General features: G+C 41.6%; 3 protein-coding genes across 4 annotated transcripts; all 3 read right to left on the bottom strand.

Annotated features, from left to right (window-relative positions):
- Positions 1-26,733: 26,733 nt before the first annotated feature.
- On the bottom strand, positions 26,734-28,990 carry LOC144706289 (uncharacterized). Of its 2 annotated transcripts, none has more exons than XM_078579168.1 (3): positions 28,727-28,990; positions 28,558-28,634; positions 26,734-27,736 (listed from the first exon to the last, which is right to left on the bottom strand). In XM_078579168.1, exons 1-3 carry the CDS (start codon positions 28,779-28,781, stop codon positions 26,927-26,929), a joined length of 942 nt encoding a protein of 313 aa, XP_078435294.1. In that variant the 5' UTR covers positions 28,782-28,990; the 3' UTR covers positions 26,734-26,926. The 2 variants fall into 2 exon arrangements, with proteins under 2 accessions (XP_078435294.1, XP_078435302.1); XM_078579176.1 differs by having other exon boundaries at positions 26,734-27,995; positions 28,727-28,762.
- A 5,421-nt stretch (positions 28,991-34,411) lies between these two features.
- EMB2771 (E3 ubiquitin ligase) lies at positions 34,412-108,134 on the bottom strand. Its single transcript, XM_078579160.1, has 36 exons — positions 107,850-108,134; positions 107,717-107,780; positions 106,409-106,493; positions 105,762-106,003; positions 104,924-105,029; positions 104,667-104,830; positions 103,921-104,108; positions 103,775-103,844; positions 103,492-103,650; positions 98,227-98,687; positions 91,390-91,852; positions 88,909-89,247; positions 87,846-87,929; positions 86,501-86,593; positions 86,354-86,413; positions 86,164-86,262; positions 85,896-86,036; positions 75,962-76,042; positions 57,006-57,077; positions 47,268-47,339; positions 40,828-40,921; positions 40,669-40,751; positions 40,354-40,431; positions 40,132-40,253; positions 39,863-40,020; positions 39,692-39,768; positions 39,493-39,606; positions 39,230-39,331; positions 36,510-36,650; positions 36,263-36,436; positions 35,913-35,976; positions 35,692-35,831; positions 35,476-35,603; positions 35,314-35,392; positions 35,124-35,222; positions 34,412-34,980 (listed from the first exon to the last, which is right to left on the bottom strand). Exons 1-36 carry the CDS (start codon positions 108,095-108,097, stop codon positions 34,573-34,575), a joined length of 5,352 nt encoding a protein of 1,783 aa, XP_078435286.1. The 5' UTR covers positions 108,098-108,134; the 3' UTR covers positions 34,412-34,572.
- On the bottom strand, positions 52,995-55,418 carry LOC144706242 (uncharacterized). Its single transcript, XM_078579159.1, has 2 exons — positions 53,498-55,418; positions 52,995-53,168 (listed from the first exon to the last, which is right to left on the bottom strand). Exons 1-2 carry the CDS (start codon positions 54,624-54,626, stop codon positions 53,140-53,142), a joined length of 1,158 nt encoding a protein of 385 aa, XP_078435285.1. The 5' UTR covers positions 54,627-55,418; the 3' UTR covers positions 52,995-53,139.
- Positions 108,135-122,465: the final 14,331 nt, after the last annotated feature.

The raw sequence follows: 122,465 nt of genomic DNA, 5'->3' as shown, positions 1-122,465 counted from the left end.
GCATACTCAGGAGTTGAGTTTCTCATTAAATTTTCATCTGAATTTTAAAATGGTTTTGATATTTTCTGATTTAGTTGGATTAGAATGGTTCTTAATTTACTTATATAAATACTATTTTTATTCTTACCTATTTATTCTTCCATTTTGCCCTAGTTTGATTGAGTCAACAGTTATAAAATCAAGTCCAGTTCTTTGTACATTTGACCATTACTCATCATTTTTCTCGAGTTAATACATCTGAGTGAGTTCAAAATTTTACTTTTGATTTAAAAAAATGCGTGTTAAAACGGTTGCATGATTTAATCCCATCACAAAGTTAAAACTTCCCCCAGACAAGACTGCATGCCAAATACATGGCTAGGCTGAGGGCGTCATTGGTTACACTTCAGGCCAAATATATTAATAGGAGAGGAAGGGTTTATTGGAATGTTTTGATATAGCCAAGATTAAGTTTCTGAGTTTTTTCTAAGCCATTGCCAGAGAGGAAAGGGAAAGCTTCTATCAGGGAATTAGATAGCAGTGGAAGCCAATAGTAGAGCTAAAAGAAAATAACTATCAAAACCACATTAAAAGTTAGGGTAAACATACTGTTGGGTTCGGTCCCTTGGTTCGACAACGGAAAACACGTTTCCATGGATGCAGAAGCGTGTCGATCGATTCACAATCGATCTTTAAAATCAACATTGAATGTACCTTTTTGGGGAACTTATTCCACCCGTGGCATATTCACTTTGAGATCGTTTCGAAGCCGTTCACGTGTCCGACCTCTAGAAGTATCCACGCGATCACTCGGTGCTTGGATCTCCACATCTTCCTCTTCAACTCTTCTTGGAGACTCTCTCTTTGGTTAATGTAGAGTATGAAGAAAGGAAGGGCTCTCAAATCAGGCTTGCATGGGTGCTTAAAATGAGATCCCTTTCCCTCTTTATATTTCACTTAATATTTTTCTCGAAAACCCTACAAAGTAAAATATATCCAACAGTGCCCCTATGACCTTGTGCGTGTGATCCTCTAGTCCCATGTATCATCCTAGTTAATAAATTTAGTGGCCCAATAATATTCATTGACTAACCTTATTAATTAAATATATCAGCATATAGATTAATTAAATAAAGATCGATTTAATCCAATTGATAGGTTATGTTTCAAGCCCGTGGGGTACCAAGCTACACCTCGTGCTCTAGAAGATACCGAGTAGTCTCGAACTTTCTCATGGAACCTTTACCATCATCGGTTACCGTCTATGTATAATCCATCATCCACGCGAGACTCTCGAACGACTTAGGGTATGGTTTATCGTCAAACCCTAATCCGGCATTCGATTAGTACTGATGCGTAAAGGGGATCATTGGAGAATGCCTTCTCCAATATCCTCACTAGACTGGCCAGGGATTTTTCTGCATCATCTTCCTTGAGTCAATCTCCTCTTATATCGAGGGCAGATGATCCTGTCTAGACCACTCAATCATCTCCGTAAGCTTCTTACTACGTCCGATCTATAACTTATTTGAATCCCATGATTAGAGGCTCGTAAGTCATAGTCAAAACGTAGTCGTCCACTCACGAGATGTCCTTGGTGTCTCAGGTCTGTGGATCACTTATACAACCTTGACTTGAATCAACCTGATTGATGTTTAGGTATAATACCATTCAGGGAATTGTACAGATCAATCCAGTGAACTCTTTCTCTAAAGAGTACCCACTATCTGTCCTTAGTGTTGCCACACTAATAGCCACAAGATCAGCTATACTTATCGTATAAGTATGATCCGCTAGTGCTATTCTATCCGGAAAATTCGATGTCTGTCTAGACTATTCGTCGAATATGAATATTTAGGATACATGTTTAATGACTAGTGATCACTGTATTATGATCTCATCATAATTCACGAAGTCATTGCACCTATTCATGAACTTCATTATAAACATCACACTGAATAATAATGAACACAAATATTTTATTCAGTAAACTTAAATAAACATGGTAGTGTGATTGGCTTGACGACCACATAATATCCATCACATAGGTACATATGATACATGTATGATATAAAATATGTCCAGTTAACAAATATTTTGTGACTGCAAGAACATAAACATGAATTAAATGAGCTGAATCATAACATCTTAAATGTATATATGAAAGTAAGCTGTATTCTTTGTGGGAAAATTCAGAATGGGTATGGTGTAAATGATATCATTGTCCAGTTATATAAGTGGATAAAAATGAAAATTATGATTATTGTCAAAACATGTATGATGATGATTAATTATCCAATTTATGTTCAACCAATGTCCATTGTAATTATCAAGTGATTGTTTCTGCTCACATTTATGCATCCTATGATCATAATAATAATTCTTATACTCACTTATTAATCATGATAGATATTTGTATGTAAACATTATTCTAGACCATCTAGATAATATGCTATCTTAAAGCATAAACATGATAATCCTTCCATCTCACTATTTTAGATAATTCAAATCATGAATGAGAAGTCATATTATTTTTATCATCTTGATAGATCTTTCTATGAATAATATGATGAATATTCATATGAATGGTTTGATTTTGATATACTAAATGCTGATGGATAAGATAATTACTGATTTTTCCTGTAAGAAAAAGTAAAAATACATTATTGATAATCTAAAATAATTGATTCTCAATAGTGCGTTGGGGCATATATGAGGAATATAATGATAGAGATGATGAAATTACCAATGGATATAGTTAGTAAATTGCATCAAAGATTCAGGATTTGTGATGACTCTCAGCGGATATATGTTTGAAGGGAAAACCATAGTTCAGAAAAATATCCCATAGCGGAGTATCAGAATTTAGTCAAGAGATCCAAGGAGGAGGATATTTTTTTTACAAAGAGTGGAATCAATAGTTTTATTTAAGAAAATAATCATTGACCAAATTTTAGGGAAAGGTAAATACATAATTACTGATTATTTCAAAAAACATTTGACAAATTCAATCACGGAGACAGTGATCATTAACTCGATTCTGGGTCTCATCATCTACCTTTTTGTGATTAAATTGATGCTTATTTAGATGTGAAATCTAATCGGTACCCAAATTATGTACACATTTAAAATTTAATTTTAATTTTTTTTAAGATCAAGATGTATACTCTACGCATTATTTCTTGAGAAATCACAAGAAGACGACGTGTATTACAATTAGGGATCACCCGTCCCGATATTGGTATTGGATTACGGTATCGGGACGGATGTTGTACTGGATACCGTAAATCAAATTTCCGGTATCCAATTTTTCTGATATCCTGATATCAGATGACGATATCAGATATTGGTTGCTATAGTTCTGATATCTGATATTTTGATCCGTCTCAATGTTGTCATATGTCTTTGTCTCTGGGGAAGGATGATAATATCGGATATCGATGTTGGATATCAAAGTTCGATATCCAACATAGTATGGTTGTTAGAAATAATTTTTTTACATCATAGCTGTCACCATGCAATGGTATGAAGCAAAAATCCGTGGGCCAACAGGTAAGCAGAGGGCTCTTCAAATGTTTTAGAAGCTCATTTAATATATGATTATCCCATATGGAAGAAAACAAGAATTCTGAGCTGTATGTATTATACAAGGGAATAATATATTAAATATAGATTTATTATATACATTAAATATATTATTAATTTATTTAGAATATATTAATACCTCGTTAAATATAACAACGCCAAATATTTTTGCTATATTAATACGGCGTTAAAAATATACACCCTATTGTCCCATATGGAAGAAATAAAAAAATTTATGGTGTATATATTGAACGAGGTATTAATATAGTAAAAATATTTGGCGTTGTTAACATAAATCATCTGAAGTTATGATCATTAATGACCTGATACTGGATATCAATATCCAGATACCGGTTCTGATATCCAGATATCAAAATCCGATATCCGGTATCCGATATCTCTCTCGTCCTTGCCCATTCAATATCCGTTTTCGCCTATTGGACGGATATCTGATATCAGACACCATCCCATTTTTTTCGGATATCGGATATCGAATGTCTGATACTGGATATCAGATGACCAATCCCTAATTACAACAAAAATTTAAATTTTAGTATCATTAATTTAGTAATGTCAAATTTGAGATTTAAAAGATTACTCTTGTAGTCATTAGACTTCAATAAAATGCCTGACTTGATAGAAAGATTAAAGGGTATATGGGATAATGCTAAACTATTTAGTTTGAAATGAAACAAATAGACTTTGATTTGAGTTCCAAGAGTTATTTCAGATTCACGATAAGGATAGACAATTTTCAGAAATTTAAAAATAGTGGTATTTTATTTTAATATTGAGAGGATAAATTATGAAATGATATACCTTTTAATAGAAAGAGGAAGATGGATATGGGAATAAAAAAGTGAGGGATGAAGTGAGTAGAGAAGATGACATTTGGATGTTATGTTGGGCTGTACGTGTTGTAATTGGTATGAAACTAAAATTATTCTCAAATGAAAGACTAATAGCTGAATTGTAATGGAACTTTACTTCCGGGTGATGTTCTAATCACCTTTGCACATATATGATCCACACTTTATTAGTTCTTCATGCAAGACGTTTAAAAAATTGATTCCCAAAACATCAAATTTCCTCCATATCAATGATCCCCATTGTCTATCTACCATCATCATTTTGACGTTCTAATCACATTGAGATGGAAAGGGAGCCAATGAGGGAAGGGAGAAAAAGGACGAAAACATGAAAAATATGTCCTAGGGGATTTAATTGACGACCTTCGCCTATTTATACCCAAGCGGAATTATTCATAAACCCCTAGTTTTAATTAAATCTTCTGATGTCTAAAATATCATTTGTGTCTTATAGTGCCACATATCAGTAGTTAACGACTATAGTGCCCCTATAATTGTTATTGGCTGACCTAATTAATTATACATATGAACATATAGAATAATGAATAAAATATCAGTTTCACCCAATTGATAGTTTCCATGCTATATGAAGCAACTTTAGTACAGGAAAAATATTGGAACAGGACTTGAATCTAAAAGCCTTTCTCTACTTGAAGAAGCCAAGTCCTGAATCCACATAACTAGCTTCTCCAACCTTTGAGTCCACAAGGGGTTGTGCTTGAATCCACAAGCACTGTAGTACTCTCTAGCAAAGAGAACACTCAGAGGGGAGAAAAAAGAGTTTCAACGAAACAATAGACCTCAATAATGATCCTTTAAGGGTACATGGGGGCCTTATATAGGCCACAACAAGTGCAAGGTCATCCATAGTGACTGTACCCATGAAAGGATAACTCAAAACATTGAGGAAAATAACTTTGACAAGCTAAAATAGAGGATAAGCAGGTAGACATGCATGAGCAGAGATATCCTACAGATTCTGGGGCCTGTAGAAGCTGTTAGGAGATATTTGTGTGGCTCAAGAAGATTATGATGGGAAAAAAACAGAAGATATGGAGCTCTCACAAGTTAGAGCAGAGATCTTGGCAGAAGAAGAATTTGTCAGAGGATTCTGTCATATATGAATCTGTCAGAAGATCCTGTCAGAGAAAATCTTGTTAGTGAAAATCTAGTCAGAGAAAATAATGTCAAAGGGTTCTCTTAGGGAAAATCCTATCAGAGGATTTTGAGTGGCTCTAAGTACTTTTTTCTAGATCCTGTTAGTTCTAGAATAATCTTCTTCTTGGGCCACAAATTTCTAATGGGCCTAATAAAATGGTCTTCTGGGCTACATCACTATACATTGTGCTCTAAACAGATACAAAGGAGTATAATGACTCTCTCATAGAACCCAACTATCATTAGTTGTCATGTACATATTATTTAATATCGCTTGACACACGTATGATGACCTAGATTATAGTCAACTATTAACCTTAATTGATGCATTGAGAAATAATTGAATAAATATGATACAATACTACAATGCATAGTACAAAGACTTTAATGCATTATCTTCCTTGAGCTGTCTCCTCTTATACTAAGGGTGGACGATCCCATCTCAAACACTATATCACATTATATAACTTCTTGAAAAGAATGGTTAGAATTACATGAATAGGAATTCATAGTTCATAGTTAAAGCATAACTATTCATCCACAAGACATCTTTGGTGTCTCAAGTCTAAGGACCACTTACACAACCATAATATGAATCAACCTGATTGATATTTTGGTATAATGTTGTCAAGGGATTCATATGGATCATTATAGTGAACTCTTTTTCCTAGAGAGCATATGCTGTTAGTCCTTTGTGTCTCCATACTAATGCTTAGAAGATGAATGAATCTAGTTAACGTTATTCTATCAAGATATTTCCAAGTCTGTCTTGAGTCTCATTCAATAAAAATATTCAAAAAGTTTATTAAAAACTAGTGATCTCGATATTATGATCTCATCATAATTCAATCGGTCATTGCATGTACTAATGGGGTCATGACAAGCATCATACGTGCATTATAACAAATAAGTTGAATTAATGAACATTGACTGAGGTATGGAATGTGTGATTGGCTTACTGGATACATTTTTTCTGTCATATTAAACCTCATGAAATTATATCCATCATTCAAGCATCTTATCATTTTTATAAAATTGAATACCATTTATGGAAACATAATGGTATAACTCATAGGAAAGATCATATGCATTTATTGAAGAAGATTATTGCGTAACTCATAGGAAAGAAGGATGTATCACATATACTAGGATATTATGAAGAAGAAAGTCAAATATAATATCTAAGCAGTTAACATTTAGATTTTCTAAGATATTTTATCCTTAAGATTTCATAACTATTTTTTGAAGATTTCTTATCGCCAAAGAGTGTTGGATTTTAATATCAATAGATTTTTTTTGGTTACATGCCGTATTTTTTAATCATCAAGTTCCATAAAACATAATGAGAATATGAATTTAAGACTTTAGACTTGGATTTTGGGAAGAAGTTAGGAAATAAAATTTTTGGTTTATTCATTCTGGTTCATACAGATTTATTGAATCCTGATTTCCTGTTACTTAATTTTTTATTTATATCCATGTGGACATTTGATAATCTCAATTTTAGGGGTTTAATTCGTTGTTGGTAATTCAGATTATTCAATAAAAATATATTTAACCCTACTTAAGAATACTTAGTTAGTGATGAGTACGGGTCATCTCCACGGGGAATTAATTTCTTCTGATAGTGATGATCAATGAGAGAATAGATGAAGACGATAGTAGAGGGTATGAGCTAGTGATATCAAGTAATAGGTTGTAAGTTATATGTTAATTTAACAACAAATAAGTGAACATGAAGAGTACGATGATGGTTGAGTGTGTGAACGATGGTAGTGGCTGAATGTAGAACAGTGTGATGGAGAGGATAGCGAGACAAGATTAGAGAATATGAATGAGTAAAGATATGATGAAAAAACACTAATTCATATTCTCTAATCTTGTCTCGCTATCCTCTCCATCACACTATTCTACATTCAGCCACTACTATCGTTCACACACTCAACCACTAATGTGAGTAAAGATATGATGAAAAAACACTAATTAAGCGAATGATGTTGTCGGAAAAGGAGCAAGATAAGGCAAAGACACTTACCTTAGATCTTTACGTTCCACCAGGATCACAATGAAAACGAGTGCCAGTAAGTTCCCCCTCTTCTCCAATGCTTCTCCCCACACACCCAGGACACCAAGAACACACTTGATGGATCTCAAAACTCACTATCTTTCAATCTGACCACACAAGTAGGAAGCAAGTTCAAGATGAATTTCACTATGATCTTGGACTCTATTTATAGATCGGAGCGTATGGAAGGAAAGAGGAGGGGAAGATGCAGCAATGCTGAAAATTTCAGCTCAATCGAGTTGTAGATCAAAAGTTATGGCTGTTTGAAGTTGAGCCAATCCGAGCCCTTGATTTTTTCTCTCTCCTCATCATTCGCTTCCTCGTTTACCATTTTCGGTTCAACTGTTGTGTCGCTTCAAGTTTTCCACATTTCCTCGCCTTCCGTGCTTGACTTCTCATCTTTCGCGCCACGTGTACCTAAAAAAAGTACAAAAAACAAAGAACGGGGCGCAGTAATTAAAATGAGAAAGAACCTTCTTTCTCGAGGCTGACATGGCGGTGCGTCAGCATTCCATGTCGCCTTTCTTCTTCTTCTTTTCTTTTTTTTAAATGGGTGGCCACGAGTGTGCCACGTCACCCTATGCTAAAAACAACAAAAATGTGTTAGTCATTGTGAAATCATCATCAGGCGCTATGCTTTGTCGCCGTTCGATTCGACACGTGACGACGCAAATAAAAAGGCTAAAAAATACTTTAAAAATTCATTTTAAATAAAATAAAATCCCAAAAAATATGTATGAATATATTTTTTGACTTATAAAAATCATATCTTTCCAAATTTAATGTCAAAAAATTCCAAAAAATCATATTCTGTCTCAAAAAGTATATTCTTTTAAAATCTATTGTCAGTAAATTCTCCAAAAAATCATAAAAATAGAGAAGATTCAGAACATTGTTCTAAAAATAGATTTAATCATTTTAAGCTTGATAACATGCATATATACATGTAAATATGATCATATAAGGTACTAAAAATACACGTTATCAACATTAATACAAACATTTAACCTTGGCATATGAAAAAGGGAATCATTCCAGGTATAACAGAAAAATATGTAAACTTGTTTGATTTGTGGATACATAAATTTTTTTTAATAACTTCTTAATTTATAATTGTAATTCAAACATGATTGCCCTAGAATTTATAATCCAATATAATATTCTCCTTTGATCTTGAGGATATCACAATTAGTTGAGATTTGTAAAATGATTTGATAGAAGCAATCTATTTGAACCAATCAATTGTATGCAATTTCTCACCTTTCTCACAAAATAGTCATCTGATGTATTAGCCTCTAACTCCTTGATATCTAGTTCATGAGGAGATCATAGGAAGGAGATTTTATGAAAAAACCTCACAAATATTCTTATAAATAACCAATGAGGAAAGGGATATAACATTGGGCAGTAAATTAAAAGACAATTATATAAGTATGATGAAAAAATGCCACAAAACAAAATTTTAAGACACCTAAAATATTTTCTCTCTTAAAATGCATACATGCCATCTGGTGGAAATATGGGGCCACAATTCAGTATTTTTATCGTCTTATCCTATCCTTACTGATGATCAAGGAGTGTGTATCAGGTGGAAGGAAGAGAGTGTTAAGATGCTATATTTTGTTTATGGTGAGAGTGGGGTGATCTGATATTCCACCAAGATTTTTATATTATAAATAAAAAACATTACATCCCTATTTATATCAGGCAGTTACATTATAAAATCAGTATGTATTCAATAAATTTTTTATTTAATTTTTTTAAAGAAATTTATTGCTTAAATATCATACATCGTGCATTATGACCATATTAATCTAATTATTATGATTTTATTTAAATATAAATTCATTTTATCGTAACCAACTTTACTTGATAGAATTTTAGTAGTTATTATATAATGATACCTTAAGTTTTAATTGTTTTTCAGGAGCAAGATATTCATTTAAATATAGAAACTAAGATAGAAAAAATAGATAAGGAGCTTAAAGTATGAAAAATGTATCTCAATTGCTAAGGAAGGTGGGCTGCTTAAAGTTCATAGATCTACAGATTCATACACACTTGGGCTGCACATGAGTAAGAAATTGGGCTTTCAAAGAGTGAGCTAAAGAGATATTTATTGTCCATTAATCTACGCGTGATTCATTCCAATAATAAGTTTTATTTCTATGTCATAAATTAAATTCATTTTATACACATATACTTCATATCACACTTTTTGGTATATGACTAAACATTTTTTAAATTGAGAGATTAAAATTAGGAAGAGCTGAGCCAAGTATCCTGGTGGCCCATTAAGTCAAACCATTAATAACGAGTTTCAAAGTATTCTAATATAAGTGGAACAAGTAAATCAAATAATCACTTGAGTTATATGGATGACACATTAAAACATATTTCAATCAAACATTTTTTGATGACATGTACCCTCCACATAGCGTATACATTAATAAATTATTAATAGCTGAATTATTGTTGATTATTATAATTTATTTATTTTTAATTTCATTTTCTGTCCCAAAATATGAATTTTATTTTCGTTAAACAATAACTGGTAATTTGTATCACAGTGTGGCGTAGTTTTTATGAGTGAAACATGCTTAGAGTTTAGATTAATTTGAGTTATTTAATTTATATTTAATCTAAACTTATATAATCTGCACTATTTTTCATTTTATAAATAAAATTATTTTGTATAATATATTTTAGTTTTCTATAACTTAATCATATTCATAATAATTTTTAATATACCTAATAAATCATCATACTGTATTACATTTGTTAACGATTCATCACTAAGTATCTTATAAATTTAGCTGACCATTATTTATCTAATTTGATCAACATATGCATGCATCTCTATCTCTCTCATTTTTTTCAAATTATATTATAATATGTAATCTTCAAGAGCATCATATTAATTATAATATATGTATACCATAAATATATTTGGTACAACACGTATTCTTATTAGTATCTTATTATAAGTTACCAATTTATTTCATTGCCACTATCCTTTTATTTTTTTTCCATTTTTTAGATTATCTGACTCTGTATCTGATAAAGTTCCTAGATATTTAGAACCAAATTTGAAGTCAAATATAATTATTTATTATATAATTGAAGTTTCATCCATAGTTAAAATTCAAGTTTTGTGATAGAAATTTCTAAGGTTATAATCCACTTCAAAAATATATAATCATTTAAATCATCTGTCTTTCTAACTATTACATTTTAGATACTAATAGACCCCAGCATTGATGAAGTTGGTACATTGATAAACTCAAACACATTATACTGGATTAGGGACCAGACACAAGGGATCAATCATGTCCATCAGGCCCAAATGGTCAATTGAAATGATCAAAACGACCCCAATGATGTATCAATCAAAATGAATTTATAGAGCCAACCAATGTTATGTGAAATATATATGTATGAAAAAAATGGATTTTTATCATGCTCTGTCTCTCTTTGATATTATCATGATGAATGACTAAATGGGTTGGTTGTGATTTACCCTTTCAGATTATCAGAATCAAGCCATTCGTTTCAAGAAACTCTTTTTGTATTATTATCGTCAAGGCATCGTATTGATCAAATCCTTTAATCATATTTAATTTTATCTGATATGAGCTTATGTCAATAACAACTGAACTAGAAAATCCCAAATTTCACCCTTTTAGATGGTTTTTATGGATTACTCATGATCAAAGTAGTGGTCAAAACTTCGTATCCATTTTATGATATTTTAAAATATTAAATATTAAACACCATTTTACTGAAATACATTTAACAAGTATCATATAAATAGGTGTGTTTGATAGTGAAATCTATGAAAAATCATTTATCCCACAAGCTTGATGAAATTTACATGGGTGTAAAAGTATAAAGGTCCAATGAAAAAATCTCAATCTACATCTTGCTTGTTATTTCACATTTGTCCCAGAGCCAACGTTATCAGCAGAGAAATGGTTGGGTTTTACTTTGAGAACTATGGAGTATCTACTACTTATAAGAGTGAATTGACCTTTAGATTTGAGTGTAAACTTCCAACTTTAGTCTCATTCAATTTCTCTTGTTAAAAGTATTTCATGTTTCTTCATTTATAGGTTTCACACACACACATATATATATGTATATTTATGGATTTATCCTAAATGTGTAACATAATAAGTATCATAACATTACCTAATTTACCTTGAAGATGATGATATTCCCATTCAGCCTTATGAATGGAACCAAGGAATGGTCTATGTACTTCGCCCAGGATTTCAATGCATGGGATTAGGTTATAATTTTAAAATTTTAATTTAATTTATTTGTGAAATAAAAATTCTTCAAGTAAATTATAAAATTCAAATAGATGTAAAATTAAATATTATTTAAATAATTTGGAGATGTGAACTACCTACATTAGGCACTGTCTACGCCTCACAGTACTAAATGGTAAGGGGTATTTTTTATGAGTTAGTGAATTCTTGTATATATTTTATTGATTTGGAGCTGGAGGAAATTCGATGAGTATGTATGTCAACGAAGCATTAGAAGGACTAAAACAGTAGGAAGTAATATTAATTATCATATGGCCTTGTGAACCGATAGGAAAATAGGACATCCTTGGAGAAGAGGATAAATGACAAGGATGGAGAGTCAATGATGATATAAAATAGAATGAAGAAACTTTTACAAACATAAACTCTACTGATTTATGTGTTAAATATTATCCGAAATTTCTTTGTATATCAAGAAACTATAATTATGCATAACGGAACCCAATACACAATTATGATTGTTTATAACCATATTGAGACGATTCACCATATTATAGTATGTCATGGTCCTTGTTGGAAGAACTAAGACTATGCATTAATAATGTATACGACCAGAAAGGGATATCAACTGTAGTTTTTCTTCAAAATGCTAACACAATTAAAGTGCTTATTTTTCTTTTTATGATGTCGAAAATGTTTATTGATTAATTTTTTATGATATTATTTGGTCAATTATTTGAATTATTTTGAGTGTTTAAAAACATTTATTATATTATTTTCAAAATTTAGAAAGGTATCTAATATGATTTTTAATATGATTACATTTATAATAGGATTTTTCAGGAATTTTAGAAGACAGCAGGAAGAAACTGATACATTTTAAGAATGTAATAACAAGTTTTTTCGGGTTGTTAAACCATTTGAATTATAAATTCAAATTGATATGTACTAAGTAAATAATCCATTTTAAAAAAATGTGTATTCTTTTGGACTCTCTATCTTTCTCTTTCTAACAACTTGGCAGTCTTTGGATTTTGGGACTCGTGACAGTTTTTTTACACTCTCCCTCTATGGCATGTTTCTCTCTGAGGCATTTTTCTCAATGATGTTGATTATTCTTTGGGTGTGTTGACGATAAGCTGGGTTTACGATTCATTCTTTCTAGCTCAGGATCGTCAAGAATCATCTTTGTTCAAGTATTCACTTTCTGGCCTTCACACTCAAGCATTCATATTCATTTGTTCTCATTCTGGTCGTGATTCTCTCACAGTCTCAATCTTCTTGTTTACAACCTACTGGAAGGCATTTTATTCTCTTGATATTTCTCCAACTGTTTTTATTTCTCTATGATCTAATTTTTTTTTTATCACAAACTATCCTCACTCTCTCATGATCTGTACTTGTTATTTCTTTAACTTTATTGTTTATCTCACAATATTTTCTTGATATCTTCTAAATTTTTCTTTCTTCTCTGGGATATATTTTCATTCTCTCAAAAAATTTTCTTGTTCCTTCTGAAACTGTTCTTCTTCCCTCATGATCTAGAGGGGATTTGTGAAAAAATTTGCATTATTAAGTATGTGCTTGATCTCTAGCTTCTATTACCTTTGAAGAACTTAAGGATAAGTGTTCAAGTGGTGATTTTCATTTTATATTCTACATATCAATCTCATGATCTCTGTAAAGACTCCATTCATTCATGATTTCTATTCTAATTATTCATACATTTTGAGAAATTTCAAATCAGAAAAATTTGTTAGAAAATTTTATACATCATCAAAGTTTGTGTTTTTGTTTGAAGAAATACTAGGAAGGTCAACTGAAGTCGGTGATCAATCGAAACTTAATAAAAAATATATAACATGACTAGCCAGCCTTCCAGCATGATCCTTCACTTCCCACTAAACCAGTAGGATATAGAGCTCCCCACATCATGTAGTACCAAATCCAGTGACACAGACCTTCCCTGAAACACTACCTCATTGTGCTGCAGTCATAATGCCCAAAGCACCATGGGGAGTGCTCTCCACCTGACGTGTCCTCTGACCACAATCCCTCGAAGCAAGCTCCAGCGTGCCTCATTGGATGTCACATCCATCTTGATGAGAAGTTGCAATATCCAAACTGCATGCACAAATAAAAATAAGAAAACAGATGAGAGCAGTCTTCCTCACCTTGAGCAAACATGTGGCACAATGCTGATGTGTTTCGGATCATGTGCTTTCAGAAGACGCATGTCATAATTGGTCTCCTTAGAAGTAGCCATCCAAACATCTACACTTTTATGTGACCTTCTGCTTCTATAAATGTCAACATATATGAATCATGAACTCATCCCGTATTGTACCACCTCTAATACTCTTGTGCACCTCCCAAACTTACATGGATGAGCCCCGCCACACCTACTCATTCTGTGTTGCAAGAAAATGGATGCCCCACTGATTGGGGTTGACCAGTGTTCCCAATTAACTTTGTACCATAGTTGTCTGTCAAGACCTTCATGGTGATGTCTTCCTGAGGATAAATAAACTTGCCCACCCATTTTGTCAATAATGACAAGTTCATGTCTTGTAGGCGTATAACCCCCAACCCGCCTTGCTCCATAATTCGACAAACCGCCTCCCATGATATCATTGTAAATCTACTACCGTTATCTATTCTGGGCCCTTTCCAAAAAAACTGTATCATCAAAGATTCCAAGAGGCATCCTACCCCCTTATGCAGCTTGAAAAACAGAAAGAACCGGTTTCAGCAATAATACCCAATTAGCTCATGGCAACACACGACTCTACTGGCCCTTCAATCTCCTCTCCACCTTCTTAATTACCACTGCCCAATCTGTGCTTGACATCCACCCCCCTATTAATGGAAATCCCAAGTAATGCATGGGTAACGTCCCAATGGATACCCCCAAAAGCCTTAGAGCATTAAGCTTTTTCCACTTATGAAAGGCCTAATGCCAAAATTTTGAATTTGGTTTGATTAATCTACAATCATGAGAAGTTTGCAAATAAGTCTAAGATTGTTGAAAGGTTTTGAACTTCATTTGCTGAGCCTTCCATGAAGAAGGTGGTATCATCTGCATACTAAAGCTGCGGAATTCCGCTAGAAAACTCTCCAACTGAAAACCCTTCAACATGCATTGAGAGCATACTTTGATAGTACATATGATAGGATGTCCATTTCAGGGGAAAATAATAATGGTGCCAAGAGAAGTAATGTGCAGACCCGTGAATTCTCAATATGTGATAGAAAAGGTGGGAAGACTAGAGGGATGTCAGGACATAGTACTATCAAAGGGGGTCTGCTTGGTGCTTCTGCATTTGGTTCTTTCAGCACCAAATTCTCTACCTCTTGGTCTTTGAGATGCCAATCAGGGTATGAAAGTGTTTTGAAGGCTTAATGAGGTCTTTTTTAGGAGAGATCCAGAGCCATGGAAAACTAGGGGATGTCCTTTGTCTCTTGGGATGTAATTTTCAGACCCGTGAATCAGGGGGTTGGGCGTTCTCCTTCTTCAATTCATGAGTTTGGCACGATAAACAAAATGGGTGGATAGAATTATGTAGTCATAGGAGGATCTTGTTCAAAACATCCTCAAGGACAATTATGGCTCGGAGCTGGATTGAGAGGTATGTGGTTGAGTTAGGGAAGCCTTCATTCTGGCATGGCATGAGAAAAATCTTTTTTGATGTTTAACTAGGAGATATCTCTGTTTCTAGGTACTACTTTGATGATTGGTTGGCTACACCCTACAGGTAGAGTTTTCAAAACTTTTTTTTCCTTTCGCGGAATCATCATGCTACAGTTAGAGAATTCTGGGGTGGTTCATGGAACCTAGTCTTGGGAGGGCTCTATCATATCAAAGAGTATAAGAATCGATGGGCATGCAATAAGCACTCGTACATATTCGATCTTTCAACAAAACACAAGATAGCTGGAAGTGGTGTGGAAACTCCTCTGTCAAGTATGACTACTGTTAGCTGCATATAATTATTTTATATTTTTGATCTTTGTTATTTGACTCATCTTGTATTTTCCAAGGGCCCATCATAACATGCCCATATGTGTATCACCCATATTAGTATCCCCATACATACAGAAGTACATGGGTGACTATTTGCTTATTGAGATTGCACAACATTTTGTTCCATCTGTCGTCTAGGGTTTCATTGACCTAAGTTGAAAACCTACATCAATATCAAAGAGAGAGTATCAGATGACCCTGAAAATCATTACCCCATGCAGCATGGAGTAGAAACAGAAAGTTCCCATTAAGGTGAGGATTTTTGGTTGGCTATTGATGAAACCGTGACTTGTGTGTGCCCTCCAAAAAAGATTGTTCCCACATACCTTAGCATAATATGTATGTGCAGGAGGGTCAAGGAAGACAGTTCTCATCTCCTCTTTGCATGTCAGCTTGCCGGGGTGATTTGGGTATTGTAGAAAAACCCAGGGTGGATGTCTCTTGTTATGAGGCCTTGCGTACTGTCAGGGAAGGTAGATCTAGAAGAAAGATGAAACAAGGAATTGGGATGCACCCATGATGAGATGGCGTTGGAGGGGAGTACGGCCTCAACAGATAATGTTCTTCATGACGTGGCGTCTCTTGTGGCATACTGGTTAAGAATGCGATGAAAAAGGGACATTTTGGTCATCGTGCATATTGAACATTCATTTACTTTAATTGCATCATGTTGATAACAACTTGTAGGAGATCTTCCTTATTTTTTCAAACAAAATATGTGTATAAATACTTCTCAAGTGTATAATACTGAGGAAGTATGTATGAAGAAAACTATGAATGATAATAATCCATAAACATATGTCAGATATGCTTTAAATTAATCACCCACTTGGTTACATCCCTTATACAAAACCCATAATTACTGTAATGGAGAACAATAAGAGAGTAAGATAAGTAAAACACTAAGTGTTGCATTGACATACATCTTCCATCCTCACGCAGAAATCCGTATAAAGTAAACATTATAACTCATCAACTAAATTTACGGCCACAACAAGAATGGATTAAATACCATAAAAACATTGTATCTCACAGGAACTAAATGAATGCTTCACAAGGAAGTGATCATGGTTCATAGCTGACTATCTCTAGTTTAATTTTTTTTTTCTTCAAGGAAAAAAATTATGGTGAACCAATGGCAAGCATGTTATAACAAAAAAAGAGCTATTATACACTTTTTGGGGAACAAATGTATCACGCGATTGTACCATAATTATTATCCAAAGATTGAAAAGATCACCAAATAATTAGAACTGACTGCATTCAAAAAGAAAAGTATAAGCTTACATGTCTCAGTTGATTTTACCACAACTATTAAAAAAAGAAATCAAACCATAGGAGCCCAAAGGATTCAAAAGAAAGTTAACGCTTACATGTCTCAGAGGAAGAGAAACAACGCTAGAAGCAAATCCATGTTCATAAGACCAAAACACTCACCCAACATTGCCAAAACAGTGAGCTCCTCTGGTGTGCTGGCTGTTACAGGGGCAATGTCACAATAAACTCCTGATGGAAGCTTCTTTTCATTGCACTTTGCACCTACTAATATGCTATAGAACGCCACAATATTTCGACCCAGAGAAATTACATATCTTTTGTCCTTACAAAACATTAGAGTAAGGTCACTTCTTTTTTCAAAACATGTGTATCCATAGAGAAGACACTTTTCTAGCCACATGAAAAGGCTAGGAGGGCTTCTAGGAGAAAAAAGAAAAAGTGAATTTCTGGTGTGGTAAATGGGAAATCTCAAACATAGTAGTCCACATAACTTGTCTCGCACAACGATCCGGCAATTTACATAAAATTTTGACAAGGACGACCAGGTCCCTATAAGAAACGAAATGTTCTCAATGCTCTGTGGATAGAATGAAGGACAGTCTAACATTCAATAATAGAAGAATGCTAAATAAATTAAATGGAAAATAATGAGCACATAGATACGTCTACGCACTTACAACAAAAAATAAAGGGAAAGTAGTATTTCTCCTTAATATAAAGATTTTGGAAGACATCTCAATTCACCTAGAAAAATTATGGTCTGAAGTTGTGTATTTTAATGAGAAGTACCAACAAAGATTCTACTAGATAAGTTGATCATTTGTAGGACCCATGCTATATGTCCTATTAATAGATAAATTCTTAGAGACATTTTCTTCAACGATGAATTATTGAGTAGGAAGGCTCACAATAAGGGCACATCAGAATAACTGAAAAGATGATTAAATCTGAGATATAACATTCGTCATCAGCCTATTAGTGATAAGATTTTATGCTCTAGGACCTGACATTTTTTTGAAGAAATATTTGAGAAATCACACAAACTCAGTGACCCACCCGCTCTTGGACTTGGTAATGGTGGGCTAGAGTGGGAAGATTTGCTTGTGATGCTTGAAACATAGTCACTGGATGAAGGAATATCGAGGCTTGCTGGTATGCCACACGTGCAGGGGAATGGTCCATTGTCATTGCAACTATCCCAGAGGAGAACCAAGGAAGGACTGCTGGTTCCCAAGCCTGTGACAACCTTGAGGTATACCAGACAAACGGGGACATCCAAGTGGAGAGGGGAGAGACAAAGAGATACCACGGGCTCTCATGGGTGTCTAATTGGAGACTTTATGAGAGGAGCCCCGAGGATGGAAGAAGTGCGATAAGGTTTGAGGAAGAAATTTCCAATCCTCAAAAAAATATAATCACAACCTCTAGAGAATGTGGATTTCTTCGTTCATAAAGCCTCTATGGCAGCATTTACTACAGTCATTGGTTTTTAATAGGTAAGGTTCACCATTTTTTTACAGACTTTCAGTAAAATCAGATAAAACCGATACTGTTGGTCTGGGTTTCACGGTTTTACCAAATGTTTGGTACAGGTTTTGGTTCAGACCCCAAACCGGATTGAAAACTGAACCAAAAAAATAAGCAAAATGTTACTTTCTTTTTGGAACCAGGATTTAAACCGTGGTCTCCTCTACCTCAGTGCCCATACCCTTCTACCAACTCCGCTGGAGCAATTTTATGAAGAAGGTAAATAAGTAATATATATAATCATATAAATATAAATTTATTAAAATTGCATATACAAGAGGAAACAATTTCCCCACCATTCTGGCTTCTAAGTGAGGATCTTGCACGGGTCATTTCTCACCGTCACCGCCTGCATTTTGTGTTGCCACCACCAGTTACCGTCGCTCGCAATAGTGCCGCCATCAACACCGTTATCGTTAAATCTCTTGTCACAACCTCTTGTTGCCCATCCTTCAAATTATCACCAACTTTTGTCCATGGATTTAAGTGGTGACAAGGTATAACCAATATTTTTTATTTATTTAATTTTATTGATATTGAATGCTGGTAGCATTTTTCGTTGTATATGTCCCATGAAATCATGCACGAATTGAAACTAATTTGTCAATGACTGAAGATGAGAATTCTCACCGTAAAAGAGTTTCACATGTATTGAAATACTACATAAAAAAGAATGATGGATATTATTGATGAAAGCTTTACAAGGTGAAGGAGTTTATTGTGAAAAAGATAAGACATGCAACACAATGAGGTTATGGACACACTTGTAAAATTTTCATGACGTAGTTCATAGGCAACTTAAGCCTTCATCTAGTTTGAAACCTGTATCAGAATATTTTCACAGGACAGCAGAATTTACAGGTAGAACACTGGAGCAAACAAAATCAGAGCTATTAGATCTCATCACCAGTACTGATATGCCATTCTCGATAATTGAACATCCAAAATTCAAAAAAAAAAGTGCGAGAAATTTGCACAATGTAATGTGAAGCTACCAAGAGCCAAGACAATACGACGTGCAGCGGATGAAAGATTTGAATAAGAGAAATCACAGTATAAAGAGGAGCTTAGCCGGGTTGAAAAAGTCTCAACCGTGTGGCTATTTTTAAGATGACAGTTCATTGGATCGATGCGGAATGGAAGCTCCGTGAATGAGTTCTCAGTGTAAACAAACTATTTAAATCACATGAGGGTTCATACCTAGCAGAGATATTGTACTTCATTTTGAAAGATTACAATTTGACTCACAAGGTAATTGATTTTTTTTAGTTTTTTCCTCTTAATAACTAAATAATTAAAAATATTTTCCTCCTTTTATAGGTATTTGCCATCACAACTGATAACACTAGTAATAATACTACAATAGTCGCAACCTTAGAAAGGCTGTTGAAGGATATTATCTCCAAGTTCAACAAGCAACACCGTGCTGATAACTTACAATTTATTATATAAAATTGATGAATATCACATACATATATGTGTTCTATTAGCCATATTTTAATGTTATCATAATTAAATGGACATAAATAGCTTGCACTATAGTTTCATGATTGTTTTTTAATTTTTAGTATTTTTTACATGACATTTTGACCTTCGTGCACTAAAGATTTATTTTTTTCAGGGCATAAAATACTTGGCTAGAGGTTGTTGAGGCCTTTACTAATTTTTCTGGAATTTTTACATATTTTTTTTATAATTGTTTGATTAGTATTGAGCCAAGAAATGATAAGAAATAACTTTTCGAGTTAAAAAATGTATTTTATGATTTATTTTGCATTTAAAATTTATTTTATGGAATTTTAGTGGATTCCACCTCATCCCACCAGAAAAAATCAGGCAAATGATTGGCTGCACCAATCATTCACCATGACATAAACATGGCATCGCAATTCGCGATGTCATGTTTATCCAATCATCCCATTCATTTCTCATCTGGCGTGGGTGGCTCGAAGAGAAAGATACCTCTTTCTCTTTCTCTCTGTCTGTTTTTTTTCATGCATTAAATGCTCACGTGAATCAGAAATCACATGCATTTTTTTAAATCACAGTCACCCTCTTTTTTTATTTTTAAAAAACCAAGGGAGCTGACGCGGGGTGATGTGGCGCGATCCCAACCATGCAAAAGGTTCTTTTTCGCTCTCTCTTAATGGCAGTGATCGAGTAATTTTTGTAGCACGCAAAGATGTGGCAGGGGGTGATCCAAAGCCAGAGAAAACAAGGGAACAATGTCTACAAATCCGGAAGCGCCATTTTTACCTGGTAGGCGCATGCGTAGAGGAGAGATAAATGATCCAAGGGTTGAGATGAATTGCCAGTAAAATGGCAATATCTTGAGATCTAGCCATCCGATTATGCCCAAGCTTTGAGGGCAGGTTTGTCTTTTCACCCTCTACAATGCATACTGTTGGATTATAAAATAGAGGACAGGAAGTTGGGGAAAACTACCGAGGAAGCTCTACCCAACTAGTTTGGCCAGGAAGGACACAGGATTGACTTCTGAAGTCCACAGATCTTGCTCCAAGAATCAAAGTTGTAAGTTTCTTCTTCACTATTTGAACATCTTCTTGAATGTTTTCAAAATGCCAAGTCATGGGGGAAATCTACATGCCCTTGGAGGTGAATTGAATGGTGTTTAACATTGCATTTTGGTTTAGATTCAAGATATGACTTTAAATTCCTAGTTCTACATTGTTTCTCATCTAGCCTAGCATCTTAGATCAATAGATAAGAGTCGAATTTCACCTATAACTGGTTTTCTCCAAATTTTTCCTGCTTTCCCTCTCTATGTTAGCTCGTCTACTTTCTCTCTATAGATCTTGAAATTTATTGTTGGAAAATTTAATTCCACATCTACCATACCTAAATCCAAAATTTCACTCAAAAGTTCTTTCATTAATTCAAAATTTAAACACATAAAAATCGTCTTGATAAATCACCTTTCCTTGCATCTTAGTAATTCGAATTACTTTGACATAGGAATTAAAATCACCATCTCTAAAGTGTTCAAGACGAAAAAATAAACATCAATATAAATATTTTAAGTAATTTTTTAGTAATTACAAACAAAATTAAACATAATAGTGCTCATTAATTAAAAAATCAATTCTTTCTTGAATGAATTCATAAAAAAAGAGGATAAAAATTCTTGATAAGGGCCTCCTTTTGGTTCGACCTCTTTCTCATCCTATATTTCATTAGTTTGATTCTAAACAACATTGTAACTGAATTTTCATACCCAAATTTAGGCTTGTCACATGCACCGTATGGCCCATGTTTTAAACTCATCTGTACAGCGAGGCTTGAAGGAACTAGGTATTTAATTATACTCAAACTTTTATTTCATTAATTTTTGCAAGTTATTCTTTTAAAATGTATAATAGTAATTTTTTAATTGATTTGTAGGGGCCAAAAATCTCATTAAAAAGGGTACTGAGCAACATGAAAGTACAATTGAAGAAAATATTCCAAGATCATTCAAATATATATTCTCTATAAACTTTGAAAACTAATCATTGCAGTTGGAACTTCACCACAACGAACTCACCACTATCAAAATATATGTTAGAAATTGGGCATGGAAAACTGTAATTTACTCTTGAAGATGTCCCTACAAGGTGGAACTTAACATATGATATGATTGAAGCAGCTTGGGAGAAAAGAAGAGTATTAGAGAAGATGGCGAGTGACTAACTCAATACTAAGAAAGTGAACTTTTCCATCATTGATGAAGAGTGGGATCTCCTAAAGCTTTTTTCAAGTGAATTTAAAGCTTTTCATGACATAAATGAGGTAATTTTGAAGTCCAAGTCTGTTACAACATCAACAGTTTTGAGAGCTTATGAATTTCTATCAGGAAAATTGCAAGCATCAATTGAGAGTGTAGACAACCCTCTTCAAAGTGAAGTAAGGGTACCCCTAAGCTTTGAACAATCAAGGTCACTTAAAAGTGCATATGTTGCCATGAAGGATAAATTATTAGGTTCTCTCAAAGACTAAGCCTATGATGTATATTGCTACAATGCTCGACCCAAAAATAAAGTTTGCGTTTATTCCAATAAGTGAGCTGAATTCTATCATTCAGTCTGTACTTAGGTAGCTGGAAAGTACTTTGTTGACTTCAAATCCACATTCAGTTATTTAAGATAGACCTGTTACAAGGGCCAAATGATCAAAGGTAATTATTTCATTGATGGAGCCAGAGCAAACACACACTACAATGGTACCAATATCTACTAGAGATGAAGTGGATGGTTATCTAAGTGAACCTCCCATTGGTGTTGAGGATGATTCACTAGAATGGTGGCATCATATTGGGTATAAAAAATACCCACATCTTGTTATCCTTGCAAAAAAATTCTTATCAATATGTGCATCAAGTGCTCCATCGGAGCGTCTTTTTTCTACAGGGCGAAGAATTATGACATTTAAAAGAGGAAGGTTATCAGTAGAAATAATATCAATTCTGAGGACTTTGAAATGTTGGGCTCTTGATGACCGTGTGGATGACGAGGTAATAGAATCTGAAGCAGATGATGATGTAGAGGAACCCAAATGAGTCCTATTTTTATTTGTTTCAGGTGGCATTCTCATCCTTTAAAAAAATATTATTTTGCTTTGTGTCCTCTTGCTCATATATTATGACGCTTTTGTAGGATTTTTGAAGGTTGAAAAGATAGATCATGATGCATGGTTTGAAGCGATGTAATATCACATTGGAGTCCAAGTAAGAAAGGTAGGAACAAGCAAAGAGAAGGAGCCATGTGTTGTGGGATATCTTAGAACAAAAACTTAACATATTTAACAACTCAATAACTTATCTTTCTTTAGTACTTTTTTCCTCGTGAAGTTTTGAAATAGAAAACTCTTACATGAATTTTATTTGATTGTGTTGAATCAATAGTGAAAATGTTTTAATTTCAATTTTTAAATTAATCATTTTACCTAAATTTTGATTTTAATTTTCTAACTTTGATCTTGCTTTTTAATTGGTATTCATGACCGAACTATAGGTTTTACCAAAATGAACCCGGTATTTGACCAAACTGAGATTGTAACGAACTTTAGTTATAGGTTTAGGTTTTTGCAAAAAAACCGAGACCGAAACCATCAATCCCTAGTCGTAGGAGGTTAGCAAGAGAGCAAAGCTAAAACGCCACTGAAACTCAGATTGATGTAGCCTCAGTGGGGGCAAGAAAAAGGTCATCCTACAGGCATAATGTGTTCCAATGGGGACCAGACCAGCCCTGATTGGAGCCATTGGCCAGGCCATTTGGAAAGTTCTTGCAAGTCCTTTCAGTGGGGAACTCAAAGCGGTGTTAGTGGAAATAGAGGGGCTTTGGGAAGACACACCACCATCTTTGATCTGATTTTGGGGCCTATAAGGAACTTTCGGGGTTCAGCTCTCCGCATGGTGGTGCGACCACCAGCTTTGTTGAAAACGGGAGTGGTAAAATAAGATCATGAGAACGGAACAATAGTAAGGACTCATGATCAGCAGTGGAGGAGGCAATCCAACCAACTGACCGGTAACACAGACTGACCATACCCCAACCCGACCCAACTACAAAGGGGGTGGAAAGCATGGCGAGCAGACATGCAGCGGGATCTGGAGGGAGACATTAGAGATTCAAATGCAGTGAGGAGGACATGATCCAAAGGCATCAATAGAGTTGTAGATCGTCGTCTGCAACAAATCACAAAGGGGGCCACTCGAGGGGAAGGGCTTGTAAACAAAATAAAGAAATTGGGAATGAAACATTAGGTAGTCAAAGCGTGGTGAAGGTAGGGAAAAGTGGACAGGTACCGTTAGCAGCCGAGAGCTGGATAAAAGCACTAAGATAGACCATGGACAAAGGGCGGAAACTGGTCTTCATGAAGCGAGCACATAGATCATCAACATGGAGGGCTCAGAGCAGGTTGGAGGATTGAATGAGAGGGAGGAGGACAGCTTTTGAATGGTCGAACAAAGGAGACTGCTACCAGTGGGACTGAAGTTGGTTCATTGCAGGGAGGGGAAAAATTGGTTCAGCCATGAAATGTGTCGCATGGATCATTCACAGCCTTTGGATGAGTGCAGGCACACAATAGTGGGAAGCCACAATGGCATGTTTATATGAAATTATGTGGGAAAGGTGCGAGACACAAGAATAGAACATGGTCAAAAGTAGTTTTCTCGACTGATTTCCTGTGGTTAACGCGATCAAATGTTTTAGGGAAGTGGAGAGAGCTTGGATAAGGCAGTGTTCTAAAAAGTGGATACTTAAAGTGTATTTGCTGTATAGGCCAAATTGAAAAACAAGAGTGACGAGCTTAAAATGGTCCTTCTCTTAGTCTATGGTCATAATGTCACATGGAGGATTGACCCATGGAGGGAGTTGGCTGACATGGTATCCATGTTCCAAGGGTGTCTGGCGCTGCTAGGGGAGATTTCAACTTGACTTTAGAGGTGAGGACCGATCCAACGACATGGGGGGGGGGCAGGATCCAGATTTGAAGGACTTTTGGTCGTTCAGATCAGATGCAACCCTACCACAAATGGGCCGTGATCTAGACTGGACAGGTTTCTATGTTCAGTAGAGTTGGCCGAGCGGTTCCCACTGGCAAATGTGTGATCAGCTTCCCAGCCACTATCAGATCACACCCCGATTCTGTAGTGCCTCATGTTTCTCACTTTATTTGTTTACCAGTGACTGTCTTGGCATGTACCTTGGTCGATGAGTCATCAATTGTTCGTACATGTGATGACTTGCCCTCTTCTTGATTCCTCTTTGCCTAAACATACTCAGGATTTCCCTTGTTGCTATCATGGGCCTGCCTATTGTCACTTCTTCGTCTTCATCTCCAGCACATAAGTACTCACCAACTAGTCCTAAGCCAATTCCCTAAAATGTCATAAGAGGACCATATATGTGAGTGGTATTTGTACCAGACTCACTTGTTAATGCGTGATTTTCCTTTCTCTCAACCCTAACCTTCACAACCGTCATCCTGGGAGGACTGCCTTTCAGAGTTAAACATAATATTAAAGCTACTATAGGAGAGATTAAGGTGAAGGATCTCTGCCATTTTGTAGCTGTGCGGCGTGCCTGTCTGCTGGTGCAGCACATGTTTCCACATGATACATATATGCTTCTACGTCAACTTACCAATGCACAGCTTCTGCACCGTTATTACCCGCATACAATGTACACTTGCCAGCATAAACAACCCATTTACACATGCTAAGTTCTACACGTCTGCACCCTGTCCCTGCCGCAAGTCTGATCAAGGCCCAGCTTAAAAGGGGCGTGCCTGCCAATCACATGTTTGATGAAAGGCTGTCGTAATCTTGTGCCAACTGTTGCACAATCCATGAGCCCATGGTCCCATGTGCCTGCCACCGCACATCCACACACTAAACCATGCGGCCACACTTGCAGGCGTTGCCATGCCCATCATGCCTGCTGCACTCACTGCTCCCACATACCTGTGTTCCTACCCTAACACCTGTGTCCACAAGCTTGATGTCGAGAGCCAGCACAGTGCCTGCAGTTCTCATGCCCCTCCCAAGAACCCATTGAGCACCTGGGCCCGAGGGATGATCCTTGAGATTGATTTGTCCTCAGGTGATAATATTGTGGAGTAGGCGGTCTCCGAGAAGATACTTTGCCACTTCTACCTTCACTTGAGACAAACAAATTCAATGGTACCAACCTCTATCAATGGTACCCTCAAAGCTAATCATCTCCTGAGCAGGCATCAGGTTGACGATCCTATGGATGAGAAGGATCCATGTTTTGAGGCATGGAACACTCAGGAAGCCATTGTCCATGAATGGCTCTTCGGCACCTGACGTGATTCCCTCTCGCATCTTTCAAGGATACCATCTTCTAAGAAGCTACAACTTTATGTGATTACTGATCGATTTTTCCCATCAATGATAAGATACATCTCATGGTGTTCACGTCTGAATGGACCAAACTACCCCTGATAAAATATCTAAATAAAATCAGACTAATGTGATTTTTCCCCAGGATAGTTTCAACATTACAAAACGTTGTACGTCGACGAAATGACCAAAATACCCTTCATAGTCGTTCGAATTAAACCCGAGCTTACAAGAGATTTCGTGGAGCTTCGTACCAGACCTCCCATGGCGGAAAAGATCAAGAGATTCAATCTTCTGCCTTCAATCGTGATCATCTCCGGGGCGGAACGTCCACTCGAGCGTGCTGATGAGATCTCGATCGTTCAAACGCCCCATCACCGTGACCGCCTCCTTGGCAGCCTTCCCAGACGCGATCTCCCTCCACGAAAACCCCACATCAGCGATCCTCTTCAGCGATTCATCCCCTCCCACAACAACAGTCCTCAACCCTCCCTCCCTCGCCTCCCTCACCACCCCGGCGAGATCTCCATCGTCCGATGCCACCAGCAAGCATCCAACGGCCCTCCGCCGCACCGCCGCCGCCACGTCATCCCCGATCGCCCCCCCGATCGAGAACCCCGCCCGTCGGATCTCCTCCGCGACGACTCCGCGGGCCTCGGCGGCGCGGCGGAACTTCTCCATCTTGGCCGTCAGTTCCCCGGCGAGCCTGATCCGACGGCGGCCGGTGGCGGAGTCGAGCTTGGCGATGCGCTTGGCCTGCTCCCGCTCGTGGACCTGCTTGAAGTGGTTCAGAAGCTTGGCTCGGTGGAAGAATCGACGGCCGCAGACGTTGCAGACTTGATCGAGAAGGGGATCGGACGGCTGGCGGGAGAGGGAGAGGTGGTCGCCGTAGGCGGCGGCGGATCGGACGGGGCCGAACTTGGAGGCGGCGAGTTTGAGGCGGGCGGCGGCGTCGTAGGGCTTCATCTGCCATGGCGGATTGGTCTTGAGATCCCAGAACACGGCCACCGAGGGAAGAATCGTCTTCTTCCTCGCCGCGGCCATTTGAACGCTTGGGTCTTCGGCTTTTGAAGTACTACTTGTTGGTAGATATGGGTGTTCTGTTCTGTTCTGTTCGTTTAAAACTCAATAACAAAATTCTCACAAAAGAACCACACAGGGCCCTGTTCGTTGTTCTGTTCTTTTTTTGTGTGAAAAAAAACAATCCGAACAAGTAGTAAAATTCGCACAAATTTGCACAATTATTAAGATATGTACAAACTGCTACAAAATTGCACTGAATTTGTACAAACAACAAAGAAAACGAGAAGAATTCTTCAACGGATCACAAAAACAAGCCAGATCGATGATCAAACCATCACCAACTCACCTACAAGCTCAAAAATATGCAAGAAAAGAGTAAATTATCACCGAAACGAGCGGAAAAAGGAAAGAACATAGTTGATTCAAACAACCATCGCTGATAGACAGTGACAACAAAGAAAACGAGAAGAATTTCTCGACGGTTCGCAAAAACAAGCCAAATCGATGATCAAACCATCACCAATTCACAAACAAGTTCAAGAACACGCAATAAAAGTGTAAAGAACCACAGAAACGCGCAGAAAAAAGAAAGAGCAACGTACATACAATCAACGCAGAAAAAAGAAAGACAATCAACTGCGATGGACAGTGACGACAAGGAAAATGAGAAAATTCCTCAACGGATGACAAAAAGGAGCCAAATCGATGATCAAACCATCCCCAATTCACATACAAGCTCAAGAACACGCAATAAAAGAGCAAAGAATCACTGAAACCTGCGGAAAAAGAAAAGATCATATGGGATTCAAACAAAAACAAGCCAAATCGATGATCGAACCATCGCCAATTCACAAACAAGCTCAATAACACGAAAGAAAATAATAAACAATCACAGAAAAGGCGCGTACCACGCAGAAGATCTGCAGAAGACTGCAATTAAACAACCAACCACGAGCAGATAAATAGTCCGATGTCCACCGCCAACCTGCTCAATTCGCTTCGCGTATGGTATGAATCGCGTATGGTATGAATCTGTGTATGGTATGAACACGAACTGAAAAAAAAAGTAACAAAAACCTAAGAAATCCGATAAACTTCCGCTTCCTATTTCTGTCTCTACTATGCTCCTCATCCGATCTGATGGCCGGAGCAGTGAGACTGACTGTCGGACACAGTAGAGACAAGAGAGATGAGACTGGGAGAGCAACAAGGGAGAGGAAAAAAATCGACTGGTTTTTTAAAAAGGTATTAAAAATTCGCACAATTCAAACCGCACACAGGTCTGTGCGATGTTCTGTGCAAATTCATTTTTGTTCTGTTCGGATAACCGAACAGAACTCACAATCTGCACAAAACCGCACAAAGAGAACCGAACACACGTCTACTTGTAGGGATATCTGGATATCGGATAATGATAACGGATATCAGTTGCTACAGTATCGATATCTGATCTCGGTATCTGTCTCGATGTCGTCATCCGCCTCCGTCCGGGGAGGATGATATCAGATTTCGATATCCAACATAGAACGGTTGTAAAAATATAATCTAATCATCATAGTCTTCATCGTGCATATATTAAATGATATCAGATATCGGATACCGGAGGCCCCCCCACCCCCCCAATCACCCCGCCTGCACCACCCCTCTCTCCTGGTTCGCACTGGCCGCACACCCCCCACTCTCTCGGTTCGCACCACCTGCACCCCTCTTCCCGTTCTCACAGACGCCCCCCTCCTCTTCTTCTTCTTTTTCTTTTTCTTATTCTCCTTCTATTTTATTCGCTTTTTTTCTTCTTTCACTTTGACTCTTCCTTTCTTCTTCTATTCTTATTCGTTTGTTGATCTTTTTATCTTCTACTCTTTTTATTTTCTTCCTCTTCCTTTTTTCTTCTTCCTTGTTATTAATATTTTCATCTTCCTATTTTTGTATTTTTCATATTCGTCTCTTCTTGTTTTGTTTTCCTTTTTCTTGTCTTTTTATTATTTGCTTATTTTTCCATATTTTCTTCTTCTGGTATTCTTCCTCTCTTACTCTACTATTATTTTTATCCTTCTTTTACTCATCCTTTCTTCTTATTTCCTTCTTTTTTCATTTTCTTTTACTCTTATTTTCTCTTCCTTTTCCAAGCCATTTTTTACTTTTATTCTTTGACGTTGATATTGAGTAGTCAACATGACTGGACTGGGACCGGATCAGACTGGACCAGGATTGGACCAAAGTTTAGATAAGGTTCAGATCGTTGCTAGAAACCCGGACCGAACCAGGACCGTCAAACCCTACATATAGTGCATGGACGCAGACGGCACGGTTATTTCGTCTGTGGATGGACAATCGTCCTGTCTAGGAGTTTGTACAAATAACATGATGTAGAATCGTCTGCCGGGTCCCTAGACAGGATATTTTTTCGTCCATGGATGAAATAACCGTCCCTTCTGTGGCCTTGGACGGTGGACGAGATGGCTTCTGCGCATGAGTCAAGTAGGAGCCTGAGAGTTCCAGCTGGTTGATGCACGTGCAGTGGTACATGTCGAATTCTGAGTGGCCTAATGCTAACGCAAGGTCAGCAGGCACACTATTTCGTCCCAGACATAAGACATGACAAGAATGGCTTGGACAGGACTATTTTCGGACAGGAAGGGACAATTTGGACGAACCTCTAAAAATGGGATGATTTGTCCAGTCCCATCCTTCATCCCATCCTGAACGATGGGGCACTGTAGTACTAGAAGCTTAGGCTTGTTCTACTGGGCTTGTTAAACTAGGCGGAACTTCTGAGTCTGTGGTACAGATTTTAAAGTCTTGTAAACCTATGTAGATGGAGAGAGGGAGAACCATCAAGGGCACTGATGGGGTTCTTGTTCACCTTCCTTGGCATCCTAGAACCTCTGATTGTTGATTCACAGCTGTTGACATGAATTTTTAAAAATATGTGCACCATCTCTATGTATCTCTCTCTCATTATCTTTATCTCTCTCTATACCTATCTTAGCTATCTCTCTCATTATCTTCATCTTATCCCTCCACATCTCATTATACCTATCTAGCTGTCTCTCTCACCTTATCTTTATCTTATCCCTCTCTACCTCATTATACTTATCTAGATATCTCTCTCACCTTATCTTTATCTTATCCCTCTCCACCTCATTATGCTTATCTAGATATCTCTCTCACATATCTTTATCTTATCCCTCTACATCTCATTATATCTATCTAGCTGTCTTTCTCACCTTATCTTTATCTTATCCCTCTACACCTCATTATACTTATCTACATATCTTTCTCACATTATCTTTATCTTATCCCTCTGCATCTCATTATACTTATCTACATATCTCTCTCACATTATCTTTATCTTATCCCTCTACATCTACCCATTTATCAAGCTATCTCTATTTCAATGTCGTTACTCTCTAATTACTTTTATCACATCCAACTCTATCTATCTAGTTTTCTCTTTCTCATTATCGTTATCTCTCTATCTATTTATCTATCTCATAATCTTGATCACTCTTATATGTCCTTCTATATCTGTATACTATCTTGTACATCTAACCTATCAATCTAATCTTATTTAATCTAGCTATCTCTATCTCTTGCTGATTATCTTAATCAATCTCTTTCACTACTCTCTCATTTATCTAACCTATCAATCTAATCTTATTTAATCTAGCTATTTCTATCTCATTACTCTTATTATCTCTACCTATCTCTTACTCTACTCTCTCTATCATCCAACTTATCTCTCTATAAAATCTAATCTTATCTAATCAATATCTAATATATCTCTAGTTATCTCTCTGATGGGTCAATCTATGGCTCAATTGATCCATCTATCTATTTGTCTATCTATCTATCTATCTATATATATATACAATCTTATCCATCTAACTTAGCTATCTCCATCTCCCTCTCTCTGACTACACTATCTCTCTTATCCATCTTATCCCTCTATTAATCTATTTTAATCTTAATTTATCTCTCTAATAGATGTATCTATCTCAAAATTCATGTATTACTCTCCATCTCTCGGTTTAGAGTTTCAAGAAACATGTGGCAGATTTGACCTCAAGAATGGAGCAAGGTCGCCATGCCCATTTGCGTGGCCGAGAGGGTTGACAAGTTCTTCATAACCATCCCCTGATAGAAATGAAGAGGCCAAGATTAACGGATACAAACATTGAAAAACCAAAATGAATCAACCATTTGTGCTCATATCAGCCTTCCCATGTCAGTGTCATTAATCTCCATTTGTTCATCTCCAAAATCAATTCATTATCATCTTCCTCTGTAAAACAAGAAAAAGGTGAAAATAGAGATTAAGAGAAATTTCTTGATGGTCTAGCATTAATTAATTTGGAACTAATAACAAAAGAATATAGGTAGAGCATCACCAAGCTTGATTTGGATCAGGGTTTAGCTCAGCGCCCTCACAGAACATGTCAACAAGAGCATTGACTGTCGTGAGAAATGTTAAGGATTCAATCTAAAAATAGCAGTCGGTATTATATATTCTAAATTTTTTCGTTATCCAGATGAAAGCCTCCACATTTTAGGATGATCATTTTCTTAAGAAACTTCATCTGAATCATTATCAGGCAAAAAACCATTATCTTGATTATTAAAGGAATAACTATTTCCTCTAATTTCATTTCTTCTTGCAAATTAATACATATATTTGTGTGTGCGGGCTTCTAAATTCAAATAAAATTTATCTCGATTAAGTTAACAAGGCCATTTTTGTCAATAACTTATGTTATTTTATTAAAAATTGTATAAGCTCTTGATGTTTCTGAATATCCTATGTAGGCCCCTTCGTTATGTAGAATAGTAATTTTCTAATTATTTTCTCATTGATCAAAATAATGAATGACGTCCAAAGGTTCAAAAATAACTTACATGAGATTTTCTGCCTTTAAGTATCTCATATGGTGTTTTATTCAATGAAGATCTAACTAAATTGATATTGGATACATGAAAAGAAGTATTAACTGGGCCTAAAAAAAACTACTCAGGAAGATAATTTTTGTCCAGCAAAATTCGTGAGATTTCAATTAATTACTGATCACCTCTTTCAGTGACTTCATTTCACTGAGGATTAATAGGTACTTAAAACCGATAACTAATAAAATATTTATCAAAAAAAATATTAAAGGTATATGGTAAAAATCTTTACGATGATGACTTTGTGCATTTTTAACTATATTGTCTGGATTATTATGTACTTTCTTAGATTTTTTTCATAAAAGGCAATCAAGGTGACATTTTCTTAAGCAAGAAAATGCACCCAACTAAATATTGAAAAATCATCAACAATTATTAAACATAACTTTCGACATATGCTACTTATTAGGTTTGGAAAATATAAGTCCATATGCAATAATTCTAATGGACAGGATGCAGAATTTTCTGTATTATTTTTTGAGCTAGTTCAACTTGTTTTAATCTATTTTTGTGAATTAAATTTGAAGGTAGAAATTTTACAGGGCTATGCCCCAGCAAAGTCCACAAAAATTTTAAGCTCAAATGACCTAGTTTGTGCCACAATTCACTATCGTTATTAATGAAATTACACATTAAATACTCAAATGTCTGCAAGATCAATTACAGATATGTTCTTATCTCTCCTCCCCATAACATTCAATGATTGTAACACTAGATTATTATCTACTTTCTTATCTTATCATATGTCTTGCATCATGTGCAGTTGGATTCAGAAACCAACTGATTATCACACAGTTCACTGATACTAGTCTCATTTTACAAGTGCTTTGACCATCCACTACCAAGGTGCCATATTTTATTGCCTTTTTTTTTCCTGCTGTAGTTAATATATATTTATAGGATCCCATTTATGAAAATCATATTCATTGGTACATTCGTGATTCAATTCCTTATTTCAAGATTGATAGTTCATGTTTTGGAGATAAACATTTCCAAAAGTATTCTGAAATCATAGATATGATATTATGATCTGAAATTATTCTATGAATATCATCTTAAATGATGATGATCCTTGCAATCTTTTTTGGCAAAAGGAGGATTCGCCATCACAGTCTTATTAATGAAAGTGAAATATTCAACAGGTTTATAAATGTGTGACTATCTAAACCAGTTTATCATTGATGATTTTCTCAATAAACTCATTTATCGGATTTGGTTTATTAACTTTTTTCTATTTCAGGTATACCACCTAGTTATTTTTTCTCCGTTGATGATCCCTGAGCGTTGATCAACATATTACAAGTCTCTTTACTACATAGAAATTTCTCATAATTTTTATTCAGGAAGCTATTATCTTTAATAAAATCTATTTTGTATTTTTTAAAAATATTTCCATTTTCATAATTTAGAATTGTCTCCTAAGATGCATTTGCTAGTAATTTATTTTTACAATTATGACATGGAGTACAGTCATCTGAAGGTCTCACGGGGATCTACTTTTTTTAGGCATTATTGCATTTTTATCGTGCTGAACAATCCGGTGTGATCCAATATTATAGACAATTAATATTATCTCTGGTCATCGGTGTGGGATTTACTTCAGACATATTGCATTGTTTCTTTCCATCGCGAGATTTTCTCTTGATTGATTGACACCATTTACTTTTCCACTCTCGTTCTACCTTTTCCTCTTTATCAGCAACACTTTCCCCAGTCTATCTTGATCACTAACTGATTATATACCTCAATAATCTACGTGTGCAACTCCAGAATCTCTCTTAATTTACATCACACTGTTAATCTTTCCTACACATGGACAACTTTTTCCAGCTGGTCAGCCCCAAAAAGCTTCAAGCACATTCTCTCAAAAATAAGCCAAGTTAACTTACATGCCTCTGCTGAGATTTCAGTTCTTTCTACCAAATCATCAAGCCCAAGATAAACATGATAGAGAAAATGAGAACTTTGACTTTGCCTGTTGACTACACTAAACCAGCCATTTTCTCCCCATCTGATGTAGCCGCCGCGTCCACGATACGATAGAGAGCACCAACATGGGTTCCCAGTGAGATCATGGAGAGGAGAGGGACCGCAGATGACGTGTTGACCTTGGGGTTGACTTTGACCAGAGCTGACTTCACTTCATGCAGAGAAGGTACTCCAAACCACTTAAGGTACCAAGCAAGAAGAATGGCACTGCTTTTGTCTCCTCGCTTATGCCGCCATCCACTTTGAAGATAAGCACCAAGATCGACTCTGATCTCGTCCGAAGAGTTCAGCATTTCCTCAACTCGCCATCGGAGAGAGTCAATGAAAGTTGGCTGCATGATTGGGGCCAATGGGCTGGTCAACCTGCCTTGAATGATTGCCTCGTTATATGCAATTGCTATCTGCAAGCAAAAGAGAGATATTGATTTTTAGAAAATATTGATTTTTAGGGGGGCCTGAATTTAAAAAAAGAAAGAAACAATGAATTTTATTGAAATATCGACTCTTAGATATCTCTAAAAAGACACTTAAAGTCATCACATACTTTGAGGCTAGACAGAAATATTGAATCTTGGAAGTGGAGGTGGCCACTCTTCGCTTGCTCCCACATTGACCCAATGTTGATGTAGAATGACAAGTAAACCTACAAATTAAATATTCGGGATTGAAGTTTAGGGTGAAGTAAAGCAAAGTACTGTCGTGAATATAGGGAGAATGGAAAAATTTTAACTGACTTGTAATAAAGCTGCTCTGTCCTTGCTCACACATTCCAACAGAACTTGAGAGCAAAATTCAGCAAAATCGGCATTAGATCTGGAACGTGAATCTTATATTTATCAGTTTATAAAAATTGAGCGCAAGCATTAAATATATACACACTGAAAAAAAATTCTTGCCTTGCATTCCAGGAAGAGTTGCAGCAGAGTTGCGCAAACGCAATCAGGCTTGGATCAGCAGAAAATGTACTGACCAACTGATCAACCTTAACTTCTGAAGATTTATCCCCATCCCGCACAGCCAAGCCCTGGGCGAAATATTATACTCAAGTTTTTGGTGGTCGAACGAAAGTTTAAAGAAGATAATATATCAAAAAAATTCAAGAAAAAAAAAACCTTGTGTACCGCCCGAGATAACAAAGACTGACAGCCAGAGGGATCGTCCACGTATGAGCAGACTCCAACCTTACGTTTTATGTAGAGGACCCCACCATTGAAAGGGTTGTTGCCCTCACCCGGTCTCCACCATGGCTTGTCTATTTAAAAGAAAATGTGACCAAATTTTTAAGTAATTTGATAGAAAAATGATACATACAAGTGACAGACATAATGAGAACCTTCAGGATGCAGATGTATCACTTGAGGCCAATACCTAGGGCCACAGACCCGCACTCTTTTCAGCTACAAAAATAAAGACAGTTTAAGTGTTAGAAAAAGTCTTTTTATTACTCTTTCCTATTTTTGGTTCATTTTTGCGTTTATGTCCTCCTTTCCTGATGTAGCATTTCATTAAGCGTCTCTGCTATCAAATTTGTTACAACACCCTCAAGAAGATCCGATCGATTAATCGCTCATCTTAAGTATTGGAAAGGCAAGCCTACTTCCCTGTAACCTCATTTATACAGGTCTATCAAGGACTAATGAGACAGATTGATTTTCAGAGAAAACCATCATCAAGAGAACTTACAAGAGAACGTTCAGGAAGGAGGCAAGGTGTCACTTCATATAAGCAAGTCTCTGCAAAATTCTGGGTCTCGACCACGGTCATTTCAAGAGGAGCATAAACGGGGAGACCAGTGTCGACATCGACAGTTTGGACCCAGCGAGATTCTGCAGCTATGGCGTATAAATGTCGGAATGCCTGCAATGCAATTAAAGAATAATAAAAGATAAATAAATAATGTTGGGTTGAAATGGATGACACAGCAACAGACCTGGAGATGGCAACGGTTGTCATTTGGACCCGAGGGGAGTCGAGGATACATAGAGATCAGCAGAGCCGCAATTGCACTGTTTGAAGTGCAAAATGTTTGCATGCCTCCTCCGAGAAACAGAAATCCAATGGATAAACTTACCTGTAAAGAAAACTTCGATTATGAGCCTCACAAGTAAAAAAGAACATTCTAAACCACATGGAAGCCAATAAAATAACAAAAAAAGAGATGTTTCTTAAAATTTGTGAAAGTGCACAAAATAGTTTAAAATATCGCTGTAGAGTTCAACATCGCCGCTATTTATCCATCCTACTAGACCTTCTCGCGAACTGTTTGGGACTACATATTAATCACGCCAAATCAGCCTTCGTTGGTTTTGGATTATCGCAAGAGGAGGAAGCCCTATGTTTCAGAGCCTTGGGGACACCTAGTGGTATGCTTTCCATAAAATATTTGGGTGTGCCATTGACAAGATGTCGCATCAAATCCTAAAATTGGCACCCAGTAGTGGAGAAGGTAGAGCGGAAGTTGGAGGGACGGCAAATCAGATTGCGGTCGAGGGGAGGACGATTGGTGCTGCTGCGACATGTGTTATCAGCGATACCCATTTTCTACTTCTCGGTGTTGAAACTACCTGTGGAGGTCAAGAAACGTTTTGAAGGTATGATGAGAAGATTTTTATGGGAAAGTTCATGATTGGAGGAAGGGAGAGGTAAGGCTCTCGTTTTGTGGGATATAGTGTGCAGACCAGTTCGCTTGGGAGGCTAAGAAAATTACAAGATCTCAACCTAGCATTACTGGCCAAGCGAGTGTGCACACTTATGGGACAGGATACAGCTATGGCTATACGGGTTTTGAAAGACATTACGGGTTTTGAAAGACATTGATGGCTTGAACTAAGACTAGGAGGTTAATGGAAATCCAGTCCAAGCAGCTTCCGCATTCTGGCAAGGGCTGAGGCATGTATTTCCTCAAGTGCAAGATTTCTTTGAAGCCAAGCCAGGGGATGGCACATCACTCCGGTTTTGGCTAGACCCATGGCCCCCCAAGGCACATTCAAGACTGAATTCCGTGCCTGATTGCCCTTGCACGAAACCCCCCCATGCCACTGTTAGAGAGTGCTGGGATGGCACATGGACTCCATGCCTTGGAGACACCCTATTAGACCAAAGAGTGGAAGAGTATATGAGGATGCGACAAACCCTAATACACCAACACCCGCTAGGAGGGACACATTACGAGTGGGACTAGATAGGCGCATCCTTCTCTGTTTGGGATGCTTATGTGAAGCTCAGCCACATATATATAGAAGAGGAACCAAGGTTCCCCCATGCGTGTCACATCATATGGTGACAAAAACTCACCCTTACGGTGAGATGTTTCTGTTGGCTGCTCCTCTGACGAAGACTAGAGACGAAGGTTGTACAGAGAGATGACTCTTAGAAGCTTTGACGAGACTATGTTTTGTGCGCAAATGGTGATGAGGATTGTGCTCACCTCTTCTTTGACTGCTCCTTTGTCCAAGTGGTGTGGACCTGTCAACCAATCATGGGGGTGGATGTCTACTTAGAGGAGACCTTTTGGGACTTTATACAGAGTGGAGCACTCAGGGGACGAGAGGGGCAGGTTCGTCCCTTCGCAATGCTATGGGTGCTATGGCTGGGCTATAATGAAATCATCTTCAACAATCGGGAAGCATCAACAGATGCTGTGGTACTAACAGCTGCGGGTTTTACCGCTGCATGGTGTTAAAACCAGGGGCCAAGGCCCTGGCCAGCCTTTTAGGCCCTACATGTAATTAACGATAATATATTTTTATCTAATCGGGAGGGTCACTGACTTTGTGTGATCCCCCTTATCTTTCTTTCGAAAAAGACCAACATTGCAGTGACTGCAGTGACCATAAAGATTGCAGTGGTTGCCAGCTAGCAGTTTCCTGCTAGTGGTCCACATGAACATACATGCCCCTCTTGCCACAGACATGGCACCAAATCAGTACGAGACCACTGATGTTTCAAAAATGCAAGTACATCTCTGTAAGGTTCCTTATCCCTGTCAGTGTTTCATGCTCAGTCAGGCGCCGTCATCTGGACCAATATTTTACAGCCTGAGGCATGCATATAACTGTCATATGAAGTATCTTAATTTGATAAGAACCTGGGAGTTCTTCTCAAGGAGAGGATGGGGAGGGAGGAGAAGACATAGGAATGATCATCGGTGGAGGGAGGGAATGCTGCGATGGATGATGGGGAGAAGAGAGGAGAGGGATTGCCAGTTATGTACGTCACTCAGAAAAGGAATACCGGCAAAACAGACGTTGCACCAAAAGAGAGAGAGAGGAAACAACTTGAGATTACTTCGTGGCTACCTTCCTAAAGGGAGAGCTGCCCTATTTAAAGGGAATTATACAAGGAAAATGACCAAATTCACCTGGTTGGCCACATGGCTAAAGTGCCACTAGATAATATCAGGGATCATATTAAAAGCCTACAAAGATCATTTGGTAAAGAAGATTGGGGGTGGGCCCTGGAGATTATGAAGTGATATCCTTAATTTGTTCTATCTTTCTGTCTTGCTAGAGTTCTTTCTTTTCTTATTGTCTTTTTCTGACTCTCACCATGGTCACCCCTTCTGAAATCTAGGATAGTAACACGATCTCAAGGAAATAGATCATTTGGCAAACGCAATCAAGCTCCAATTAAATAGGTATAGAAACTTACTGCCATCTGGAATCCATAGTTAATGTGATTGTCTGCAGATCCTCTGCTACGAAGAAACCGCAATAGCTTAAGTGTTTGAAGATGACCTGAACCAGCCATGACCTGACATCATGTGGGTAACACGGAAAACATAAACAGATAATTTGATAATGACTTCAGTGGCAGAATAATTCCATGAAAATACGTTGTTAATTATGATAATAGCAGGGCAAACTATTTCTGACTAACGCTCTGAGTTCCTTTTGGCATGAACTCTGACATACCACAGATAATGAGAGAACAATAAGATGAAGGCAATTTTCCAGTGTCCCACGACTCAGAAATTCTGATAACCCTTTAGGAAAAGAGTTGACCATTTTTCCGGAAATTGGTTTTATCTGCAAAAATGTGAATGTCAGCATGATGTAGTTGTTTAATTATGCATCTGCTAAAAACAAGTGAAAAACTGACAAATAATCGTACTTCATTGAGGAAATATACTGCATATCCGTACAATAACTCCTGTGCATCTCCATTCCTAGAACCAGCAAACTTTAAACCTGAAAGAAAAGGCAAATCAAGTTCAAAAGGTGAAAACCTTATATTGTCAGATTGAGGAACTGGATGACATATGTCACCAGAAAGAAAACAAACCAAGCGAAATGCAGGCTCCTGAAATAACGTTCACATAGGCCTGAGCCAGCGCTTCCCCATCGTATCCTCTTTCGGTAATCTCATCGCTGAGATTTGTCATCCCTACTTTCACAATCTCCGGGACTTGAGATTCAACCCAGTCTACTGAAGGTTGAATGCTACAAAAGTGAAAACCATCCAAAAAAACCAATTACAAACAGAAAGCCATACATTTGAAACTTATATTACCAATGTGACAACCAGGAGAGGATATGGATTAGGGCCATTACCTATTCCACATTATCGAGCTATGTGCCATAACACGGAGCATCACAAAATCAGGTCTCACATATTGTAAATCAAAGTGGGTAACAGGAATAGAGAGACGCATTGCGGTTGTTTCACATTCCGTCTGAAACGAGAAAACACAAAAGATGTACTTCTTAATCTGGGGTTTCATCATGAGTCACGTGAATCATTGACGTGAGAAAAAATCAGAGCACTGCATTTACCTTGAGAAAAATGAGAGCTAGGGCAATAGTAGCTCCAGGGGACGTCACATCAAAATTGATCTGACTTCCGTCTACAACCTGACAGCAGAATAATGAAACACCATTTACAAAAAATATGTAACATCAAAAGTTATTTCTGAAATTCTTGAATTTTACACTGGAAAACGTCGAAGGCATGGATTCAGTAAAGCAGCAATCAATGATAAAAAAGATTCAAGGCCAAGTAGAAATACATAGAAATTAAAACGGCGAGAAGGATGAAAAGTTTCTCTTAATTCCCCAAAAAAGATAATGTAAAATGCATAAGAAGCAAACATTATCATCTCGTCTGCAACCGATGTACTGAAAAAGACGATCGACGACGCTTTCCATGAATCCTGGAGCATCCTTCCCCCTCCCTTAAGCCAAAAGAGTAAATAGTGAATTATTGCAGCAATGAAGTTGAGTTAAGTTTGAATAAAAGTCTGCACAAACCAAGCGCAACAAGCCCCAATGCAGATCCTGCAGCAACTGAATAACCTTCTCTTTCAAGGACGTTGTCACCACCACTTCTACGCCCTATTTCCCCCTGAAATAGAGAATAAGGAAATAGGGAGCCATAAATGGAACTTTACGATGAACAGTGAGTAAGTTTGGCATACAAATGCAAGAAATCTTAAGGAAAAAAATTAATAGAGTTTCAAGCGAAAACAGAGTATTCTTAATGAGGAATATTCGTAATCTTCCCTCAGGCAAGGGTAATGGCTTTAAGATGAAAGTAACATAAAATAGAATTGAATACCACAACGAAGCACTCAGGGTGTAATGACATGATACATCAAAAACTGTACCTCATACAACCAATATAATTTTCAACAATGGAACAAATCTCAGGTAAAAAGTTTTTTTAAATCCTAATCAGGATCAAGGCAATCTTGCTCCTATAGATCCTGGGACTACCAATCAACTAGCTGACTCGTCCACATAATTACTGATGCATGACCACTTAAGGAAAAGAAGGGCAAGGCCAATTACTGAATAAAAATATGACAAATACCCATAATCTCGGCTGGCCCATCCTATTATCCTCTCTTTCTCTCCCCTCTTGGTAGCAACAATAAATTCCTTTATCATTATTCTTATTTCATATAGGCCGTGTAGTCCTGAATTTCCATCATCCTCCAAACGACTACATCACTGCTCCAAACAACTGTTCCAAACGACTGAATTTCCATCAGCAGGCTTCCCTGGAGCTGTAAAGACCAGTTGCCTTATGCCACACGGACCAGGGTAAGGAGGGGTCACCAATGGTCTGTCACATTTAACTTTACACTTTGGACAGTCCGTATATCAAATGGGTCTATTTTGCAGGCTCATGGGTAAAAGGTTATGATGGAGCGTGCCAGCCCACACCATCGGAGACATCTTCGGAGCCGCCATCATCATCATTGACAGCCCCGCCGGTTCATGTCCAGGCCGACCGGCACGCCATGGCGAAGGTGAAGACACCCGCACTCAAATACCCCAGGTGAATGCATGACCACGCGTTTGAATGTTTTGATTTTCGTCGGCCCGTGCTCGTTCAGTTCGGTGTTTATCATGTTTGTGTGCTCGTTGTGTCATGTCTGTATCGTCGTGTGTGTGTCGTTTCATGTCGTCTAATATGTGTCAGACATGGGGGGTCCCAAAGTATAAGAAACCCCCCCCCCCTGGCAAGGGCACTTGAGCCCTTACCAAGGGCTCATGTGTCTCTAGTAAGGGCCATCATGCCCCTATATAAGGGAGCTCGATGGAGCCCTAAAATTTCAGACCAGTTTATCTTTTTTTTTAGTAAGAGGTTTGTTTGTCGCTGGTCTCACCAAGAAGAAGGGAGTAGGAGAGGAGAGGAGAGGGAATAAAGGAAGGAGAAGAGAAGGAGATTGGGGAGGGAGATGCCGCTGCCGTCAGCCAGACTCTTCCATCCCGCGCAGGGTTCATTGAACCTTTGTCGGACAACCATTTGACCGCGGACTACCGCCCGATCATTCCCGCTCCCCCATGTGCACGTCCAAAATGTTACTGGCGCCAGAGGATGTTGCCTCTGCCAGTCCGGTGTCACGCCCCACCGTCCAGCTTCCGTAGCTCCAACACCCAGTAGCCTGTTTACAGTGAACTGCCCGTGACCACCTCCAAGGCACTGCCCTGACCAGATGTTTGCCGCTGCCCAATCAATGCGACCGGTGTGCTGCCGCGGATATCATCCATGGTCGGTGTTCGCACTACATCTGCGAACTAACTGTCCGTAGCTTGCACAAGCTGTGCCCCGCCGAGGCGCTTCGCCCACCAACTGCTTGCGCATGCGTCGGCCTTGCTTCGATCACCATCGTCGCGCCCCTCACCCTCTGCCATTGCACCGCTGTGACTGCCTGTGCTGCTCGCAAATCGCCCGACCAGCTTTGACGACTGGTTGCGCACGAAGCTGCTCTGTCAACGGTTGGTCAGTCTCACGGTGTGGCCAGGTCATCAACAATATCCCTGGTCACCACGTTGACGCTGCCGACACTGTTGCAAGCCACCCGCGCGCTGCAACCACGTTGCATCGAGCCAAGTTGTACCACAGCCGACCGTGTTGGTCCTAATGCAAAACCCCTCGTCCGTGCCTCTGCTCTCCTGCGTCCCCCACTGTATTGCGCTCCAGCCCCACACCTTCGCCAGCTGCTGAGTGACGCCGGGCCAACCCAGCCCATCTCTGCCGTACTCGCCTGCACCGGTCACTGCCCATATGACTTATTGACGACGGATGACACCACTGATGTTGTTCCCCTTTGGTCTTCAGTTATATTATCTCTTTCAGTATATTTTCAGCTGCACTCTACCGCGCTTGGGTTAGATTTGGTGAGAGACTATTTTGTGAAAATAACAGTTAGATTTCCAAGGTATGGGTTGAGCCCGTCCATTACGAGCGAGCGCCAACGGAATCATTCCGTTCGACGCCGTAGTCACCGTCATTGCTCCGACGAGGCTCAGAAGGTCACAGTCACCGTCACCAGTCGCCCGCCTCGGAGCTTGGAGTTTGGGGCCTGCACGTACATCCGCATAGGTTCATCGCATCATGTAGTTACACTTCCTTAGGGATTTGCCCGTTGGACAACGTCACCAACGACATCTGGCATCAGGTTAGGAGAGGGCTTGTCAGCCCATCAAAGTAAGAGGCCTGTCTAGCCCCGATTTGCACGGCCATAGCAGGATTTCCTGGTACCTGGCAAAAAAGTTTCCCACCCTGCTGCTCTCTTGCAGATGATACCTTAGCCGGTTTAAGCCCAATAGAGGCAGCACCCAACGCAAAGGTGGTCAAGGCAGAGCCTATTTACAGTGACCTACAATGCACATGAAAGCAGGTATGACACCACTGTCAGGTCAGGCATGAGGACATCTACATGACTGGATGGCTCTAGCTGTGCCACCACGGGCGAAATAGTCCATACATTTAAGATGCGCTAAGGTCATGGTAGTGATACCTGATGACCCTGTGAGGATGAAGGATCACATTTTTACTCAAATTAATTGCTTATTATGTCACGGGATATCATCACATGTTCAATTTTAGAAGGTTCCACTCAAACTGAAGATATTTGGATGGTTACGTTTCAGGAAGCAAGTTATGACTCAGCCCCTTGATATGATCCCGGGCCACGTTTATGAACGCCGCCGGCTCAGGAAGCTGAACCAGCCCAACGGCCCACCAGAAGACCTAACTTAAGGTGGAGAAGTCGAAGGAGAATACATGCAATCTGAACAAAAGTGATTCCTCTCTCTTCTCTTGCCCTCTACCTCCATCTTCTCCTCTTGACCGTGCTCGCCTCCCCATCGTGCAGAAGTCTTTCCCTGCGGCGAAGTCGGTGTCTTACCTCTAGAGCGGTGATCTTTGCTCTCCTTGTTTCCCCTCTACTTTCCTTTCCCCTTTCTAGACTGAACCTCTGGGTTCCTTCCCCTGAACGTTGAATGCAGCCCTTGTCTCAAAGGCATTGATGAAGCCCTAGAGAGCAGGACTTTCTTCTAGCTGATCATTATTAGAGTTGGGGTGTTTATCATCCCTTTGGAAGCGTATGCACCCAGAGGAATCTGTAGAGAGTTCCCCGTGTGCGCACAAGGGGGGGAAAGTTGCTCTCATATGTTCTTCGAGTGTTCATTCACTCAGGCAATTTGGAGCTCGCAGAAGCTCACTGGAGTGGACATAATGTCCAAGGAAGCATACTGGGGATCAATCAGGGGAGGAGCTTGCAGGGGACACTTGGAAAGGAGCAGGCTTCTCGCGGTCCTGTGGGTGATGAACTTATGTTGTGTTCAAAGGAAGGCTTGCCGCCCAGGACACTGTCTTACATGATGTAGAGGGTCTTCTCTCTTACTGCTTTTGGAGGGAGTGAAGGGTGGGAAGAGGACCAGTGTGGTCAGCAACCTATTTATTTCTTATCTAATAATAACATCAGGTTGATCACTGTTTGTGGGTGATTTTCCCCTCTTTTTTCAAAAAAAAAAATCACCTATTCAATTCCAGACTTGAACTTGACTCACCCATAGTCCCAGTGGCCCCTCAATCGAGCACCCATAATTTTATAAATTAACACACGAGATATAAAAGCACAAAATATGTGATGACATAGCCAAGTTGAAAATTTGGAGATTAAAATGCATACATTTTTTTGAAGTTTAGACTCACAGATTCTTTGCCCATATCATAATTGCTCGTCAGAGACTGAGCTCTCACTCAAAAGAGATGCTTTTAGCTACCATATTGATAAGTCTCCTCATGGACTTATCAAATGAAGAGATCCAGATGCACCAGGAAGAACATTTGAATGGGGCACGTGCCAACCAGGATATACATAAGGCAAAGGGTGGAACCCCAAAATCAAGATTCAGTTGCAGGAAGTTCCCGATCAGCTAGTTGTGCGCGACTGTGTGGATTGGACACAGGGTGGGCAACTGCAACCAGAGGAGGAGAAAGTACACCAAGCTTCTTCAGTTCCTATATTCTATTACTTTTTCGCCTTCTCCTTCCATAATAGTCATTCTACAATTCCAAACAGTTTGGTTTATCTGCTCATATTGTATCGTTCTCGTACAAATCTTAACTACAATATATCCATGAATCAATCGCTCGGTGAGAGGATTCTCTTGCGCAGATTCGACATGGTAGAACATATCACATATGATGGACAAGCACAACAAAGATTTGTTGTGCAATTTTCATCTTATTTCTCACGTTTCTAAGTCATGCAGCATGAATACCAAGGAAGCTCTGAGGGATGAACGTTTTGAGATTGGCCTTGGAGTATGATTCATCCATCATCATACCATTGACAGTTATCTGACCAGATGAATAAGGATGTTGATAGTGTGATTAACTGTACCCGGCCATTCCTAAAGTTCGATATTGGTGTCTGCTACCAGATAACTACACCGTTGCTAATTGGTGACATTACCAATGTCCGATAAGGTAAGCCTTTTGGGGATGAATAGAAATAACAAATGGTGATACAGATAACAATACTTGTTATCTGATATCAATACCATCCTATGTCCCATGACCCTTCCCCCAGCGCTGACATGGCACCCACCCCCCTTCCCTGGTTTCTGCCCCCTGCTCCTCTGAAGCCCCCCCCCCAACAATAATCCATGCACCCTGCTGCAGTGTTGGCCCCACTGCCCTGGCCTTGTGCCCCCCTCTCTCATCCTGCACCAACCCCCATGCTGTGAGGAAAGGGGTGGCGGGGTCAGGGTCATGAGGCAGCAGTGACAGTAGATGAAGGGGCCGAATGAGTGTACAACATTACTGATAATAACAACATGATCAGTATTGTTATGATTAATGGTATCCGCCTATCATTATCAGCATATAGATGTAGTCCAAAGACAATGGATATCATCTGAGGTAATGATATTCCCATATTGTTATTAGTCTCCTAATCAGTAGCGCTACCATTTTTTGGATATTGGATAACGGAACAAATACCAATGGGCAACCCCAACCTTGAAGTGCAGCATTCCTTGGGATATTATACCTGATGTCTGAATAAACATATCATGGCTCTGGCCGGGTACTTTGAGGGGATTAAATCTAGCTCTTCTTGAAAAGACGTGTTGAGAGTCTTCATACTATCTTAAACAATTTCACTTGACTCTCCATATTTGATGTGTTTTCGAATTATGAACGTATCTCTCATTTCTGCTGAAAACCTTAGGCTTAATGGTTCAATTATTTAACCCTTGGAACACCTTAGTTTCCCATGGCTATTTTGAGTCAATTATTGACCAGAACTAACGCTGCTCCAGTACTAACTCCATCAAGATCACATTGCAACAGCCTTCTCGTTGATTGAAATAAGGGTTACACTAGATTATTTATTTTATTAATTTTTTGATTGAAATAAGGGTTACACTAGATAATGAATCAATCCACAGCATCCACCAACTACATTCATTATACTCATTTTGTTCTACAAGAGGTTATGCTAACAAAGAGAACGTTAACAGAGGCAAAAGGGAAATAAATAAAATAAATAATCCTTGAAATACTGAGATATGAGAACGTCATATTTAGTACAGCGAGAAAGAAAATAAATCATGTAAGCTCAAACAAATGGCTTAGATTCTCCTTAACACAAAATCTTACTGTTTGTCATTAATTTTTTTTGAAAAAAAGCGTATTATCCTAGTTGTCACATTGGTGTTATTAATTTACAAATGGGGAGCCAAACCTGCAGTCTTTCCATCAGAAAACATTTTTTGTCTAACTATCCTGTGACCAATAAGGATATTGAAAAGGATGCGCATAATGATGATTTACATCCAACAGACTACATCTAAAATTTTTAAATTTTTTAAATAATTGACTAAATCAAAGAATGACAAGCAAGAAATGGTCAAAACAAAAGAACTGAGATGGAGAGAATTACGAGGAGAATCTTCATATTTAATGGATGGGCAGAACCTTCATACAGAAGACCAACAGCAAGAAGGGCAGCTGACTGCAATGGAAGAAAGAGACAGATGCTTCAGACTGAGAAAGCAACAAGAGAAAGCTTCAGACTGAGAAAGCAGCTCTGAATAAGATAGCCTCAAGTATAACAAAATCCGTTGGCATTAAAAAATTGTAGGAGCGGACTTCTCAACATTTTCATTATTTGATCTTTCGAGTATACAGATATACATATCAAACCTTATAAAAAATTTCAGGTGAAAAACATAAAGCTTGCACAGCACAGTGTCTGCTATTCCTACATTCGCGAGTACCAGGCCCTCACAAACCTAGCAGCAGTCTCACAGCTTTGGCAAACGTGAGTTCTATGTCTCCATTGTCACCAACACTGCTTCCAATCATGCCATTACAGCGCCGTCCTTTCAGCTCTTTGTTGACCCATTTTCTTGTGGCAAGGTAAGCAGCCTCCACCATTAGACTCGCAACGTGCCAGCCTCAACACAACTATAGCACCAAGAATCTTTCTTATAGACAAAGCTGAAGTCTTGGAAACTTGCAGAGTGGGGGGCCTTACGAAAAGGGCATGTTTATACTGAGAAGTACAATGGATGGATATGCCTAGGCAACAAACCAAGCATGTAATAATATAGGGTCAAGCTCCATACAAAGCAAATTTTAGAATCAGCATCTTGCACACCTGGCATGGCAGGTGGTCCCCTACAACCCAAGACAGAGCAGGCCACTCTCGCTCCATAGGACACCAACATGCCATTCATCTTCTGAACTGCCACACCTCCGGACTGACAGCCCTGGCACAAGAAGCACTTTGTGGCCATCTGGTCTGCACCCATTGCCCCGAATCCATTGTGACCTGGTGCAGGCAGTGTGCCTCCTAGGGCAATGCAACTGTTGAACCTGGCCGAATTATTGCTGCACTGTCTGCCGCACAATGTGTTAGGAACCCCGACAATGCTACAATCACGGAATATAATCCACTGAGTATTCCACGGCTGAAATCAGTGATACGACAGTAACCGTAGATTCAACAGGAAAACTCGCCGTAGGCGAGGTTTTATCAAGAAGGGTCACAGAAAATCCAGTATGAGAAAGGAATACAAGATGAGACTAGAGATTGAGGATATTATCTCAGAGAGATATATTTGAGATCGAGGACTTGGACGGCCGGATCGACTGTCCTGGCGCGGGAGAATCTCCTGAAGCGACCGAGAGTTTCCGCAATATGATCGATGCCCCCCTCTTGCCAACCTCTTCTCTTTTTATATCCCTTTCCCGCCATTTGGAGACCCGCCTTTATTCAAATTCTTGCACGTGCGGCTTACTCCACAAGTGTAAGGCAGTTTGCTTTTCTCTTTCTTGACATATAAGTGCGCAAGGGGCCCTTATCACAATGCATGCATCAGTCCATGCATATTAGGGAAGGTCCTCAGTTCAAATCTATAGAGCATCATATAATGATTCCATTTATTGATGGTTGTAACAATTGGCTTCAAATCATGTTCATAACCCAAGTTTTGCTCTCACAGTCTGGAGCAGTGCTATGCTCAAATAGGCTATGAGTCTCCCTCTTTGCATTCTTACAGCTCTGACTCCTGTTCAACAACAAAGTATTCCTAGAAACTAGTTAAGGCAAATACTGATGCCGTTGATAGAGCCCTCGTAAGAATCTCAAAGTATTCCTATTCCAACTCCTTATTCCATGTAGACTTGCCTTCCATGAGTTAAGTCGTTCAAACGAAAAGCAATGGCAGCATACAAGTGGGAAAACCATCTGTTTTAGCATGTCAGACCAAGTAACAATTGTTATTCTTTAATATTTTGGTAAGTGATACTCGTTCTGCAGATATCCTACTGCCCACGTATTCAATATGTGATTGGCCAATCCGATAATGCATTCCCTCTATTCCTATGAGTCATTGCAAGTGCGGGCCATGTGTTATAAGTGGCCCACGGACTCTCTTTACTTCGTATCTTTATATCTTTTAATCCAATAAGAGCCACATGTTACAAGGGGCCAACATCAGATAGCTTATGTTACTTATTCTCACGTGAGATGGGTAAAATAAGTGGACCAATGACCCACATCGGTTGACTTCTGTTATTTATTCCACGTGAAAATATATAACATCAGTTAAGTCGCTCATTGGCACTAGATGTAAGATACTATTAAACCAGACATACATGAATCAAATGGGGCTTTTATCTTAAACTTCACTTCAAGAGAGCAGGTCCGCGGTGCTGGAAGAGAGCACAAATTTGCCTTGAGGTCATGATGGGTCCGAGTGGAAAAAACTTGTCGCAGATGCCTAAATGCTCCACTCAGTCAACACTGTAGACTTAGTATGGCATCACAGAAAATAATAAACAATCAAAGGTAAATGGTTTAATTATATGGTTCAACGGAGACTGAAAAGTTCTCCACACACTAAATACATGTATGACATTATCATAAACTACTAGAACCTGTAAATTCTTGAGAGAGATGAGGAAATGATGAGAAGAAGAGGAGAGGAACACCAGAAAATAGGGCACAAAAAGGTTGGAATCTCCATTACTAATCCTTTGCCCTTTTTATACAAATATGCACTGAGGAGAGAGAGAAAAACAGTCCCTCCAATGGTCATATTTTTGAAAAATATGACCGTTGGGACCTATCACATCCAGCTGCCCTTTTTTGCAACTGGATGTCCAACGACTAGTTTTCCAGCCGTTGGAGTCTGGGCCTGATGTAAATCAGGCCCAGTATATATTAGGTCCTTAGTGGACCTAATATATGGCCCTAATGGGCCCCTCACTATTGGGCCCTTAATGGGCCCTTAGTGGGCTCTTAATGGGCCCTTAACGGGCCCTTATTTAGATTGATTTTAGTTAGGTTTTTTATTCATTTTCCTAGGGTTATTCTATTACATGTACATGGCCTTTGGCCCATAAGTCAGTCCAATCTGCCCTAAATGGGCCGTGATGATCTAACACCCCTCCTCAAGTTGGGTATAGATGTTGATCATGCCCAACTTGGACACCAATGCCTGAAACTGTGGGCCTGGGATGCCCTTCGTGAAGATGTCCGCAGCTTGCTCCAAAGTGGGGACGTATTGCGGAATGATGAATCCTTCATCGATGCTCTGCTTGATGTAATGTCTCGCCACCCGTGCATGCTTTGTACGTTCATGTTGAACTGGATTCTTGGCCATTGCAATGGCCGACTTGCTGTCTGAATGCAAGATCATCCCTTTGCCGTTATATAGATGAAGATCCTTTAAAATACCTTTAAGCCACATGCCTTCACAGACTCCCTTCTTCAAGGCACGGAGCTCAGCTTCAGCACTTGAGAGGGAGACTTCCTTCTGCTTCTTACTGCGCCAAGTGACGAGATTACCGCCAAGGAAGCTACAGTATCCAGACGTCGATCGACTGTCCTCAAAGGAACCTGCATAATCAGAGTCAGTATAAAGAATTACACTAGGCTCACCTCCTGTCCTGAAAAACAGCCCTTGTCCGATGGAACCCTTCAGATATGCAAGAACTCGATCAGCTGCTCCTTGATGAGACTCTCGTGGGTCGTTCATGAATTGGCTTAGAGAGTTCACAGCAAACGCTATGTCTGGTCTTGTATGGTTGAGATAGAGGAGCTTGCCTATGAGTCTCTGAAATGAGGTCTTGTCCACTGGGGCATCCTTTTCGTGTTGTTCTGCCTTCAATTTCACATTTGTGTCTACTGGAGTAGCGGCTGGACGGCAGTCCAGTTTCCCGGTTTCCTTCAATAAATCGAGAATGTACTTATGCTGAGAAAGTACAATTCCAGATCTTGAATATGCAACTTCAATCCCTAGAAAGTAGGTTAGAAGACCAAGAGCTTTGATATCAAATGATGAAGAAAGATGTCTTTCAAGATTCTGAATTTCTTCATTGTCGTTTCCAGTGATGATGATGTCATCTACGTATACTATTAGGATTGCCACCTTACCTTCCTTACCATGCTTTATAAAAAGGGTATGATCACCCTCACTTTGAAAGTATCCGGCTGCCAACATTGCTTTAGAAAACTTGCCGAACCAGGCCCTGGGGGACTGTTTGAGTCCATACAAGGACTTTCTGAGGTGACATACATCACCCAAATTTTTACTCAAACAATATCCAGGGGGTGGAGCCATATATACCTCCTCTTCTAGCTCTCCATGTAGAAAAGCATTCTTCACATCATATTGGTACAACTTCCATTCAAATATCGCTGCAAGAGCAATCAGAATTCTGACTGTATTCAGCTTCGCTACTGGGGCAAATGTCTCATTGTAGTCAATTCCATATGACTGCGTATATCCTTGGGCCACCAATCTGGCTTTATGTCTGGCGATTGATCCATCTGAATGGTATTTGATGGTGAACACCCATCTGCTGCCGACTACCTTCTTTCCAACTGGGAGTGGGCCCACTTCCCAAGTACCATTTCTTTCTAGCGCTTCCATTTCTTCATCCATTGCTCTCTTCCACTCAGTAGATGACATAGCTTCTCTGACATTCTTTGGGACAGATACAGTCATCACAGCCTGGACAACTTGTTTATATTCTGGAGATATCCGGGTATATGAGACGTAATTACTTACTGGGTAGAGCTTGGTCTTCGTACACTTCCGAGCTCCTTTACTGATAGCAATTGACCATCCATTGTTACTTGGATTACTTTCTCCTGCTGGTAGTAGTTCTTCATTTGGAGCTTCTTCTAGTGCATGAGGCTCCTCCTCCTCAACAGGACTCGGAGCAGCACTAACCTCAGGTTCCTGTTCACTGTCTCTAAGTTCAGAAGGTCTGCTGAGTTCTCCACCATCGGCTTCCACCTCACTGGACTCCAAATAGATATCTGATCGATCTGTCTCGTCATGGAACATTCTGATTTCATCAAATTTCACGTCTGCAGCAACAAAGAACTTCCTTGATTCGGGATGATAACACCTGTATCCCTTCTGCGTGGTGGAATAACCTAGGAACACACACTTCACTGCCCTATGGTCCAATTTTCCTGCATTATGAACATGAACATATACTACACAGCCAAATACTTTGGCCGGCAGGTTAGTCCTTAACGATATATGTGGAAATTCAGAGGATAAAAGATCAATCGGGGCCTTAAGATCTAATGTTTCGATGCTGTTCTATTAATGAGATGTGTGGCTGTTGCCACTGCTTCAGTCCAATAATGCTTGGGGCAGTTTCCTTGGAATAGGAGTGCCCTGGCAGGCGCCATAAGATGGCCAATTTTCCGCTCAGCAAGACCATTTTGCTGGGGGGTATTGACACATGATGATTGATGGATTATCCCCTTTTCTTCCATATACTTGTTTACTTCTCCACAGAAATATTCTTTAGCATTATCAGATCTGAAGCGTTTGATCAGTCTACTGAATTGGTTATGGATCATTTCACAGAACAATATGATAACAGATGGGATTTCTGCTTTTGATTTCAATAGATACACCCATGTATATCTAGAGAAGTCATCTACGAATAAGATGAACCATCTCTGATGTGCCAAGCCAGATATGGAGCAGGGGCCCCATACATCACTATGAACACATTCGAATGCCAAGGAGGCCCTATGATTCGTACTTGGATATGATGACCTCTTATGTTTAGCAAATTGGCAGCTTTCACAATTAAGATGTTCAAAAATAATCCCCTTAAATAACTGTGGGTGTAATTGTTTCAAAACATGAAATGAGGGGTGTCCTAGTCTCCTATGGAGAAGCGTGACCCGTTCTTCACTCTGGGCAGCGTAGATCACTTTCTGCTCCCCATCTTCCCTTAGTACATCCAGCAAGAGAAGTCCCCCTCTCCTGCTAACAGACGAAATCTTCTGCCCGGTGTTCTTTATACAGAGAAAGCAGGAGTCAGAATCCAAGATAAATTGCCACCCAGTCTCATCTACCAGCTGAATTAAGGACAAAAGATTTGCCTTTAATTCAGGTACATGAAGTACCCCTTTCAACATATTTCCTTTAATCATAATTGTCCCTCTTCCTTCTACTTTTAAGATCCCTCCATTAGCAGTGAAAACTCTGAGGTTGTTTGTTTCAAGCTCATAGGTTTGAAACAATGATCTGTGGGGTGACATATGGTCTGTCGCCCCTGAATCTAAGACCCAAGATACCGAAATCGGTGTAATATTCTTAAAGGTGGTAAATGCAAAGTGCTTACCTGACTGTGCGAAAGATGTGGAGTTGATTTTCTGAAGGATCTTGTTCATCTCAGATTGTATAATCTTCTGAATGTCGCTTCCTGCATCGTCCTTCTCGGTGGCGGGTGGTTTTCCCCCTTCACTGGCCACGTAGGCCTTCTTCTGCTGACCTGGATTCCAGGTCCCCTTTCGGATTTGTTCTTCTTTCCATGCCAATCTCCTACAGTCCCTTTTAATGTGTCCGGGCTTCCTGCAATATCCACAGATTAGTTCTGAGGTACTGCCTTCTTTCGGTGTGGCCTTGGAATGTTGAGGAACTGAAGATGGTGCCACTGAGGAGGTCTGATTGCTCTGAGGTTCCTTCTTGGCCAAGTGAGCTGCTGCAGTAGGAGTGGAGGCTTCGCCTCCTTTGGTGCCAATTTTCTTTCGGCTCTCTGCCCCCTGAAGTTCTGAAATCGCTTCTGCTAAGGTGGGAAATTTTTCCCTGTGCAGCAGCTGGCTTCGGAGGGTCTCATACTCAGAGTTGAGCCCCATCAAAAATTGAAGAGTCCTGAACTTGATCTCACGAATGTAAGAGGGAGAATTTTTGTCACCAGTGGGCCAAAGGAGATCCAGCTCTCTCCAAATTGCTTTGATTCGTGCAGAGTAAGAGGATATTGACATACTTCCCTGCTTCAACGTTCGCTCTTGCTCTCGGAGATCGTAAACTCGGAAGTCACTGTGCATTTCTGCACAGGACTTGTTAATTTCTTGCCACAGATCTCGAACACAGCCGATCAGAATGTAGTCATCCTTCTGTTCTTCTTCCATGTTCTTGATCATCCAGTTCATGATGAGAGCTTCTTCAGACTCCCAGACTTCAATCCCAGCTCTGTCTTCTGACGGAGCTTCCTCAGTTAGATGCCTCCCAAGGTATGCCGCCTTGAGAGTCCTTTGAGCCATGGTGATCCACTTCTGGCCGTTGAGGCCGTTGTACTTCATGTCCAGGTCAGGCAGGACAGGCCTGGTCTGGACTGATGCAGTGACGAGGGCAGTGGCTGGGGCAGCTGGAGTGGCTGGAGCAGCAACTGGTGTTGCAGCAGCCAGAGAAGACAATTCCTCAGATTCTTTTTCTGCCTTTGCAGCCATCCTGGTTCTGGATTTACCCATAATCTTAAGGAATAAATCCTTACCAGAAACTGACGCTTTGCTGCAGCTGATGCACACACCCCAGGGATGCAGAGAACTGCTGAGGTAGCCACCGACAAATAGGACTTCACAGAGTTTGAGGAGAACCCCCAAATTCAGGACTTCAAATATCCTGCTTCTTGACAGAAGACAGGAAACTAATCACTGCTGCAGAAGGAGGATTCAACTCAGAGAGATACAGAATCTTCTGAGGAGAAAACTCCAAAAAATCAATGCTTCAAATGGGTACTGGTCGAGCCTGCTCTGATACCATGTAAATTCTTGAGAGAGATGAGGAAATGATGAGAAGAAGAGGAGAGGAACACCAGAAAATAGGGCACAAAAAGGTTGGAATCTCCATTACTAATCCTTTGCCCTTTTTATACAAATATGCACTGAGGAGAGAGAGAAAAACAGTCCCTCCAATGGTCATATTTTTGAAAAATATGACCGTTGGGACCTATCACATCCAGCTGCCCTTTTTTGCAACTGGATGTCCAACGACTAGTTTTCCAGCCGTTGGAGTCTGGGCCTGATGTAAATCAGGCCCAGTATATATTAGGTCCTTAGTGGACCTAATATATGGCCCTAATGGGCCCCTCACTATTGGGCCCTTAATGGGCCCTTAGTGGGCTCTTAATGGGCCCTTAACGGGCCATTATTTAGATTGATTTTAGTTAGGTTTTTTATTCATTTTCCTAGGGTTATTCTATTACATGTACATGGCCTTTGGCCCATAAGTCAGTCCAATCTGCCCTAAATGGGCCGTGATGATCTAACAGAACCCTTGATGAGTTTTTAATGCTCTCTTTTGTGGGCTGTTGCCTTCCACTGCATATGATGATACCTGATGTTAAATCCAGAGTAGAGAAACTGACCTTGCGTTTAGCTCTCCAATCACAGGTATCGGATCTCCAACCCTTGAAATTAATGGGCTACTTTGTTGAGGGACCGGTAATCGATGTGATGGACCAAGGGACGGACCCTCGTCAGGTGAGTTGGGTTGAAGGAGAGGAAGGGGTGTAAAATTCTGTCTGCCTTGTGTAATGGTATTTCTGATTTACACATTTTTCATTTGACCAGAAGTGTGAAAGAAGAATCCCAAACCTTTATCACCAGGAGTCATAGTGATAAGAACCAATGAAATGCACATATCCATTGGATGCCAAGAATGGCGGTTGTGCTACATAGTGGCATTGCCAGGAAATCTTGCTGAAACATCAAACCTTGGATATCAATAATAACATCTCTGTAGATAGTAGAGCTGGTCGTGGTGTGTCTCTCTGAGTGTGATTTGATAATGTTTCCCCTACTCAACAGAAATGTATATGAATTTCGCCACTTCTGCTCGGAGGATGTTTTGAGTTGAAACCCACACACAGCGCTTGTAATTGGATTTCCTTTGAAAAGGCTCTGGAACTTCAATGACCCCTAGGTAGTGAGACCCACTGCCGATGACAAGGCAAGAAGTGCATCCCACCATTACCTCCTAAGCATCAAAAAGGAACATCCACATCATGAAAATTTTTGATGTACAACCAGTCATGAGGCTCATCTACCTGTGCATGTTCCTCTTCATATTCTGCCATTATCATGATGTTGAATCCTTCCTCTGTATTAACCATATACCTTCCTTCTCTTGATAGCTATCATTCTTCCCTTATTGAGATTGAGAATCATAAGAGAACCTTGACAACTTAGGATTATAAAAGATGATGATGAGAGACCGAAGCTAGATGACAAATCTACAATCGAAATTGTATACAAGCATGAAAAACATAACTGAAGGAAGAACATAGTGTCAATGGCCAATGGCGCCCTTAGCAGACAGTTAGGGTTGAAACAGAAAACAACAACCTACTTGAAACGATAGTTCCACCCCATACTTGTGGGGTTTACAAGTGGGCCCGAACATTATTGGGCCCATAACATAATGACTAATCTGAAAAGGGCAAGAAGGGAAAAACAAAGAAAAAGAGAATAAACATAAGTAAAGACAGCTCTCCGACTGACACAGAAGTGGACAAGCAATTCATCAAGAAAAATAATGACAGGAAGCTCAAGAAAACATCATATGTGCTCTTTTGTCAGAGACGTTTCCTGCTAGATTCAGAAATATTCTGTCAATGGCCATCTTCCGAAAGATGATCTGCAAGTCCAGTCTGAAAATCAGTGTGCTCCACTATGCGGGGGAGTGTCAAAAGATCATTTATATTATCGGTTTGGCAGTCACCTATCTAGCCTCCGTATTTTTGTCCTCCAAATGACAAACCGGATTAATTTTGTTGATGAAAAATACAACAATGTAAGAAATGGACCTCTATCATTAGGGTAAAATAAAGGGTCGCTGAATACTTGTACCTGTAAAATTGTCGGTAGCTCTAGTTCAGGAAAGGATGATGGATGCCGAGATGGAATGTGGAGATACAGCATCTAATAAAATTATAGAATACCCATAAGCCAACCAACAACATGAAATCATAGTAATCAATTTCTTCAAAAAAAAATCATAGTAATCAAATGTCACAATAATAGAAAGAATGTCCAGCCACATTTCACACATGAAACAATTTGGTCAAAGAAACCATCCGCACATTATGAGCATGCAAATTGGTTAATAATAAAGATTGCTAATTTTCCATTTACAATGGAAACGAACAATTGCCAATTTACACAACAGATTGTATGATGGGTAACAAATTGGAAGAAACCACGTCGCTCAGGGCAGGAGAAGTGATGGATCTACAGCAGTGAGCAAAATTTTTCAGCAGTGCAAGAACACAAATAAAGGTTGCAAAGCACAATCACCCTTCACTAGTTCAAACATAATTACTCCTCAGCCGAAAATTACAACTATAAAGGATCCCACTATGATATGATCCTTCCAAAGACCTACCATAGGAGAGCATAGGGGCGTCAGAAATAAAAGAAACGGAATTGGTAGACAATTAATAAGAGGAAGATTCCTCAAAGAAAAGCACCTGCTATTTCTGTATCGAGTGCGAATAGCAGAGGCAATGCTTCTTACAGGGGGCCATGCGACGACCAGGGGTCTATCTAAAATTTAAAGAGAGAGCCATCGCCTATTGGGATGGAATAAAACTCCCAAACCTTGGGGAAGATTTGTCTAAGGGCTTGCCAGAATGCTAAAGCTCCCTTGATTGGGACTATTTTCTTATTCCAGTTCAATCCCCGACCATACTTGTCTCTCAAGATCTGTATGGGGAGGTCATCACTTGGTTGCATGATCCTTGTCACCCACTTTGCTAGTAATACTGTATTCATGCTTTGAATATGCCATACTCCTGGTCCGCCATGTTTGGTGGGCCTGCAAACGGTATCTCATGCAACTAGTGCGAGCCCTCGACTATGGTCGGTACCAGTGCCTCTCCAGAGGAAGCATCTCATCAAGCCTTCGAGTGTTTGGTCGATTCCAGCAGGCATCTTGAATGCAGAGATATAGAATGTAGGGATTGCTGACAAGACCGCCCTCAGTAGCACCAACCTACTGCCACTAGACAACACTTTGGCTAACCATCCTTCTCTATTACCGGCAGCCAATCCACCTTAGTCATCCGTCCTTTAGTTAACAGCAGACCCAGATATCTCATAGGGAGGCTACAGATCAGTGTTCCCAGCGCCTCTGCACATTGAGCCTCCTCCAAGGCCACAGCTCACAAATGCAGACTTAGCCTGATTGATGCGTAGGTCCGAGAAGTCCACGAATAGGTCGAGTAACGTGGACAGGTTTTTTGCCTCCTCTACAGAGCCTTCTACAAATATAGTACTGTCGTCCACGTACTGTAGTAACGTGATACCCCCAGGGACACTAGCGGTTTGATTACCCTTCAGAAGACTGTGTGTACATGCTAGATGAGTGCATGTGGCGAGTGCGTTTGCCGCTAGCAGAAAAAAGTAGGGGTGCGAGCTGGCTCCTTGCCTCGCCCCCTTTTGCAGTTGTATACGCCCGCCTTCCGGCCTTCCATTCACCAACACTGAGAAGGAATGTGTTGTGATGCATTTTTTCATCCATGTGACCCATTCTTTCGGGAAGTCCCTCATTTTCATTGACACCCACAGGAATCCTCAGTCAAGCATGTCATATTGTTAGTTTGGGAGAAATAGAGAGATGTTGAGGAGAGGAGAAGCTCCAGCCAAGGGCGGCGCCTGAGACACAGTCTTGTAGACTAAAAAGAACAAAAACAAAGAAGTGTTTTTGACGGCTAGGGCTTGGGGCCTTTTAAGAGGCCCCATTACAAGGTCCCACGTGTGAGTCACTTAAAGGCTCACACGTGGGATTTTACTTAAGTGAAATTCGAATAAAAGGAAAGAACTCCCACGTGGGCCACTTATAGAACGTGGCCCACTCACAATGGAGAAAGAAATAAAGTGAAAAAAGAGAAAGAGAGAGAGAGAGAGAGAGAGAGAGGGAGAGAGAGGGAGAGAGAGAGACTCGATTCAACACCCCCCCGCAAGCTAGGTGTGGATGTTGACCATGCCTAGCTTGGACACTAACTGTTGAAATCTCGGACCAGGCAGAGGCTTGGTGAAGATGTCGGCTTTTTGGTTGACGGATGGAATGTACTCTGGTCGAATGATTCCCCGATCAATGTTCTCCGAAAGATAATGCCGATTAATGGCCATATGCTTGGTCCTGTCATGTTGAACAGGATTTCTGGCAATTGCAAGGGCAGACTGATTGTCACAGTAGAGTTTGATTCCTTCACCATCATATAATCCAATATCCTCCAACAAATGCTTCAACCAGCGAAATTCTGAGACACCCGGCAAGTGCTCGGGTTCAGCTTCCGCACTAGACAGAGAGACTTCCTTCTGCTTCTTACTCCTCCAAGTGACCAAACTACCACCCAAGAGTGTACAGTAACCGGATGTAGAGCGACGATCAATCACCAACCCGGCCCAATCAGAGTCAGTATAGGCTTCTAACGTCAGACCTCCTTCACGAGTGAATAGAAGTCCTTGTCCAACAGTGAATTTCAAATATGCCAGAATCCTGTAAGCTGCTCGCAAATGAATTTCATATGGCTCACTCATGAACTGACTCAATAGGCTGACAGCATACGAGATATCTGGTCTTGTATGGTTGAGGTAAATCAGTTTCCCAATCAACCTTTGATAAAGATGTTTGTCTACCGCCGCTCCATCATCTCCTTTTCCAATCTTTACATTAATATCAAGGGGGGTTGTCGCTGGCTTACACCCCAATTGCCCAGTTTCCTGCAGTAGATCCAACGTATACTTATGTTGGCTGAGAGAAATACCTTCGTTGGAGTATGCAACCTCAATACCCAAAAAATACTTCAATGGTCCAAGTTCCTTCATATCAAATTGTTTGGACAGTGCCTTGGTCAACCGATCAATTTCTTCTATATCTCCACCAGTAACAAGTATATCGTCCACATAGACTAGTAGAACAGTAACTGCTACACCTGCTCCCTTCTTGATAAAGAGAGCATGATCTCCTCTAGCTTGGTAGTAATTCAATTCTACCATGGCCTTGGTGAAGCGTCCAAACCATGCCCTCGGTGATTGTTTCAACCCATACAGAGCCTTCTTCAGTCGACATACTTGATTTGGTTTTTCTGTCAATCGATATCCCGGGGGAAGCTGCATATAGACTTCTTCTTCCAACTCTCCATGGAGAAATGCGTTCTTCACATCAAACTGAAAAATTTCCCAATCACACTTAGCTGCAAGTGCAATCAAGACTCGGACGGTGTTAAACTTTGCTACTGGCGCGAATGTCTCACCATAATCAATTCCCTCTGTTTGTGTGTAACCCTTTGCCACTAGTCTGGCCTTGAGCCTTTCCAACGTTCTATCTGCCAGAAATTTGGGTGTGAACACCCATCGACATCCCACTGCCTTCTTTCCCTTGGGCAGGGAAGTAATCTCCCAAGTGTCATTCTTCATGAGAGCATACATTTCATCATCCATAGCTGCTTTCCAACCCGGATCTCGGAGGGCATCCTCGACTCTGTCTGGAACAACAATTTCACCCAGCAGAGTGAGAAAACTCCGATACTGACTGCTCAGTCTTTCATATTTCACGTAATGGCTGATCGGGTACTTCGCCTTAGCTCGGCACGACCTTACTCCCTTCCTCAATGCTATAGGCCAACCTGAGTCATCATCCGGTGCTTCTACATTCGTATCTGCAACTGCATCTTCTAGTGAGTGTTCCGGAACTTCTTGGGTCAATTCTTCCTCAGGATTAATTTGATTGTCCATAGCTCCCGCTGGTTCACCCTGCTCATCCGAAGGCTGAATCAATTCATCTTCGGCATCATCAACTATCTGCCCGCTTGTGTTGACCTCGATCTCCCCAGCTGGAGTGTCAGTAGAACAATGGGTTTGATCAGGAGTCAAATGACGTAGAAATTCAAATACGTGTGAGCCTTGTTCAGTCTGGGTTGTCGCAGACACATTGTCAGCAGTGGAGTACAGTTCTGTCTCGTTAAACACCACATCTGCCGACACAAAGAATCTTCTTGAAGGAGGGTGAAAGCACCTATATCCCTTTTGAGTCCCAGAGTATCCAACAAATATGCAACAGATTGCTCGTGGGTCAAGTTTGCCTAAATTCTGATGCACATACACCACACATCCGAATACTCGAGCAGGAAGTCCAGAGAACAGACGAACTTTCGGAAAAGATTCTCGTAGTCGATCCAGGGGACTGTTAAGATCAATGACTTTCATAGGAATTCTGTTTATCAGATAGGCTGCTGTCTGTACCGCCTCTCCCCAGTATTTCTTGGACAACTTTGCTTGAAATAATAGTGACCTGGCAGTGGCCAATGTGTAACCCAAACGCCTCTCAGCTAGCCCATTTTGCTGAGGGGTGTTGACACATGACGTCTCATGTATAATCCCCTGGCTCATAAAGTACGACTTAACTTCGGCATTGAGGAACTCAGTTCCATTATCAGATCGAAAACGTTTGATCTTCTTCCCAAACTGATTCTGAATTAAACTGCAGAATTCGATAATTACTGTTGGCACTTCTGCTTTAGATTTCAGCAAGTATAGCCACATCGCCCGACTGCAGTCGTCAACAAACACAATGAAATAACGGCTGCCCGTTAAACTCTCCACTGGGCAGGGCCCCCAAACATCACTGTGTATACAATCAAACGGGGAAGAGCAGCGATCATCCATAAATTTAAAAGTAGTTCTTCGAAGTTTGGCCATACAACAGGCCTCACAAAACAATTTTTCAGCTAAAATCCCATTAAACATAGAGGATAACAAGTCTTAAGTAAGTCAAAAGGAGGGTGTCCCATCCGTTGATGTAGACGGATCACCCTTTCCTCCTTGGTGATCGTATGTTGTGACACCATGCACTGTCGAGGCAAGCCATCAAGGATGAGTAAGCCACCTTCCCTCCTAAAGGACGAAATCTTCCTCCCGGAGACCTTGTCATACAAAAAACAGTCATCACTGTCCAGAATAAATTGGCAACCCAAATCATCAACTACTTTTTGTATAGATATCAAGTTTGTCCTTAGGCCCTCTACATGTAAGACTTCTTTGAGGAGCCCAAGGGGAACCGAATCTTTCCAACTCCCTTTACTGACAGATAACCATCTCCAGCGGTTTGGACGCTATGTGGCACTTCAGCAGGGCTATACTCGGTGAATTGCGACGCATCTGGGGACATGTGATCTGTTGCCCCAGTATCGGCAATCCAATCATGGGGAGAGGAATTACCTGACTTTGCCAATGAGGTAGAGCTGAGTTTTTCTTGCACTTCTTCAACTGCTTGACTCCCGGCTGCTCCAGAGTTTTGTGGTTGGGAAGTAGATACATAAGCCTTCTTCCCTGCGTTCTGATTCTTCCATGCTAGCTTCCAACAATTCTCTTTAGTATGTCGACGCCTTTTGCAGTAGGCGCAGAACAGTGCATCACGACTGTCTTCCCTTCTGGTGAAGCAGTCGAGTTAGGTGGCGTGGGACGAGTGGGCCAGCTCGTATTTGGAGCCGCTTTAGCCTCTGGCTTCCTTGATAAAAATGCAGCGGAATTTTGAGTCTGAGGATCAGAGGCAACACGCAGTCGACTCTCTGCCTGTCTGATTGCTCCAATAGCTTCTTCCAGACTAGGCAATTTTTCTCTGTGCAGGAGCTGGCTCCTCACAGATTCATACGTGGGATTGAGACCCATCAGAAAAGTAAATAATCTCTGCTTCAAAATATACTGCCGCTCCACTGACTGTGGGTTGTGAGTGGGCCACAAGTAGTCAATTTCTCTCCAGACTGCTTTCAGTTTTGAGGAGTACTGAAGTACATTGTCCGTCCCTTGACGTGCTTGAGTCGCCTGGACATTTAACTCGTAAATCCTCCAGTCATGACTCTGTTCTTCACTGTATTTCTGAATATCATCCCACATTTCTTTTACTGTATCACAGTAGAGGAAATCTCGCCGCATCTCTGGTGTCATCGATCTGAGCATCCAGCTGAGGATCAGAGATTCCTCAGCCCTCCATTTTTTGTACTCTGGATCCGATGCAGCTCTTGGATCATCTGTCAAGTGGTCTCCCAGCTGGCATCCATACAGAGTGAGAGTGACCATCTTGGACCACTCAAACATATTTCCCCCATCAAACTTGACTTCTGGTGGGGGAAAAATAAAGTTAGGACGACCAGCATCTTGAACTTGAGGAGAGTCAGACTCTCCTTGTCTAACTCCACTCAGTCCTTCATCAACAGTAGCCAAAATTTCATCGCCATTGTTTGGCATTGCAGACAGAGCTTGAGGAAATCTGAGACGAGCTAACAGCAACAGGGAACACCTCCAACAACGACTTGATCTGCTCCAGTTGATGAGCCCTTCGAGGATCAGAGATGCTCTGATACCATGTTAGTTTGGGAGAAATAGAGAGATGTTGAGGAGAGGAGAAGCTCCAGCCAAGGGCGGCGCCTGAGACACAGTCTTGTAGACTAAAAAGAACAAAAACAAAGAAGTGTTTTTGACGGCTAGGGCTTGGGGCCTTTTAAGAGGCCCCATTACAAGGTCCCACGTGTGAGTCACTTAAAGGCTCACACGTGGGATTTTACTTAAGTGAAATTCGAATAATAGGAAACAACTCCCACGTGGGCCACTAATAGAACGTGGCCCACTCACAATGGAGAAAGAAATAAAGTGAAAAAAGAGAAAGAGAGAGAGAGAGAGAGAGAGAGAGGGAGAGAGAGGGAGAGAGAGAGAGACTCGATTCAACACATATTCCTTAGCATAATCAACCTTCCACGTGACACCTTTAGTTCTGTCAAGGAATCCCCAGTCAAGCGTGTTCACCCCTTCTATATTTCAAAGAAAAAAAAATTGTACTGTGGATACTGTCACTCAATGGCATTTTTGGTTCTTGGAAAGTGATATCGCCTATATGTTCTCCTTGGTTTCATTCAAGCGGTATCATTCTATTTGAGTTTTCTTTTATTGGATCTCCACCGAGTCTGTATCACATTACCACTCAATCTAGCAAATGAAGTATTTCATCGCAGGTTTAAAGTAGAATAAAGTAACATGAGGTTGAGAGTTACAAATTTGCCTTTTCCATTTAAATAGAGCACATGGGAGGAAGAAACAAAAATAAAATGCTCTTAAACTTTTTTAAGTAGGGGAATGCCACCCGAGATTGGTGGTCTTATAAATTTATAAATAGAAAATTATAAATACAGCCTAGACCCAGGCAGTCCCCCACACCCTTCGTTCATCTCCCTCTACACCTAAACAAGGCTAAGCTCTCCACATTGCCCAGTGAGGTCTCATATCCTTTGAAGATGACCTTGTTCCGGTGCAGCCACATGGCCCAGAGTGCAGCAAACAGGCGTCTCCATTTATCTTGCCCATTAAGTACCCCATCCCTTAGTGTTGTTAAATTGCGAGGCTGCATATACGTGACTTTTTTAATGGATAATTCGAACTCGCAGCACTCAACCTCATCTTACCATTACTCAGCTATCCCAGCACAACCCTGTAAGTCTAGATACCCTTTCGGAGTACAGACTTTCCTAATGTACTTCCCAGCCATCAAAGCCACAACCAGACCAGAGAATTTTGTTTTAAGCTACACGTTTGCATGATTCGGCACCACCTGTATGTGACACTTTGACTGGTAGAAAATTCTCTTCCCATTTTCACCATCAAAGAAGAAAAGGATTGTTGCACACACATTGTGCTAGTTAATGGTGCTGCAAATCATCATGCTGATAGCATCTCTTCCTCACTTATGTAGGTAGAACACTACAATGCCAATGTGTCCAAATTCTTTGCACAACAAAGATAACACAAACTATTTTAGTGCTCTTCACAAGCTTTGCCACAGGATGAAGCTGGAGCCAATCTAGAGAAACCCATTCAGAAAAGGTAAAATGCCACTTCAACTAACAACCCCAGTTCAACAAATAGTCTCGTCAAAGCTTCTAAGAGTCATCTCTCTGTACAACCTTCGTCTCTAGTCTTCGTCAGAGGAGCAGCCAACAGAAACATCTCACCGTAAGGGTGAGTTTTTGTCACCATATGATGTGACACGCATGGGGGAACCTTGGTTCCTCTTCTATATATATGTGGCTGAGCTTCACATAAGCATCCCAAACAGAGAAGGATGCGCCTATCTAGTCCCACTCGTAATGTGTCCCTCCTAGCGGGTGTTGGTGTATTAGGGTTTGTCGCATCCTCATATACTCTTCCACTCTTTGGTCTAATAGGGTGTCTCCAAGGCATGGAGTCCATGTGCCATCCCAGCACTCTCTAACAGTGGCATGGGGGGGTTTCGTGCAAGGGCAATCAGGCACGGAATTCAGTCTTGAATGTGCCTTGGGGGGCCATGGGTCTAGCCAAAACCGGAGTGATGTGCCATCCCCTGGCTTGGCTTCAAAGAAATCTTGCACTTGAGGAAATACATGCCTCAGCCCTTGCCAGAATGCGGAAGCTGCTTGGACTGGATTTCCATTAACCTCCTAGTCTTAGTTCAAGCCATCAATGTCTTTCAAAACCCGTAATGTCTTTCAAAACCCGTATAGCCATAGCTGTATCCTGTCCCATAAGTGTGCACACTCGCTTGGCCAGTAATGCTAGGTTGAGATCTTGTAATTTTCTTAGCCTCCCAAGCGAACTGGTCTGCACACTATATCCCACAAAACGAGAGCCTTACCTCTCCCTTCCTCCAATCATGAACTTTCCCATAAAAATCTTCTCATCATACCTTCAAAACGTTTCTTGACCTCCACAGGTAGTTTCAACACCGAGAAGTAGAAAATGGGTATCGCTGATAACACATGTCGCAGCAGCACCAATCGTCCTCCCCTCGACCGCAATCTGATTTGCCGTCCCTCCAACTTCCGCTCTACCTTCTCCACTACTGGGTGCCAATTTTAGGATTTGATGCGACATCTTGTCAATGGCACACCCAAATATTTTATGGAAAGCATACCACTAGGTGTCCCCAAGGCTCTGAAACATAGGGCTTCCTCCTCTTGCGATAATCCAAAACCAACGAAGGCTGATTTGGCGTGATTAATATGTAGTCCCAAACAGTTCGCGAAAAGGTCTAGCAGGATGGATAGGTTTTTCACTTCCTTCTCAGCCCCTCTATAAAAGAGGTATCATCCGCATATTGCAGAAGAGGGATACCTGCCGGGAAACTGGGGGTTTGAAAACCTTTCAGCAACCTTTCAGCCAAGACAATCAGCAGCGGATCTAGAGGGCATCCTTGTCAAACCATGTTTTCACAACCAGCACGAACATTAGTGTGGTTTTCTGATTCAAACAATAGCTTCTGACTGTAGCTAAGATACCAAAAAAAAGGGCAAATATAAGCTCACAAAACCAAGTTTAGTGCAATAAATTTATAATAGAGATCATCTCACATATTTTGGACTCCATCGTTCCTGATTGTGGAACTACGTAAAAAGGAACGACAAATGAAATGACAGCCATATTAATATCTACAACTTTGTGTTCAGTAACTTGTACTTTCGTCTCTTTCTACATTTAAAAAGAGACCTAAAACAACAAAAAGGAAAGAACAAAGTTGGTCAAGTATGGTCGTTAAATGGTCAAGTATAGTTGTTCTGAAGTGTAATATGTAATTATGTGTTTCACATTGTTGTTTTGAGTGAATTTTTTTGACATTGCTAGATTAAGAAATCATTTTGATGAATCAAATTGATAGCAAAATTAACCTGACCTCCAGATAATTGGGTCATGCAGGGTATGCAGGATAAGATTCAATGCCACAGGCATTCATAACTGTTACATTTGTGTAACTTCATCATTTCTGTTGGATTCAGAGCCAAGATAATTTCAACCAACGGTGCTCATAGCTAGCACTTGTTTTTGGCATGCTTTTGCAATCCAAAGTGTGACGAACTAGTCTAAATTTTTTGACAAAGTCTGAGATCTCATGTAGACCAGAAAAGTCATGTAAGCATTGGGAGGTCGCTCGCCTAAATAAGGTGGGTCAACTTTTTGACCAAGGAAACAAAAAGAATAAATAACCCTAGATGCACAACCAAAGGAAGTAAACATCATGTCAATTGATTAGATCACAATCAGGACATATCATCTCCAATCTAATATGACGATAAAGAGATTTTTCGGGCTGAAGAGGACAAAAATGGTCGAGGGGAAGCGGAGAGGATAGAGATCGACGGAGGACGAGCGGTCTGAGGAGAAGATGAAGAGGTGAACAACCATGAGAGCTGGGTTTGGCAGGGGGAAGGATGGGTTTCAGGCATAGAGGGAAGTAAAGATGAGTACATCCAATTACAAACACTTCTCTGATTGCCCTCCTTTTTAGGAGGGCACCATATTTAAAAAGAAATGTGCTCAAGGAAAAAGACACAGCTACCCCTTTGTGGGGATTAGGGATCATATCATCAATCAAATATGCTCTATGAACTGAAGGTTCATGGACATGTCAGCACAGTATTATGATCAAGAGGGTAAGGAAAAAAATTGACAAGAAACAAAATAACAGTCCTATAACGGAAGGCTAAACCAAGATTTAAGAGTGAATGCTCTATATTATGGATTGCATTTCTCATAAAACGCCTACAGAAGGACCATATCCGCAAGCTATTGGAACCTAGAGTTCAGTGGCCAACAGAAAGCAAACGAGGAGCTGAAGGAGCATAGGATGGCGTGCATTTTTTTTTTTGAAAAGTGATTTAAGGTGGTCATCCAACAAAGCGGTAACTACCCGGAGTTACATGTGGAGATAGTTAAAACTCTCCTCACCACCTGGCCAACCTCTCTCTTAACTGTTTACCCCTCTAGCAAACCAGGATGCCATGAGACCCTCGACCTCGTGGGCTAGCCCGTCCTTGGACACCTTGCGCCCACTAAATACTACCTCATTTCGGTGTAGCTATATCGCCCAGAGCACTGTCAATGCTCGACCTCCCTCTTCCCTCCTCCTAGAGCCCTCTTGCCTTATGAACAACCAAAACATCTCCTCTAACATTACATTCGGCGCCAAGTGCACTTGGGTAGCCCAGATCGAACGGGCAATTGGGCACTCAAAGAATAAATGATTGCAGTCTTCGTCACCATTTGTGCATAGAGTGCATGTCGCAGAGGTATTAGGATACGTGTGTCATTAGCCTCTTGCGTAGTAAGAGCCAACCAAAGATCTTAACCTTTAATGGAATCTTGAGGCGCCCAATGGCCTGACATGCCTGGATTGTTGATTGATCCTCCGTTCCCTAGCATAGCATCATGTAGGCCTTCCGAACAGAAAAGGGAATGTCTGTCCAAGTCCATCCGTCTTGTTCGCCATGTCTTGGCCGGCACTGAGACAAAGCTTGTTGCATGCCTAAGAAGTCTGCCACCCTTTGATCTGAGACAGCACCTTCTACCGTTGGATTCCATATATTGTCCCAACATTCTGCCATTGTGGCATCGGGGCATCTGGCCAGCGCATAGAGCCGAGGAAAAGCCTCCTTGAATGGGCCGTCTGAAGACCATGGGTCTCTCCAGAAGCGAAATAGGGAGCCGTCGCCAAGTCGGGTAGTGAAAAAGTCTTTAACTTAGTAGAAAATCCGTCTAAGGCCCTGCCAGAAAGGCGACATTCCTCTGCCTGGGGTTGCTTTCTCATCCAAGTTTAAACTCCGACCATAGCTGTCGCCCAAAATTTGGATGGCTAGGTCTTCCCAAGGGTGCATAATCCGTGCTATCCACTTTGTTAGTAGTGCTGTGTTCATGCATTTTAGATGGAGAACCCCAGGCCTCCTTGTTTGGTAGATCTGTAGACTATATCCCATGCCACCAGCGCCAGCCCTCGACCCTCCTTAAGCCCAGCGCCTTTCCATAGGAAACGACGCATCAGGCCTTCGAGCCTCTGAGTGATTCCTACTGGCATCTTGAACACCGAGAGGTGGAAGATGGGAATTGATGACAGGACCCGCCTCACTAGCACTAGTCGACCTCCTCCAGGCAGCACCCTGACTTACCAGCCTTCTAGTCGTCTCTCAACCTTCTCTACCACCGGCTGCCAATCTACCTTAGTCATTCTTCCTGCGGTCAGTGGCAGGCCCAAGTATCTCATAGGTAGGCTTCCAAGTGGTGTACCAAGCGCCTCTGCGCATTGCGATGCCTCCTCCTGAGAGAGGCCCCTACCCACAAAAGCTGATTTAGCCTGATTGATCTGTAGGCCAGAGAAGTCTGCAAATAGATCTAGTAAGGTGGACAAGTTTTTCGCCTCCTCCACCGAGCCTTCAATAGGAAAAATGGTGTCATCTGCGTATTGCAGTAGCGGAATACCCTCGGGGTGGCTTGCTGTCTGATATCCCTTTAAGAGACCGTGGGAGCTTGCTAGGTTGGTGCAAGAGACGAGTGCATCTGCCGCAAGGACAAAAAGTAAGGGGTCACGCAGGCAACCTTGCCTTACACCCCCTTTGCGGTTGTATACGCTCTCCTTCTGGCCTCCCATTCACCAACACTGAGAATAAGTGTGAAGTTATGCATCTTTTTACCCATGTAATCCATTCCTTCGGGAAGCCTTGTCTCTTCATTGATGCCCAAAGAAAATGCCAATCTGTGTGTCGTATGCTTTGGCGAAGTCAACTTTCCACATGAACCCCTTGGTCCCGTGCCTTTTCCATGAAGCGACTATCTCTCCTGCTGCGACTGCGCTATCCAATAGTAAGCGGCCCGGTATGAATGCTGATTGAGAGGGCCCGACAAGCTCTCCGATCACTACTCTCAGCCTGTTCGCCAAACCCTTTGCAATAATTAGGTAGATAGAGTTGGACAGCGAGATTGGTCTGTAATCCTCGATTTTATCTGTGCCGTGTGTCTTTGGAAGGAGAAAACGGTATGCCTGATTGATTCTCTCCATACTGCCCGTCCCTTGGCCAAAAAGCTTTGTAAAGAATACCGGCAAACCATCTGGGCCTTGCGCCCCTTCGCCATTGAGTTCTTTAATTGCCTCGATCTCCTCCTCTGAGAAAGGGCGGATCAACTCTACCTTGCTAGCCGGGTTCAACATTCGTGCACCCTTACCACACCACACCCAACTGTTACGCCGTCCCTTTTTGTAGAACGAGCAGAAGTGTTCGGCAGCGGCACAACCCACCAGTTCTGGTCCGACATGTTCCTGGCCTCCCACCATCAGCTTTTGAATGTTGTTTATCTTTCTCCTCTCATTAACAGCTAGATGGAAGAATCTTGTGTTCACATCCCCTGCCTTAAGCCACAGTTGTCTAGACCTTCGCCTCCAGTCCATCTCCAGCTTCTTGTCTTCTTCGGCGACCACACCCCTCCATTTGCTTCGCTCATGGGCTTCATCTTCTTCCAGAAATCGAGTATCCCCCAGGTCATCCAAAACTTTGATCCTATGCGAGGCTTCTTTTCTGGATTGCCTTCTGTTCTCGTGGATGCGCTTACCTCCACAAGATGGTGCGTCAGCCCATGAATTCTTGCTGCAAGTGTTTCCATTTCGGATCTGAGTTGGGTCCGTGCTGACCACTTTCTCGCTATCTTGTCTTTGAAGCCAGCCTCTTGTAGCTTGAAATAGGTGGGCCTTCAGTTTGCTTCGTTTCCAGCCCACAAAATGGGAGTGTGATCTGATAGTGGCCTTGGGAGAGATCTTAGGTCTGCTAGTGGGAAACGTTCTGCCAGCTCCACTTAGCATAAAAATCGGTCTACTCTCGACAACCTGTTATGGCCCATTCTGCTTCTCCATGTATATGTGCAATCGGTCGGTCCCATTTCGTGGAGTAAATACTCTGAAATGAAAGCCCAAAAGCCTCTGAATTGACGTCTCTCCTCCCGCTTTGTTTGGTCGGTCCTGCGCCAATGTCACATTAAAGTCACCTCCTATCAGTAAAGGGTACTCGTGGAAGGTGCCCACTAGATCTGCCAACTCTCTCCATAGGTCGTTTCTCCGTGAACCACTGGTTGGACCGTAGACCGAAGCTACGACCATTTCAAAATTGTCATTCCTACGTTTTAACTTGACTGCCGCAGCAAACTGACCCGTCCACCCCCTGACCTCCCTATGGCATTGACCACCAAAAAACCTTCAAGAAAGCCCCTCCCCAATGTATTCCATTCCACTCACGCTTTTCAAACATGGTTGCCTGTTGCCTGTAGGCATGCCACAGTGGCCCCCCATTCTCTCAGATACCTACCCATTACTCCACGCCTATTTTTGTCGCGGAGTCCATGAACGTTCCATGAGATACACTTCATGGAGAACAATCCTCACCACCCTCACTGCCCTGTGCCAGCTTTAGTTCGATCTTCAGTGCGAGCTCTTTAGCCCTGTGGTTTGTCACAGGGTCCTCCACTGTTTGTTCTCCGACAGGCTCTGTGGAGTCACAATTGGGAGGGTCCTCTGTGATTGTTTGATTGCCCACTGACTCGGCTGCAGCACAGTTGGGAAGGGCCTCCGTGGTCTCTTGGTCCACCGCCGACTCTAAAGCGGCGTGGTTGGGTGAGTTCTTCTCGGTTATTGATTCGTCAGCTGACTCTGCTGCGTGCATATTTTGTTCTGTTAAAGAAACTAGCCGTTAGGACTTCGTCCTGGGCCACTTGTGTTTAGGCCCATTATTATGTATATAAACAATGTGTGCCCTAAACGGAGGAAGTATGCGTCTATTTTTTCACTCTCGATTTCTATCTTCTTGTCTCAACTTCTCCACCATCTGGTTCTCGACCTAGGGTTCTCTCCCCTTGACATGGTATCAGAGCTACGGTGAAGATGAGCAAGACTACCACGCTGAGCTGGACGGCTCCACAGCACACCTCGGTTCAGGACATTGAACGACTCAAAGAGGAACTACATCAACTTCAGAGCAAGCTCAAGGCAACTGAAATTCTTGGGTCCACTTCAATGGCTTCTTCAGGTAACTCCCTATGCCTCTCAACTGTAAGTAACGTACCTCGAAATTCTCCTATCTGGATTTTAGACTCCGGCACAACTGATCATATGACTCACTTGAGTTCAGTTTTTAAAACCTATAATGTGTGTCATTCCTCTAAGAAGCTACAAACAGCAGATGGCATGCTTCTTACAGTTGCTGGAATAGGTAGTATAGACCTAGACCCACTAAGTACCCTCACTAATGTCCTGCATGTACCACAACTTTGTGTTAATTTAATCTCTGTTCAACGATTAGCCCAAAACTCCTCTTATAAGCTGATTTTTGACGGAGTTGATGCATTTTTGTGTGATAAGGTCAAGGGCCTGAAGCATGGGCAAGCTAGAATCACGAACGGTTTATACCACTTGCACTCCTCCAAACAGGACAACACATGCTTGGAACCTGCTGCAGGGGAGGCTCCTACATCCAACACTGTATCGTTATCTTCTAAAGAAGACCAAGTCTGGTTGCTACATCGACAGTTGGGTCACCCATCATTTCATCTCCTACAAACTTTCTTTCCAGAGCTTTGTCACGGATTATGCATGGATCATTTTGTGTGTGATGTATGTCAACTTGCTAAACACAAAAGAACCACTTATCCTTTAACTGACTCTTCTGCTACTACAGTTTTTGAATTAATACATTGTGATGTTTGGGGACCAAACCCTTTTACTGACCTTCATGGATTTCGATGTTTTATTGTTCTAACGGATGATATTAGTCATTTCTCCTGGATTCACTTAATGAAACAAAAATCAGATGTCTTCCTTATCATCAAAGGATTTGTTGCTATTATACAACGCCAATATGGTACTCTGATTAAGCGATTCCGAACAGACAATGGCCAAGAATTCATGAACGCTGAGATTTCTACCTTGTTTAAAACCAAGGCATTATTCATGAAACATCATGTCCACATACGCCTCAACAGAACGGAAGGGCAGAGCGCAAATTGGGACATATCCTGGAGAAAACTCGGGCTCTACTTATTCAGAGTAGTAGTCCTCACTCACTCAGGGGAGAAGCAGCTATGTTATCCACTTATAAATCGTCTTCCCACTCCTTCCTTAAAAGGAAAAACCCATCTTGACATAGTCACAATTTCCTATCCAACAGCTAAGCTACATAACGATTTGGAACTTTGAATATTTGGATGTGAATGTTATGGACATTTACATCCCCATCAAACACATAAGTTGACCCCACGTGCTCTCTTGTGTGTATTTGTTGGATATTCTAACACCCAAAAGGGTTATAAGGTTTTTCATTCCTCTACCCGACGCATTTTAATTCCTAAAGATTTTACCTTTAATGAACATAAATTTTATTATTCCAAGGATTCTCCAAGGGATATCAGAAATGTCACCAGCCCATCTATATCGTTACTTATGCCTCACAACACTCCTTCCTCGCCAGGTTCATCTTCAGATCAAAGGTCATCCTCGGATGTCCCCACCTATGGCGACAATGATTCCAGGGACAGCCCTGAGAACACTCAAACTGGACCTTCATCTCGTCTTCTCTCTCCTTATCCTCTACACTTTGTTAGAACCCGTCTTCGTGTTCCAACCTTGGCTCCATCATCTGATGTTGAGCCAGTGCATCAATCCATGGTTGAAAAGGTACCTTCCCCTGAACAACCCCAGACTCATAACTCTATGGACTCAGAACCCGACATTTGTAAAACTTTGTTTCCGTTAAGTAACATTTTAAAATATCATAATGCATCCCTTACACAACAACTTCTTAATACATCTTCAACAAATTAATATACCCAGGTCTGTTCAGGAGGCACTTGCACAACCCCAGTGGAGAGCAGCAATAGATTCTGAAATGGAGGCATTGTCTAAGAACCATACATGGGAGTTGACATCTCTCCCACCATGTAAGAGTCCAATTGGTAGTAGATGGGTCTATACTCTGAATTACAGAGCCGATGGCCAAATTGACCGCTACAAAGCACGTCTTGTTGCTCAAGGTTACACCCGAAAATACGGGGTGGATTACATGAAAACCTTTGCTCCTGTAGCAAAAATGAACAAAATAAGAATTCTAATATCTCTGGCTGCACTTCATCAGTGGCCCCTTTTGCAATTTGATGTAAAAAATGCCTTTCTTCATGGACACCTCAATGAAGAGATGTACATGAAACCACCTCCTGGTTACAATCTATCTCCTGGAAAAGTGTGTCGTCTCAAGAAAGCTCTATACGGCCTAAAACAATCCCCTCGGGCTTGGTTTGAACGTTTCACTCAAGCTATGAAGCATCTTGACTACAAACAAACTAATGGGGATCACACTTTATTCTATCATCGCTCCACTCCTAGCACTGTTGTTATACGTATCGTATATGTTGACGATATAATTATAACTGGAAATGATACCCCTGGTATTACACATTTAAGTCATCAACTAAGCTCACAATTTGATATTAAGAGTTTGGGAGAACTTACCTATTTCTTAGGCATTGAAGTCGCTCGGTCCTCCAGTGGTATTACTCTCTCCCAACTAAGCTCACAATCATATATGCATTGAAGCTCACAATCTATTGGATGAAACTGGGTATCTTCAATGTCAACCTGTGTTTACTCCCATGGAATTAAATCTCAAACTTAAAGTGGATGACAATGAACCTGATACAGAGCCGTTGGGTTATCAACGTTTAGTTGGTAAGCTTATATATCTATCCCATACACGTCCTGACATATCCTATTCTGTGAATGTCTTGAGCCAGTTTATGCATCACCCAAAGCTTTCTCACTTGCAGGCTGCCTACCATGTACTACGGTACCTAAAGGGGACCATTGGCCTCAGCCTCACTTTTTCTCAAGGTAAGTCATTTTCTCTTGAAATTTATACTGACTCTGACTATGCTGGTTCGCAGGTTGACCGCAAGTCTACAAGTGGTTACTGCTCCTTCCTTGGTGGGAATCTGATTACCTTGCGTAGTAAGAAGCAACAAGTTGTGTCCCTCTCTAGCACTGAAGCTGAATTTCGGGCCTTCACTAAGGGTATTTGCGAAGGGTTATGGATTCAAGGCATTCTCAGCGAATCGGGCTTTCCCACAACCCAACCCACTGACTTATTATGTGACAACAAATCTGCCAGCAGTCTTGCTCACAACCCGCTTCAACATGACCGGACAAAACATGTGGAGATCGACCGTCACTTCATCAAAGACAAATTGGAATCAAAGACTATTGTAATCAACCACGTCTCCACCAACCAACAACTGGCTGATCTCCTGACGAAGGGTCTCTCCCGAGCCCATCATGATTATTTGGTCTCCAAGCTGGGAATGCAGGACATTCATTCCTCAGCTTGAGGGGAGGTGTTAAAGAAACTAGCCGTTAGATTAGCCGTTAGGGCTTCGTCCTGGGCCACTTGTGTTTAGGCCCATTATTATGTGTACAAACATTGTGTGCCCTAAACGGAGGAAGTATGCGTCTATTTTTTCACTCTCGATTTCTATCTTCTTGTCTCAACTTCTCCACCATCTGGTTCTCCACCTAAAACATACTAAAGGATGAGGAGATGAGTACACACCACGGCATATAAAAAACCCTCATACAAGGGCTTGAATGTAGGAAAAACATTCATTATCTGGGCATTAATATGACATACGAGGCAGCTACAAACACTACAAAGAATGTTTTACTTTGAACAATTACTATTAAAAAAATTATCCTTTGTTTTCTGAATAAGTTGGATCAAGCACCCATTGACTGTAGAGGAAAAGCAACGAAGTATTGGGACAAATTATCGAAGAATAATCAATCAAATATTAGAAACAAGATGATGACTTGAAGACTGTCAATCTGAGATCGACCAGGACTCTGAAACCATGAACTACAAATTAAACAACCATCAATAACAATAGCATTAACTAGTACGACATGTATTGGGAGCAATGGGTGGTCTTACCTTGGATATTCCAGGATGCATTGAACCACGGTGTGATGCAGCCATACCAAGCAAGATTCCAACAGTGGTATGATCATGTTCCTGGGATTTGCGCAATAAAAGAAGAGTCAAAAACATTCCACAGCACAAAATACATGGTATTTCAACCCCACCCACAAATTGAAAAAACACTATTTCTAATATACAAATTTTGGACTGATGTCTAAAAATTAAAAGTTCCCCTGGTTCTAGATAATATCAAGTAGGAAATATGATACGTACCCACCCCCCTTCCCAGATGGCAATAGTCTTCGATAGAGAAAGGGAGAAACAATAACTCCTTCTACTAAAGTGATAATCAGTTCAAACACTCCAACGAGTGGACGACGGAAATAAGAAAAAGGAAGATGCTTAGGAAGGAATGAAGATGGTTCACAAATGGCTGGATCAGCTGGTTCGTCGAGTCGAGGAAGGCAGCATCGGTACCCCTTCTCTTCAGTCGAGGAGAATCTCCTTGGCTGCCTGCTACTCCAATACTTCTTCAAAACTGCCGTTCTAGAGGATGTTCCCTTCTTATTTATAGTGCCACAAACTCTAATTTTAGCAAGGATTCTCAATGGGCCTTGCCGATTGCCTCTTTCGTTTATATTTCCAAATTTGGCTCATATCAGTACCCCCCTCAGGAAGAACCAAATTGTCCCCAATTTGGAATGAAGGGAACTGACGTTCCAAAGCTGAAGTGTCTTCCCAAGTGGCTTCAAAATTGGGTAGAGTGGAAAGATTTTTAAGATCTTTCCACTTTACGAGCACCTGCATTCCTTCTCGATTAAATCGATAAGAAAGTATTGCTTCTGGGTAAACCTGCCATTCCTGTTAGTGAGATAGTCAGCCTTATGGGCTAATGGGCCCTATTCTATAAGCCCATTAGCCCTCTTATCATTCTCTCTCTCCTAGGGTATATGTATACCCAGCCATGTACTCTATTGAGTTATGTCATTATCTTCTTCCTTCCTCTCTTGACATGGTATCAGAGCTCCAGAGCTCTTCCATCTAGGGTTTGACATCACCCTCTCACTGTCTAGCGAATCCGGAGCGTGACCGACGGATCAGCCACAGCGCGAGCTGTAGCCAGCCCGCGGAGCTTCCGGAGAACCAGCCGCAGCCGCAGCCCTAGCCGGAACCGCAGCCGCAGCCGAGTGCCAGCCACAGCCGCGCACAGCCGCAGCCGCAGCGCAGCCGCAGCGCGCAGCCACAGCAGCGCGCACAGCCGCAGCCGCACAGCCACAGCCGCGCACAGCCGCAGCCGCGCACAGCCGCAGCCGCGCACAGCAGCAGCCGCGCACAGCCGCAGCCGCAGCCGCGCGCCAGCCACAGCCGCGCACAGCCGCAGCCAGCGGCCTCAGCAGCCGCCAAAGCAGCAGCAGAAGCCGCAGTAGCCGCCGAAGCAGCCGCCGCCGCCGAAGCAGCAGCAGAAGCCGCAGCAGCCGCCGCCGCAGCCGCAGCACGGGCCGCAACCTTAGTCACAACAGCCGTCTCCGTAGAGACCACGGCTCTGAGGTCGGAGGAACTTTACTCCACGGGCCAGACGCGTCAACCGGCCGTCCCAGATGATGGCTTCACCGATGCAGACTTTCAACGAGAACCCTTGTCACACAAGGTTACTCATTCTCTGCCGGCGGTTCCCGACACGACGTGTCTCCAGGGCCCGAATTTGTTACAGTGGCGTCACTTTGTCGAGACTACTCTCAAGGCGCGCCAACTGTTCAAGCATTGCACACAAGCCCCGCTTCCATCGACTCATCCACACTATGCGGCGTGGGAAGCCGAGGAACACTTCGTCCTTGGATGGCTCTACACGACCTCCCTGGCACCCTCGTTCCGTGAAAGGTTCCCTCGCTGCGCCACCGTGAAGGGTTTTTGGGACCAGGCCAACAAATTCTGCGGCCGCGAAGGGGACAACTGGCGCCTCTTTATGCTCGTTGCTAAAGCCAGCAACTTTCGCCAAGGCGCACTGTCCATCTCGGACTATGCGCTGGAACACAAGAAGCTGTGGGACGAGGTGGACTACTACTTGCCGACGGATGATCCGTCGTGCAAGTCATTCCAGAACACTCTTCGCCTACGCCTCTTGGGGTTTTTTTATGGCCTAAACAAGGAGTATGACGACACTCGGCGCCGTGCCCTCCATCGCAAGGAAGGCCTTCCTTCCATTGATGACTTGGTGAAGGAACTCCAGGAAGAGGAGAGTCATTTTCATGTCATTGGCACTCTCTCCTTGGAGGCAGCTCGTGACTCGACTGCCCTCCTCGCCCGGCCTCCCTCGCCCGCTCTTGCTCCCTCCGCGGAGGCGGCCCCCTCCGGGCTGATTTGCTCCTACTGCAGCAAGCCTGGACATTTCCGCAAGTGGTGCAAGAAGCGTCAGTACGACAACCGGAAAAAGAAGGAGGCTACCGAAGGGAAAGCTATGGTTGCCTCCTCCTCTACCTCTTCTACCAGCCCGGCGACTCTTGAGCAGCTCCAAGCCGACTTGGCCCGTCTCCGTGACCAAGTGGCTACTATGCAGACTCCGACTCAGTCGACGGCACATTTTGGTGGATTTGGTGCGTTCTCTCTCCCTCAGTCTGAACAGTGGTATTGTGGTACGGCTTCTTACTCGCCTCTCGTATCGGATACGAGCTGGGTTCTTGATTCGGGGGCAACCGAACACATGACCCCGTTCAATGACCGGTTTGTATCCTACGAAAGGCATAGTGGGGAACGTACAGTTATTACAGCCGGTGGTGGACGGTTGCCTGTTGCTGGAATTGGGGCAGTGTTTGTAGACGGCCTCGGAGTGGTCAGCAATGTTCTTCATGTCCCCGCCCTGCGAGCTATACTTATGTCTCCTCAGCGTTTGGTTGACAGTTTGTCCTGTTCTTCTCACCTCCAGCCTGACGGGATGTTGCTATCTGACAAGGTGGGTCGGACTACACCGATTAGGCGGGAGAACGGGTTGCTGTTGTTGGACGATGGGGGACGCTCTCGGTGCTTCCTGCTTCACCGCCAACTCCGACCGGCGGATGTGCAGCGTATGGGACGTCTCCAGTTGGCTCACCAGCGGCTGGGTCACCCGCCATTTTCAGTTTTACAGCGTCTCTTTCCTTCGATGTGTATTGGATTGGACCTTCAGACTATCGTGTGTGATGCCTGTCAACTGGCGAAGCACCGTCGTTCATCTTTCTCTCCGTCCACCTCGCACTCCTCCACTCCATTATTTCGCATCCATAGTGATGTTTGGGGACCCGCCCCGCAGGCTAGCCTAAAGGGCCACCGATACTTTCAGATCTTTGTTGACGAGGCCACCCGCTACACATGGGTCTACTTGTTGACCGCCAAATCTGAGGTTGCTCCGACGGTCCGTCACTTCTGCACTATGGTTCGTACTCAGTTTGGCCGAGGTATTCAGCGCTTCCGCTCCGATAACGCGCGGGACTTCGTCAACACCGAGCTGGCCACGTACTTTGCTGACCATGGGATTCTCCACAAGTCCTCTTGTGTGGCCACCCCGGAACAGAACGGTAGGGCAGAACGTCGGATCGGGTATGTCACGTCGACCGCCGGTACCCTTCTGCTGAACTATTCTGTTCCGTGGGCGTATTGGGGTGAGGCGGTCTTAACGAGTACCCATCTCGTAAACCGTCTCCCCTCCCAGCCCCTCGGGTTTGTCAGCCCACTGGATCGTCTCTCCACGGCGTTCCCCCATCTCTCACTGCGGACTGGACTCCTCCCTCGCATCTTGGTGCACGGCGACGTCCACGATACGGCTCCCACTCGCACGGCTCGATGCTCGAGCTCTCCGGTGCGTCTTCGTCGGGTACGCTTCTCTCCAGAAAGGTTACCGTTGCTACCACCCTCCGTCTCAGAGATTTTTCATCTCGGCAAACATCACCTTTGCCGAGCATGAGTCTTACTTCGGTGATTCTACCTCGCCACGCCTTCCGCTGGTTGAGGCGTCTTCGACTCCTTCCTTGGAACCCTTTCCGTTTGTGGGACCCATTCCTCCACCGTCGCCGTCCCCAGCCACCTTCTCTCCCTTGCCTCCTACCGTCTCACCTCCCGGTGCACCGTATCCTCCCCCTAGTGCACCTCCTAACCCCGGGCAGTCCACCTCTCACCCCGGGGAGCTACCTCCTACTCTTGGTGCACCGTATCCTTCTCCTAGTGCACCATCTTCCCTCGAGGAGCCTCCCCCTACCCCCGGGGAGCTATCTTCTTCTCCCTCTTTTGCTTCCGCTCCTCCGTCGGACGATGCGTCACCCTCGTCTACTGATGATGATGCTCAGTTGGGATGGCCTATCGCCCTTCGGAAAGGGGTTCGTCAGTGCGCTCGCACACCTCTCTACCCCTTATCTCACTATCTCTCTTTTGATCGGCTAAGCCCTTCCTACCGGTCCTTTCTTTCTCACATCGAGTCGCATCCCCTCCCTCGTCGCCTATCCGATGCTCTTGCTTCTCCTCATTGGAAAGCGGCGATGGATGAGGAGATGCAGTCCTTGCTCAAGAACCACACTTGGGAAGTCGTCCCACTTCCTCCTGGCAAGAGGGCGGTGGATTGCAAGTGGATTCATGCCAAGAAGCATCATGCTGATGGTACTCTCGAGCGCCTCAAGTCTCGACTTGGGGCTCGGGGGTTTACTCAGTCGTATGGCGTGAACTACTTCGAGACCTTCTCTCCTGTGGCGAAGATGGAAACAGTCCGTCTCCTCTTGGCGCTTGCGGCTCATTCCGACTGGCCGATACGACAGTTCGATGTGAAGAATGCTTTTCTCCACGGTGACTTGACGGAGGAGGTGTACATGCAGCCACCTCCCGGGTATACCCTGGGCCCCCCGGGCACCGTTTGCCGGCTGCGGAAGTCTCTCTATGGACTGAAACAGTCACCGCGGATGTGGTTCGGTCGGTTCTCTTCGGTCATGAAGACCGAGGGCTACACTCAGAGCAATGGGGATGCCTCCCTATTCTTCCGTCACAGTTCCGCGGGTGTCTCCATCTTGGCCGTGTACGTCGACGACATCCTCATCACGGGGTCCGATTCTGCAGAGGCCGGCTGCCTCAGCTCTGCGTTGGCCAAGGAGTTCGAAATCAAGGCCCTCGGGCCTCTTCGCTACTTCCTCGGCCTTGAGGTGGCCTACTCCCCCCAGGGGATCTTTGTGTCACAGCAGAAGTATGCCGTTGACCTACTGGCCTTGACCGGAATGACTGAGTGTGCACCGGTTACTACTCCCATCGACCCTAACGTCAAGTTGGGTAAGGGGGAGGACTCAGCACCGGTGAACGCATATCAGTACCAGCAGGTGGTGGGGAAACTCCTGTACTTGACCCACACCCGCCCCGACATCAGTTACGCCGTCAACCTCCTCAGTCAGTTCATGCACTCTCCGCGGGAGATCCATCGTCAGGCGGCCAACCGGGTACTTGCGTACCTAAAGGGCTGCCCCGGGAAGGGCTTGTTCTTTCCTCTTTTGCTTCAGCACTGGAGCGGGAAGGGCTGGGAGAATGATAAGAGGGCTAATGGGTACGGTGCACCAAGAGTAGGAGAAGATGGTGCACTAGGAGAAGATGGTGCACTAGGAGAAGGATACGGTGCACCAAGAGTAGGAGGTAGCTCCCCGGGGTGAGAGGTGGACTGCCCGGGGTTAGGAGGTGCACTAGGGGGAGGATACGGTGCACCGGGAGGTGAGACGGTAGGAGGCAAGGGAGAGAAGGTGGCTGGGGACGGCGACGGTGGAGGAATGGGTCCCACAAACGGAAAGGGTTCCAAGGAAGGAGTCGAAGACGCCTCAACCAGCGGAAGGCGTGGCGAGGTAGAATCACCGAAGTAAGACTCATGCTCGGCAAAGGTGATGTTTGCCGAGATGAAAAATCTCTGAGACGGAGGGTGGTAGCAACGGTAACCTTTCTGGAGAGAAGCGTACCCGACGAAGACGCACCGGAGAGCTCGAGCATCGAGCTTCGTGCGAGTGGGAGCCGTATCGTGGACGTACGCCGTGCACCCGAAGATGCGAGGGAGGAGTCCAGTCCGCAGTGAGAGATGGGGGAACGCCGTGGAGAGACGATCCAGTGGGCTGACAAACCCGAGGGGCTGGGAGGGGAGACGGTTTACGAGATGGGTACTCGTTAAGACCGCCTCACCCCAATACGCCCACGGAACAGAATAGTTCAGCAGAAGGGTACCGGCGGTCGACGTGACATACCCGATCCGACGTTCTGCCATACCGTTCTGTTCCGGGGTGGCCACACAAGAGGACTCGTGGAGAATCCCATGGTCAGCAAAGTACGTGTAAGGAGAGATGTTAGTCGTAACAGGAAAAACCGATTGACTTTCTCCTACTGCCATGCGTAATTGAGACACATGAAAAACAGGATGTAATTGTGATGAGTCTGATAGTTGCAATTTGTATGCTACCGGTCCCAATTATTCCAGAATGGGATAGGGCCCAAAATATTTCGGTGACAATTTTTCGGATGTTCTTCTAGCCAAAGTCTTTGTGCGGTATGGTTTAATTTTTACACAGACCTTATTCCCTACTTCGAATTGGCAATCTCTCCTGTGGCGATCTGCCTTCTGTTTCATAATGTTCTGAGCCTTAGCCTGATGCATTTTTAACCTCTGTAACATAGCATCTCGTTCAGATAACAGTTGATTTTTTTTTGAAGAAATGAATCTATCGGAGATGAAGGTGATCCATAGCGTAATAGTTGGGGGGATCCCTTCCGTATAGAGCCTTAAAAGGGGTCATCCCAATAGACAAATGGTATGAACTATTGTAGCTGTACTCCGCCCAGGGAATCCACCTTACCCACTGTTTTGGACATTCCGATACAAAGCATCTGAGGTAGCATTCTAAACCTCGATTGGTGACTTCTGTCTGCCCATCTGTCTCTGGATGATAGGTTGAACTCAGCCTAAATGTAGTACCTTGTAACTTGTGTAACTCCTTCGAAAATTTACTGGTGAAAATACTCCCACGATCGGATATGATAACACGGGGAATACCATGCAATTGTAAAATTTCCTTCATGAAAGTCTCCGCCATGCTCTGTGCAGTGAAAGGGTGCTTAAGTGGCACATAATGTCCATACTTGGTTAATCTGTCCACCACCACCATGATTGAATTGAATCCTTGAGAATGTGGAAATCCCTCGATGAAGTCCATCGTGATATCCTCCCATACTTGATCAGGAACAGGAAGGGGTTGCAATAGTCCTGCCGGGCTAAGGTTCGAAGCTTTATGGCGTTGGCAAATCTGACAGCTCGACACATATGTCTTGATCTGCCTTTTCATTCCAGGCCATTGAAACTGTTGTGTTACCCGTCGTTATGTCTTTTGAAATCCACCATGACCTCCCAATTTCGTGTCATGGAATTCCTTGAGTAGCATGGGAGTGAGGGAAGAGTCCTTAGGAATAACAATTTTCTTTTTGTAGAGAAGGATTCCCTGTTGCAGAGAATAAGGGGGCCTTGTTGTCGAGTTTTTCACTAATTCTGCCTTGATCACTGATAATTTTGGATCCATCACAATTTCCTTCTCTAATAACGGTTTGTCTAACCAGTGTGTTACTGTGGCCGCCTGGCAGTGATACTATTATCCGCCAGTCTGGACAGAGAGTCGGCCACTGCATTGTTCTTCCCTGCCTTGCACTTGATGTCGAAATCAAACCCTTGTAACTTAACCAACCACTTGTGGTATTGTGGAGGTATCTCCTTCTGATCATTTAAGTACTTCAGGCTGAATTGATCCGTGAATATAGTAAATTTTTGAAATAGCAGATAATGTTTCCATTTGTGGATCGACCATACTTATCCTTACGAGTATACACCATACAAAGCGATCAAGACCTTCTGCCTCCTGGGGTATCAATGCATCCTACCGCTCAAGAAACTATAAGAAACAAGCGTCAATTCCGGGAGTTACATAAGGCCCTGCGACCCACACCAACTCACAGTACTTAACTTGCAACTAAGTTTTCCTTTTTCTCAGTTTCATGACATCTATCAGACAGTTTTTCAACCAAAGTTCCATCTACCTCCTAAGAGAAGTGTTGACGACCAAATTCAAATTTTACCGAATTCCAAGCCCGTCAACATTAGACCCTATAGATATTCTCATTGGCATAAAAATTAATTGGAAAAATTAGTCCAAGAGTTACTTGAATCAGCTTATATTCGGCATTCTAGGAGTCCCTTTGCAAGCCCAGCACTGATGATTAAAAAGGACGGACCATGGAGAATGTGTGAAGATTATCGAGCCTTAAACCGGATAACGATCTCGAATCGCTATCCGATACCCCTTATTGAAGAATTGTTTGAGGAGTTGCAGGGATTGTCCATTTTCACCAAATTGGATCTAAAATTGGGATACACAAACATAGTCCCTTATCCTTATGTTGCTGGAACTCAGTTTCAGTGAGGCGGATGTTGCGTCTCTTGTTCATTCCCTCCATCAGATGCTGACGTTGTTGTCGCATGGGTGGTCCTGAGACGGTGGTAAAGCCCTTGGTTATATTCAGTGTCAGGCTTGAAGAGTTCGTGTTTTGAAACGTAGACGTATTCGGTAGGTTCCTTTTCCCTTGGGGTTGAGTCGCGTGTATATTCGGATAGGAAGGAGTGGTTTGCCAAGCTGAACATAACAATCCCAGGTTGATCTCTGCTTGTAAGGAGTGATCCATAATTTCTCTAAGACCAAATGGCTTCGATTTGAGGACTTCTCGTCGAATTTCTGCCTTTAAGCCACGTAAATAAGCATTTTCCTTGACTTTGCGGGCAACATTCGGCATTTGCGCAATCAGTTTTTCAAATTCGGCTCGGAATATGGCGACAAAACCTGTTTGCTTGATCTCGAACAATGCTTGATATAATCCTGTTGTAGAAATGCTGTATCGTCCACAAAATTGCTCCTTAAAGTCCTCCCAACCTCTAAATCCCTCCTCTTGCTCTGAGTAGTGAAACCAGTCCAGCGCGGAGTCTTCGAGATGCAGGGACACCAAATGCAGTTTTTCGTGATCTGGTAATGGGTGCAGTCGGAAGAACCTCTCGGCTCGCTTTATCCAGCCTTCTGCATTATCACCCAAGAATAGAGGCAGATCTCCTCTCTTAAAACGAGAATCATGGACTAGTTTTCCCTCTGGTGGTCTTTCTTGCGGATTTTCTCGCTGAGGACGTGCGTTGGGAACTCCAACGGGCGCTCACGGGTTCACGGGTCGAATCTCGTTGAGCTGCACAGATAAAGAATAGAGGCAGATCTGCTTCATGACATTCGTTGCGTGTCTTTGGAATTCCAATTGAGATATCTCTTCCCTTTGATCTGGCTCCATTACTTAGCTTAACCGAGGAATTTCGGTGGCTCTGATACCACTGATACATTACCACGCGACTTCCCACATGGCAATAGTCTTCGATAGAGAAAGGGAGAAACAATAACTCCTTCTACTAAAGTGATAATCAGTTCAAACACTCCAACGCGTGGACATCGGAAATAAGAAAAAGGAAGATGCTTAGGAAGGAACGAAGATGGTTCACAAACGGCTGGATCAGCTGGTTCGTTGAGTCGAGGAAGGCCGCATCGGTACCCCTTCACTTCAGTCGAGGAGAATCTCCTTAGCTGCCTGCTACTCCAAACCGTTCTAGAGGATGTCCCCCTCTTATTTATAGTACTGCAAACTCTAATTTTAGCAAGGATTCTCAACGGGCCTTGCCGCTAGCCTCTTTCATTTATATTTCCGAATTTAGCTCATATCAAAATATCACCATCTCAGTATCAATGACAAAGCTTTCTTTTCAAAAAAAATCAATGACAAAGATTTACAGGCAAGAATTCTCTGAACAACGTAAGAGCTCTGGCACACATTATAAATTTTTTTTTGAAAGCAACACACAAACTTGGAAAATTGAAAACATCTCACTACAGGTTCTGACAAGTGAAAGGTATCGATAAACATCTGAAATTGTCAAAACGCGGAGATGTCCATGCAATCCCAGAGCTAGAAGAACTCCGGCATGTATCACACTTGGTTCTTCTGGTTTGTTATACTGTATCCACGTTCTTGACATTTTTCCCTGCGTGAAGAAGAAAATAATTTAAGCATTACTCAAAGTCGCCACATTAATCCTGACCAGAAACTAAGCCAATTATTAAAGAGGAAAATAAGATAATCAATAAAATCTTTAAAATGAGAAACCAAACCTGAAAAGGAGCCAACCTCAAGCCTGCAGCAACACCATTGTGAAATTCTGGCCAAGATCCAAGTTCTGATATATTTCTAACATTCGGATCAAAGTTTACCTGATTTGAAGATGGTTAGAAAGAAGGTAGAGATTACAATAAAAAAATGAAATTTTCTAGAAGAAAAAGTGAATATGTAGATGGTTCTAACAGTTGCGTTTTGATGGGCCGGCAATCTACCAGAGAAAACAAGCTGGGGGACAGGTAGAGCCTAATAAGGCCATGAGATATGTTAATATGGGACCATAACATGGGGCTCATCCAGAAAACACAAAAGGAAATATGTAACAAGATTTACCTCGGTCAACAAAGTATGAGTAGTGGCCAATGTAAATGCACCTCGCCCAAAAGGAAGTGCAGAAGTCCTCTGGGCAAGATTCCACAGCTGATGCTACACAGAAAAAAAGATATTTGAGTCAAAAAAAAAGTGATGGGTATTACTGGATTAACATGGCACAACCATGTACCAGTTCAAATAAAACGTTTGAAAACAATTAAAAAACCAGTTTAATAAAAAGGCCAACCAGAATATTATTGACACCAAAGGAAAGACAGATGCCTAGGCATGGCAAGCCCAAAACTCATCAAATCCCAAACGAGGTAAAACAGGAAGATGATAAAAAATCATATTTATTTTAGCGGGACCAACATAAAGATATAATCCCTGTCACATCAAGGGTTAGTTCGTAAAGTTCGCCCTTAAAGGGCACTTTAGTAATTTCGGTTTAAGGTTGTTCTTCCCTTTAAATAGTTGTCTCCCTCTCTTGGGGAGAGAAGTCAAGAAAGTGATATGATCCGTCAATGCATCTATATTCGGTAGAAGCCACGGCAGCAGCCCAGTTCAGAAGTCCAGGCCCAGCCGGTTCAATTTAAGCCCTCTTCCTTGGGAGAAGAGGGTAGGAAGTATCATTGTGAGTTTCTCCCTCTCTCTCTTCTCTTCTCCCACAGGTCGTGACCCTCCCTCTCCATGCTTGCAGGTTGATGTCATCATCCCTGCTAAGCGACGACCCCCCTTCATCGGCAATCCTTTGCTATTCCTCCTCATTCCCGTTCTTCCCTTTTACCCCGGGAATCTCTCTCTCCACCTCACTCCTCCTACCTCAGACACTCTCTTCTCACCTGGGGTCGTAGACATCATTTACAGTTCCAAGGCTACTACAGAGTCGATCGATCTGGTCTCGACACGGGGTCATATCAGAAAGTGATTGAAATTATTTTGGTTCTTATCTCTATCTGATGTGTGATGCCCATTCTACCGGTATGTCGTTTTCCCTCTGCCGATGACCTTCAAAGACCTCTCTCTCCTCCTCCAAGTTCATCGTAACAATCATACGGTCCGTCTGCCTCTCGATCCCTAGCTTCCTACATTAGAACTCCCAAGTTCTTATCACATAAATAGCCCATTAAGCAAATCCGGTTCAATAGTAAAAGTTACATGGAATACAGTAAAAGTTATAAGTTGCATAGAAATATATAATCATCTGCATAAACTGAGATTGGATTTTGTAAGTGAAAGGTGCAACTTAACGTCTCTCATATAAATAAATAAAAAAGAAGCGCATAACATTCTCATCGTGCATGAGGATTGGAGACAGAAGAGGGAGGAATGGAACAAGAGAAATACAGAGAGATAGGATATAAACCTGTTGCATCTCTTGATCAGAGGCACTGGGATTGGCAGGTGTTTGGATCGCCACAGCCCTGGCAGAGCACATGAGGCGTCTGACCTAATAATTGTAATACTGTATTAGATTTATCTCAGAAAATTAAATGTGGCTTTTCAATTAATTAAACAGGGTTTAGCATCAAAATAAATCAAGAGAAACACTGTGATTGTATTAAAGGTCTCAGATCAAGAAAGATATCAAATAGACAAGCAAAGCAACCAAATGGATTGAAAGTGTTACACGTCATCGTGCTTTTTCATGGGGAAATTGGAAGGTCAGTGAAGCAGGGCATGAAAACGAAAGTTCATGTACTTTTTTTCTGAAGATATGGGAAGGAAATTTTCATCTATCTCCTATGTTGAAGGCCATATGAATATGATCACATAAACTTCTCTCATGGAGATAAAATTCTCATTCCATGTCTCGGGAAGAGAAGGTACATAAATTTTCCTTCCCATACCATGCTATGAGTGGTCTGCTAGAGAACAGGATAAAGATATAATATCCACGAAACCACCTAATAGAAAAACAGAGGCTCCACTGTTACATTCCTCTGCTGACAGTCCTCATCTACAGTATGGCCCACTGCAAGGGTTATTTGGGGATCGAACTTGATAGCCGAACTTACGGCTGTCTTAAGGAACTACACAAAATTCAACGTAAAAACATTTTTATCCTTCGACAGAGTGCACCCAACCTTTAACATTTTCTCTTAATTAGTCCATACAACAAAACTGTTGTCATTGATTCAATAATCAGGAAAAATATGGTTACCCCAAATCATGTCAAAACAATTTCTGCACGACCAGCCTATCTGAGCCTATATAACCGGAGACAGTTTCAAAGCAAATATCAAAAAAATCATTTGCTTTAATCTTCACACAAAAGGTGGGCAGAGAGGTTTATTTTTCCAAATAAAAAAGGGCTAATGAGATGTTACAAAATAAAACTTATTCCCTTATAAATACTGCGGAAAAAATTAATGAGAGTACCCATAAATATTGATCAGCACAATAAGAGTTGAGAGACAAGATCAGACCTCATATAGTCTCAGATCACGACCATACCGCAATTTTGTGCTTGAATTAACTATATGTTCCATACCATCTTCAAACGAATCTTCGACAGATCCTACTTCTTCAATATTTGAACTGTCAGATTGCATGAGATCCGATACCGAGGAAGGAACCACCACTGGCCTCAGAGGAAGCGTGTATGGTGTACATACTGATGTCTGGTTCGAACAAGTTTGAGATTTGAGTTCATTACAATTTCCTGAGAAATGCAAGCAGCCCATAGCCAAATCTTCACGACCAACGAGTACATAGGCAGCAGCAGGCCAGTCTGTTGGAGGAGATTCTCGGCACTTGTCTAAGGCCTAAAAAGTGATTATACATCCTTTATTATAGAACATCATTACAAAAATATAAAAAGGGAGTACCAGTTCATCTGTCAAAAAGGGGTAATAAGTGAGTATTAAGAAGAAGACCATTGAAACAAACAATGAATAGCAGTATTATATATATCTTGTTAATATTTCTCAAGTTTATCATTAATTTTCAATTTTCCCCATAGCCCCCCACCCCGATCCCCTGACGGCCATCCTCCCAATCACCCCCCAGCCATCCGATGGCAACCCCCCGGTGGCCATCTCGATCCACCCATTGCAGCCATCTTCTTCATCCCCCTTCACCCCCTGGGTCATCCCATGGACACACAAGCAGCAGACCACTCTAGTGTTGCCATTCTGTGGATGAGGGAGATCCACAGGTTAAATGGAGAAGGGGAGCCAGCTCCAAACAGATTTCCAGTATTCTTCTTCAGTGAATTGTGGGAGCCATTTGGGACAGAGGTCATGGATACGTTGGAAAAGTTCCAGAGTGGCAACTATGGACTAAAATGTAAGAACCTCTTCCTCCTGCTGAATTAGATATTTTCAGCTTATATCACCATCGAATTATATGTATCTCATCATCGTAGCGTGATTGGAAATCTAAAAAGGCCTTTACATTCATCCTTCATTCCTGGCAGTAACTCGTGGACGACACAGTAGTGGCAGGCGAAATACTATCAGCATGGAAGAGAAACAGGACAACGAATTTCATGCATAAAGTCAACTCTGCAAAGGCAAGTGATTCCCTCGATTATAAAAGGCTTCATCTACAATTGAGACAAGTCTGCATTTCAGGGGTACGGGTTATCGCCAGCAGAAGAGGCACAGAGCTCTAGAGCCTTAAGGACGCCCATCGGGTCAGTGCCTCTGCATTCTCTAGGCCTACCATTGATTGGAGGAGGCTCTCAAACGCAAATTGACAGTCAGTGATAGAAAATGGTGGAAAGGAGACTGGAGGGATGGCAGGACAGAGTACTATCAAAGGGGGTCTACTCGGTGCTGCTGCCTTTGGTTCTTTCAGCACCTAATTTCTACCTCTTTGTCTTTGAGATGCCTATGGGAGAGATCTGGATCCAGGGATAACCGGGGGATGCCTTTCATCTCCTGGGATGTAATGTGCAGACCTTGAATCAGGGGGTTGGGGGTTTTCCATCTCCAGTCCGTAAATTTGGCAGAAAATTGGGGAGGACGTCTCTTCTGACGAGGCCTTTTTGGACCGTCAGGGAAGGTAAATCTACGAGAAAAATGAAATGGGGAATTGGGCTGCACCACAATGAGATGATATTGGAGGAGAGGATGGCCTCAACAGACAAAGTTCTTCATGACATAGCGTCTCTTGTGACATACTGGTTAAGAAGGGGATGAAGGGGAGACATTTTGGTCATTGTGCATATTGAACGTTCATTTACTTTAATTGCATCATGTTGATCACAGCTTGCAGGAGATCTTCCTTATTTTTTTCAAACAAAATATAGATGTATATATATATTTCTCAAGCTTATGATACTGAGGAAGTATTTATGAAGAAAACTATGAATGATAATAATCCATAAACATACGTCAGATATGCTTTAAATTAATCACCCACTTGGTTACATCCCTTCGAGGATTCATAATCACTGCAATGGAGAACTATGAGAGAAAAAGACAAGGACACTAAGTGTTGCATTGAAGTACATCTTCTGTCCTTATGCAGAATCAGCATAAAGTAAACATTATAACTCATCGACTAAATTTATGGCCACAACAAGAATGGATTAAATACCATAAAAACATTGTATCTCGCATGAACTAAATGAATGCTTCTGAAGGAAGTGATCACAGTTTATAGCTGACTATACGTAGTTTAATTTATTTTTTTCTTCAAAGAAAAAAATTATGGTGAACCAATGACAAGCCTGTTATTACAAAAAATAGAGCTATTATACACTTTGTGGGGAACAAATGTATCACGCGATTCTACCACAATTATTATCTACAGATTGAAAAGATCACCAAATAATTAGAACTGAATGAATTCAAAAAGAAAAGTAGAGCTTACATGTCTCAGTTGATTTTACCACAACTATTAAAAAAAGAAATCAAACCATAGGAGCCCAAAGGATTCAAAAAAAAGTTAACGCTTACATGTCTCAGAGGAAGGGAAACACCCGCTGGAAGCAAATCCATGTTCATAAGACCAAAACACTCACCCACCATTGCCAAAACAGTGAGCTCCTCTGGTGTGCTGGCTGTTCCAGGGGCAATGTCACAATAAACTCCTGATGAAAGCTTCTTTTCATTGCACTTTGCACCTACTAATATGCTAAAGAATGCCACAATCTTTCGACCCAGAGAAATTACAGATCTTTTGTCCTTGCAAACCATTAGAGGAAGGTCACTTCTTTGTTCAAAAGACGTGAATCCATAGAGAAGACACATTTCAAGCCACCTGAAGAGACTAGGAGGGTTTCTAGGAGAAGAAGAAAAAGTGGTAGCCACAATTTCTGGTGTAATAAATGGGAAATCACGAACGTAGTAGTCCACATAACTTGTCTCGCACAATGATCCAGCAATGTTATGTAAAATTTCAACAAGGAGGATCAAGTCCCTGTAAGAAAGGAAATGTTCTCAGTGTTCTGTGGATAGAATGAAGGACAACATAACATTCAACAACAGAAGAATGCTAAGGAAATTTAAAGGAAAATAATGAGCACTTACGACAAAAAATAATGGAAAAGTAGCATTTCTCTTTAATATAAAGATTTTGGAAGACATCTCAATTCACCTAAAAAAATTATAGTCTAGAGCTGTGTATTTTAATGAGAAGTACCATAAAATTCTACCGGATAAGTTGATCATCTGTAGGACCCATGCTATAAGTCCTATTAATAGATAACTTCTTAGAGACATTTTCTTCAACGATTAATTATTGAGTTGGAAGGCTAAAGAACGTCACAGCAGAATAACTGAACAGATGATTTACCTGAGAAATACAACATTCGTCATCAGCCTATTAGTGATAGGATTTTATGCTCTTGGACCTGACATTTTTTTTGAAGAAAGTCTGGAGAGATCACACAAAATCAGTGACCCTCCCGCTCTTGGACCTGATAATGGTGGGTTAAAGGGGGGAGATTGGTTCCGATGCGTGAAACACGGATAGGATCTCTGGCCTTCGTTGGGGGCAGTATCATCTTTTGACCCTTAAGGGCACCTAGGCCCCTTTCCCTCCCATGTTTCCTTAAATAGCTCAGCCCTCCCATGTTTCTTTTGACCCTTAAGGGGGCAGACGGGAAGTATCTTACTTTGGCTACTAGTGCCCGTCCTCTCCTCTCTTCTTATGCCCAAGCTCTGTCTCCCCCCTCGATCCTGGTCCTCGTGATCGTCTCGACCTCACCATGTCTTCAGGCGGCTCGTCCCCCGCCGATCCCTCTGCTCGGCCTCTCCCCGACTATTCCCATTCTTCCCTTCCGTCCCGGGAACCTGTTAGGACCCATTTTCCCGCGTACGTATGAGTGGAAACCTCAGGACGAAATCAACAAAAACAGTACATTGCCAATCCGTACGGTTCTGTACACTGGGAAGAAATAGAGAAATTCAGCATGGGGGGAGAGTGCCAAGGAGGGATGCCGAGCCTCAGGGAGAGTCCTTCCGCGCAGCAAGCCCTTCAGTTGTTCCTTCGTCTGGAGGAGGGAAGAGAGACAGCGAAGGAAGAAGAATGGGTTAGGGTTCAAAGGATCTGTCGAGAGAGGAAGGAAGGGAAAATCGTACCATTCTTTGCCTGCCCTTCTTCTCCTTCGCTCCCCCCTTTTTCCGCCGTGCTCGTTGTTCCCGTGACCACTGCCCTACTGGTCTCGGTTGTAGGTCGTGGGCCCAACGGTAGCCCACAGCGCTTCCTCTGGTAGACTCGTAGTGGAGTCCTAACAGAACCTCACTGCATCTCTCCCTCTCACCACTTTCACGGACACTCATCTATCTGTGATCGTTACGACATAGTCAATCAATCGAGAGCATCAATTTCTACTCCGTAGATCAAATTACAGCATGGGTAGAGACAATCTCTACCCAAGATCGTATCATACAGACACTGGGCCCAGGAATGCCGAGGCTTGCTGGTATGCCACACGTGCAGGGGAATGGCCCATCGTCACTGGAACTTTCTGAGAGGAGGACGAAGGAAGGACTGATGGTTCCCAAGCCTGAGATACCCCAGGGGAAAGGGGACACACGAATGGAGAGGGGAGAGATGAAGAGACACCACGGCTTCTCATGGGTGTCTAATAGGAGACATTATGAGAGGAGCCCCAAGGATGGAAGGGGAGAAACAAGGTCCCAGGAAGAAACTTACACTCCTCTCTAAAATAGAATTGGGACCTCCCGAGAATGTGGATTTCTTCATTCGTAGAGCCTCTATGGCAGCATTTACTGCAGTCATTTGCTGGTTGCAGGAAGTTTGCAGGAGAGCAGACCTAAAATAACGCTGGGTCTTTCCGATAGATGCAGCCTCAGTGGAGGCGCGAAGCAAAGTCATCCTAGAGGCATAAGGTGTTCCAATGGGAATCAGACCAGGCCTGCTTGGAGCCTTCGGTCAGGCCATTTGGAAAGTTCCTGCAAGTCCTTTCCTTGGGGAACCCCAACATGGTGTTAGGGGAAATACAGGGGCTCAGGGAAGCCACACCATCTTTGATCCGATTATGGGGCCTACAAGGAACTTCTGGGGGTCGGCTCTCCGCATGGTGACTGCCGCCACCAGCTCTGTTGAAAATGGGAGTGGTAGAAGAAGACCATGAGAAAGGAACAGCAGTAAAGGGGGACTCATCATCAGCAGCGGAGGCAATCCAACCAACTGGTCGGCAACACAGACGGACCATAACCCCACACGACCAAACATCAAAGGGGGTGAAAAGCACAGCGAGCAGGCATGCGAAGGGATCCAGAGGAAGACATCATAATAAGGCCTTACAAGGGAGCTGGCTTTGATCAGGCACACCAATTGTTGAAGAAGCTCAAAAAGAAAAACCCAGTTGGCCCTCAATTTGTGCATCAATTGGGAGATTTAAATGCAGTGCGGACAGGATCCGAAGGCAGCAGCAGAGTTGTAGACCGGCGTCCCCAACAAATCACATAGGGGACACTCAACGGGAGGGGTTTGTATACAAAAGTTGACAGGTGAAGTTAGCAGCAAGGAACCGGATAAGAAGTAGCAATAAGACAGACCATGGACAGATGGGGCAGCTGGTCTTCAGGAAACGAGCACAGAGATCATCAACATGGAGGTCGCAGAGCAGGTTAAAGGATGAATGAGAGAGAAGAGGACCCCTTTTAAATGGTCGAGCAAAGGAGATTGCTCCAAGTGGGACTGCTGCCAGTTCAGCAAGTGGAGGGGGAATATTTGTTCAACCATGAAATGTGCCTCATGGATCGTTCGCAGCCATCGGGATGAGCACAGGCACAGAAAAGTGGGAAGCCAAGGTGGCATGTTTATATGAAACTATGTTGGAAAGGTGCGAGACACAAGAATGGAACATGGTTGGAAGCGGTTTCCTCTATGGATTTCTTGCGATTAACGCGGTCAAAACGTTTTGGGGAAGTGGTGATAGCTTGGAATAAGGCAGTGTTCTCAAAAATGGACACTTAAAGTCAATTTTCTCCAGCGGCCAAACTGAAAAGAAAGAGTGATGAATTTGAATGGTCCTTGTCTTGGTCTATGGTCTGATGAATGCCACAAGGAGGATTGACCTATGGAGGGAGTTGGCTGACCTGGTGTCCACGTTCCAAGGGTGTCTGTTGCTGCTAGAGGAGATTTCAATGCGACTTTAAGGGTGAGCGACCAACCCAACCACACAGGGAGCAGGATCCAGATTTGGAGGACTTTTGGCCGTTCATATCAGAGGCAGCCCTACAATAAATGTGGCCGTGGACTGCATGTATATGTGAAGGAGCATGACAAGAAGCAATATGCGATCTACATTGGACAGGTTCCTAAGTTCAGTAGAATTGGCCGATCAGTTCCCACTGGCAAACGTGTGATCAGCTTCCCAGCCACTATCAGATCATAAGCCAATCCTGTGGTGCCACCTGTTACTCACTTTATTTCTTTATCAGTCACTGTCTTGGCATGTGCCTTGGTCGATGAGTCATCAATTGTTTGTACATGCGATGACTCGCCCTCTTCGTGATTCCTCTTTGCCGCAACATACTTAGAATTACCCTTGATGTCATCCTCGACCCCTGATACGACCCCGACGTATCTAGGTTTCTTTCTTCATTTAGCCCAATAGGGGCATTTAGGTCATTTGGACCTTTTGTAATCTCTTTAAATAGAACAGCCCTCCCTTGAGGACGGCAGCCAAGAACTATCATCAAGAATGTGTCTGGCTCCCTCCGGCGACGTCCATTCCGCCGGACCCCTCACGTAGGCAACGTCCACTCCGCCTGCCCCTACTTGCCGTAGTCCATTCCGGCACGCTGACGACCATCCCGGCGCCTTCTTCCTCTCTTCCCATCTTCTCCCAATACGAAGCAACCGGGTTCGAATCAACCCCATCAATTGTCACATCTCAATCTTCATGTCCAGTATATAAGTTCTCACCGGCCAAGTCCCAAGCCAATTTCCTAAAATGTCATTAGAGGACCATTTATGTGAGTGGTATTTATACCAGACTCACTTGTCGATGTGTGATTTTCCATTCTCTCAACCCTAACCTTCACGGCTGTCATCCTGGGAGGACTGCCAACCAAAGTTTAACATGATATTAGAGCTACTCTAGGAGAGATTAGGGTGAAGGATCTCTGTCATTTTGTAGCAGTGCCGCATGTCTGTTTGCTGGTGCAGCACATGTCTCTACAGGATACTTATATGCTACTGCGTCAATTCACAAATGTGCAGCTTCTGGGCTGCTACGACCAGCATCGGTTGCACGCTTGCCTACAAAAATGACACATTTATACATCCTAAGTTCCATACGTCCACACCCTGCCTGCCACATGTTTGATCAAAGTCCAGCTTCCAAGGAATGTGCCTGGCCATCATATGTTTGATGAAAGGCTGTCGTAATCCTGTGCGAACTGTTGCGCACCTCCATGAGCCCATGGTCCCATGTGCCTGCCATCGCGCATACACACACAAAATCGCACGGCCACACCTGTGGGCATTCTCATGCCCATAATGCCCGCTGCACTCACTGCCCCGCATTCCTGTGCTCCTAACCCAGCCCCTGTCTCCACAAGCTTGATGCTGAGAGCCAGCACACTGCCTGCAGTTCTCATGCCCCTCCCATGAACCCACTGGGCACATGCGCCCGAGGGATGGCCATTGAGATTGATTTTTCCTCAAGTGATAATATTGTGGAGTAGGCGGTCCCCGAGAAGATTCCTTACCACTTCTATCTGCACTTGAGAAGAACAAATTCAGTTGTACCAACTTCTATCTATGGAGACAGTTTGTTACTTTGACCCTCAAAGCTCATCATCTCCTGAGCACACATCAGGTCGACAATCCTACAGATGAGAAGTATCCCTGCTCTAATGCATGGAACAGTGAAGAAGCCATTGTCCATGGATGGCTCTTCTGCGCCTGATGTGATTACCTCTCGGATCTGCGAACAATACCGTCTCAATAACTGCCTTGAATGGAATGTTTGTACCCAACTGATGCCTACCTTGGGGTGGGGATTGGGTTTGTATCACTCACACAGGATGCTCTAGCCAAAGTCAATTGGAGCATTAACGTTTTCAATCAATTGGTAAAAGCCACAATCAAATAATCAAAGTTAGCTGATTTTAGAAAAAAAGTCAAATTTTGTGAAAAAATCAGAAAATTAAGAACAATTATTTGGCTGTTATTTGAGGCAGTAGATTCATGGGATTACCAATTGTGCTAAAAGCTATAGCTGGTAGCAAGGACGCTACTTTTCATCTTTAAACATAATGTTATACTTCAACATTCCCCCACAACACCAGACAATGGCCTATTTATGGCCCAAGCATGCTGCGCATTGCTTCTGGGATTTGAACCTGCAACTTGGCTCTGATACCATGTAAATTCAAGCTCTTACCAACTGTGTTAAAAACTATAAATGATAGCAAGGGCGCTACTTTTCATCATAAAACAGGATGTTATCCTTCCACAGGAGCTATTAGGCCATCTTCTTGGCCACTTTGTCTTTGTAGGCCATCTTCTGGAGCTATAGGACAATCACTTTGAGCTGGTTTTTTTTATTTTATGTTATTTCCTTCAACATTTCCCTCTGATCCAACGCCTTCTTCTGGCAATCCCCAAGTGGGATCCACTTTTCAGCAGCAACACTCCATTAGTTATTGGAGAGTTTATTTTATGTTATTTCCTTCCTCATAAATCGTACCACCTCCAGGGATAGTCATTCATCAGCCAAGGTGGAAGTATTTAAGGTTGGGGTATTGGTGAGCTTCTGTCTTTAGGGTACATATCCCTATATAATGAGAACAGAACCTTTCATCCAAATTGAATTTGGTTATTTCCTTCCACCATCTGCCCAACTCCCAGGGCTGCAGTATTACTCTGGCTGTCATCTTCTCTCATTCCTATCTCATAGCTCTACTCTTTCTTCTATAAAAAAGAAGAAAGAAATGTCAACATAGCTTAAGCCAAAACACGGGAGTATCTCAGAAAATGTTAGGGCTTCTTCCAAAGCCCAAGAATGAAGATGGAACTAATATATTTGGGTTATCATCAATAACCTTCATCGAGGGAATTAACATATTCTTCCACAAATCCACTTAAAGGAAAGAGATCGAAAAGCACTTAATTCATCAAAGTCTTGGCAGATACTAAATCTTGATGTCCTAGAGAAGAAAGCAATCAATACTCAAACATCAGCTACGAGTGAAAATCAATCAAAGAAAAAAAGACGTTTAAATTTTTTAAAGGAAATCACAGCTAATGTTAGCTAAAAGGATCAATGAAACGAGACAATTGTAATCTTAACGCCCAGAAAAACTTACTGCTTTCTAAGGTTATCAAGTTTCAAACATTCATAAAGTGTATGAAGAGAATCCAATACTTCAACAAGAAACTGCATGTAAAAGGATGAATCGTGATCGCCATCAGTTCTAGTACGCCCAGCAGAGTACACAGATACCCCAACATTATGGATGGGAGAATAAGGGACTCCAATAAATGACGAGAGCTGATGATAGTTTTTGTGAAATGTGCTGCTGATTAGGAAATCCCATGATGTATCACCGATTTCACGGGGGACATCTGGGAAGCTGGACCCATGCTTCTCACAAATTCTCATCAAGACATTCTTCAAAGACTCCCATTCACTATCAGAGTCTCTTGCGGTCCATAGAGAAACAATAAAATGGTTGTAAAAAGAAGAATGAACACCCTCTGCCAGAGCTGTGATGCAATCATCAACCAAGGACGATGATGAACTTCTACTAAGACTGCACCTCAACATCTGAAGAAAAGAAAAGGAAAATATTAGAACCATATAAACTATCTGGGCCTATTCCAAACCTCATATGGTTAGTCGTTTAAAACTAACTATACACAATAGAGAACATTTTTTATGAGCGACTTTCTACTATTGGAAATCTCCATAAAAGCTATGAACTTTTATGGTATGAAGTGAAAAAAAAGGTCCTTACCAGGACTTATCACTCCAAAAGGGCGAGGTGAAGCAGCCAAGCACATGTGTCCTAGTCCCACACTGTTCGTTCAAATAAACGCGGAACAGGTCACTATCAGACCTGTAAATAAGATGGAGTACAACTAAGCCGGGAACATTTGAACATCCAAGAAACGGTTAATCGTCATCTGCTGGAGCTGAGAGATCCTCTTATCCAGAAGAGGAATCACTGATCCCGTGTATCCCATTGTTTCTTCTCCTCTTGCCCCTCAGCCTCTCTCATTTCCCATTCTTCCCCATCCCATCATTGTACTGCCACCCGGTCCTTGATTTCTTTCCCGGAATTGGAACTGACTGGGATTCATTCTTATTGTTGATATCCCGAACCATCTTTACCGAATATAGGCTCAATAGAGCCAGCTTATTCAGAGTTGTTACAGTATGGCTAGCAACTTAAGGTTTTCCAGACATGGAATTCACAGAGAGACTGTAGGGGATTCTTTTTTTTTTGAAATATAAAAAGGGTGAACACCAGATGAATCGGTGAACCCCCCATCAGGACCTTACAGTTCCTTCACCATCAATCTGATCATATTCAGATCCTCCCCTCTCAGTCATTTGCCCGCTGGAGCCATGTTGCTTTAAAACCCTTCACTTTGTGTATGGTTCCATCTGTAGAAGCCATTCTTCCCCTGAACAGCACCTCGTTTTGATGCAACCAGATGGCCCACAACACTGCCAATGCTTGGTCAACAATTCTGCCTCAACAATTCTGGACTGAGTCCCAGGAAATCTCTTCAGATGTCACCTTCAATCTTGATAATACCTAGCTGGCCCAAATCATGCGAGCTAATGAGCACTCAAAGAAGAGATGATTGCAGTCCTCTTCACCATTAGAACATAGCAGGCATTGTGACGTTGTGTCCGGATATAGCCTTTTGCAAAAGGCTCTTGTCATTAGTCTTCTTTGTGCTAGCAGCCAGCTGAAGATCCTCACCTTCAGCGGAACTCTTTGTCACCATATGAATCTGCATGCTTGGATTAGCGACCTATCTTCCTCTCACCCCTCCTGGATCCTTGCGTAGGCCTTCTGGACTGAGAAGGGGCCATTTGTCCATACCCATTCATCTTGCTCTCCATCATTTAGCCTTAATTAGATTAGGGATTGTTGCATGTCCATGAGTTCAGACACCCGTTGGTAGGATAAGGCACCCTGAATGATCGGTGTCCACGCTCCATCCCAACAGTCCCCAACATGGGCATTTTGATTCTAGGAGAGCACGTACAAATGAGGGAATGTCTCACTCAAGATGCCTCGTGTCGACCATGCATCCCCTCCAATATTGAAACGTCGTCCCGTCGCCTTACTTGGCAGAAAAGAAGCCTTGTTCTTGTGGAAAGATCTGTCTAAGCCCTTGCCAAAATAGCAATGCCCCATGCTACAGAGCTAACTTTCTTTCCCAATTCAGTCCCCTGCCATGGATGTCTCACTGTAATTTGATGACAAGATCATCACGTGGGTTCATAATTCTCTCCACCCATTTGGATAATAATGTCATATTCATACTCTGCATGTGCCGGACACCCAGACCTCCCAATTTGGTGGGACGACATACCTTGTCCCAAGCCGCCATCGCAAGTCCCTTACTTTGTTCCGGCCCAGATCCGCTCCATAGAAAACGTCTCATCATACCTTCTACTCTCTTCCCGAATCCTGCAGGAATCTTGAATACTGAGAGGTAGAATATTGGAATAGATGGGAGCACCAATTGCAGCAAACCAATCGAACCCCTCTCGACAGCACCTTAGCTCGCCACCCCTGTTGTCATTTTTCCAGCTTCTCAATAACTGGTTGCCAATCTGCTCTTGTCATCCACCCCTTTGTTAGTGGTAGGCCAAAATACCTTAGAGGGAGTTTCCCAATCAGTGTTTTTATTATCTCTGTGCACTGTGTCTCCTCTTCTGGAGATAGGTCATTGCACAAAAAGACTGATTTGCTCCGGTTAATTTGTAATCCCGAGACTGTAGGGGATTCTGAGCCATGATGGATCAGACATAAGTATGGGTAGCATTCAAGTACATAAAAATGCCATGAAAGGCATTTGAATCGGAAAGAAAGGTGATCTATCAGACTGAAAATGATGAATTCATGAATAGCAGCCATCATAATTGACTAGACAGTGAGATCATGTGCGCTCCACACCACTGAAACAAAGGATTTGTTACAGACTATTATGGTAGAAAAGGAATATGAAACCCATCCCAAAGACTTGCCCAACTTGACTGTATCAACTAACTGACGGGCTGATCTTTTTATGTTTTTTTATATATTTTTGCTAGATATATTTATGTTTAAAAATATAGGCATCCATGTCCTGTTGTTACCTATTTCGTTGTTACAAGACTAACCGTTATGGATCCCATCGTTTATGAAGAATCTAATACCTATGCACCATAATTAAGGGTTGATCTGCACCAAAATCAATGAGGTTTTTCGCATTTTACTCATTCGTCAATACTCCCTCTACAGGCTTGCCTCTTCCTTCTCCGCCCTCAGTGCCATTCTCACAATCATGTATGAGCGCTGCTGAGCTCTATCAGCTCTGACACTGCCTTCAGTAATTGCTGCTGCCCTATGCTTTACGAGCTCCAAAATGGTATCAGAACCCTGACATCCAGGTGTGGCCATTCTAAACCTGTGAGCTGTTTGCAGGATAAGAGTCTTCTTGCTCTTATATTGCTGTGATTCTTGGTGGCACAGAGAGCTCCACGTTTGCCCTGCAAGACACGAGAGAAGTCTTTGCTTCTCTCTTCTCTAATCCCCAGGAGATCTTCTCGCTTTCCCAGGGTGACATGAGATAATACACACCTTCGCACTCCTCTGCAATCCGAGGGAGACCTTTTTCGTCGCACTGGGTGGCACAAGAGCAGCCATCGCCCCATACTTTCTTACCAAAGCATCTCAAGAGAGCTATTAGATGGCCATGGGTGGCACAAGAGAAGCAGCAGCCCATCTCTATCCTATTTTCAGAGCTTGCAGTCAAATGGCACTTGCCAATTCTTATTCAATTTTCTAGAAGATCTCTTCCCTCATGAACATGGACTATTCAATGATGTTATCCCCCGTCCCAGTGTTGTCCTGTCCTGAGTAAACAAAAAAATGTTTTTGACCTTCCAGAAGTCCCGAAGGCTTATAAGATGCAGGGCCCAAAATTCTAGGAATGGACTATGTCAAAGTGATCTTGTTTGGTCGTCAAAAGTTGAAATATATCACAGATTTTCCCCCTAGAGCTGAGAATCTCTTGCTGGATAAATCGTGTGAAGCAGATATTCTGAATAAAACTTGATTATTGGACATAATGGAGCCATCCATCTGTCGCCAACTCATGCAATGCCCAAACAATAAGGGCCTGGTCACTAATAGCCCAGTACAGGTTACACAAGAACAAAGTAAAATAAAACAGGAAAGACGTTCCCGCTCAACAAATGGTGATATCCAGAGTCCCTCTCATACTATGCAAGTGGTGAGAAAAATGGTAAAACACCTCAAAGATGATTGTGAACGAATGACATGGATCTATTTGATAACTCAGATGCTGGACTCAATTCAGATTATTGACTTTTCTGTAATAATACACCAGCAGTTTAGTCTTCTGATAACATGTTTTTGGTCAGACAATGCAGGAGAATACATATATTTGAACTTCGAAAGACCTTTGAGGGTAAAGAAGTTGGACATGAGACTTCATGGGCTAACACACCCCAATAGAATGGGGTGGCTAAATGGCAACAGAATGGGGAGACTTCATAAACTCACCCACGCATAACTTTTAAACAGCAATGTCTCAGACTGTCTCTGGGAAGATGCAGTATTTACTGGCACCAATCTAATTGACCATCAGCCGTCTATCGCCTTGGAGGGGAGACATCCCACTGAGTAGATAGAGAAACAAATTCCTCATATCCAAGTGAGATCAGAGATACCATTATGAGTTTTCGTGTTTACTGCATATGTATATCTTTATCCTTCCCAGAAATCTTCACCCAGATAATTAAAATGCATTTTCATGGGATATTTAATGACTCAAAAGGCATATAGATGTTATGATCCAGCAGGAAAGAAACGTTGCACTACTAAAGATGTAACATTTTATGAGAATACAATATTTTATAGTTCAAGACAAGGAGCTAATATGGAGAGGGCTTCTAATGTAGAGTTGCAGACCAATCAGGACAAGGAGCTAAGGGTACAATCAGGTTTGTGAGGCAGAGAGCCTCTAGCATAAAGAAGCTCAAGCCGATCAAGAAAGGGGGCTAAGAGCACACAGCACAAAAGCATCGGTACACTATTAACATCTACCAGGCTGAGAAAAGACTTGGAAAGAAGCATCACAGAAAATGGAATGTAGTATGATAGATTATTCTCACTGAACTGGTACGTACTGAGGAACGAACAAGTTAACAAATTGAGAATTATGAGTTATCGACAAATTTATCTCAATCATGTTCGAGGGAGATACGGAAACCTAGTATGATACGTATGCATGCTAATACTGGAGTAACATTAATACGGATAATAACAGCAAAACAAAACAAAGGGGGTAGGATAGGAATATAGCATTAAAAGGCGAACCTGGCCACCATTAATTATCACATTAACTCTACACCGTACCGGATCTGCAACTCCCATGATCTTCAGATCTTTAGTGATTACATTGGACTGTGAGGGTAAACTCTTGTGTAACTCAAGACCAACAGGGAACACATATCTGCACAGGCACTGCTTTCCAGACTGCAGTTTTGGTGTACATAAAAAACGAAAAAGTAAATCAGCTTGCCAAACAAAAAAGGCCATAAAATGGAAAGACGGGGAACCGCAAACAGAATCTCAAAGTTCAACGGATAGCGCAACTCACATAAAGCAGAAGTTTATTATCAGATGTTAGAACAATGATATCATAGTGGGGCAGCTGACAAATTTGAACCCTGTCATAGAGAAAAAGATTATCGGTTATTAGTAAAAGATAATCTCGATACAATCAGGTGAAGCATTCATAGATACCTCGAGCGACTCACAACCACAGGTACAGCGGCAATTGCATGAATGGTCCAGCTGGTGTGGGGCCTAAATTCAACTGGGAAATCACCCATCATCTCATCTATCAAAAGCCTCACAGCAAGCAGCATTTTTTGTTCTTGTAACAGGAAACAAATGATGGGCACACCATCTATATCTGTCGCCCAAAAGACCTAAGTGGATGGGAAATTCACTAAGAAAGAGGGGAAAATAACATTGATTGAGCTTTTCAACACAACGGAAATAGCAAAAGAGCACCAGAAAACTTGACAAAACAGAGAAAGTTCTTTTAAGGCGACAGCATAACTTTTCCATCCAGGTATCCTGTGTTCTGTAGGAGTAACAATACTAATCGGAGGATATTAGGCTTGCAGAACGTAAGAAACGTCATGGTCCATTTTCAAAAAAAAAAAATTGGAAGAAGATAGGGATGACCACCCGATGGTCCCTTTCCAATTATTTTGTACTCTGATCTTTCTCAGATTATACCCATTTTTCTCTTGGAAGCCATCGGGGATAACTGTAGGGGAAAAGCCATACAATGAGGCTCATATTAAATGACGTGATACCACACAATAATGTTAAATGCTTTTGAACTGCATACAAGGAAATGTTTTATTGTTCAAAAAAAAGGAAATGTTTCCGAAATTCGCAAGTAACAGGAGATCAGAATGTGATTTTCTTCTGTCGATATAATGACATTTTATCATAAAGCAAATGAAAAAGGCCACCTTCTTGGCTGCACAATGGGAGCACGTTCCCTGCCATATCCGTCTAAATGAAAATAGCTGAGAATATGGAGTATCCAACACTTCTTCAACAGTGTGGCTAAAAGCAACCGTTTCACTTCCAGGATTCCCAACTTCCAACAGCCAGATAGAGTGTTTCATGTTGCCTGCAACAGAAATCATCGAACAAAACATTTAAAACTAAATATGGGGGAAATGAATAATTTTTTTAGCCACTTTCACCAAATCAATAATGTGACCTTCGTTATAAGACGAAAACAAAGGGATAATGTCACTGGTCCAAAGAATTCTTTCGTCAAAGTCTTTCATGATGGTCAATTTTCCCCTCTCTTCAACATAAGTTGACTGCATAGATAATGAAACATAAAACGTCATCATTAAACTTATTTTGCCTCTGAGAAAAAAAATAAAAAAGAAAGTAGACTAGGCCACCAAACAAGATTTTTTTCATTTACTTTGACGTCAACCAAAAATATAGTCTAATATGTGGATTAACGTTAAATAGAAAGTAAAATTGAAAGATCCGCCTTCACTGAACCAGCATCAACATATTTCTCACGAAAAGCATACCTGAAAATCCCCGCAAAGTCAAAGAACTCAAGCTCTATGTCACACAGAAAACGGGTTCAAAAAGTATATTTTTGCAACCAACTTTAGTTCAGGAAGTTTTCTTTCATAAATCAGAAGAAACCAAGAATGAAAAAGCAGCTCAACCCTCATTGTGTGTTTCAGGGTTCGTTAAATGCTATTTTAGGGAGGTGAGAGAATCCGAAATGGGCCCTTGGGAATGGGTCATTACATATAGATATAAGAGAAATAGAGAAAGAAGCCCTTTCAACAAAAAATCTCCAAGCAATTTGGCAATTGGAAACAATAAATAAATCTCCATGCAGGCAGGCTTGTGGGAAACTGCCAGCATCCTTTTGGGATCCATAGACTTCCAGAAACAATAAATGAAATGCTATCATCATTCATAGGATACTCGGCTGCTCAACAAATAATTTTGATAAATTTTGGTGAGAAAGAGAAAAAATGGAAATTACACAACTAATGATAAATAAAAAGGAGAGAGCATACTTGAGGTTCTTGGAACGGATGTTTCAGGATCAAATGTGAGGATGTAAGAGTCGCATCACCCGTTATTTGATCAAATGGAGAGTGAAAGTCAGGTGAAATTTGATCAGAAAGCTCTTTCTTTAGAAAAGATAACTTTTGATTGCTTGGAAGACCCCCAACACTCTCTTTTTGGATTAACAGCCCATGCGGAACAGACCAGATGGACCTTACGGCATAAGACAATGGAATGTAACTCAATTCACCTGCAACAGAGACAGAGAACAATGAATGATTAAATTTCATTGAACACAACCGAAATATGAGCTGATAAGGTTCTCCTTAGAACCTCTCACAAAAAGAAGAGAAGGAGGCGCTACTCAAAGCTTGTGACAGTCCAGGCAAATGCTGATTCTCACTATCCTATTCCACCTAGAATATCACTTTTGGATTTTCTTGGACGACACTGCCATATGCAGCAGTTTCTTGAAATTTTCAAACTCCAATAATCGTTCGATCCGGATACTATGCCAGGATCGAAACATGAAGCATACCAGAGAACAGTACTATCAAGTATCAAAAGTTCACGAGGTATATTATGCAGAAAACAAGATAAAAAGTATCCAATAATAATGTCGGTAAAATATCAAAAAATTCGAAAGTGCTCTTACCAGTTGAAGTATAGATTGATAGATTATCAATTTGCAATACACAGAGAAGCGCATCCGGAATACTGTCCATGCGGCACCAACATGCCTGGTATAGAAAATCTCAGAAAAGGAAAGACATAGTATGCATTCTCGAAACCAACAATTGCGCTTGAGATTATTTTATGCTTCGTCGGTTAAAACCAGTGCACGACCAAAAGAAATAGCCTTCTGGGCATGAATGAAGGTATATTGCGCTTAGATAAGGAAAAGGTTGCAACTTAAAAATTAACAACATTCCCACATCACCTAATGTTATGAGAAACGATATACTTAACTACCATGATTCGTACAAGTACTCATTTTTCCCACCTTAGGCGCCAACAAAGTAATCATGTTATTAAGGATAAAATTCCATGATTAGTTTACTTAGATTTGGTAGATAATGTGAGTAAAAGGCCAACAAAGATAGAGGAGAGGAGAATGTAACTTCAAAGTAGGACGGCTCGGCATTTCCATTTAAGTCAAGTGACATATAGAGTCATATACGCTCTCTCCTCTTCCTCCTCTTCGATCCTTTCAACACTAACCTAAGTCTAAGTTGAGAGATTCATTACAACCTCAAAGATTCACATGACGTATCTAAAAAGTGAAGATTTATCAATCATACCAGATGTTGCCAAAAAATATTAGAATATTAGCAGCCATAGATTTTAGGAATCGTCAAAATTGGAAAAGTGGAGTCAACACAAGCCAGTCTAAACTAGAATGAAACTCATGAATACCAATGTGTGACGAATTGCATCAATCATTCTTGATGGCCCGTCAAGTATGGTCCATAATCAACAAGGCTAACGTCTCTTAAAGCACTTTTCTTCTGGATACTAAGGTGGTCCAGAATACCAAAGAGCAGAAAATGTACAAGTTAGTCCAAGAACCCACAACAATATTGCCAGGCTAAGTCGGCACTGATGAACGTCATGAATTGACCCCCCACCCTAACGCACTAGATCATATTCGACCAGAAATAACAAATTCCAGGGCAATGGCCACTGCCAACAGAGGGAAAATCTTTTAATCTAATTTCTAATCCCCTACTACAATCATAATCCGCACTTCACTACAATTATACTTCTAGGTTATATATATAATCTGCACGGGCCTTGAACTGTGTTTACATAACCCTAATTGCAAGTGACAGAAAATGCAACCGACGGTCATGCCCAACACTAGGCCCTCCACTCAGAGGATTTAGGTCATCCGTAACGAATTAACAGTAGTAAATAAACAAATTCAAAATAAATGTGCTGTCGAGAAATGACTCCTACACACCATTACAACAGACGACGGAGACGTGTATCTTTTTTCTATCCTCGAACCAACGCTCCATACAACACTGCAAAAAACACAAAAGCAGATATATAAGTCATGGAATGAGTGAGGATGCGAGTAGAAGCAAAAGTACCTATTTCCCCGAATAAAAATCTCGTGATCGCTCTGATTGAATACAGAGGAAGACGTCGGAAAATCGTCGTTCCCGAAAGGATGAGCGTTCCGTTCGGCGATGACATCGGGATCAAAGAGGTAGTAGTTGAACGTGCCTTCCGTTTCTGGATCCTCCTCGAGCTCAGGCTTCCATTCAGGAGCTTCTACAACAAGGCCGTGGGGTTTGAACTCCCCCAGCACCGATAGCTCCCGGACGCTGCTCGACATCGCCGATTGCTTGGCAGAGTGAAGAGAGACTGGCAAGAAGGTGTATAAGACGGGTATTTGTTGAATTTCCCGCCCAGATTAGTAGGAAATGACTGGCATGCCCACGCGGTCGACGGTAAGTGGTACCTGGGACGGACGACAGAAACGGAATCGGACGGACGATACTGGACGGAACGGTGCCTTGGCTACGATTCCGGTCCAGTCATGTTGACTAGTCAAAGACAAAAAGGCAAGATAAAAAAAGATGGTATGGACTTCTCATAAAATGGGAACTTTATTGCAAAGTCACTTGTAGAGCCCATTTTGAAAAATGAAAAGAAGAATAAAATAAAAAGAGGAAAAGAAAAGCAGATTTGAAGAAGAATAATGGAACAATAAAAGAAGTTTTAAAGAAGAAGAAAGGAAGATGAAACGGAAGAAGGTAAAGAAACAAAATGAGAAATAAGAAAATCAGGAGAAAGAGGAAGAAGTAAGAAGGTAACTAAGAAGGAAAAGTAAAGGAAGACTAGCAAAGGAGAAGACTCACAGAGTGGGAGAGAGAGAGAGAGAGCATGAGAGAGAAAGAGACCCTGAGAGAGAGAGAGAACATGAGAGAGAGAAGAGAGAGTGTGAGAGATAGAGAACGGGAGGGAGAGAGAGAAGAGAGCGTGGGAGAGTGAAAGAATGGGAGAGAGAGAGAGAGGAGAGAGAAATAACAAGAGAGAGAGAAGAGAGCATGAGAGAGAGAGAGAACGTGAGAGAGAGAGAGACAAGAGCGTGAGAGAGAGAGAGTGGGAGAGAGACAGGAGAGTGTGCGGGAGTGAGAGAGAGTGTGTTGGACAATTCATCTTGACTTAGTTAATTTAGGAGTTGGTGTTTTTGAATAAGTCAACAAAGAACAAGTCAGCACGGTACAGTGTGATGTGGAGGCAGGAGCTAAGTTCAAGGAGAGCAGAAGACTGGGTTTCTTGGAAGACCAAGTACAGGGATAGGTGTGTGGCCATGATGAGTTTAAATCCATAGGCCAAAATGGGGGAGTGCATATAAATATGTACGTGTTCCATTGTTGTTGTATGATGTGTGCATCAATTGGTTCCTTCCTCTCTCAGAGTGTTATTTCTTCTTGTTTCTCTGTGTGATATCAAGAGAGTGAGAGCACAATCTTTTTTTCTCTATGTGAGATTAAGAAAGTAAAAAAATAATATTTTTCATCTGTGTGAGATCAAAAGAGTGAGGGCATGTGCTTCCCTTCTCTATGTGAGTTGCTAAAGTGAGAGAGCTAGTTTCCAACATAGAGAACGGGGAGAGAGAGCGTGTAAGAGTGAAAAGTAAGAGAGAGAGAGGGAACAAGAAAGAGAGCACGAGAGAGAGAGAGCATGAGAGAGAAAGCGAGAGAGGGAGGGAGAGAGAAAGCGAGGGAGCCAAAGGGAGAGGAGGGGGAAGTCGCCAACTCAGCAACTAAAAAATATAATTTTTTATTAGTTATTCAATACGGTCCCCGTCAGGTCTGACCATCGAACCGGATCTGGGCCGACCAACCAATCCACTCTAAAATGGTGGACCGGCGATCCCGGTTCGGTCTGATCCCACCGGGTCCTGATCCAAAATGTCAAAGCCTAGCATCAGCTACTCTTCTGTCAGGTTAAGCCTTGGTAACCATCATCTGTCAAGTTAAGCCTCGGTAACTGTCACCCATCATATTTGACGGCCCATCTTGGAAGACTTGACATGTGATATTGGTTGGAAGTTTGATGCCAAATGAATGATGTTGGTCAACAAACAAACGGCCAGAAATAGATGTTCTTGTTCATGTTTGGTTTGTTTGCGTTTGTTCTCTAATGTTCGACCAATGAATTGTGGTTTGCAATAAATTTGTCAGAATACCCTAAAAAATTTTCGTAAGACTCGTATCTTTTTAGTCTGGGTCAATTTCATCAGGATACAGATATTAATATCCAATTTCCCAATATTGGATAAAACGGACAGGCATTTGTGCATCTTCCTAGGTGATTCCTTGTCCATTCTTCACAACGCCCCTTTTGCAGTTTTTCTCTCTAGGCTCCACAGTTTTTGATGCGGGACGTCATCGAGACGTCGTCCGGTCGTCACCGAGGATATGGACTCAATGTCAAAAGAGAACTCTATCGGACGGCAGTAAGAACGTCGTCCGATAATGCTAGCAGACAGATACGTTATATGATGGAATGCGACGTGTCTACATGTGGTACGTGCAAGCGCCAACGAGTAGTGAGGGCCATTCCCAGGACTCAATGGGGTCGCCCAGGGCTGGATAGTCCCGGCTTCCCAAACCTCGTCCGAGGGGGTTGAGAACGACTACGCGGTTGAATGGGAAATTCCCACAGGAGATGCTCACACAGGACGGGCGAACCCGACTTGCACCGAATGGGTAAGACTCTCGATTGTTCCTACGTCATTTTCTCTATCTGTCCCTCTCACCTACGTCTAACCCAAGCGTGGTGGAGGCAATAGAAAGCGTACTGAAAAAGATAAAAGACAAAAAGAGCAGGATGGGATACCTTTCGTCGCGTCCGGCGACAACTATCTCGGTATGGCCCTTTGCAGTTTTGTCAACAACGGGGATGGTCTACGAGCGGCAGTTGCGGTCACAGTTGGCGGCTCAAGTAATCCGTGGGGGGGGGGGGGTCAAGTGCAGAAGGGCAACAATGGAGGCGGGTGGCAGCATAGACGTCTAGACTGGAGTCGATGAGGAGTCGCTAGCGCGGTCGGTTGCAGACGCAGTGGTGGCTGGGTGCGTGGCCGGTCGCGCGCTGAGTGTGCGGTTGATCATAGGCAGCATGCGGGTACTAGGGCCATGAGCAGCGCGGCAGCAGTTTATGCGCGCGGCGCTATTGGCGACAAGCGCGGTTCGGCAGCAGGGGCGGCGTGGCTCAACCCGTAGGCGAGGATGGCGCGGGGGGTCGCGACGGCTGTTTGGGCGTGCAGCGCTATCAGCGCAAGGCGCGCCTCAGCAGCAGGAATGGCGCGACGCTCCTCGCTGGCGGGGTTGGCGCAGCAGAGCTCTGCGGCTTGCGATGTGGCGAAGGCGACGGCGATAGCGCGAGCTTGGCGGCAGCGGCCTATCGGCGGCGCCGACGGCAAAGTGCCCTGATCTTCCTCCTTCCTCTCCCTCTTCTTATTCCTTCTTCTTCTTCCTTCCTCCCTTCACGAGTGACTCTTCAACTTCTGACATTATTTCTTTTCAACAAAAATTCAAGAGTGTCTTTGGGAGGGCGCCACCCATTCCCTTTATAGATGAGAGGTGCATGGGCCCCCTTAAAACAACAAAATGAAAATGCAAAGAGAGGTTTGGACCCAATAACAGGAGGGAAAAATATCCTCATACGGGAATTTCCCCTTGCTACAACGCTGTTACAAAGAAGGGAAATACGAGAGAAAATACAAATGTAGAAAATGAGAATGGTAAACGGGACCTAAGATGGTGCGTCATTACCCAGGATATTTGAATCCGGGTGCGCGCATCGTCGCATTGGCTTGCCGTGCTGGCTGGACGCGAGTCGGTGGCAGAGTCGATGACGATGCCGACTCCTCGAGCGATGATCCTATGGTCTCGGACTGTGTCGCACCATCAGTTTTTCATCGCTTGAACTCAATTTCTGCCTCATCAGTTATTCACTTGTCGCACATGACCTGAAACAAGGGAAAGATATGGTACCCATTCATTACATTCCTCTGCTCCACATTGGAGGAGATTGCTGGATCAGCCCTGGTGTCCCCCCAATACACAAAAAGATATGTTTTGTTTTTGTTCGTATTTGTTTGTGAACATTCATAAGTTGGTGAACCAACAAATTTTTCTTTGAATCCTACATAATGATGGAAAACTTGACGTGACTTGACAAGTAACAAGGGGTCCGGACGGTTGATGTGATAGGACATTTGGTAACAAAAGTAAAAAGAAGGTGTGTAGCGCTAGAATAACCTAAGCCCATGGGATTAGAAGAGTACGTTCAGGTTTTGAGGTCACGTTACAAATTCAATTCACAATATGTGAATGAAAAAATGAAGAACATTTTGAGGCATGAGTGTATGAGAGTTTAGGAGCGAAGTCCATGAAGATTCATCAACGATGAATCAACGTTCAGCGACACTTGGTGCTTAGGAGTGGAGGAATGAATCAACGATGAATGAGGCATGAGTTTACGATCATTTACGAGCGATGAAGGTTCCAATGACACGATTTTATGAGAGGCGCGCCTTCAAGAGCAATAGGGAGCGAAGCAACCGTGCAAAAGGCGCGACTTCACCACCTTAAGCTATTACATTCTTCTTCTCTCCCAAAGTCGCGCCTTTTGCTCATAAATTCGCTCCTGAAGTCACTTGTAAACTTGGACTGTCTTAGAATTCTGTTTTTATTTTTGTCAAAATGTGTTTATTTCTTCAATCATGTTAGTTGCTCCTAAAGTTACGCCATTGCTTCTTCGTTCCACTCCCGCTCATTCGCACCTTCTTTTTTAAAACTCGATCTTGCACGCATTTTTGTTCCAATTCGTACCTCTAGGATGAATCTTTATGGACCCACTAACCACCTTGGTGTACTATTGAGAACTAGGCACACTTTCAGGAAGAACATAGATTAGTAAAGGATCCATCATACAGGACACAACGATCATCAGAAATTCACAATTTAGAGATGTTGTAATATACTCTTTCGCATAAATTATCATAATAGACCAACCTGCTGAAATGTTAGCATATTGTGAATATTGTGAATACTTAGGATTTTGGTAATGAAGTTAATGTAAATGGGCAACTTAAGAAGCGGGTTCTGATTTCTCTGAAAATGAAAAGAAAAGTGGTTTCGGCTACTCTTTCAAGATGTTATTTCTCATATCCTAGAGTCAAGAAAGGTTCAGAATGAAAGACTATAACATGGGAATATTCCACCACTTCTGAATGGCAAGAACTGGACTAATAATATTGTCAATGAAAGTGGTGATGATGTTTTAAGAAAAAATAAAATCACTGACTCCCTCTCTCCCTCTACCTCTCCCTATCTTTCCCTCTCTCCCTCTCTCTCCATCCCTCCCCCTCTCTCCCTCTCTCCCTCTCTCTCCCTCTCTCCCTCTCTCTCCCTCCCTATCCCTCTCTCTCCCTTTCTCTCTCTCCCTCCCTCTCTATCTTTCTTCTTTGCTCTCTCCCTCTCACACACACACAATCTCCCTCCCCTCCCTCTCTCTCCCTCTCCTGACCTTCTATTCATATGTTCACAAGAGGAAGCGGCAGCTCTATCTGCATATACCAGCAGAGCATCTCCTCGATACCCCATTGGACGATAGAAAGTAAGAGTCTAGAGGTATTGAGGCAGATAGAAATACTAACTGAGATAGAGAAAAAGACTGAGACAAAATGAGTAACAAAGTGAGTGAGAGAGAGACGGTGGATCAAGGAGCATCTTAATGTGGCATAACATTGTAAACTTGTCACCGTGCTCATTGGATCGACTCCAAAAAGACATTACGCTCTTTCTCCAACATGGCTCAATGCCACGAGCTTAGGGGGAGAACCATATAATGATAAACATAATTTTACGGTGAAGTCATTAATAATCCCCGTCATATTTAGACAGGGTAAGTAAGGTTATTGCCATAGCCTTAACATAGGAAGAGTGCAATAATATTAATTGAAAACATGTACCTTATTCTACTTGAAGCAACTACGTCTTGAATCCACACAACTAGCTTCCTCAACCATTGAGTCCACAATTGGGTTGTGCTTGAGTACACGAGCAACATAACATTCTCTAACAAATAAAACACTCGAAAGGGAGAAAAAAAATTTCAACAATCGGAGGTTGTGTTTTGATAATGGCCTATGAGTCTTTAGTCAAGGAATTCCATGTTGGGTTCTGGTACCATGGTTGAATGATAGAAAAATGTTTTTTCTATGCAACAAAAGCTATAATTGATTCCAAATCAATCATTAAAATGAATACATCATATATACCTTGTGGGGAACTTATTCCACCCTTGACTTGATCACTTTGAGATTGTTTCAATGCCGTTCACATGCCCAAAGTCTAGAAGTATCCACATGATCAAGTTGTTCTTGGATCTCCACTTCTTCTTTTTCAACTCTTCTTGTAAATCTTGAAGATCTTATGTGTGTGACCCTCTAAACACATGTATTGTTATAGTTAATCAATTTAATGGCCCAATAACAATTATTAGCTGACCTTATTAATTAATAATATCAACATATAAATTAAACTAAATACTGAATTTAACCCAATCAATATGTTAAGCAACCAGCTCGTGGGGTGCCAACTTACAATTCGTGCTCCAGAAGATATCGAGTAGTGGTCGAATTCTCTCATGGAACCAATATAGTCATCGATTACCGCTTATGTATAATACTTCATCCACATGAGACCTCCAAATGACTTATAGTATGCTTGATCGTCAAACCCCAATTTGACATTCGATTAGTGTTGATGCATAATAGGGATCATTGGAGAACGCCTTCTCCAATATCCTCACTAACCTGGCCAAGGTTTTTATCTGCATCATCTTCCTTGAGTGAATCTCCTGTAATACCGAGGGCAGATGATCCTGTCTTGACCACTCGATCGTATCTTTGGACTTCTTCCAACATGGGGAGATATGACTTGTTTGAATCTTGTGGTTAGAGACTCACAAGTCATAGTCAAAATATAGTTGTCCATCCACGAGATGTCATTGGTGTCTAAAGTCAATGGATCATTTTTATAATGGTAACATGAATTGACTTGGTTGATGTATAGGCATAATACCATTCTGTGATTATTTGGATTAATTCAGTGAGCTTTTTCTCCAAAGAACACCCAATATCTGTCCTTAGTGTCACCAAGCTAACAACCACAGGATCAACCATACTTATATTATAAGTAGGATAAGATCATGATATTCTATCATGATAATTTGATATCCATCTCGACTACCCATCAGATATGAATATTTAGAATACATGTTTAAATAGTAGCGATCATTGTATTATGATCTCATTATAATGTTTTATGTCATAGCACATATTCGTAGACTTCATTATAAACATCACGTTGGAATAATGATAAACTACTACTTTATTCAAGGAACTTAAATAAAATATGGTGATGTGATTTGACTTGATGGCCAAATAATATCCATCATTCCAAACCATCCTAGCTCAAATGTAGTAGCAAGTTAATGAAGGTGGTTGTATTTTAAATATGGGATCAACCCCCTCTATATTTTAGGAGAGTGACTGAATGAATATGATGCAATTAATTGTGTGGTTAGGGTAGTAAAAATATGGGAAAGGTTGTACCATGATGATTTCATCATACATTAGTATCAACTCAAATGATTGAGCAGACTTAGACCATAAACTATAATGTAATCTTTCAATAGTTTTGCACAAATGAGGGATTATACATACAGTGAAAACATTAATGTTAAATTTTTTATAAGTGATTTGACTTAATCCTTTATATCCACTAAGGCATTGTGGACATCATCTTAACCAATGTTGAAAATATGAATAATCCCTAACCATGAATTAATTTTAAATAATTAAATCAATCATTAATTACCTAAAATATGTATAGTATATTTAATCAATAATGTTGTCACAGGAAAGGTTTGTAGTCATTGAAGTTGTTAACTAGACAAATGCACGGGCCTATAGGGTCATATGCATAGATTGTTTGGATGTTACCACATATACTCAAAGTTTGGGAACTTATATTAATTGTTCCTAGTGATTGAGACTTTTATGAAAACTTTCCATTAGCTTTTAATAAATTCCTTGGAAAACATAAAAAGTGAGGGGCACACTCATTTGATGTACATGCGAGTCAGATTGAGTGCCCCCCTCCCTCATTCTTTTCTTTGTCTTTCCTAGTTGATTTTAGAGGAGACTGTATTGAGAGGAAAACAGATTTCTGACAACCCAATTCACATAAATAAGATTATATCCAATGTTCTAAAGATCATTAGGATATGTATGGAGGTTAGACATTTGAAGGACTTGGAGAGGTTCACTGAAGGAACCAATAAATTATGGACTCAATCCATGAAAAGACGTTTTTTATAGTTTTACTTTCCATATCCACCATATCCTTGTTATTCTACTTGATATTCCTCTATGCAATGAAGTTTGTATTGCGCTGATCGAAGCCTTGAATTCCCAACTACCATTATATATTACATAGCTACGTACATACATGGTCGCGATGTCGCCAGGAAGCATATGGAGACAGGGACAACATTTCTCTCTTGAATCCATCGATTTGGTCTGCTTCTTTCTGAAATCTTCCAACACAAATCATTTATTCTATGAACAATGATTCATTAGTGAATGTTTGTGAACTAATCAAATATAAACTAGTCGCATGGTTTGTTCCTTCTTCGATGAGAAACATTCATTTGATACCGAAACATAAACTTCCCATCTCTGGGTAGATATATATGGTGAGAGAGGAAAGCGATGTGGGAATGCCGAATAGATAAAAGGTGGATACATATTTTCTATATTAAATATGAATATGCAAATTTATGATGGGCTTGTAGATAACGACAAAGCGGTTGGATGAATGATCATGTTACGGGAGGGGCGAGGAACATATGATGTGATTAGAAAAATTGTTTAGGTGGGTGGAATGGATAGACAAAACTAATGGGTTTTGAGAGGATGATGATAATGTACACACAAAAAAACATCTCACATTTTATTGCTCTGATATGTACTCCTTCACCTCTTTGTCTTTGTCAACCCTCAATCAACTAAGGCAACGAGAAATTTTGATGGATCTTAAAAAAAACCTTTTTCACTTTCCTAAAAATTAGAATATCTTAATATGACAGTATTTACATTTTATTTGAATTAAAGTAACTATATATGCATGACTTCAAGATTAAAATGATTAAATTTATTTTTTAAATAATGTTATGAATTTTTTTGCATTTTAATGTATTTTTGGGGATTTTGTTGATAGAAACTTCTAAAAAAGAATATAATTTGTTGAGTCAGAGTATAATTTTTTTTAGAATTTTGGACAGAAATTCAGAGGGATGTGATTTTCTAAATCGAAATATATATATTTATTTGTAATTGTTGGGTTTTATTTTATTAAATATGAATTTTATAACTTATTTTGAATATTGAATTTTGCAACGCCTCGTGTCGTTGTTCGATTTTTTGGATGACAACGTCTCAGAGAATTGATAATGATTGGCAACAACCAATCATTACACAACCTAATGATTTGTGTTAACCTAACATTCACCTAAGGACTTATGGCATCGCGATTAACGATGCCATAATTGTATTTAATGCTAACATAATCACTTTTTTTACTTTTCACTGGCACAGGTGACTTGGACCAATAAAAAAAATAACAGCTTTTTGCAATAAATGCATGCGTGGACCGAGGGGAAAAAAGATTAAAAAATTCTAAAAATATTATTATTTAGAACCTCTTTCTATCTCTCTCTCCTTGGAATGGTCAAACTTGATGGCTCCACTGAGTTGTCATTTGACACGTGACGCACATGTGTCCATGTGACGCCTATTTGGGGTGTTCTCATTGGAGAATACAGGTGGGGCCAATGACGTGGTGTGCGCTGACGCACTGCCGTGTCAGTTGTAAACTATATAAGAAATTGAAAAGTCTTGAAGGTCCATCAAGTGTCTCTAGTGATTTGAGAGGTTCAACTGAGAAGGGCGGAGGTTGATATGCAGTAGGAAGATGCCTTGACCCTAGCGTAATATAGGGGTCTAGGGTTAGCCTCTTGCCTTACATTGAGTTTTCTCCAACACATTTAGTTAGTTTAACTATCTTCTTCATCCACCACCTTCACCCATCATTTTCATCCATTACCATCATTCATCCACCTCTGTCAGCATCCATTATCATTCAATCTCATCCATTTCACATCCCCTCCTACACCATCACTATCTTATCACCCATTCATTTCAACTACATCACTCTCTCTCCCATATTAATCATCATTTTATCTTATTCTCAATACCTCCATCACTATATCCACTACCGACCATGTCGCTATCACCACTGCTGTCATGATCCCATCTTATCTCTTTAACCTTATCCATCATAGAACCTTATTTCTAAAACCCTAATTAGACTCCTAACTCTATCGTAACCACTATCTCTCCCCATTCACTAACTTGTACGCTCTACATTATTCTCTTAATCTCTTCGACTTCACCCAATCAAAAGAATTTCCTTCCCTAATATTTTTTCCCTCTGGAGATGACCCTTACTCCTCACTATCTAATTAAATTATTTACAAGTGTAGGATTATAATTTGTATTGATTAAACTAAAATTCCCAGCGACGTAATTTCACCCATAATTTTGAGTTTATATAGTTTATTTACATATTTTTGGGTCAGAAGATATAAAGGATCTATTTAAAAAGCAGCCCTTGAAGTTAAGCAAGAAACTCCTTCCAAAAAATCACACATCATGTGATGGAGTTACATTACAAGGAAATGTGGGATTTTTCTCTCCTTCCTCACTACATGTCATATATTTCCATTATACCATTGTTATATTCATTCCATGTATCTGTTTAAGATTTTATTTTGAGTTCCACATTTAGACTGGATGTATGACCCATTAATTGAGATCCGATGCATCTGACATCACATTTATTACAAGTTTAATCTTCATATTGTTTCACTCAGACACATGTGAAATGCATTAGATTGCATTTATTCCGATCTGAATCATCTAATTTTATAATACGTCGTGTAGCATGTCCATCAAGGAGAGAAAAAGTTTGTGCATAATTGGTGCATTATGACTTCATGAGTAGTGTCATCATAATGACACCATTTTGCATTGTTTAGTGCATCCAGATATTGGTTGTGATCGATGATTGGATGCAATCCAAATCAATTAGATTATTGCACATGGAAGAATGAACATCATGGATATTATCCCTCTTAAATTAGTAAAAACTTCCAAATAAATCCTATCATATTTTCCAACTTATAGATTTAGTTTCTATATGAATTTAATGTTTGCATAATTTTAAAAAAATCCAACAAACCTGAAATATCAGAGTAACATTCTAAAGTTGTTTTTCATCATTTTAAGCCTGATAACATGTTTTTTTATCATGTTAATCCAAATACAATGTAGAATTATTGATATAACTCAAATAAACAACATGTTATCAAAGCAACAACATAGCTTTTTAATGAGCAATTGAGCCATTAGAATTTACTTGAGAAAAAATCATTTTTTCACAACGTTGGTATTAAATGTGTGTGGTATAGTATTTGATAACATGTTATCAAATACTATACTTTGTGTTTATTATATCCTTAAATAAAGTAACGACAAGGTTTCAAGATACATATTATGGATAAGTAATGGGAGGACAAAAATGGGGGAACGGGCAAAAGGCAGGATGGAGATGATCATAAGAACCAATGTTAAAAATAGGTTTAAGAGTAAGAGAGCGCTTTACCTAACGTAACGAAATTGGACCGCAGATAATGTAAGGGGCAAATGGCGGTGATAGTGATGGATCCGTCAACATTGGGGAGTTTGTGGGGTTGTGTCAAATTTTGATGGTGTTGGTGTTAATGATGCTAGTGGTGTATAACAGGTAGTCATGGTGGGGAAGACATGATACTCATGGAAAGCCAAGTGTTGGGGAGAAATGTGTGCGACATGGCAAATCTAGTTGAAAAGAGAAGCATGATATCCCTTCCATATTCAAGGGTATCCAACAGAAATACCTTTGTGAGCATGTGGTCAAAGTTTGTACAGAGATGGTGTTTGTGTTGGGTTCTATAGGCCGTGACATGGATGAAGACAAGGATTCCACGCAGCAGAAGACACGTAACGGAATCATAATGACATCGATAAAAACCATGAAACGATGTACCTTTGCACAGATCGCATTCGTGATTTCTTGGATCCTAGAGTGAGACGAGTCGAGCTTCTCAAGTGTGCAGCCTCTAGGCGTATCCATGCAATCCTCTGCACGTCGAATCTCCTCCTTGTTGACGAGCCCCGTTCTAACTCTACCGTCGTCGTTATGCCGATCCAATCACATAGGGCACGGAGAGAGGGGTTGGGAGAGGGGAGAAGAAGGGGAAGGCCCTTGAACAATTCTGGCCTGGGTTAATTTCATTCAGGGCCTTCCCCTATTTATACTAAGTGGATATTTTTCATAAAAACCGCCAAAACTTAAGTATATCTTTCGACGTCTAAAAGACCATTTGCGTGTGACCCTCTAGGCGCATGTATCAGTCTAATTAGTGACTCTAGTTGCCCAATAACCTTTATTGGCATTCCAAATTAATTAACTATATCATCATATAGATTAATTAATGTCGAATCGATTTAACCCAATTGTTAGGTCGAGTCTCCAACACGTGGGGTTCCAAGGTACACCTCGTGTTCTAGAAGATACAAATGAGTGGGTATTAGCACACTCATGGAACTTCTTCGTCATCAGTTACCGTGTATGTATAGTCCCTCATCCACGTGATGCTCCTTGGATGACTTAGGGTATGGTCAACTATCAAACCCTAATCGTCATCTGAATTACTACTGATGCATTTGGAAATCATCGGAGAACTCTTCTCCGATATTTCACTGCCTTGGTCAAATACTTAATCGCATTGTCTTCCCTGAGCTGTCACCTCTTATACCGAGGGTGGACAATCCCACCTTGATCACTCAATCGTCTTCGTAAGCTTCTTGATGTACCCAAACTAAGACCGTTTAGAATCCCATGATTAGAGACTCCTTGGCTATAGTCAAAGTACAACCGTCCATCCACAAGACGTCGTTGGTGTCTCAGGTCTAAGGACCACTAACACAACTATGACGTGAATCGACCTAGTTGACAATTCAATATAATACCATTCAGGGATTCGTACGAATCAATTCAGTGAACTCTTTCTACTAAAGAACACCCACTATCTATCCGTGGTGTCTCCACACTAATGGCTACGGGACCTGTCATACTCATCATATGAGTGAGGCTAGATAGTGTTATTGTATCCGTATACTTTGATGTCATTCTCAAGTATCCTTTGAATAGGAATGTTTAGAACACATGCTTAAAGAATAGTGATCTCCTTATTATGATCTCATCATAATTCACTAAGTCCGATCATGTATATGTAGACTTCATTATAAGCATCACACGTGCACTATAATGAATATGTTGTATTAATGAACATAAAACGAGATGTGAAATGTGTGATTGGCTTGCCGACCACATATATTTCCATTAGTATGGTCGTGAGCACTCGAATGTTACCAGAAAAGGGACAACTTGTTTAGAGATCACAAGTGTTATGTTCTTTTTCAAGGCCCAAAAGACCAAAAATAGATCTTAAAAGACATATTCAGAGGGAAAGATGAAACATGATTGTCAAGGTGTGGGTGATTGCGCTATTTGATAGGAGATTTGACCTTTGGAGAATCAAAAGAGAAGCGTGAACACAATTATGAATGTTACCAAGTAAAAGAACTTTGATATTATCTTCAATCAGATAGAGGATTTCAGGATGTAGATAACAATACACAGAAATAAGGATATTATGAGTGGTTTCTCCCTATCCTTTAACAAGATAGGGCAACCATTTGTAATGGATACCAAAAGATGGGATGTAATTGGAGTGAGGTAGGAAAAACTTGGGGTGCTTGTCAAAATATATGTGATTTGTTATTATAAGAAATTAGAACACATGAGCATGAAGTTGAAAAATGTGTGTTGCACGTGTGGTGGAAGGTATTGCCACCATATATTACTCCCAAACTTCATACTCTATGAGGTGAGGGAGATATGACCATCAATCAAATCAATGAGGGGATTGGTCATTGTTGGTGGCACTGTGCATGAGGCCACACATTTGGGTGAGCCATGGATGTCAAAAGATATACTTGATGCTCCTATATGTAGCTGACAAGCTAATTACACAAATGGTCTTTTGGATGTCAAAAGATATACATAAAGTCTAGGGGTTTTTATGAAAAAGTCCTACTCAGCATAAATAGGGGAATACCTTGGACAAAATTCATTATGACTTGAATTTTTTAGGGCTCTTTCCCTTCGTCTATCTTCTCCCTGGTGCTCCTCCCCATTCTTGATGTGATTGAGACTACATAACGATGACATAGCATGCACAGAGCTTGTCAAGGAGGAGGAGATTCAAAGTTCCAAGAACTGTGTAGATACATCTAGAGACTACACATTTGAGCAGTTCGACATGTCTCACTAGATGATTTAGGAAACCATAGATGAGATATGTACCTCGATTATTCAATATATTATATTATCAATGTCGCTTCAATTCCATTTCAATTTTTCATTGCATGAATAACTTTTTTTGTCCAC

The sequence above is a fragment of the Wolffia australiana genome, chromosome 1 (genome assembly GCF_029677425.1).
Source record: "Wolffia australiana isolate 7733 chromosome 1, ASM2967742v1".
NCBI classification, from domain to species: domain Eukaryota; kingdom Viridiplantae; phylum Streptophyta; class Magnoliopsida; order Alismatales; family Araceae; genus Wolffia; species Wolffia australiana.
The sequence above is the reverse complement of the archived record's forward strand: the minus strand, read 5'-3'. Positions and strand labels throughout refer to the sequence as shown.

Bases quoted from the DNA above. Each gene is read 5' to 3' on its own strand.
- LOC144706289 (XM_078579168.1), bottom strand. From the start codon at position 28,781: ATGAGGAGCATAGTAGAGACAGAAATAGGAAGCGGAAGTTTATCGGAT. The intron at 28,635-28,726 runs GTTTTTGTTACT...CGAATTGAGCAG, and splicing joins AAGTTTATCGGATTTCTTAG to GTTGGCGGTGGACATCGGAC. The intron at 27,737-28,557 runs GTACGCGCCTTT...TTAAACGAACAG, and splicing joins TTCTGCAGATCTTCTGCGTG to AACAGAACAGAACACCCATA.
- LOC144706242 (XM_078579159.1), bottom strand. From the start codon at position 54,626: ATGGGTAAATCCAGAACCAGGATGGCTGCAAAGGCAGAAAAAGAATCT. The intron at 53,169-53,497 runs GTAAGCACTTTG...CTCTGTATAAAG, and splicing joins CACATCTTTCGCACAGTCAG to AACACCGGGCAGAAGATTTC.
- EMB2771 (XM_078579160.1), bottom strand. From the start codon at position 108,097: ATGTCGAGCAGCGTCCGGGAGCTATCGGTGCTGGGGGAGTTCAAACCC. The intron at 107,781-107,849 runs GTACTTTTGCTT...TGTTTTTTGCAG, and splicing joins ATTTTTATTCGGGGAAATAG to TGTTGTATGGAGCGTTGGTT. The intron at 39,607-39,691 runs GTACGATTATTT...ACATTTTTGCAG, and splicing joins CAGTATATTTCCTCAATGAA to ATAAAACCAATTTCCGGAAA.